The sequence below is a fragment of the Monodelphis domestica genome, chromosome 2 (genome assembly GCF_027887165.1).
Source record: "Monodelphis domestica isolate mMonDom1 chromosome 2, mMonDom1.pri, whole genome shotgun sequence".
NCBI lineage: Eukaryota > Metazoa > Chordata > Mammalia > Didelphimorphia > Didelphidae > Monodelphis > Monodelphis domestica.
The window spans coordinates 74151624-74295802 of record NC_077228.1 but is presented as its reverse complement, the minus strand read 5'-3'; the positions used below and the strand labels follow the sequence as shown (position 1 = coordinate 74295802).

Here is a 144179-nt window from a genome sequence, read left to right as displayed (position 1 = left end):
TAGGGAACTGGGGTTAAGTGACTTGCCAAGGCTCACACAGCTAGGAAGTACCTGAGACTAGACTTGAAACCAAGGACTCTCCAAGTCTGGCTCTCTATCTACTGAGCCACTAGCTCTAATTCTAGTGCCTTCCCTCTGTTGATCATTTCCTTTCAATCTCATATATAGCTTTTTTTGTAAATGTGAGCTCCTATAGGCATTGGCTACATTTTGTTTTTCTTTGTATCCCTAGAATTTAGTGCAGTGCCTGACAAGTAACAGGCATTTAATCCTTATTGATTGACTGATGACTGATCTGGAATCAGCCAGGTTGCAGCAGCTCCTCTCCAAGAAGGAAAACAATAGCTTTGTTACAAAAGACCAGTCACCATCTTCTGGAGGCCATCTCTCAAATCCTTCTCAATGCCCTTAGACATTGCTATAATCAGACAAGAAGGACAGGCAGTCAGCAGTTACTGCTGCTAAGAGGTCAAAGGCATCAGTTTCTTTCCCACTTGTGAAGTTGCCTCTTGGCAATAGATAAAATCAAGGAGAACTGGAATTTTTTATTGTCAACTGTGAGCAGGCCAAGGGGTTTTACAGTGTAAATAGCAAAGACAACCAGATCGCACCTAATCCCCATTCCCACCCTGAGTTTTTAACCAGTGTCTATCTAAGGCTTTGTGCAACTCTGAGGCAATTTGCCAGCCCAGTATCTAATTGCAGGGCCAATAAGAAAAGAATTGAAAAATACAATTGAGGGCCATATGGGTTTGTCCGACAGATTTAGATGGAGGCAAAAGGAAGTACAGATCTTTGTCTTAGTCTGGGACATGGAAGAGATGATTTATTTTTATTTTTTCTATTAAATTTTTTATTTTTTAATTCCTCCCCACCATGATTCCATGATTCATGTTTTCTCCCTCACTTCATCCCTCTCCCCTCCTGGAGTTGACAAGCAATTCCCCTGGGTTATACATAAATTATCACTCCAATTCATTTCCATTATTTTTCATTTTTGTAAAAAAGTAATCTTTTAAAACCAAAACCCCAAATCACATACCCATATAAATAAGTGATAAATCATATATTTGTCTTCTGAATTTCTACCCCCACAGTTCTTTCTCTAGATGTGGATAGCTTTCTTTCTCATAAGTTCCACATAATTGTCCTGGATCATTGCATTGCTATTAGTAACCAAGTCAATTGATCTCACAATGTTACAGTTTCTGTATATGATGATCTACTGGTTCTGCTTATTTCACTTTGCATCAGCTCATGTATGTCTTTTCAGTTCTTTTAGAAATCCATCAATTCATCATTCCTTATTGAACAATAGTGTTCCACCACCATCATATACCACAATTTGTTCAGCCATTCCCCAATTGAGGGGCATCCCCTCATTTTCCAGTTTTTTGCTACCATAAAAAGTGTAGCTATACATGTTTTTGTACAAACAGATCCTTGCACAGATTTTTTTTATATATCTTTGTGCTATAACCCCATTAATGGTATCACTGGTTCAAAGGGTATGAATTCTTTTAAGGCTCTTTGGGCATGATTCCAAATTGCCCTCCAGAAAGATTAGATCAATCCACAACTCTATCAGCACTGCATTAATGTCCCAACTTTGCCACATCCCCTCAACATTCATTTTCCTTTACTGTCATACTGGCCACTTTGCTAAGTGTAATGTGGTACCTCAAGGATGCTTTGATCTGCATTCCTCTAGTCAGAAGAGTTTTAAAACATTTTTTTCATATGATGATTCATATGACTCATATGATGGTTTTGATTTCTTCATCTGAAAACTGCTTATTCATGTCCCTTGACCATTTGTCAATTGGGGAGTGATTTGATTTCTTATTAATTTGACTTAATTCTTTGTATATTTGAGAAATTAGACTTTCATTAGAGAGATTTATTTGGAAAAGATGATTTAAAGCGACAACAATAACAAAACTTTCCCCAAAGAATTAGGAGTGAGGGATAGTATATCTCTAGTTGAGAAGAATAAAAAAGTAGCTTCATGGCTGCCTGAGTGTCCTCTTTCCATCTACAGGAAGCAAGGAGGCATGCCAAACAATATGTAACAGCAACCATTGGTATATGATCCATATGGTCATCCCTAAAGGAATTCTACTAAAGTGTCCCAGAGGCATGTGCCTCAAGAAGCTGGCTGTAAGAGAACTGGGAACTGAAGCTAAAGCATCAGTGTCCTGCTTCAATTGATGGGAGGGAATAAACATTTATCTAGTGCCTATACTTTTACAAATATGATCACATTTAATCCTCACAACAATGGTATTATTTTTATCTCCATTTGAGAGTTGAGGAACCCAAGACAAGAAGGTTAAGTGACTTGCCTAGGACAGATCTGAATTCAGGTCTTCCTGACCCTGTGTCCACTAGGTCACCTAGCTGCTTCCCAAAGTCAGAGAACTGTTAAGATTAAAATTGCCAAACTGTTGCAGGTAAAATTAGATTTACTGTGGCAGGTAAAAATTAGTTTCTCTGCTAGAAGTATTATATTTTATGAGGTTTAATAAAGGTTAAGAATGAAAGAAAATATAGAATAAGAAAGCATGTGTCTAGGCCTAGAGAGCCCATTCACAACCACTCACATCTTGCTTGCTAGGTAGAGAGCCGTGTATGTTCTGAAGCAGAAGTAGGAAGAGCACTCAGTAGGCTTTTACAGCCTGTTAAATAGAAATTTTGATCTCTCCCAGGTGAGGATCTCAGTGAGATTACAAAGCATTCTGGAAAGTGGCCAAGGACTTCTGGGATTGAAGTCTGGGGTTCAAATCTCCATTTTTACATTATCCTGTATGATCCTCTGGGAAAGGTTTTCCCAGAGGATCATGAAAACATAATCAACCTAAAGATTACAATAATTTGAGGATAAGAGGAAAAAACAAAACCAATAATTGTTAGACACATTGACAAAAGGCCAGTTAGGGGGCAGTCCCCTTGGCATGAAAGTATACATACAAATAAATGTTCAATCAACCACACCCAAAGTTCATTCTCAATCTTCTTGTGCATCTTGTGGTCTAGAGGCTTCTTCATGGTGTCTTCTCCAACAGTTCAATTCCTGTATTCAGAGAGGTAGCATCTTTCCTTACCTAAAATTTTTCTTAAAAGGAATTTAAACTTTGCAATTTAAAATAATAATATTTTTACATTTCCCCATATTGAGAGTGATTGAAAAACACAGGGATCACTCAGGGATGCATGACTGAGTTATGAGGTATATGAATCAATTGGCAAGAGAAATTAAAAAGACATCAGAAAATCCAAATAAAAAGAAACACTGTAACATAAGACTTGAGTGATAAAAGATCAAGAACATAATCAATTTCCTTTGATCATATTGTGTTGCAGACCCTGAAAGGGAAATAGCATAGTATAAGAAATCCAAGAATTCAATTTAGGAGTTAGAAGACCTGAATTCTAGTCCTGGCTCTAAAACTTTACTAGCTAGGGTATAGATCAAATCCCTAAACCTCTAAGGAACTTAAGTTTCCTTACCTATAAAAACTTGCTGGGTCTCCCAAGGTTGGCCAATAGAGAGTGAAAATTTCTAGCCACAGCAAAAGCTGTCTAGTGAAGTTGTGGCGCTGACTCCGAGTAAAGGGCCAAATTGGACATATCCCTATCCTGATTAAAGACTTGGTTTTTCTGACTAAATAAAAGGGGAGGGGGGAGCTGGGTAGCTCAGTGGATTGAGAACCAGGCCTAGAGATGGAAGGTCCTAGGTTCAAATCTGGCCTCAGACACTTCCTAGGTGTGTGACCCTGGGCAAGTCACTTGACCCCCATTGCCTAATAAAGGAAAAATAAATCTATAACAGGTCCTTCAATCAGGGCCCAATTAAAATGATCTAAGCAATGAAGCATTTACCCAGTCAGTAGCCAGGACTACAGAAAGTTACCACACTATGAAAGACAGAAAAGCGACCAGATTATAGGAGCCAGGTAGGAGCCAAGGTTTGGGATACTCAACTGTAAGTATTTTCACGAATAGTGTGGATACACAAGGAAGGCCTATGTCATAACAAATGTTAAACATAGCAACCTCTAGTCTTCATGCTAGGTTCAAGAACTTTGTATTGGCTTGGAAGTACATCAATCCATCCTGAATTGGCTTATCTTTGGCCCTATGTAATGGCTCTTTTGTGTATATCTTGTCCTGGAATCAGACAGAATCATTAAGTAAAGTCCCATAATTTTTTTTTAATTAAACCCTTACCTTCCATCTTGGAGTCAATGCTATGTATTGGCTCCAAGGCAGAAGAGTGGTAAGGGCTAGGCAATGGGGGTCAAGTGACTTGCCCAGGGTCACACAGCTAGGAAGTGTCTGAGGCCAGATTTGAACCCAGGACCTCCCATCTCTAGGCCTGGTTCTCAATCCACTGAGCTACCCAGATGCCCCTCCCATAAATTTTTTAAACAATCAGTGGCATCATTTTTATAGTTTCAAGTTTTTGGGGCATGCATTGACATTATAGCAAATGTATTTTAAACTTATATTACTGCTAAATCAAAAAGTTAAAGAAAATCTTAATACTGGTGACATGTGCTTCAAATATAAAAAAGGAGAGAAAAAATACAAAAAACCCCAGAAATAGTATATTGCACATGCAAGAAAATTATAATAAGAGTTTTAAAATTCAAAAATATAGCTTATAATCATTGACACACTGTGTCAGCTAAGAAAATATAGAATGCGGGAAACAACAAATTGGGAAAAAATCTTCATAGAAACCTCTGACAAAGGTTTAATTACTCATATTTATAAAGAGCTAAATCAATTGTACAAAAAAATCAAGCCATTCTCCAATTGATAAATGGGCAAGGGACATGGATAGGCAGTTCTCAGATAAAGAAATCAAAACTATTAACAAGCACATGAAGAAGTGCTCTACATCTCTTATAATCAGAGAGATGCAAATCAAAACAACTCTGAGGTATCACCTCACACCTAGCAGATTGGCTAACATAACAGCAAAGGAAAGTAATGAATGCTGGAGGGGATGTGGCAAAGTAGGGACATTAATTCATTGCTGGTGGAGTTGTGAACTGATCCAACCATTCTGGAGGGCAATTTGGAACTATGCCCAAAGGGCGACAAAAGAATATCTACCCTTTGACCCAGCCATAGCACTGCTGGGTCTGTACCCCAAAGAGATAATGGACACAAAGACTTGTACAAAAATATTCATAGCTGCGCTCTGTGTGGTGGCCCAAAACTGGAAAACGAGGGGATGCCCATCAATTGGGGAATGGCTGAACAAACTGTGGTATATGTTGGTGATGGAATACTATTGTGCTAAAAGGAATAATAAAGTGGAGGAGTTCCATGGAGACTGGAACAACCTCCAGGAAGTGATGCAGAGCGAGAGGAGTAGAACCAGGAGAACATTGTACACAGAGACTAATACACTGTGGTATAATCGAACGTAATGGACTTCTTCATTAGTGGCGGTGTAATGTCCCTGAACAATTTGCAGGGATCCAGGAGAAAAAAACACCATTCATAAGCAAAGGATAAACTATGGGAGTGGAAACACCGAGAAAAAGCAACTGCCTGAATACAGAGGTTGAGGGGACATGACAGAGGATAGACTCTAAATGAACACTCTAATGCAAATACTATCAACAAAGCAATGGGTTCAAATCAAGAAAACATCTAATGCTCAGTGGACTTACGCGTTGGCTATGGGGGGTGGGGGGGAGGAAAAGAAAATGATCTATGTCTTTAACGAATAATGCTTGGAAATGATCAAATAAAATATATTAAAAAAAATAAAAATAAAAGGTTTGCCATTGCTGCTCTAGAACATAGCTGCACAGAGCACAGTTTCTTAACCTGAAGTCCATGAACTTTTAATAAAAAAAAACTGAGAAAAGTGCCTTTCAAATTAAAAAGAAAAAGAAAAAGAAAATATAGAATGCAAGGCTTTCTCACCAAAAATGAGATCCATTTCCTCTTCATATCTGGCCACAATCCACTGTGAGTATAAGCAAATGAATGTCACAAGGTTGTTGTTTTTTTTAATAAAGAACAGTATTACAACTATGTAGATATCAATATCCCCAAAATTCTCAATAGCCCAATTAAGCACAATAGCAAACAAACACACTATCATATTTAACACAAGTTGCTGTATGGCGTTTTTTAAAAGCCTATGAACTGATGGTTATTTGTCACAAGTTTTTACAAACATAGCAAATCTTTCAACCTTGATATTTAAACAAAGTAAAACTTATTTTGGGTTAAGAACATCATCAAGAAATCTAGATATCATTCTGGTGGAAGTAAAGTAGTGGGCTGAAGAATATAAATGTGTGATGCTCCTTTTTTGGAGGCTTTTTAGTGGTACAAATGCCCTGAGATTAACTGCCCAACTTCTATTCACATATTTAGAAATGCTGGAAGGTTGGGGTTATAATTGTATTTCACTTCAGCTACTAGAATGGGCCTTACACCTCGTGTTAGGGGCAGATAAAATAACCAGAGATTAAGAAAAAAATTCTAAAAATCATGTCTAAAAAACCCTTAAAATCAATTGAGATATTTAGCACATTAAATCCTCCAAAGGTTGTTATACAATTGTAACCAGTTCTGATGAAGTCCATCTATATCCTCTATGTGACATTTTACAAAGTCAAAAACAGAAAAGGTGGTTTTTTTTATGGGCTTATTCAATGTTTGTTTGTTCAGTATGGTCATAGGGGAAAAGCAACAGAATATAACAGTAGTTAAAACTCAGTACATTAAAATGATTCAGTGTACCAGAATAATATTGAATGCAGTAATATATGAACTTAAAATCACAAAGTTAAATCTTAAACAAAGCAAACAGTAAAATGCAATAGAATACAGAGATTTTCATAAACCATTGGAGCCTGAAATGCCTTATAAATATAACCTCCAGTCTCTTTAAATTTCCTTGGGTTTTTGTCCATTTAGATGCCTATTGTCGGAAGGCAGAAGATTGGTATCGGCTAGGCAATGGGGTTTAAGTGACCCGCTCAGGGCCACACCACCAGCAAGTATCTGAGGCCAGATTCCAACCCAGGACCTCCTGTCTCTAGGCCTGGCTCTCAGTCCACTGAGACACCCAGCTTCCCTCCCATAGTGAGTTTTTGGAATCTCAACAAATGGCAAAGAGTTGCAGGGAGATGAATTTCTCTCTTGAATCTCAAGTGAGATAAATAAAGGAACCAATATAGTTATAAGATATCCTTTTAAATAGCCCAATTGCTTGTAAGTTCCTGTTTGGAAAAGTCTTTTTCTTCTTTCCTTTTCTTTCTCCCCTTCTATGATCCCCCCAGTCTATGTGGATGCTAATCTTAGCCTAAGGGAAAATTACCTCCCCATCTTTACAAGCTGGTAGAAATGAGTCCTGGGCCTGAGGTGATGAGCAATCTGCTCCGAGGCTAGAGTTTGCTGAGCCAGGGGGTGGTGGATTACCAGGTGATCCAGATCTGGGTCAAAACAGGTCCAGACGCTGGGAACAGGAGCTGAGCTGAGCCAGCCGGGAAGGGCAGGCAGGTGAGGGGCAGTCTGGGTCAAATAGCAAGCAGGTCTGGAGCGGAGGCAGGAATGCAGGCAGGCAGGCAGAAGCGGCCGAGTGGAGCCGAGCTATCTAATGGCTGGAACGAGCTGGATCAGCAATAGCTTTGCTAGGGTAAAAAATCTTGGCCAGAAAAAATTTTTTTTTCTAGGCAGTAGCTATTAAGGCTGAACTAAAGATCAGTAAAGAAAAGAATCAGAAGATTGAGAGTATTTTGTTTTTCCAATGTGGTAAGCCCAACTGTTAAGATTAAAATTGCCAAACTGTTGCAGGTAAAATTAGGTTTACTGTGGCAGGTAAAAATTAATTTCTCTGCTAGAAGTGTTATGTATATATATATATATATATATATATATATATATATATATATATATTTTATAACCCTTACCTTCCATCTTGGAGTTAATACTCTGTATTGGCTCCAAGGCAGAAGAGTGGTAAGGGCTAGGCAATGGGGGTCAAGTGACTTGCCCAGGGTCACATAGCTAGGAAGTGGCTGAGGCCAGATTTGAACCTAGGACCTCCTGTCTCTAGGACTGGCTCTTAATCCACTGAGCTATCCAGCTGCCCCCTAGAAGTGTTATATTTTATGAGGTTTATTAAAGGTTAAGAATTAAAGAAAATACAGCATAAGAAAGCACATGTCTAGGCCCAGAGAGCCCATTTACAATCATTCACACCTTGACTGCTAGGTAGAGAGCTGCATGTGCTCTGAAGCAGAAGTAGGAAAAGAGCTCAGTAGGCTTTTATAGTCCATTAAATAGAAATTTTGATCTCTCCCAGGTAAGGATCTCAGTAAGATTACAAAGCATTCTGGGAAGTGGCCAACGACTTCTGGGGATTGAAGTCCGGGATTCAAATCTCCATTTTTACAGGTCTTGTATTCAGATCTCAGCTCTCTAACATTTAGTACCTGTATAACTCTGGGCAAATTAGTTAACTTTCGTTGTCCTTGGTTTCTTCATCTGTAAAATGAAGAGATTGGATTAGATGGTCCTGGAAGCCCCTTCTAGTTCTAAATTTGTGATTTATTATCTTTTGATCCCAAGTTGTGATGGAATAAGAAGATCATGAGCTGAAAAAGGAGAAAAAAGCAATGATGAAGGTAACTTGGAGGGTTTGTAAATTTGGAGAAGGACAGAATTTGAATCTGTTGAGGGAGAACTTGGAACTATTTTGAAATAGAAGGACTCAAGATGAGGGAAAAATAGGTTAGAGCTTGATAAGGTTTTGAGAAGAAAAATCTAAGCAAAAGGAGATTAGAGATGAAAGAGCTGTTAAGAGTTTGCAGAGGAGGAGGACTTGAGAAGGGGATTGCTTAAGACAAAGTAATTAGGAAAAGGGATTAAGAAGATTAATTGGTAAGAGAAAAGACCGGAAGTTGGGTGTAATTGTGGAGGTATTAATAAAGGACTAAAGAGAAGAGAAGCATGGCAACTATGTGAATTGAAGAGATCCCTTACAGCATTTCCCCTTCCTCCCCCCAAGACAACTAATAGCAAGAAAGACAAGCATTGAGCATCTTCTGATAAGTATAGAGAGCAGAACAGATTTTGTAGTGATCCAGAGTGTAGTGTTTGTTTTGAGTGTGTATTTCTGTCATGATCAAATGGTTCCTCCAACCAGCTGAGCCTGGATAGCCTTCTATGCTCAAACTGCAGATTGGTATATTCTTCCTAGAGGAGAAAGTAAAGGAACTTTAGGAGACTCTATACTTTCCAGACTGTCTGGGAGCATGAAATATTACCTGGAAAAAGTTCTTCAGCATCAGAACAAAGAAGCACAGGATTGGAAGAGGCAGAGGGGATTCTTGACTTATTGCAGAGAGTTGAGGGTGGAAGAATGTCAAGTCTGGAAGAAAGGGAAAAGAATAATCAACACTTGGAGTTAAGAACAGGCATACGCCTCTTCCTGAAAAAGGAAATGCTTATCAGATTCTCACATGCTTCTGGGTAAGGAACAATCTGATAGTGGCCCCTTATAGCTATTGAGCATGTGGTAAATCTGAGATTTGTTGACATAATAACAATAGTAGAGAGGATTTGATGTCTGTTATTTCCTGGGGTACATTTTTTTGAATTAAAATTTTTTCAATGATCAAATGTTTATCACTCTTCCCAAACCTCACTGGGTGGGGAAAAAATAAACATATGTAACAAATATGAAGAATTAGTTGAAACAAATTCCCATATTAATGATGTCAAAATGTGTTTCTCATTTTCCACATTTAGTTCATTATCACTCTGAAAGGTAATACTGGGTACTATTCTTCTCTTTTTTAAAACTTTTACTTTCTCTCTTAGGGTCAATAGTAAGAAGAGAGGTAAGGGCAAAGCATTGGGGTTGTGACTTGCCGAAGGTCATACAGCTAGGAAGTCTGTGGGGTCAGATATGAACCCAGGACCTCATGTTCCCAGGCCTGACTCTCTATCCATTGAGTTGCCCCTATTGGGTACTATTTTTTTTTTTGAAAATTTTATATTTTATTTATCATTGAAGAAAAAACACAGCAGCAAGTACTGTGTTGGTTTCAGTAAGACCAAAGAGTTAATAATTACCATGGCTACTACACTCCAAAATTGAAGTCAACACAGTCATTACTACAAAGTACTTGCTGAAAGAATCTATCCTGAAGACAAAGGAAATTAGGAAAAGAATTTAACAATTCCTCCAACACATTTATAAATATTGTAATATTTAAAATGCTTGAAAGGCATATGAATTCTCCATTAATGGAAAAGCAGTTTGCTATTGGTAACAGAAAAAACTCAGCACTAGATTCATATTGGGCACTATTCTTAATCAATGTTGTAAAAAATCAATGCCGTTCATAAACAAATTAGAGGAGCATACTTTACCTGTCAGATCTGTGGATAAGGAAAATATTTATATCCAAACAAGACAAAGAATATTCAAGATATAAAATAGATAACTGTGACTACATTAAATTAAAGAGGTTTTACACAAATGAAACCAATACAACTTTAAATCTGTCACATTGGCTAATATGACAAAAAATGTTGGTGGGGATGTGGTAAAACTGGAACACAAATACACTGTTGATGGGGCCTTGAATGGTTAGAACTATTCTGGAGAGCAATTTGGAACCATGCGCAAAATGTCATAAAACTGTGCATACCCTTTAACCTAGCAAAACTGCTACCATGTCTGTATCCCAGAGAGATCTAAGATGGGGAAAAAAGAGTTAACTTATAGAAAAATCTTTCTGACAGCCCTTTCTGTGGTGTCAAAGACATGGAAACTGAAGGGTTGTTCATCAGTTGGGGAATGTGGTTGGACAAGTTGTGACCCATGATTGTAATGGAATAGTATTGTGTTATAAGAAATGATGAACAAGATGATCACACACACACACACACACACACACACACACACACACACACACAAAACAACTTGGAAAGACTTGTATGAAGTGATGCAGAGTGAAGTGAGCAGAACCAGAAGAATGTTATACACATTAACAGCAATAATGTGTGATCATCAACTGTGATGAATTAACTATTATCATCAATGCAAAGATCTAGGACAATTCCAAGACTCATGACAAAAAGGCTTTTCACCACTATAGAAGGAACCTCAATGCAGACTGAAGCATATAATTCTTCTCTATTTCTTCCATGAATTTTTCTCTAGGGGAAGCAAGATGTATCTTCTTTCACAATGTGATGAACGTGGAAATATATGTTGTATGATAAGCCATATACAACCTATATTATGTTAGCTGACATTTTGGGGAGGGGGAGAGGGTAAAGGAAGAGAGAAAACATAGTTCACAAAATGGTTATTTAAAATTGTATTAATGTAAAAAAATAAAATAAAAAAGTGAATGACTTTGAAAGATAAGAATTCTAATCAATACAATGACCAACCATAATTACAAAGGACAGGTAATAGGCACCTCTTTTAGTTTTTAGTTCTCTGCCACTACAAAAAGAATGACAATACATAAATAAATTTATGCAGACCATTTCTTTTTTCTTTGATCTCTTTGGGGCATAAGTCTAGTACTGGTATTTTGGAACCTGAGCCACGTTTCCAAGGAAAGAGCTTGATACTTCACTGCCAAAATCAATTCACCATATTTAAAGCAGAACAAATGATGCTAGCTAGATCAGGAAGAGACCTTAGAGATCTGCTCTAGTGATTCTTAGCCTTTTTGCATGTGTCATGGACTCCTTTGGCAGTTTGGTGAAATCTATGGACAGTTTCTCAGAATAATATTTTTAAATGCATCAAATTACAAAGGAAATCAATTATATTGAAATACAACTATCAAAATATTTAAAGTTCTAAGTTCCTAAACTCCTGAAATCTATACACAGATCTTTTAGGGGTTCATTGACTTTAGTTTAAGAAATCCTGACAGTCTAATCCCTTAATTTTAATGATGAAGAAATTTAAGCCCAGGAAAAATGGCTTCCCTTAAATCTCAGAGGCAGTGAGGAGTAAGCCTTGTTCCTTGGGCAATAGTATACAGGGCAGAGTACATCAGGATTGTTACCTCCCACACTATGAACACTCTACTTTGATATATGAAACTTTAGATTGCTTTACCTTTTTTGCTTCCATATCATTTTGCAATTTATTATCACCCCTAGGTATTTTCCCCATAAACTGTTTTCCAGTCATTTCTGCAAATGACAGCCGAGAAGAGATTGGTGTATTATTGAGCTAGAAAAAAGTGAAAAGGCAGTCAATACCAGAAAATCATGAAAGAGAGTTCCCTCTGCCACCTCCAATAATACCAGAGAAAGGAAGAAATTTTAAAATAATAGTATTTCCCTGGAAAGATCCCAGTAGTTCCTATCTACAAGGAGTGCAAAGGCTGCCAGTATGCATGAGTTGGTAACTGGTCACCTCTGGGTAATCAGGCACATGGAAACTAGCTTCTATTTGAGTATGGGACACCATGATTGTGAGAGGCAATGAAGACTGAATCTGGAAGAGGAGTCAAAGGCCTTCATGGTATTTGTTCTGTGTGAAGGAAATTATTTAAGGGACATTGATCCCGAGAACAGACTCTAAGCTCTGGCACCTCCCTGGCATTGGTGTGAGAGGCAGCAATTGGGGGGGGGGTGACAATGTGGCAGAACCAGCATCACCATGGACATCCCTAGGGAAGAGGGAAGAGCCATCAGATGTCACCTCACCAGCATGATGGGTGAAAGCCAGTGGACTGGGATTGACTCTTAAACCCAAGTGGGAAGCACTCTGGGTCCTTTTTTACATTTGCTCTTGAACAAACCGACTCCCTGGGCTGGCAATTGACAAGAAGCAGTACAGCACAGAGGTGACCAAACTGGGCTGAAATCTGGGACCTGATCTTACCTTAAGTTAGGCTGAAATTTCTTTCCTTTCTATCTCTCTGTCTGTGTCTCTGTCTAAATCTCTCTCTCTCTCTCTCTCTCTCTCTCTCTCTCTCCCACCTCCCTTCCTGTCTGTCTGCCCACTCTCTACATCTCTGTCTCTGTCTCTCTTTGTCTTTGTCTCTGTCTCTCTCACACACACAAATACACACTAAATGCTTATAACTCTGGCCAGACCACCTTTTGTTTGCTACAGGTCCATAGTCTCCTCTTGTACTGCCATGGCAATGAATGGAGGCATGCACAGACATGTGGATAGACAGGTTGGTCCTGGTTGCTCCTTCTTCCTTATACAGACTATGCTGAGCATACACTAAGTTGGGAAGCAAGCAATGGTAAGAACCTGTACGTCACTTGCTCCAGCCTTAATGCTGCTTCTGTGAGTTATGTTTGCTGAGCTTTTCCCTGACTCCTATTTCTACAGTCAATGCAGCGAGAGAACCTCATTCTTTACATCTTCTATTCCTCTAAGATAGGAAGGAGTTTTATAGGAGTCAATGAATATCTAAAGGGTGTGTTGAATTAGATTTTAGTGGGCCCTTGAACTTGAATGGAACCCCCCAACTTTATTTCCACTAACCTTTGGGTTCCTTTGTAGTCTTATGTACTTATTTTATTTTATTCATTTTAAAAACATTATTCCAAGAAGGTGTCCGTAGGCTTCATCAAAATTCCATAAAGAACTTTTAACTAAAAAACTTCATGAATTCCTATTTTAAAGTAAATTTCTCTTTTAGCATCTTAAAACATGGTATTCTAGCCATGTTTTTTTTTAACCCTTACCATCTGTCTTAGAATCAATACTGTGTATTGCTTCCAAGTCAGAAGACTAGAAAAGGCTAGGTGATTGTGACTTGTCCAGGGTCACACAGCTAGGAAGTGACTGAGGCCAGATTTCAATACTCCTTCAGTCAGGGTTCCTGAGATCCTTTCTTGGAGTCTTTAAGATCAAAACCATTTTCATAATAATAATTTTCAAAATATTATTAATAATATTGAGACATTATGGTAAATATTTTTAGATAAAACCCAGATAAACAGAAACTCTTTGGGGAAGACAAAGGAGTCTGGAGAATAAAAAGCTTTGTTTAGAGCTTGGGTCAGACTATCTTTGTTGTCTATATCTTTTAGAACTCTTAGGTGGCATGGTAACTATCTTCCAAGGTTTCTGTTGATCAGGAGATCCTTGACCAATGAAGTCCTCCCAACTCAGTTCATGTGATTAAAGACTATAAGGACATGAGTCTTGGGTTTTTGGGCCTCTTTCAGACTTGGAGTAGCCTTAATTACATTTGGTATTTTCCTGGTTATATCCTTTCCAGATTCTTAGTGGCACAGGGATAAAGAATCCACTAGAGACCTAATTTCAAGGTAATGTAGGATTTTCTCTGAGCTATTCTCCCAAATTGCACTTGTCCTCAGAGGACAGTGAATAATAGAGTCTTGTAAGAATTTAGGGAGAGGAAAAAGGGGTACAATTTTATCTGTAACATTTTTAGAACTATATTACTCAGCTCTCACTATTGTTTTTCCAGTTAACCCTCAGCCAGTAGACACAATTAGCTCTCTCTTTTTAAAAAACCATTTTTACCGTCTGCCTTAGAATCAATACTAAATCTTGGTTCCAAGGCAGAAGAGTGGTAAAAGTTAGGCAATTGGAATTAAGTTGTAGTGGGATGTGGGACCACTAAATGCAGCTAGAGACCTCAAGTTCTAAGAGATATGTGAGGAACAGCCTGGCACCTGACCTCAGGAATGTGGTTTGGCCAGAGAACTGACCCTGGTACAATATAAACACTGAAGTCTAAAAAAAAGAGCCAAGGACAACTCCCATATCCCATACATATGAACCCCCAACATGGATATGTACCTTTTGCTCACCCCCTACACATGGTGACTCCTCATGGGGATGTGTGAGAACTTGTTCCCTCACAGATATGTACCTTTTGCTTACACCCCAATTGTCAAGGTTCCTCATACAGATATGTCATTACTCCCCCTCCCCACTTTTCTGTAAACTCCTTGCTGGTCATGTAGCCTCCTTATCTGTAAAGGTATATACACTTTATTCTACTCTCCCTTGGAGAGGCAGTTTCCACCTTTCCTCTTCCTCCTGGCCATTTAACCGTTTCTCCTAATAAATTTCTCTATTTTATAAAATTTTGCTATGAGCCTATAATTCCTTAGGTGAGTCAGCCTGTCCAAACCAGGTTAGGTTTCCTCCCACAACAAAGTGATTTGTCAGGGATCACACAGGTAAGAAGTGTCTGAGACTAGATTTGAATCCAGTACCTCCTGTCTCCAGTCTTGACTTTCTCTCTACTGAAACACCTAGATGCCCCTCACAATTATCTCTTAACAAAAGTGTTCACTAAGAAAGCATAGAAAGACAATATGTTCAAAACTTTTCCCTGTCCCCCACAAAAATTTCAGAGCACATTCTACTACAAATCCATGTTTTTGGGAAGAGTGGGTTCAAAAATAGAATATAATTGTATGAGGCACATGTGTAAGGAATCGTGTTCTGTGCCAATCTCTGTCCTCTACCTATTGTCATGGTTTTCCCAGACTTTAGTGCAGAGGGAAGCCCAACTTCTTAAAGAAAATAGGTTCTCCCAGTTCTCACATTCATTGGTTCTTTACAACTCAGCTTTATAATAATTAAAATTGGGTGGCCAAATGTAATAGTTAAAAATTTGGTTTAACAAAGAGAATAATGGTTAAAAAAAAGAATTGCTATGGTTGTCATTTATAAAAGTTAAACTATTTACAGCAAGGTAGAGATATTAAAGTGGGAAATATTGGAAGGAGATAGAAAATAACACTTAGCTAAAAATACCCTAAGTCCTCATCCCAGAGCTTCCAGAACACAAATATGAATTTGAATTTGAATCTCATCAGAATCCAGAGTCCGGATCAGTAAGCCAAAATCTGAAGAGCCAAAGATGCTGAAAAACAACCTAGAACATTCAGTGCACACAAGGCCAAGATTGCCAAGAATCCCACCAGAGCTCACACTCTCTAGGCCCATGATGGTGAACCTATGACACATGTGTTAGCACTGGGGGGGAGGTGCTGCTCCATGCAATGGCTGTGGCAATGGCTATGGGGGCGGGGGATGAGCAGTGGGTGGCACACAATGTGCAGTTGTGGTGCATGGGGCTCCCACCAGCTCATGGAAAGAGCATCCATGGGCAGGCAGGCAGGCAAGTGGCAGCTGCTGCTCTTGTGGCTCCCCAGGGCCAGCAGGCTGGGGATGGAAGGGGCAGGGTTCTGGCCCATGTGCAATGGAGGAGTGTTTGGAATTGATCACCAGACACTTTTAGCACCCTGAAAAATATAGCAATGAATTTACTAACAATTTTTCCCTCTATGTACTTTTGTGAGACCTTATTCTTAGTGTTAAATAATATCAAAACCAGCAAAAGAAACAGATTGACAGATGAAGTTAGTAGCGCTTGCTTGGGTTTGAAGTATACAAAATAGCAACCTTCAGTTGAAGATTTAGCAGTGAAATTTAGCAACAAAAAAGTCACTAATAAGCAGGTTAGTTAAAGAATTCCCACTCCCCCTCACTTATCTTAGTTCACGGCACCGCTCAAGTTAAATAATATCAAGATCAACAAAAGAAACTGACTGACAGATGAACAAAGAAGTCACTAAGCAGGTAAGTTAAATAATTAGTTTTTGGTTTATTAAATACAGCTACATATTACAATTATATATTTTTGTTATTTAAACTATAAATATTGTGAAGTTATGTTTTTTTTTTCTCCAAGTGACACACCACTTGAGTTATACTTGTTTTTTTTGGTGAACTTTGGCACACCAAGCTCAAAAGGTTACCCATTACTGTTCTAGGCTAAAGGCCACCAAGAATGAAGAGCCCAAGAATGTATCAAGCATTGAAGGGCTAGAATGAAGACCCTGAATCTCTCTCAGGCTCCTGCTTATATACAAATTTCTCCACCCATCAGCTCTCCTCTCACATCTCAGGAATCAATCATAGCCTTTTAATTTGCCTAGCACTGCTGGGGAGTGGGGGGGTGGGCAGTGCTTGTGACCTTTTAGGACGTGAACTTTCTTTGTTAGTGACTGTAGCAGTCCAGACCATAGGCGTTATGGAGAGACAAGGAATGTGAGTGAGCTCATGGCCATCCTGTGCAGGGCAATAAATTTTATTGCCAGCGTGGCTGAAGTTTAGGCGCGAAACCTGGCTTTCCTTTGTCTCACTCTCCCGGGGATAATAACCCCACCTTCACCTTGTCATAAGTTGCATTATCCAATGGGAATACCCCAGGTAACTCATCCATATGTATTGAGGTATCATATAACTGTTCAATATGTATTGAGCTGTCAAGACTATAAATAAACGAGCCCCAGCAAGCTCCCCCCACTTGAAGATCTTCTCCCCTGCCTGTCTCTCTCTCTCTTCTCTGTCTTTCTCACTAAGGCCTGGCCTTTAGGCCAGGCCTGCCTTACTTCCTCTCTTTCTCCTAATGCTACCTAGCATTATCTACCTCCTGTAGTTTCTGATCTCCTTTCCATCTGAGCTAGCATTATCCTCTGACCAGTATGGTGTTAAGTTGAGATCATTGGGTGGTTTTAGCCTGAATAGTCACACTCAGTGGTCGGAGCTTAGCTGTGGCTCATACAAATAATATTTGTCTACTGACTCGGTTATTCACATCTCTAAAGTCGGCTCGTTCACGCCCTTCGCGGGATCAATACTTCTACTCTATCTCTATCCTCTCTTTCACCCCTTGCAGCCTCTCGCAGGCCGGGAGGCTACAGTGACTTACTAAGTGTTAAGTAGGGATAATTTAAGTTCTTGATTGATTAACTTAAAATAGACAAAAGGAATAAAAAATTCTCTTTCACAGATTCCAGAGGAAAGTTGTTAAAGTTGCTTTTGTTTCACAATTGTTAGATGATGAGGACCTACATCAAGAGGTTACTGAATCAGAATGGAGAAGAGAGCAAATAATAGAAGGGGTACAACATTGAAACTGCTGCATCTTGGTGGGCAACAGATTGAATATAGGGAGTGTGAAAAAGGAGATGACCAAGAGCAAAGAGAAATATGAAGGGATGCTGAGAAGAGGGGCCAATGGAACCTTCATAAGACCTGTGGGGGATGGGAGAGTTCCATCAAGGTTCAAAAGCAGTTGGAGACAGAGAGAAAAATCTTATCTGGGACTCTCTGCAGCTGGGTGGGAGAAGCACCAATCTCAAATCCTTTTGCTTGAATTGAATGAAGATCTCAATTATCTACTGAAGCTAATTTTGGGATAAAGATCCCTTTTCCCTTAGGAAAACCCTGAAGATTTTTCCTTGATCAAATCCTCAAGAGTTATATTAGGAAAGAAATATTAGGGACCTTCCTTTTTCCCTCTGCCCTTTCCTTCCTTTCCTCATCTTTCAATAACCCTATACTCCAATAAATTAGACACCTTGACTTATACCAGAGATTGATTCAGAGTTTATGTAGTAGGAGGGGAATTTCAATCTATCAGTTAAGAAGGAGGCTGTGGGAGAACAGACTTACCCTGTACTCTAGGCTGCCTGACTCCATTGATAACAACCCAGCTCAGTGAAAGAAAGAGGAAGTGCTACATAGATTTCAGTCCCCAAATAGCTGTTCAGTAGTTCATTTCTTTTCTAAGTCTAAGTCTAAGAAGAAAGAGATGGAGAGAGAGAGAGAGACAGAGAGACAGAGAGACAGACAGAGACAGAGAGAAAGAGACAGAGACAGAGAGAGAGAGACAGAGACAGAGACAGAGAGAGGAAGAGAGACACAGAGAGGGAGAGGGAGAGAGGGAGAGAGACACAGATAGTTAAGAGAGGGAGGCAGACACAGAGAGACAGACAGAGAGAGAGTTGAAAAATGACACTAATTGGGAAATTTGAAAGGGAAGAGGGAGGGAAAATAACATTCTGTTCTGTATATGTAGAATTTACAATGTCTGTGGGAAGTCCAGCTGGATATTTCTAATAGGTGAGTCTGAAAGTTAGGAGAGCAGTCAGGGTTGATTAATTATATTTGAGGATTGTATGCACAGTAAAGATTATTGAATTCATGGGAACTGATGATATAACCAAATGAATTAGTACAGGAGAAGAGAAAAGGACCTAGGACAGAAACCTGGGTGAAACCCATCTGTAACAAGTTTGAGGCTGATAAAACAATACAAAGGAGCCTGAGAAGGAGCAATCAGGTATTTAGGAGGTGAATCAGGAAAAGACTAAGGTAATGAAAATCTAAAGAAAAGAGAGTATTAAGGAGATGAGGGTGATCAACAATGTAAAAGGCACCAGAGCCATTACACCATAAAAAAGATGAAGATTGAAAAAAAAGACCATTAGATTTGGCAATTAAGAGATCACGGATAATTTTCAAAAGAAAAAGGCATCTGGGTGATGTGAGATAATGAGGAAGGGAGGAGAGGTAGCTCTTAGTGAACTGTTTCAACTTTTTCAGTGAAATATGAGGCAAGAACCTCAGATGAGAGGATGGAGGCAGAGAGATCTATGGGAGGTTTTAAGATGAATGAAAAGGCTTGGAGACACGATAGTGAGTTAATTAGGGAGGAGTAAAAAGATTGCCTTGACCCAGTGAGGGCCTAGTTGCAATTATATAATACAAATCTATAGTGGATTCGACACAGTTTCATGATTTTTTTCAGCTTCGTTCAAACATAAATAAGAGAAATAATTAGAGTAATCCAAGGCTGAGGCTTGGCAGGCAATACTGGAAATAGGTAGAGGGCAAGGGATTTCAGATGAGAAGAATATGTAAAATTGAACTGCTTTACCAAGGGGTCAAGATGGGGAAGGAAGGAGAGGGTAGCAAGTGCAGGGTGATGGACTTGAAAATAACTGAGGGAATAAAGGATTGGAAGTCATGACAAGAAATGAGATTTATGTTCAACTTCTCTAATTTAAATTATATATATATATATATGTGTAGTACACATATAGGTGTGTGTGTGTATATATATATATATATATATATTAAGAGAGAGAGAGAGAGAGAGAGAGAGAGAGAGAGAGAGAGAGAGAGAGAGAGAGAGAGAGAATACAGCTTTCATTTCATGTTGCCTCTTCAGTTTCTCTCTAGATTCAAGTGCTAAATATTAAGGGATAATTGATAACTTGTGTGTTCTTTCAAGCATAGTAATACTGTATAATTGTAGTGTGCAAGATTAAAAGTCATACTCTACACAACAATCCTGTGAGGCTCAAACAAATCAGGTTTTCTTTTCATCTATCTGTAAAATCACTGTTTTGACATCCATTTTTTTTTATTATTACTTTATCATTTTAGACTCCTGCTTTTTTTAGACTAATGCATTTGTTCATTCTACTTATGTTTGCCTCTTCATGACCTCATTTGCAATTTTCTCAGCAAAGCTACTGGAGTGGTTTGGATTTCCTTTTTCAGCTCATTTTATAGAGGACAGACTGAGGCAAATAGGGGTCAACTTGCTTAGAGTCACACAGTTATTAAGTGTCTGGGGCCATATTTAAACTCAGGTCCTCCTGACTTCAGGGCTAGAACTCTATCTCTTGGGCCACATAGCTACCCTAAATGCCAATGCCCAATGCTAGTTGCCTTACTTTTGGCCTGCCACTGGGCTCAGATGATTCTGGAAGAGAGAGTAAGACTGAAGACTTTGGACAACTCTGCCTCACTTAAATCCAATTCACTCGTGATGTCACTGTTCCTCTTTGAAAATGAACAAAAACACCCAAGGTTTATACTAACAGTTTTTCTACATCCTCACTCTCTCCTCAAACTAATTTCTGACTCTGAAAAGCTCATCATATCTTCTAGTTTTCTTGGAATCATTTTTTAACAGAAGTCAAATAAGCTTTCAACACTTAACTTATTTGGAAATGTTCTTATATGGGGCCACTGCCATTTTCCCAAGTTCTCAACATTTAATTCTTCCCTTTCCCTTATCCCTTATAATCAATTAATTGCCAAGTCTTATTCACTCTATTATTGCTATATATTTATTAATCCATACATCCTTTAAAAGCTACTGTTACAGTTCAGGTCCTCATAGCCTCTCCCCTGAACTTCTACAATAATCTCCTAATTAGGACCCCTTTCTAATTCATTCTCTACATAACTGCTAAAATAAGCTTTCTAAGATATTTCATATTATGTTCCTTGAGTGACTTTGGGATCACCTCTAGGGTAAAGCACCCATCTCTTTCTCTCTAATCTACCTTTTCAAACTATTAGGGTTCTGCCACGTACTCTATGTTCTGGACTTACTGGCCTGACCTTGGCATTCCATTTTTAAATATCTTTGCATAGGCTAATGGATTTTTCTGGCATGTACTCCCTTTTCACCTGTACCTCTTAGATGCCTTTGTGCCCTTCATGTCTTAGCTCTGATACCTGGTCCTATAGGCTTTTCTGATCCCCCCAGGAGACTGTCAACTCTTTGAAGTCAGGGATTATTTTGTTTTTGTATCTCCACTGTGCCCTGTAAATTAGTAGCACTATAGAATTACTTGTCACAATATTCATTCTTGAATTGTAGGCACATTGTTCTGTTGTGACATCCTAAGATAACTCTGTCTTTATCCAACTAGCTTGTACATTTGGGGACAATTGTCTGATGTTTGACCTTATAGCATACCAGAAAATCACATAAATGTATGGCTTTTTAACATAACTCATAGGTGGTTTTCACTTGTTGGTGTGTTCTAGCACCATTTTGGATTCATTTTGGAAATGGGTTGAATTAGATGGCCACTGAAGGCCCTGCCAGTTCTCGCATTCTGTGAAACCATGATTCTGTGTGCTTTTGAACAAAAGAATACAGCAGATTTGTCCTGTCCTCATTAGAATAAATTTTTCTTTTATGTGACCAAGAACCTGCTGAGGACCTCAGCATTGGTTTTCTTAATAGCCATAGATGACCATGTTTTGCATACTCATGCTGTAAGTTTAATTCAACTAATTAGATTCAGTAAATATTTATGTGCATATCATCATCTGTGGCCCTAGGGGAAGGTAGAATGATAAATAAGATACGGTCTCTGCCCACAGAGTTTGTAGTTTTGTGGATGAATGAAGACAGAAACACAAATAGCTCTAATACAAAGTGCAATGGGAAATGAGGGTAAGAGAGACACAACTGAAGGGTTGCAGGAATTTGAAGGAGGGGGATATTAATTTTTCATAGGGGCCCAGGGAAAGTTTCAAGGAAGTGGTGGCATGTGAACTACATGAGCTTAAAAGGGTGAAAGATAATAATTAATAATAATAATTAGCATTTACATAGCACTTTAAGGTTTGCAAGGAGTGTTACATATTTAATCTCATTTGATCCTCACAACAACCCTGAAAGGGAGATACTATTATTATTCCCATTTTTTTGATGGGGAAATAGAGGTGGAGAGAGATTAAGAAAGTAAGAGCCTTGCAGCTCTTACTCAACAGAAAGTGCTGTTATGGGGATTTTAGGAAAGGGGAAAAGTTTATACATAAGGGAAAAAAATCACATATAAATAAATTGAATTTATTAACAATGAAAGGAAGGATGGGAAAGGAATGAGGGAGGGAGAGGTTTTCATCTGACTATAAACCTAAGATCTTTACCCACTATAATTATTTTCCTAAGCTCACCTGTCTAAATAACCAAATTACAGATTACTGCAGGGTAAATCCAACAGGGCACCAAAAATCTCACAAACAAAGTCCTTGGTGGGTCAGGTAGCAGGAATCCAGCTGTTGAGTCCTCAGATGTCCCAGGGAATAGAGAGAAAGGCTCCTCCAACACACTCTGTCCACCAGAAATGTATGGGAAATCTTCCTCTCAGCCTTATTGTTTTATTCAGAGGCAGGCAGCTTCCAAGATGGGCTTGTCAAGGTAGAGTTCAGATCCACACTCCCTTCAAGCTTCACCATCAGCTCCAAATAGACAGTTGGAAACTGTGTCTTCAACAGGTTGGAACTTTTCCCCTGCCAGCTGTTGGAGAATTCTAAGTCTTGAGGGCTACCAATAAAATGACCGACCAACTTCTTGCACTTTATAACTTCCCTCTCTACAGTGCCTAAGGCAGAATTTGAATTCAGTTCTTCCTTATTTCAAGATTGATATTACCCACAATACTACTTAGCTAAATAAGAATTAGACAGGCAGAAATGGGAAAGAAGGGAATTCTGGACAAAGCAAAGATAATGGGAAATTGAGTAAAGGTGGAGAAGTGAGTTGTTCTGGGAGCATATATAGATGTCTCATGTAATATTTATCTATTAAGTCCAGACTTCTTTGGGCATGACCATGAGCCTAGGTTCTGGAAGGCTGTGCAATGGCATAGAAAAGCTTGGAGTATTGGAGTTCATTTGTTTCTGTCATGTGCAACTCTTTATGACCCCATTTGCAGTTTTCTTGGGAGAACACTGGAGTAGTTTGTCATTTCCTTCTCCAGTTCATTTTACAGATGAGGAAACTGAGGCAAACAGGGTTAAGTGTCTTGACCAAGGTTACACAGCTAGAAAATATCTGAGGTCAGATTTGAACTCAGGAAGATGAGTCTTCCTGACACCAGTCCCAGAGCTCTATCCATCTATCCTTGCATACTTGTTATATGTTGCATATGATACTCAATTTCCCATCTCTATGCTTTGCACCAATTATCTTTCATGCCTGGATTGCTCTTCTTCTCCACCTCTCCTCTTAGTCTCCTTATAGTCTCAGGTAAAATCTCTCCTTGAGGTCAGGGAGTATTTTTGCTCTTTTGTGTGTGTGTCCCTAGTACAGCAGCACAGTGCTGGCACATAGTATTTTTGAGGACTCCATTTCTTGGGTAAGTCTCTCAGCTTTGCTTCTGATTCTTTCCTCCAGAGCTTATTTCATTTTTTATCTTTTGTTTCATTTCTTCTAATTTTTCATATAGTCCTTGGGGAAGATTCATTTTTTCCCCCTTTGGAGTCACTGTAGTGGTTATGGAGTTAGGCTGCCATAACTTTTGATTCCACTTGATTTCTTTGATTTACTCATTTCTCCAGTTTTAATTTGTGAATCGGGTCTTTGTATTGGGCAAGACTATGCCTTATGCTGCACATTTGGATGGATGGGATGGCTGGCCTTGCTTGGTTTCCCTCTGAATTCCCAGGGTGAGTACCATTCTTCTTCACAACATCTCTTGATCCAGGTTATTGAAGCTCAGAGTGTAGGATCTTCTGGGTCCTCTAGGGCATCTCAGGACCTCAAAGCCACTGGCTAGGTAACGTTACACTTGGTCACTTTCTGGCTTCCATTCTGGGACTTCCAAGGTCCCCACTCTGGGGCTTTTTCAGGGGTGGGTTATCTTTTGTTACACAATCCTGCAAACGTTTCTAGTTGAGAAAATACTGATTTTGCTCTTGAAGTCCTTTCCTATTGCATGTGAGATGTATCTGACTGACTTTTTGCATAGTTATGGGCTAGAAGATGATACTTTCTGGAATTTCTTAGTGAGTTTCTTGGTCATTATTCAGTTTGGTGGAGTTGGTGTAGGAGAGCAGGCAGCCAGCTTCCTCTTCAGACAGCCATCTTGGCCAGAGGCTAGTTGGCACACAGTAATGGTTAACAAATACTTCTTGAGTGACTGATTCTCACACAAAAAAAGAAAAGTAGTGAAATGGAAAGTGAACCTAAATAAAGCTTGATAAGAAGCTCAGCAAAGGTAGATGATTCTGAAAGCATTTGAATATGAAACTGGAAAGAGGACAACTAATGGATAAGCTTGGGAGGATAATGGAGGCCATGACAGTAATAGGGAAGATCATAAGAGGACAGAGTTTGAAGGCAAAGACAATGAGTTATTTTCAGGACTTGTTAAGTTTGAGTTACATATAGGTTACACATGGCACCACTCATACATGGTTCATATATTGAACTATTTCCTTCGGAATTAGGAAAAACCCTCATCCCTCAAGGTATGGTCTTTTCTGATCTCTTCATATTTTCCTTAGGGAGGGACTAGGTTTTTTCCTCCAGGGATGTGTGTGTGTGTGTGTGTGTGTGTGTGTGTGTGTGTGTGTGTGTGTTGGGTGACAGGAAGGTGAGGAGAGGATAGTAAGAGGAAGAATGACACAATCTCATCACCTCTGCCAATATTTCCATTAGTACAACAAACTTGGGTTGCTTTTATACAAGGCTATTTCAAAACCAGGAAAACTCTCAGTATAAAAAATATATATAGTTCCATGATTTTATTAATAGATTTAGACAAAGTCTTTGATAAAATCTGATATAAATTAATGAGAGCAGAAAAAAAGGATAGAAACAGGGAGAGGAAAAAGCATGATACAAAGCAAGTACCTTAAGCCAAGAGCCAAAATAAGGTGCCATATAGAGGTATTAAAAGTATTTACATCAAAAACTGGTAAATAACAAGAATGACCACTTGCATCACTTTTGTTTCACGTAGTGTTGAAAATCCTAACAATTGTTATAAGACAGGAAAAAGTTATTAGTGGGAATAATAATGGAAATGATAAGGTCACAATATCATTATTTGTATATTGCATGATAGTATTTCTCAGAAATTCAACTACCTCAACCAGAAAATTAACAGAGACAATAAATGAATTTAGTGAAGTTGCAGGATATGATATCAATCCACAAAATTAGTCACATTCTTATTTACTAACATTAAAGACCAAGAAAACATAAAATCCCATTTGCAATATCAACATAACCTTTTGACTTTTAGGAAATTAACCTAGAAATACATATAACCTTTTTAAGGACAACTATAAAATGTTAATACCTTAAATAAAAAAGACAGCAATAACATTTAATGTTCATGGATAGGTCAGATTAGTATAGTAGAAATGACAATATTCTTCAAATTAATTGGCACAGTAAATGGAATACCAATCAAAATCTCAAGAGATTTGTTAGTATTCGATTATATTATAATGAAGTTTTATATGAAAACAAACAGACAAGAAAATCAAAAGGCATTTTGAGGAAAAAAGGCTGATGAAAGTGCTACACCAGATTATAAAACATAAAATGCTTCTCTTCCTTTAAGAAGAAATTCAAGGACTATCAATCAATTGCATGAAGCCTTTTTTGATCTTCTCAACCCCCAGATGCTAGTGCTCTCCTTCCCAAAGTGTTTTGTATTGTTTCTCTGTTTATATTTATATTTCTTTAATTAATATTGATACTGTATACATTTATATATGTACTTGCTGTCTCCTCCATTATAATGTAAACTCTTTGTGAGGAGGGATTATTTCATTCTTTCACTTTTATCTTAGAGCCTACTATAATGCCTGCTACCATAGTAGGTACTTAATCAATACTTGTTGATTAAGTGATTAAAAATAATCATCATAAAAACTTATAGACATTATGCAAAAAAAACAAAAAGAGAAAAACATGAATGTAACAGAATAGACATGACATTCAAGCAAATATACAAAAGCTTAGACTTTGAAAACCCTATAGATAATAAAAATTAGAAAATGTATTAATTTGAGGCAGCTAGGTAGCACAGTGGATAGAGTGCCTAACTTGAAGTCAGGAGGACCTGGATTCAAATCTGGCTTCAGATATTTTCTAGTTGTGTGACCCTGGGCAAGACACTTAACTCTGATTGTCTATCCCTTATCAGATTTTTAAGAATTTGATAATCATATTTCAATATAATTGGTTCCCATTGAAATCCTATGCCTATATTTGAAAATATTTTTCTGAAGAAGGAGTTATAGTTTTATCAGACTGCAGAGGGGTCTAGGACACAGTAGAGGTTAAAAACTGATTTAAATCCTTCTCTCACACTATATGCCTGAATTTCACCTGAATGATAGTCTTTAATAATTTTTAAAAAGGAAATAACTAGGGGGCTGCTGGGTTGCTCAGTGGATTGAGAGCCAGGCCTAGAGACAGGAGGTCCTAGGTTCAAATCTGGCCTCAGACACTTCCCAGCTTTGTGACCCTGGGCAAGTCACTTAACTCCCATTGCCTAGCCCTTAACACTCTTTTGTCTGGGAACCAATACACAGTATTGATTCCAAGATGGAAGGTAAGGGTTTTTAAAAAATTAAAAAAAAATTTAAAAAAAGGAAATAACTAAATGAGATGGAAAAAATGGAATAAGATATTTATTTCAGTTGTGACTGAGAGATATGTTTTTAATGAAAATTGAAGGAATTATTTAGGACAATACAGATTGCTAGGTTTAGAATAAATTTCTGTACAATAAAATATAATCAAAAGAAAAAGCACTTAGAAACTAACATTGAAAAATTTTTATTTAAATATTATAGATAAGAACATGAAATGTATAATATATAAGGAGCTCCTAATTTAAAAAGAGGACAACCAACCCAGATGGATTGATTACAAGTGAATTTAAACAAGCAATTTTCAAAAGAGTAAAAGTGAATTGTCAAAAGATCACTTTAAAAAATGTATCATTCACTGATAATAAAAATTACACTGTAGACTCATGAAATTGGCCCAAATCATTAAAAATAGAATTAAAAACAACAGAAATAATTCTGTCAGGGTTATGGAGAAACTATTTTTCTCTTTCACATCTGGTTGATTATAAATCTAGTAGACTATTTTTTGAAATCAATCTGGCAATACACAGAAAAAAATTACAAAGGGTATAATCTTTTATCCCACCATCCAATAATTCCATTCTTGGGAATATACCAAGAATGTTATAAAATAAAAATGAAAAACCCAAACAAAGCTATCTCCTCTAAAAGTTTATTGCAAATTATTTATTTCTTTTAAAAACCCTTACCTTCTGTCTTGGAATCAATACTGTGTATTGGTTCCAAGGTAGAAGAGCAATCGAGGCAGTGGGGGATAAGTGACTTGCCCAGGGTCTCATAGCTAGGAAGTGTCTAGGACCATATTTGAACCCAGGGCTTCCTGTCTTTAGGCCTGGCTTTTAATCCATGAATCACCTAGCTTCCACCTACAATATTATTTTTAGAAACTGGAAGCAACCTAAAAGTTCAACAATTGGAAATAGTAAAATACATTCTAATTGATCAGGGAAATACAAATTACATAATATTATGTATATTACTTGTGGGAAGAGGGGTAGGAGGGGAAAAAGAATGAGATAAAGATTTTTGGATATAACTAATATGAGAATTTGTTTCTCTATGATAAGCATATTTATTATAATTTATTACAAATCATAATTGATATGAAATTATATATATTATCATGTTACTTATGTTATATATATATAAATAAACGATAAATGATAACAAAAATTCTAGTACATTAACGTAATAGGTTGCTGCATTGAAATTAATATGAATGAGGATCAGACATATATTTGTACACGTGAAAGGACATCTATGAAATAATGAAAACCTTAAAAAGCAGAATCAGAAGGAAAGAGTATATGCTAAGGACAGCCATATAAGAAAAAAGTTAAACGATCTGAATGAAATAGGAAAATGTCCTCCTGAGGATTTAGAAGCAGGGACAAAGTGATGGCATTTTATGCATTGCCATTCTTCAAGGTAAATGTAAATAGTTGTGAATCAAGTTTAATATTTCTATTGCTTATTAGTATTATTTATAATTAATTATTGTAAATGGGGGCCCTTTATTGATGCCACCACAGCGATCACTTTATTTAAACATCCACCGATTATTCCTATCAAGGGAGATCTAAAGCGGGGAGCCTTGTTCATCAGAAGTTTTCTTCACTGTCATGCTTTCTCCATTATGTACTCTGTGTATATTTCCTCTAGATGGCAAGTTCCTTCGGAGATGCCTGTTTGTAGCTGAGGCTGTGCAGATTGCAGTAAGCCCTAGAAGAGTTGGGGATTTTTCCATCTACGGACTATGGAAGCACTCTCCACTGATCCAGAAGACATGGGTTTGGCATAGCATGGTGAAGAGGGAGCTACTAGATTAAGAGCCAGGAAGAGCTGAATTCAAATGCTGCACCCCACACCATATTTTTCATGATTGTCAGGAATAATCTTTAAGGGTTACAGACCTCTTTTAGAGAAGAGTGTTGAAATAACTCCCATTCCTTCTCATTCTCTTCTTCTTCTTCACCTGCCCTTTCTGCTTTTTTGGTCCTGAAATCCCTTGGCAGCTCCCTCTCTGATACTTCAGCATGTGCTGAAGCAGAGATGAGGAAGAAATAAGCTTCTATGAACTGCTCTTTTTTCACGACAATGCATTATTGACAACATATTCCGTTACTTAGGAACATGGAAGCTTTCACGTGTAATAAAACATCCACTGGTCAGCTTTTGGATAATTATAAAGAATTTTGAAAATAAGAGAAATTGAAATTTCATACAATAAACATAAGCTAGAAAACTTACAATACAGAAATCCACAGTGTAAAATGAATAAGGAAAAGTCTCTGATCTTAGCTTTCTATGGATATAAATACCACACAGGTAGCCTCTATATGGAAAACAGATTTATTTTGTTTAATTTATGTACAAAGATAGTATCTGTTAGCTCTTTTAAAATATATTAAGATATATTTTATATATCATGTTAATAGTAATAATATTTAACAATAGAAAAATAATATATGAACATGTATATTATTTATATATTTTAAAATATATTAGCTATTTTTTAAACATACTTAATTTTGCCTAAAAATTTTTTAGTCAGTAAAATGTTACCTGCTACCGTGTGTAGAGCATTGGTTCTGGAGTCAAGAAGACTTGAGTTCAAATCTATCCTCTGACACTTATTACATGTATAACCCTGGGCAACCCTGTTTATATCAATTTCCTCATCTGTAAAATGAACTGGAGAAGGAAATGGCAGGGTAACTAGGTAGTACAGTGGATAGAGTGCCAGCTTGGTCTGAAGTCAGGAGTTCCTGTGTTCAAATTTGACCTCAGACCCTTGCTAGCTATGTGACTCTGGGCAGGTCACTTAACCCCCATTGCCTAACTATTACTTCTCTTTTGTCTTAGAACTGATATTAAGACAGAAGAGGAGGAGGAGGGGGAGGAGGAAGAGGAGAGTAAAATAACAAACCACTCCAGTATCTCGGCCAACAAAACCCCAAATAGGAGCACAAAGAGTCAGATATGATTGAAAAAATTACTGAATTATTTCAAAGTAAACTGCTAGAGCAGAGCATGCCATTCACTCAAAGGAGGGAACCTTGGAGAGAGAATCGAGTGAGTGGGAGAGAAAATGATATTATATACTTCCACTCCAAAAGGCAACTTAAAAACAGATCCAGAAAAACAGAGAATGGGGAACATGCCATTTTTCTATCTCACAGCAGATTACCTTGCCTCCTACTTTACTAAGAATAAACCCATCTGTTGTAAACATCCCCATTACCTATTCCCTAGATTCAGAATCACTGACAGCTAAAGAGAATCCTTTTTCCTACTTCTTCTCTCCATTCCCTTATGCCTATCTCGCTCAACCTTAACTCTCCATCTCTCTGTTTCCTTGCTTTCTACTTCCATGATACCCTCTGGATCTCCTATTCTATTACTGTCAAACACCCCTTCACTCTATGTATCTTCCTTTCATTCTCTACCCATCATCTGGTACTCAGGAAAGCTAACTTCTACTGCTGACTCCATACCCCTTGCATACCCATTCCTTAGTGTTGGCTTTTTCTTCCCTCACTTTTCAGACATAGAGTCAGAAGGATTCAGGGCTGCCCCTATCCTCCCTTCAGACCATCCATCCATGGCCATTTCAGTGCCTAGCTAGCAGCCTCACTTCCTTTAAAGTTCTCTCTGTCTCTTATTCTGTCTAGATTTTTGTAGCCATCACCTACAGATCTTTTAGATGATTTACTGCCTTTCTTGAGTTTAGTAAATAATGGATAGTCTTCCTTTTTATACTAATACCTACCTCACATTTGATAACTTTAAACTTCAAGTACGGACAGATCTCACTTTGATGGGGAAAGCCCATTATTTGTCTTCATTCTGACTTTTGTGCTGCTGAATGCCTCTGGAACTCACAAAACCATGTTATTTGGATGTACAAATTCACATTATCTGACCTTGATTGGGTCCTCACTGATAAATGGCAATTCATCAGGAAAATAGATAAAGTGCTTTTCCTATGTACCAAGCACTCTGCTAAGTGCTTGGGATACAAATAAAATCAAAAGACAGTCCATAATCTCACAGAGATCACAATCTGAGAAGCCTTCCCTGATTTCCTACCCAATTCTCCCCCACCACTATTTTACCTTAAGTTTTTCTAAATTTCTTCTTTAAATCTCTCCTGTATCCTTATTCTTTACCTTGTAATATGCTAATCGATATACATTTGATATTTTTAAGGATAGTCCAATCTCTCTGAGGGAAGGAAGTGTTATATTTTATCATTGTATCTCTAGCATAATGCTTTGACCCTTAGTAGGCAAATATTTAATAAGTAACCATTCACATATGGACATAGGTACAAGTGATAACATTTGTATAACCTGGTGGAAGCCCTTATTGGATCTGGGAGGTGGGAGGGAATGAAAATGAAGTTTGTAAAAATGGGAAAATATTTTTAAAATTAAAAATTTCAAAAAGTAAGTAACCAATGCATGGGTGAAAGGGAGGGAGAAAGCAGAAAAAAATATTGATAGGGAGAAAGTAAAAAAATATTGATAGAGACTCTGCAGAAAATTAAAGTAATTCAAAATTGTAATCAAGAGAAGTTACACAGCAGAATGTGGACTGATAAACCCATTAGAAACAGCAGGCAGTACAAATCTAAATCCAGGTCAGGCTAATAATTGTTAATAACTGGCTATGAAGTGGATATGTAGTTTTCAAGTCAATAAAATGCTACAGAGACTGATAGCAGATACTGATAGCACAGTAGATAGAATGCCAGGACCAGAGCAAAGAAGATCCAGGTTCAAATCTGACCTCAGGTACTTCCTAGCTATGTGACTCTGGATAATTTACTTAATCCCAATTGCCTAGTCCTTACCAATCTTCTATCTTAGAACTGATACTAAGACAAAAGGTAAGGGTTTAAAAAAAGAATGAAGGTGAGTTTGACTCTGTTAGGAAAGCCTGGGATAGAAAATTAGGGAACTAAGATAATGGAAGATATATATGTGTGTGCATTCGTTTTTCAGTTGCACCCAATTCTTTGTGGCCCCTTTTGGGATTTCGTTGGGAAAAAATACTGGAGTGGTTTGCCATATCCTTCTCTAACTTATTTTCTATATGAAGAACTAAGTGTTAAGTGTCTTGTTCAGGGTCACAAAGCTAGTAAGTGTCTGAAGCTGGATTTGAACTCAGGAAGATGAGTTTTCCTGACTCCAGGCCTGGCAACCTATCCACTGAGTCACCTAGCTAGGAAAGTTAGAAGAGGTCATTACTCATAATCAGAAGATCATAGTAGAATCATAGAATTAGAACAATACAGTCCCTTCATTTTACATTCAGGAAAGTAAACCCAGGTTCATTTAAATGACTTGCCCAAGGCCACACAGCTGTTAGTTAGCCTTCCAACTATTCTTCTAATTCATTACATTTTGTTTTTTTCAAATACATGCAGAAAAATTTTTTGACAATTGTTTTCTGACATTTTTCAACTCAAATGCTCCTCCCCCCCTCAATTTTCCCTATCCCCAGGTTAATATTTTGCTATAGGTTATACCAGCACATTCAAGCACTATGTATTTCTATGTTCCCTACATTGTGACTGAAGATATATATCACATATAATAATAAATATAAAAATTAAAAAATTAAAAAAACTCTTGAAGGAAATAAAATGAACAATCCTTCCAGCTATTATTAAGAATGTAAGTCCTTTATTCAGTGTAAGTTCCCTCTGTAGAATGTGAAGTCTTAGGAGGCAGGAACCTTTCACTTACACCTTTGTGTCTCCTGTATTTGTGCATAACAGATTCCTATTTGTTGTGGGGTTCAGAGGTGAACCTTTTGGTTTTGGTAAGGGTACCTTTTGAAGAATGCAAGATTCCGAAACTTAGCTTAAAAATAAAGAGAAATTAATTAATTTGGAATGTAATGTTGAATCTGACCAGGAGGTAACATAGGTGGAAGCCTGCCTCTTAGGTGGAACAGCATGGGTGGAAGAGCTGCTCTTCAAGAGGACAACAAGACAGCATGAGTGGAGCAACCTGGAGGGTTGCTCCCAGAATGCCTCAGTTCCAGGGTTTTTATATTCTTTTATGGTAGTGAGGACCTGACTCTGAAGCAAGGGGTTGGGGGAGGAGGTTTGCCAGAAGGCATGGGGTGGATCTCTTGATTTGGAGGAGAGATGGATGAGGTGTGTCTTTGTCCATCTCAAATCAATGGGACAATCAAAGGAGGATAATCCTCTGAGGGTCACATGTTTTGGGTTGGGAGTCAGAGGGTATAAGGGAGCTGTTGATGGTGAAATAGAGGGAAAAAGGTAGGGAAAGGAAGGTAGCTGGGAGTCCCCCAGTCCCAGTAGGGAAATTGAGCAGACTGTATTGACAAGTGCTTATCATACTTTGGGATGCCTAGAGCAGGGGCAGACAGGATAGCCTATTTTAAATTTGAAAGCGCTATCAGGTATTTTGTTTTCAATTTAAGTGGTTCAGGGACTGGATTTTTTGTAAGCGATTTCCCCATAGCAGGGATCCACTGCTGACAAAATCTCCTTGCTCCAAGAATCACTCTCAATTGTTTTTTAGTGGTAGGAACACTTAATTTTTGGATACTTCTAATGTGTTTAGGAAAAATAAGATGGGACCCAGTAGTTAAAATGAAACCTAAATATTGAACTTTGGGGAGACACCACTGAACTTTGTTTTTGGAGATCTTGTGGCCTCTCCTATGTAGCTCCAAAAGGAGGTGCTTGCTGTCCTCCTGATGTACTTCAGCACTTGGTGAAGCCAAGAGCAAATCATCCATATATTGGAGTAAGAAGCCATGTTTAAATTTAATGTCATCCATATTGGCTGTCAAGAATTGTGTGAATAATGTTGGGCTGAACCCTTGGGGCAACTGAGTCCAGGTCCACTGAGAACCTTTCCAGGTGAAAGCAAAGATATGCCTGGAATCTTCATGTACCAGTGTAGAAAAGAAAGTAGAGCACAAGTCTACAACAGTAAAGTGTAGCTGTGCTAGGAATAGAAGAAATTATGGTGTTTAGGTTGGAAACTACAGGGTGTCTCTTTATCACGTGATTATTCACAGCCCTCAAATCCTGGACAAATCGATAGAGATGCTTGCCATTGGGCCCCAATTTTGACTTTTTAACACACAGGATGGGCATATGATATTTAGATTTGCAAGGAATTATAATACCCTTGTCAATTGGTGAATTTATTACTGGGGTAATGTCCTCAATTGCCTCCTTCAAGAGAGGGCACTGAGGAATGGAAGGAGGTGGGCTAGATTTTATTTTCATTTCGACAGGGACAGCCAATTTAAGAAGGCCAACATCAGAAGATGATATGACCCAGAGAGACTCAGGAATGTCAGTGGGGATTGGAAAAGTGAGAGGTTCCTGTTTGTCCTGAGTGTCTGAGAGGAGGACTGTGAGCAAAGTTAAAGTTTCCTCTGGTAATTCTAAGGAGATAGAGCCATTAGGAGAGTAAGGAATTGTGGTATCTAAGTTTATACAATACATCCCTCCCCAGAAGATTTATAGGGAAGCCAGGAATTAAAAGGAAAGGATGCTCCACCAACAAGGGTCCTACAGACACCACCCTAGAGGGTAGCTTTGGAATCTTTTGGGGTTTCCCCGATACCCCAACTATATTTATTGAGCCAATGGCATTGCAAGCTAAATCTGGTGTGCTCCTCAATACAGACCTGGAAGCTCCAGTGACCAAAAGACAATTTCCCTGATAATAGTTTGCCTGAGTTTCTAGGGGTACATTGCTCATGCCATTATTGATGTTTGTTGATTTATGGATTGAAGAAATATGTGAATACAGTCCTTAGACAGGAGCCCTATGAATAATCTACAGATTTTTGGCCTCTTTCATTTCTTTGATCCTGGACCATATTTTCCCAACTCGTTGTCTGTTTGTTTCTTTTTTGCTCTTCTCATTTGTTCATTTTTATATCAAAGTTACCAAGTACCATGGTGTTTGTTGACTTACATTGGAAGATTACATGAAGTTTGTAGAATGGCTTGCAATTAGGACCTTCATGGTGGGCAATTTGCTCATGCTTATCATGAGTCTTGTAAGCAAGATCGGTCTTTCTGAGATGATATTTCTTGTTGCCTTTGGGTATACAATAAAAGCAACTTTACCAACTTGGCTTCTCAATGGAGAAACTGTGAGTCATTCTATTTGACTGAAACCACTATCTGACTTCTGGTCTCAATCATAGCAAGAATGTCACTATAGATCTAGTCTAGTTCCTTGAGTAATAGATTGCAATCCTTGTCTATCAAAATGGCAGCCAATGTCATCACTGGCTTAGTACCCAGGTTTATTTGCAATACAAGCTGAAAGAACAGCCATCACTCACTAGTCTGACCCAACTGTTGATCAGCATGAGAGTTTGACTTGCTACGTTTCTGATCTGAACTAGTTTGTTCCAGTTTGCTTCCTGGGCAGCCTTGTGCCTGCTTTATTCTCCACGGACTCATTGTATTAGTATCAGAATTAATGTGTATGCAGGATAGGTGATCCTCTTGCCTCAGTCTTCCCCAGAAGTAACTATAGGCTTGAACTACCACACCTAGTGATTCAACTTTAATTATAATACGATGATAGGCATCTTGAACATCACTGTCCCAAGGGTAACTCTGCATTACTTAGAAACTGACAAACACCCTTGGCTTAACTTTCACACAAGGTGATAAAAACATGCCCAAACCTGCCTGGTTAGGAAAGAAGGGTGAACTGAAATTATTTAGCTCCCTATTAAACTAATTAACATGATTTTCTTCTTGGATGTTTCTAGCTATGAGACCAAATGGAAGGAAGGATGGATTGGAACTTCCTTTCTTGTTCAAGAATCCCAGTTCCATTTAACTACTCACCAGGCAGTCAAGTTTTTGCAGGGAATATTTACTTCAAAGATATAGCAATATCAAATAGATGTTTCTCTCCTACACCCCAATATCTAGGAGAAGGACACAATTCCCATCTTATACCAACTCATAATGAGAAAGAAAGGACAGGTTCACAGTTTAAATCAGTTCCTAAATAATGCAGTCCCACCAAGTGCCAATTCCAAAACATCCCTGGGATTTCTTCCTGGCACATTGATTTTTCAGGGCTCTTTGCCAGTGTGTCAGCAATATCTTGCTTGGAATATTGTCTCCAAGTTTATCCTGACTTGAGCTCATAGACTTGGGACTCCATTCCCCATTCCTAGAACTGAAAAGGACAAACAAAACAAGTCCAGACCACCAAGCATTTTTCATGGCCTCGGAGGACCTAAAAAGGAAGGGAAAGGTAATACTTTGCCCACTCCCTTTAGTACATAGTGCCCATGTTCTGAGTGAATAATACTTTCATTCTAGATGCTATCAAAAATAGAGAGAATGACTGTCCCTGTCTGGTAGTAAGGGCACAATTGACTCCTACAAAATCAACAGAAAGAGGATCCTCCCATCTAAGGGGCAGGGAAATACCAGATGCCTTTGCTCAAAAGCAAGTCTCCAGCATCTCCAAAGAGTCTCTAAATGTTAGGTGAAATGGGCATGTGCCAACTCCCTATTTCCTTAATAATTTCTAGACAGATCTGGAAGTCATGTTAGATGTCATCAAATCCAACTTTTCTCCCTTTCCTTTTTTACAGATAAGGAAACTGAGGTTCCCAGGAGTTTTAGTGGTTTGTTCAAATTCTCACAGGAAAGCTAGAGACAACCACTCTGTGTGCAAAATAGATGAAACTTCACTTGGGATGGATTCAGTAGGAGTCAGGGCAGGCATAGATTTTCAGGGGGTCACCCAGAGGCTTAAGGTGGGGAGGTAGTGAGTGAGACAGAGGACAGTGGCACATGAAAGAGATGGTGTTCACTTTGGAGAGGAAGTGGGGAAGGGCATTTCCATTAGTATGTGGGCACCTAGAGTAGAGCCCATTTTCATTAAAGCAGATACATGATAATTTACCTTGCCCCTTAACCCTAAAGGGATGGCCTTTCCATCTTGCTTGCCCCTGGAACCTCTGTGTATTATCTTCCCCCAATTAAAATGTGAGTTTCTTGTTAACTGGGACTGTTTTATATTTTTACTGGTTTCCTCAGCAGTAAGCACAATGCTTTCTATATATTAAGTCATTCTTCAGTTGAGTCTGACTCTCCATGACTGCATTTGGGGTTTTCTTGGCAAAGATACTGGAGTGCTTTGTCATTTTCTTCTCCAGTTCATTTTACAGATGAGGAAATTGAGGTAAAAAGGGTTGAGTCATTTGCACAGGATCACACAGCTAATAAGTGTCTAAGGCTAGGTTTGAACTCAGGTCTTCCTGGTTCCAAGACTGACACTGTATGTGCACTGTAACTCAATTGCACACAGACTTAAAGAAATGCTTATATTCTGGTTATACTACAACTATTATATAAAGATGATGATGATACTTGTATCTGAACCTACTGGCATCTAGAAGAATAGAGAGATAAGGTCTTTAAAAAATAAACAAACAAACTTCAAAGCCTTTTTATGGGCCTCTCTGACTTCTCTGCTGTTATTAATACAAGAAGGAGTCCTGTTAGGATTAAAATTAACTAGAGTTATGCTCCAGAGCTTCCCCAATGTTGCTAAAGGAAAATTTACAACAGTCCAGATGCCAAGAAGGTTATTGTCTGCAGGACAAGTTGGGACTTAGGTTTTCTTTTAATTAGTTTTTCCCTTTCTCCTTTTTACACTATCTAGACCACGCATTAATAGACACCTTGGGTCACTCCTCTTTCAGCACCCTACACAGTTTAATAGAAGAAAGAGCTTCAAATAGCCAGGAGGAGTTTCACCCACACAGTTGTAGCTCAGCTTACTCTCCCTGGTACAGCTTTGCTGTTGGGTGGGTGGAAGGCAGGATTAGGGATCTGGATGACTCAGAGAAGTGGCCCATACATTTCTCCTGGTCATTTTTTATATGGGAGAGAGAGGGAGAGTAGCCTGACACTGGGCTCTTTCTGCTTCTGAGCAATTGTCACCTTCTGTTTGAAAACTCTGCTCAGAGAGTGAAACCCAGAAACGATGGCTGCAGCTGGGTTAGCACAGTGTCTGTCCCATCGTCTGGTTCCTAGGACTCTCCAAACCTGGCTGCTATACAGGTGGGAAACCCCAGGCCTCCTCACCCCACAGCAGCCCAGGGTAGAGGCTTGGCTTTTTTTTCAGAGGGGATGAAAGGGTTTTTTTTTTTTTTGAGAAGCAAACTGGACTCCCTTTCTTGTCTTTCAGAAAGGACAAGCCTGGCTGTTGTCGCTACTACAGGGCAGCAATCTGCAGGAAGCTGAAGGACCCCTTGGCTATTGAGGAAGTTCCCTCTCGTCCTATCCAGCCTGATGAGGTAGACAATCTCCCAGAATTAGTGGCTTCTGCTTAGGGGGCCAATGGCTTTTCTCTTTTTCTGGTAAACTGAGGACTTGCTCTTTTCTCTTGCCTTGCCTTGCCTTCCCTTCATTTTCTTGTCTTTCTTTCATCCATCTGGATCAGAGAGCTACGAGAGATCCCTGCTGGCCCTTGATGCTAGGTTTGCACTTGATTGAATTCATTGAAATGCTCCCTTATCCTCATCTTCTGGGTGGGGGGGGGGGAGATAGAGAGACAGAGAGACAGAGAGACAGAGAGAGAGACAGAGAGAGAGACAGAGAGAGACAGAGAGACAGAGACAGAGAGAGAGAGACAGAGAGACAGAGAGAGACAGAGAGACAGAGAGACAGAGAGAGACAGAGACAGAGAGACAGAGAGAGAGAGGCAGAGAGACAGAGACAGAGACACACACACACAGAGAAGAGAGAGAGAGAGAGAGAGAGAGAGAGAGAGAGAGAGAGAGAGAGAGAGAGAGAGAGAGAGAGAGAGAGAGAGAGAGAGAGAGAGAGCGCTTCAGTCCTATCTCTAACAACACAATGGCTGTTACTTTGGAAAGAAGACATAGAGGCTTTTTAAATGGGGAGAATACTGTCTCTAGTATCTGCCTTTCGTGCTTGCTGTGAAGCTCAGATAGATGCAGTTTCAAACTCCCAAGATCTGTATAAATGTCCGTTGTTATCATCATCATCATCATTTGAATTCAGCGCTGGAAAGAGTCGCTCCTTCTTTTTCCTCCAATTTGTCAGCCCTCTTATTCTCAAGCTTTGTAAAATGGAAAGTGCCGTAAAAGCGTAGGTTACCAATGACGCTTATTTATGTAGCACTTTAAGGCTTACAAAGCACTCTTGAATTACCGTTCTTATCACCACCGCTGCTATCTTGTTCTCGTCTTTTATGATGGGCTTCGGAGAGAAATGGTCTTAAGACTATCCTGATATTATTCTTACATATTCAATGGCACAGGGGGACAAAATGGCTGCTTTGGGTAATTGGATGAATACTAGGCTCTAAGCCCAGATTCTGTGGAAGCAGTGAGTACTGCCCAAGGGGAATCTACCACTTCCCTTGTTAGGTCCTGCCTCTCTATCCTTTGTTGCTGTCACCTCCTACTCTACCAAGTTGAATTGCTGGACCTTCAGCAACTCTTGGGTATGGGTTGCCTAGGTGTAGTGGAGAGAAGTCTAGGGTTGGAGGCAGGAGAGTCCAATGTTTGAACATTTACTAGCTGTGTGATCATAGGCAAGTTACAGAACCTCTCTGAACCTCAGTTTCTTCATATACAAATTAGGGATGATAGATACTATTCATGATACTTCTCTCAGAGAAAACTTGTCAAGGAAAGCCCTTTGTAAAGCTGAAAGTATGACCTTTAAGGGTCTGTCTTAACTGTGAGAGACATGGTAAAGGGAGGGCCAGAACAGGGGTTTCTGGATTTCTGCTTTCTCTCCACTAAAGCAGAGTTCTACCTTCCTGGATGTCCTGTTTCCCTTCTTTGCAGGTCAGAGTTGATGTCCATTTCTGTGGGGTTAACTTTGCAGACATCTTGACCTGCCGGGGACGGTATCAGGAGAGTCCACCACTTCCCTTCACACCTGGTGAGTAAGAGAACTGTTTTGGAGTTAATATGGTGCCTCCAGGAGTTGCCAGCTGCCTTTTTGGGATGTAGACAATTGGGAAATACTGCATGCAGGTAGAGGAAGACCCCAGGTATTCTTGAGATGGGGCTAGAAACCTTTGAAGGTCTTTGAGCTGAGCTTTGAAGGAAGCTTGGAATTCTCTATATATGTACCATAAATATAAAGTGAATAAATGCCAATTTGTACGAAGTATTTTGGGAGGAAGTCATGAGCAGTGGTGGGAGGGAGATCTGGCAAAAACACGCAGAAGATGTTACCTGAAATGACTCTTAAAAAAAATCCTTCTCCCATCTTAGAATCGATACTGTGTATTGGCTCTGAGGCAGAAGAGCAGTAAGGTCTGGGCAATGGGCATTAAGTGACTTGCATAGAAATGGGTAGCTGGGAAGTATCTGAAGCCAGATTTGAATGCCCATTTCAGGGGTCCAATTCTTCTTCCTTCATTCTAGATTCCTAAAGTCCTTTTTTGTTGTTGTTCTTTAAACCCTTATCTTCTGTTTTAATTTTTTTTTTAAACTGTCTTAGAATCAACACTGTTTATTAGTTCCAGGGCAGAAGAGCAGTAAGGGTTAGACAATGGAAGTCAAGTGACTTGCCCAGGGTCACACAGCTAGGAAGTGTCTGAGGCCAAATTTGAACCCTATTCTTTCTACTGAAATACCTAACTGCCCTAATTCCTAAGGGATTTTTAGTCTTGAGTCCACAAACTTATTTTTCTCCCTTAATTAACATTAAACATGTTTCATTATAATTGACTTCTGCCGTAATCCCATGTATTGAATTTATGCTTTGAAAAACATTATTCTGAGAATGGGGTCATAGGCTTCACCAGATTGCCAGAAAGGTCAGTGACACAAAGCAGATTGGGAACATCTATGGAGAAGCATGATATATAGATTGTTGTCTATACAAAGCTAGTTAGAAAAATTGATTAAGGAGCATGATGGCACTGGACAAAGTATTTTATCTTCCTTTCAGGAATAGAGCTTGCGGGACAGGTAATGGAGACAGGCACGAATGTCAGCACAGTAAAAGAGGTAATCTAGCAGATTTGGAAGACCCAAGGGATCAATGCATGTTATGGGCTATGTAGGAAATGTGTTGGTGTCATTAATTTTTTTCTTGTTGTTTGTTGTTGTTTTTTTTTTTAGCAGAGTAAATCAAGGAAGGATCAAAGGTTCATAGATTTAGAGCTAGAAAGAATTGAGTCCAACCCCTTATTTTACAGATGAGGAAACTGAGGCTCAAGGGCCATGCTGAGGTTCATAAAGAATATATATATATTAAATATATATATAATTGGCAACTAGGTAACTCAGTGGATATAGAGTTAACTATATATATCTATGCCTGGAGATGGAGAAATTTGACCTCAGATGGAAGGTAAAGGTTTAATTAATATATATAATATAAGCAATATATTAATTATAGGTAAATACTATATAAATATATTATAAATATATGTTATACATAAATATATAAATAATATTATCATATATTTTATATATGTGTGTGTTTTAAACTTTATCTTCTGTCTTAGAATTGATACAAAGTATGGGTTCCAAGGCAGAAGAGCATTAAAGGCTAGAAAAATAGGGTTAAGTGACTTGCCCAAGGGCATACATCTAGGAAGCATCTGAGGCTAGATTTGAACCTAGAACCTTCTGGCTCACTATCTTCCTCATAAAATTAGTATTTGAAATATGATTTGAACATGAGTCTTCCTAATTCTAGACACCTTATTCACTACTCCAAGTGACAAATTCTAAGCTAGACTGAAGAAATCAGTGAAAGTCTCTTGTTCCATTTACACCTTCAGTATGAATAAGGGGCAATACCTTGGCCTTTTTTTTTTTAAACCCTTACCTTCTGTCTTGGAGTCAATACTGTGTATTGGCTCCAAGGCAGAAGAGTGGTAAGGGCTAGGCAATGGGGGTCAAGTGACTTGCCCAGGGTCACACAGCTGGGAAGTGTCTGAGGCCAAATTTGAACTCAGGACCTCCCATCTCTAGGTCTGGCTCTCAATCCACTGAGCTACCCAGCTGCCCCCACCTTGGCCTTTTATTAGGGAAGAATGCTCTCCAGTTTGTGTCTTTTGTGCCAAGAATAACCCCAGCATTCCAATATATGCCACTTGGAAGTGGGTTAAATAGCTTTTGTCCTCATTTTCTGCCCCACCTTTTCCCCTTCTCTCTGCTCCCACCCTTCGTGGTTCAGAGTGGTTTGACATTCTGGCACTGGGATTTTGGTGATGGCTATCTTCCTTTGAATTGGACATCTTCTAGTGTTGAAGCCAGAAGAGTTTTTCCCACTGTGCATTTGAATGTGCTACTAATACTTTCCCCTCTTTTTTTCCTACAGGGAGATCGGGTCATTAGTGTGATTAACTTTAACACCATGGCTGAACAATGCATTGTTGATCAGAAGGTATCTACCTCTCAATCATAATTCTGAATTAATTCTTGTCTCTTTTTACTGTCCTCCTTTTCCCACTACCTTTCTTTCTCCTTCCTTTCATTCTCTTTTCCTTTATTCCCCCTCTCCCTCTTTTCTGTCCCTTTTCTTCCTTCCCTTCCCCTTCTCTTCCTCCCTTTCCTCCTCTTCTCTTGTTCTCCCTTTCCTCTTCCCCTTCCTCCCTTTCCTCCTTCTTTCTCTTTCATTTCCCCTCTCCTCCCTTCTCCTCTTCCATTACCTTTTTTTTCATTCTTTCCTCTCTCCCTCTCTCTTCTTCCTTCTTTTCCCAGATTTTTTCTCCTTTTCTCCGCTACATTTCCCCTTTACATGACTTGGATTAGATACATGTTGGATTAGGTACACATTAGATGCATGGATACATTAGATACATCGCTGGGTGTGGGAAAGGGCTTCTGAAGAACTTTCAATATAGCTTGTTTCCTGGTTGGCTCTTTTCCCCTTTCACTTGCAAAGTCCCTTCTCTCTCTTTGTCCTGGAGATTCTGGTGATGATGATTATTTAAGGGGAAAGGCAGAGATATTATATAAACTTATATTGGGCAGAATTGCCTAATGAAAAAAAGACTATGAAGCTCACTGAGATGGGAAACTATTGGCTATTTGTCCCAACTGGATTATAGTTGGACCACTGCAATAGCAAAATTAGTTTGATGTGACAGCTTTTCTCCCCTATTAGAGCTTTTGAAAGAGATAAAATTTGGCTTAAAGTTGTTCACAGAATGAATTACATTTTATCTTCCATGACTTAGATCTTATTTATACTTAAGATTGCATTTGAGTTTTTTAATTTTTATTTATTTTTTACTTTTTGAGTTTAGTAAGTATAGGTTCTAAGGAAGAAAAGCAGTCAGGTCTAGGCAACTAAAGTTAAATGACTTGCCCAGGGTCACTATTTTCAAACTGGACTGAATATATTTGGTCCATTGCTGTGGCAAAACTACTTTGGGGAATAGGTTTGAATGTGACGGGAAGCATCTGAGGTCAAATTTAAACTCAGGATTTCCCATCTCCAGGTCTGTCTCTTTATCTATGGAGCCACTTAGCTGCCCTTACATTTGATTTTTTAAAACCTGGGTTACTGAAATCCTGTACCTTTAGGTGGCTGTACCAAAGGTCATTTATTTTTCACTTAAAGGGAGCTGATTTCCTTGTGTTTTCCTTCCCTTGGTAAATCAATCAATAATAAGAGCATTTTACAAAATAAACAATAACAGCATTTTACATACTTGAGTTCACTTGATCCTCACAATAACTTATGAATGCTAGAGATATTATTATTGCCATTTTACTCATGAAGTACAGAGAAGTTTACTGATTTAGTAACTTGTCTCTAATCCTATAGCTAGTAAGGATAGGAAACAGGATTTGAATCCAGTACTTTCTTGCCTCTAAGCCCAACACTCTCTCCATGATACCATACTTCCTCCCTGAATCAATAGTTATTTATTGAACACTTTCTCTATGCAAGGAACTAAGGGGATACAAAAAATTGTAATCATAGGATCATAGAATTGGAGTTAGAAGTGATCCCAAAGTACATCTAGTCCATTTCCCTCATTTTATGGATAAACAAAATTAAGTGAGGCTCAGAGAATTTCCTTTAACTTCCCTGAGCCTCAGTTTCCTCTTCTTTAAAACGAGGGAGCATTTGTCTACTTCTATATTGATGTCTCTAGGACTGTTGCATGGGCACCCAGCTAGTAAGTGTTACAGGTAAAATTTGAACTCAGTTTTATTTATCTTCTATGCCATCTTGTCTCTCAAAGTAAGTAACTCCAATTTCTTTGCATGTAGAAATTGTGGCAGATTCCAGAAGGAGTCTCCTACCAAGAAGCTGCTGCCCTTCCTGTATGCTATGGCACTGCCATCTTGGCTCTGGAGCAGCGGGCACGGACACAGCCTGGGTAAGTGTTCTGAGCAGTTCGAGTAACAATGACAATAACTGGCATCTGTGTGGAGCTCAAGGGTCCTATTTCACACTGTATGAGGCCATCTGTGGTGGGAGAGAAGTAGAGTCTTTCATTTCATTCCCATTTTATTGATTAGGAAACTGGTTCAGGGATACTAAGGGATTTGCCCAAGCTAGAGAGGAAAGGAAATGGATTTCAGTCTCTGGTCTTCTAACTTCAAGACTAATGTTTTGTTCCATTACTGGATCAAACTTCCTTTTACTCTGTTGAAGAATGAGAAATTAAGAGGACAGCTAGATTGATCAGTGGATTGAGAGGACTGATAGAGTTGGGAAGTCCTGGTTTCCAATTTGGACTCAGACACTTCCCAGCTGTGTGACCCTGGGCAAGTCACTTAATTCCCATTGCCTAGCCCTTCCCATTCTTCTGCCTTGGAACCAATACACATTATTGATTCCAAAACAGAAGGTAAGGGTTAAAAAAATAATAAGAAATTGAAAGGCTGGGCTATGAGCATCTTGTATGTTCCTAAGGTTGTTGGCGTGTTCTCCTTTCTTAAATAACAGGTTGAGGAAAGCCCAAGAGTAGCCAACACTGGACAGACTTTTATTATCTGGGATTGAGTTGTAAACTGGATTTTTAGCTAGAAAAAGAAAAGAGACTAGAAGTCTTTTCAAAGTCTGGGAAATGGAACTTTTGGGGACTTGAGCCCTGATTTACTCTGATTGTGGAGGTATGGAATAACACTGATCCTTTTTTTTTTTCTGATACAGGGAAACTGTTTTGGTGACAGCAGCAGCTGGAGCCACAGGACTTGCCTTGATAGATGTAGCATCAAACATTCTCCAGGCCAAGGTATAAGCTGTTACGGTCTGCTTTCACCTGGTACAAGGCTCTTATTTCAATAGGAATGAATTCTTTTTTAAGAATTGTTGAAATCAGTCTACATGTAGCCATTGACTTCCTACTTCTTGCAAGTACTGTGCTAAGCCCTAGGATGGAGAGAAAGAAAAAGACAGTTCCTGCCCTCCAGGAGCTAACAGTCGAATGGGGGGAAGAGAGAAGCCAAACAAGTATGTACGAACAAGATATACACAGGAAAAACAACAGAGGGAAGGCCCTAGCATCAAGAGGATTTGGAAAAATCTTCCTGTCGAAAGTGGGATTTCAGTTGGGATTGGAAGGAAGTCAGGGAAGCTTGGGGGCAGAGATGAGGAGGGAGGGAATTCCAGTTGTGGGAGAGAGCCAGTGAACATGCCTGTTTTTGTTTGAGGATTAGTAAGGAGGCCAGTGACACTGGGTGGAAGGATATGTGGAAGCAGGAAAGGTATAAGAAGAGAGGAAAGGTTGCATGTGTGTGTGTGTGTGTGTGTGTGTTATATAGTATAATTGGGAGGTAATCTCAAAGAAGGGATTAATAGGCAACTAGGTTGACCCAATGGAATGGAGAATGGAAAAGGAGGTTCAGCCTTAGACACTTACTACCTGTGGGACCATGTGTAATTCATTTAACCCTGGTTGCCTCAATTTCCTCATCTGTCAAATGAGCTGGAGAAAGAAATGGCAGATCAATCCAGTGTCTTTGCCAAGAAAACCCCAAATAGGGTCATGAAGAAGGACTGAACAGCAGGGATTAGCAGGGGAGGGAGAGAAACAAGATAAGATCATATAGTCATTTTTGAGCTGAGTCTTGAAGGAAGCCAAAAAAGAGATGAAGGAGATGGAGGATGACTAGCCATGGAGGACAACAAGGGACAACACTCAGAGTTGGGAGATGGCATGGCTAGCAAGGAAGTTGGTGTCACGGGATCACAGAGTGCTGGAGAGGAATAAAATGTAAGAAATTCAGAAAGGTAGGAAAGGTAGGAAGTGGCCAGGTTGTAAAAGACTTTAAAAGGCAAACTGAGGATTTTATAGTGAATCCTGAAGGTAATAAAGAGGCACTGGAGTTTATTGCATTAGAAGAGGGAACATGGTCAGGTATATATTTTGGCAGCTGAATTAAGGATTGGTTTTGATACTTGAGGGAGGAACAATAAATTGAAGGCAATTATAATAATCCTGGGGTGAGGTGATAAGAGCCTGAACCAAGGCAATGGAGAGTATAAATGAAGAGAATGGAATGTGGAGGAGAGATTTTGTGAAGGTAAAAATGACAATAATGACAAAACCTGGCAATGAATTGGATATGCAGGTGAATATCAATGAAGACGCAAGGATGATGCCAAGGTTGCAAGTCTGGCAAACTGAGGAGGTAGTAGTACACTCAATAAAAACTAGAAAGGGAAAAATAAAGGAGGATTTTAGGGAAAATGTAATGAGTTTGTTTTGGGGCACAACAAATTGGTAATCTCTATGGCACATCCAATTAGGGACAGAGTGTCCAAAAGTCAGTTGGAGATGCTGGACTGGTGTTCAAGAGAGAAGTTAGGGTTGGATGTATAGCTCTGGGAGCCATATGCAAAGAGATAATAGTTGAATCCATGGAAGCAGATGAAATCACCCTGTAAAATAGTGTAGAGGGGAACAGAGAAGAACATCTAAGTTTATGGTTAGTGGGAATAACTCGGGTAACTAACTAGCAGAAGAGACTAAGAAAAACCAATCAGATGGATAAAAGGAAAACCATGGAAGGAAAGACCCAGAGCAGAGTGTCTAGGAGTAAAGGGTGATATGCAGTATTAAAGAACTCCATTGATGGCCCTTCCAGCTCTAAATCTATGAACCTATGACCCTTTTATTTTTTAAAAAAGCTTTTATACCATCCATCCAAGATAGATATAACTAATCTGGTATAAGCGATTCCATAAATTTTTTGGGAATATTCATAACAAAATGTTGTTTAATGTATTATTATGTGAAATAAAGAAAAGAAAGATTTGCTCAGTCATGTTCGACTTTTGGTGACCCTGTAGGCCATACTATCCATGGGGTTTTCTGGGCAAAGATACTGGAATGGCTTGTCCTATGATACTTTTATAAAATGGTGGGCAATATAGAATAGTGACTTGACTGGATCCTGGAATAAGGAAGATCTAGGTTTAAATCTTTTTGTTTAAACTCTTACCTTCTGTCTTAGAATCAAAAATGAATATTGATTCTAAGACAAAAGATCATAATGGCTAGGCGAATGGGGGTTTAGTGACTTGCCTAGAAGCACAACAGGTAGGAAGTATTTGATTTAAATTTGAACCCAGGATCTCCTGACTTTATACCTGGTGCTCTATCCACTGCTACCTAGCTTTCCCCTTAGGTTTAAATCTTGACTCTGACGTTCACTAGCCATTTCACCATGGGAAACTCACTTAACCTCTGTGCCTCAGTTTTTACATTTGTAAAAGAAGGGTAATGAGATAGACTATAAAAAGCTTTTCAAACTTCTAAGAGCTTGACAAATGTCAGTTATTGCATCATTTGACTATTACCCCATACCTATGAAATAGCATGGAAGGCATTACAATGTTGGTTTTTTTAGGTGAGAGAAATTGGGCATAGAATGGAAAATTGAGTTGCCCTGGGTGAGTGTCACTCATCAAGTGAGTGACAGATATGGGACTGTTGTTCAATTGTGTCTGACTCTTCATTACCTCTTTTGGGGTTTTCTTTGCAAAGATACTAGAGTGTTTGCCATTTCCTTCTCCAGTTCATTTTACAGGTGAGGAAACTGAGGCAATAGGGCTAAGGGACTTGCCCAAGGTCAGCTAGTAAGAATCTAATACCAGATCGGAACTCAGGAAGATGAGTCTTCCTGATTTCAAGCCCAGTACTCTATTTACTGTATCACCTAGCTGCCAACTAGAGGTTCCTATTAGAATCCTTTAGACCCTTAGTTGACTGTTTGGAACCTTGAGAGATTCTAGAGATCCTTCTAGTCAGAAAATTTCTCCAAGCCTAGTCACATCCTTAACCCACCACCTTGGCTACATTCCCCCTCCCCGCCCCCCCCCCCCCCCAGAATGCTTTCAGTTGTTTCAGTGCTGTCTGACTCTTCATGACCCTTTTAGGGTTTTCTTGGCAAAGACACTGGAGTGACTTGCCATTTCTTTCTCCAGCTCATTTGACAGATGAGGAAACTGAGGCAAACAGTGTTAAGTGATTTGCCCAGGGTCACACAGGTAGTAAGTGTCTGAGACTGGATTTGAACTCAAGCCTTCCTGACTCCAGGTCCAGCGCTCTATCCACTGAGCCACCTAACTGCCCACAACCAAATTACAAGCTCCCAGACTCTTAGAGACAGGAACGATTTCAGTATCAAGGATTCTTAACTTCCCCCCTCTTACTGACCCCTTCAGTAAAGTCTGTGGACCCCTTGTCAGCATAATGTTTGAAAAAAGAAATCATAATGGAAGTAAATGCTAAATTTCAAAATAAAGATATCCTTGTGTTTATTTTTGTAACTTATCCAAGTTCCCAGGTCCCTTGCCAGTTCATAGACTCCAGGTAAAGGATCCCTAATTTGGTCCAGTCCATCATACTTGATCAAGAACCCCTTCTACACATATCTGACAAGTGACCATATGTCTTTGTTTGAAAATCTAAGGAAGGGGCACGCCCTCCCTCTCTTGATAGCCAGTTCCATCTAGATGGCTCTAATTGTTAAGGAAGTTTTTCGCCAAGTCTAAATCCATCTCCTTTTAATTTCCACCCTTCGCTTCTAGTTCTGCCTTCAGTTGCCAAGGAAAAACCAGTAATTCCCTTTCTACTTGCAATCACATTCCTCTTAAGTCATGTTCCTCCTTAATTCTCTTCTTCTCATGGAACATCCGCAGCTCCACCAACTAGAGCGCAATCTCAAAGCTTTGTTTCTTACTTTCCTCTCCTGGCAGGTGATTGCAGCCGCTGGAAGTGATGAGAAATGCAAGCTGGCACTGCAGAGAGGGGCGAAGTCCGCTGTGAATTACAGTCGGGGCAACATGAAGGAGGAACTGAAGAAGCTAACAGGCGGGCAGGGGGTCAATGTGGTCATTGAAGCTGTGGGAGGTGATGTCTGCCTGGCTGCACTCCACAGGTGCATTGAAATCACCATTTGGGAGGGATTGAAATGCTGGTGATCCTTAGCCCCGAGACTTGTTAATGGTCTGGTTAACATTTCTGGTGGCGCTCTCCATCCTTCTGGCTCTGACTTTCTGCTTCTCGCGGTTGCACATTTCTGCTGTAGGGATCTGCGGTAATCATCATCATAACGGCTAGTATTTATATAGTGCTTTAATGTTTGCAAAGTGCTTTTCAAATATTAACTCAATTTATCACCCCAGGCCCTTGGGAGGTCTGCCCAATTTTTATTCTGCCCCGTTTTATGTTTGAGGAAACTGAGGCAGAAAGAAGGAAAATGACTTGCCAGCTTCACAAACAGTGTTTGAAGCTAGATTTGAACTTGTTTTTGGATTTTGGATTGGATTGTGTTCTACACACTGCGCCACCTAGCTGAAAAAAATATTACTGCCGGTGTGGAAATTGAGATGACACTGACATGTCAAATGATGAAAAGCATATATTAATTACACAGAAATCTAAGACAAACGCTCTTCTAGGATGTAGCCCACAGCTGGGGGGGGGGGACCTGATAAAACATCTCTTAAAAAAAACACCTTACTTTCTGCCTTAGTAATAACTCTAAGATAGAAGAGCAAGAGCTAGGCAAATGGAGTTGGGGACTTGCCCAGGGTCACATAGATAGGAAGTATCTGAGGTCAGATTTGAACCCAGGTCTCACCAACTCCAGGCCTAGCTCTCTTTCCACTGCACCAACTAGAGACCCCTGAAACTCATTCTTTAGAGGAGGCAGTGATTGGTACAACTAGTCCTACTTCCAAACTCTTTTTTGTTTGGTAAAAAAATAAAAATAAAAAAGATTTTATAAGGTCCTAGTGAAAGTTATAGGTTCAATCAATTAGTCAATGAATAAGCATTTAACTTGCACCTACTCTGCTATATATAAGTGGACATTTTCTATCCTTGGACTTCATCCCCCAGAAGTCCTTCAGTATTTCCCAGAATTCCTCTCCTCTCTCCACCAAGTTGTATGGTCACATTTGTGTATAGTTTGCCCGCCCTCCTTTTCTCTTTTTCCTTGAGACTGTGGTGGAGTTAGGCAGGTTTTTATTCTAGCCTTTTATTTCAAGTTGTTATTAATATATCTTATAAATATAATAGTTGAGTTATTGTATATTAATTTTAATTCTCACATTTAGCCACTGTGGAGAAAAATATTAAAGAAAAAAAGAAATACTTTCTCTTCTTAAAAAGCCTTTGTTCCATTGGGGATGCCTATAGTTAACCAATTTTTTTTTCTTAAAGCAAAAAATGACTCTCTAATTTTTTTTTTTAAGTTTTGACTTTTCTCCACTGGATTTTCTTAACCTGGGGTGCACTTGTCTAGGCAGGTATTCATCATAAGGAGAATGGAGGAAGGAGAGTCTTTGTCCTCCTAAAGGCTCAGCTTGCCTTCATCCCTATAGCCAAATCCACTCTTTTCTTTTTATTTGCCTCACTTGGTAAACCAGCAGAGGAGAGTAAGGGTTACCTTTTGTGTCTGCTGGATAGAGTTCTTCGGAGTAAGGAAGACCTGGTTTCAAATCTTGCTATGAGATAATTATTATGTCACCCTGAGTAAGTCATTTCTCTATGTCTGCGTTTTCCTCATCTATAAATGTTGGGAAGGATTAATCAAATAATGTATGTAAATTCCTAGCTCCGTGACCCTGGACAAGTCACTTAACCCACATTGCTTAGTTCTTGCATTCTTCCATCTTAGAATTGATACTGATAAAAGGTAAGGATTTTAGGGGAAAAAAGTATTTAAAGCAAATTATTTAAATGATAAATCAATGTCCAGTTCTTATTATGGTTCTCTGGATTTCTAGAGGTGGGGATGAGGCACTTGAGGTTTTTTTTTTTTTGGTATTAGAACATTTCTTGGTATCTTTTTTTTCCTCCCTCAGCCTGGCTTGGGAGGGCAGGATGGTGGTGATAGGCTTTGCAGGAGGATCCATTCTGTCCATTCCATCCAATCTGCTCCTGGTGAAGAACACGTCAGTCATGGGAATCTACTCGACCCGATATCTGAAGGAGAATTTCCCACTCTTCTCAAAGTATATGTCCTCAATTCTTCAGTACTGCCAGGAAGGATCCATCAAGCCACACATTGGAAGAATCTTTAAGCTGGAAGAGGTGAGAAGCACTAAAGGAAAGTCACGATAAGATGCTTCCCATGGCACGTCTGCTCCGAATGGCTAGAAAGTCCTCTCTGGGCCTCACCACTGGGCATGACGTCTGAGGGGGAAAAATAATCTAAATCTGGCTTTTTCTTTGTTTTTTTTTTTTGAACATGAAAGAAAAAAAGCATTCAGGCAAAATAATGATACTTCCTAGTCTGCCAGAGCAGTTATCAGGCCTCTGGGTTTCCCTAATCAGGGGAGACCTATGTTCTTCACAACCTGCAGCTCCTGGGAACAGATACCCCAGAGGGTGAGGAGGTAGCAAAGCTCTGAAGGACAGAATGGCCCTAAGCTTGGAAATCTCTCTCTGCCTTACTGGGTCACGAAACATGAGTAAAATAACCATATTTTAGAAAAGAATTTATCATGCTGAGTTGTAGATGTCAGGGACCTTAGAGGAATGGAAACGAATCCCTCATTTTATAGATGAGAAAACGGAGGCTAACAGATGTTAAGGGACTTGTCTAAGGTCATACAGGCAGTTATTATTTAAGCAGGATTTGAATTCAGGCCACTTGACTAGAACTCTTTCCATTCTGTCTGGTTGCCTCTCTGGTGCTACTACTAACAAATATGTATATGTATATGTATATGTATATGTATATGTATATGTATATGTATATGTATATGTATATGTATATGTATGTATGTCATATGTACACATACATAACACATAAAATAATATAGAATATATTTACATATAAGTATACACAATATTAAAATTATATAATATATTAACATAAATCTAAATATATTATATAATATATAATTAATATATTATTATATAGGAATATAAATTATTTGCAAATTAATTATAGAACATTAATATAAAATAATATATAATATGAATATTTATATATTTCAAAGTCCTTACCTTCTCTCTTAGAATCAGTGCTAAATATCAGTTTGGTTAGGGTTGGGTAATTGGGATTAAGTGACTTTCCCAGAGTCACATAGTATCTGAGGCCATATTTCAACCCAGGACCTTCTGTCTCCAGGTCTGGCTCTCTATCCACTGAACCACTCAGATGCCCTGTGATATACTTTTCAAATTGGGTGGCATAGTGGATAGAATACTAAGCCTGAAGTTAAAGAAACTCTTCTTCCTGAGTTCAAATGTGACCCTCAGACACTTAATAGCTGTGTGACCCTGGGTAAGTCACTTAATTCTGCCTCAGTTTCCTCATCTATAAAATAAGTTGGAGAAGGAAATCAAAAACTACTCCAGTATCTTTGCCAAGAAAACCCCAAAAGGGGTCCTGAAAAATGGGATACTTCTGAAATGACTAAACAACAACACTTTTCAACAAGTAACCTGAAAAACAAATAGCTTGATCTTAAAAAAATCAATTGGTTATCATTTATTAATTGTTTCCTGTGTGCTAGGCTAGACTTGGGGGCACTGATGCCAAGAATGCAACAATTTCTACTTCAATGGACTTCGGGCACTATGAATAGTCTTTCCCTAGCAGATTATCCAGAAGACAAGAGATTTTTGACTTTTCAACTTTTTTTTTTAAAACCCTTACCTTCCGTCTTGGAGTCAATACTGTGTATTGGCTCCAAGGCAGAAGAGTGGTAAGGGCTAGGCAATGGGGGTCAAGTGACTTGCCCAGGGTCACACAGCTAGGAAGTGGCTGAGGTCAGATTTGAACCTAGGACCTCCCGTCTCTAGGACTGGCTCTTAATCCACTGAGCTACCCAGCTGCCCCCAACTTTTCAACTTTTCAGCTTTTAAGAGCAGACATTTAAAAGTTCTGTTAGATGACATGAACTAGGATTCTCTGAAACTAGTGTCAAATCATGCTAGGTATCATGGGATGATAGAATTCTATTAGTCACTGAAATGAATTTTGTTGGCAGTTAGCTTCCTTTTTCAGTCCCCCACAGCCCCGTTTAGGCAGCTTTAAACTTCCTCCAAAGTATAACTAGATGCATAGTTCTCTAATAAACTTGCAAATGTTAATCTGTTCTGCATATGTTATAAAGGGTTTATTATTTTTTTTTGAATACTTGGCTGGCATTATTTAAAGCCACCTAAAACACTTCTGGTGACTGACTACAAGTTAAAACTGTTACCAGTAGGGGATCACTCAAATGGAGATCATCTGGGTTCCATGAGCTCTGCTGCCCACTTCTTTCCCGGGGAGACAAATTCCCTTGTTTTTCTTTCCTGTGGAGAGGTGTCTTTCTCCATTTCTTTTGGCATCTGTCAATGAAGAAGATTGTATTTACTTTCCCACAATTTTATGGTTGTCTGGAGTAAAAGAGACGGAAGCCAGGATGGAGTGAAGAGACAAAATCTGCTTCTTTTAAACTTTTCTCTTCTCGTACTCATTTATATGCTCTCTGACCATTTGCTGGCCATTTAACATTCTTCTTTGAGCCTCAGTTTCTTCATAAGTAAGATTTAGATAATGTACCTGCAATTTCTACCTCCTGGGATTGTTGTGATGCTGAGAGAAGACACTGGACAAAGAGAGCTCTGTAAACTTTGATGCAGTATATGGTAGTGTTATATTCTTGTTATTACACTGAGAGGCAAGTGTGAGAGAGTGGCTGCAGGGCCAGTCTGAGACTCAGGAGAAACAAGATTTAGTATCTTGGGACTCTGACACCCTTCCTTATTGGCTTGGGCAATTTGCTTAACCTGTCAATGGCCTGGAGCAACTCTCTGAGATTAGAATTAGAATTCATCCTCAAAAGCAGGGAAATACTGTTGCTAATGTTCACATATCTGGGATTTATATGACTTTAAAAAATTGCACAAGTCCTAGAGTTAGGCTGGATCACAGTGTTCTGTCTCCTTGGCTGGAAATCAAATTTGTTTATAGTGGAGGTCCCCAAGAGGTGGAGGAAGCCTCTTAAAGACTGGGAGAGATCTTTGAAAACAGCTTCTAAACCTAGAAGGGCTCACCTAGATCCTATTTTTTTGCAGAGCCTTCTTTTTTTCCAAAGAAGTTCTGACACTCAAGATGCATCACAGTAGGGCATGGGATGGCATCCAAAACCTTTGCTTGTGAGAACTCATTAGACATCAAGTTAATTCATCATTTCAATTTACAGATTTAGGCAGGGGGTACAAAGTGGTCATATGGAGAGATTTTTTTTTCTTTTTAAAAGAAAAATGTTTTCTTATGAATTTCTGGCAGGTGGCATGTGATCCACTAATTTTGTGGTTATTGGAAAGAGTGATGGGGTTGGAATCAAAGAGCCTGAGTTCAAATTCTGCCTCTTTCATTTACTACTTGTGTGACCTGGGGCAAATTATTTAACTATTCTTAGTTTTAGTTTTCTCAGCTGTCAAATAAGGGGGTTTGACTAGGTGATCTTAAAGGTGTCTATCTATCTATCTATCTATCTATCTATCTATCTATCTATCTATCTATCTACCTATCTATCTATCTATGAGTCAAAGTGGAGCTCAATACTTTTGCCACTGCATAGACTGAATCAGCCAGAATTGTTTGGACGGGTGTATACGTGCATGACCTCATGGAATTTTGTTTTCTTACAGATCAATGAAGCCTTTGAGCATGTGACCCAGCGCAAAACTACAGGCAAGGTGATTCTTTCTGTTAAATGAACTTGCCAATTAAGACCTGACCATCCAAGCCCTTCCTTGTGACTTCATTGGGGAATTTACTGTCTTCACATTTGTGCTGTCTTGGAGAGAATGGGGATATGCAGCAAATGAATTCTCTTGCCGCCATGCTTTTGTTCCATTGGACTCCCATGTCTAGAAAGCACTTTTTTCACCCTTTGACCTTCCAAAATACAAATCAGATGCCATCCCTCTGATCTATCTCGACAGCTCTATCTCTTCCCCAGCTCTCTTTCTGGAAATCTCTTTGTTTCACATTTGCATTTGCTTATAAAACCTAACCCCTAGAATGAAAGCTCCTCAAGGGCAGGTATCTACTTTGGTTTTTAGGAAGAGTGGATAGATTTAGAAAGAGTGGATATATTCCCCAGCATCTAGCAACTTGTGCAAAGGAGATGATGAATGTGGGACAACTAGGTGGAACAGTGGGCAGGTAGGTGGTACAGTGGATAGAGTGCCTAGCTTGGAGTCAGGAAGACTCATCTCTGAGTTCAAATCCGGCCTTACTAGCTGTGTGACCTTGGTTAAGTCATTTATCCCATTTGCCTCAGTTTCCTCATCTGTAAAATAAGCTGCAGAAGGAAATGTCAAGCCACTCCAGTATCTCTCCCAGGAAAACCCCAAGTGAAAAAAGACTAAACAATAACAACAAGTGGATGAAATTCTGGACCTGGAGGAAGATCTGAGTTCAAATTTGGTCTCAGATACTCTGTCTTATGTGACTCTGGGAAAGCCATTTAACCTTCTTTCTGCCTCATTTTCCTTACCTTTAAAATAGGCATAATTTTAGCACCTATCTTCCAGAGGTATTGTGAGGATAAAATGAGATAATATTTGTAAAGTCTTTAGCATAGTACCTGGGCAATTGTAGGTATTTCATAAATGTTTAGTCCCTTCCTTTCCCCCCTTAACAACCTATGTTTGATGCCAGAGTGAACACGGATCTTTCTGTAGAAGGCTGGTTGATAGGGAAGATAGGAACCAAGTCTTATATAATATATTTACATATACAATATTATATATGATTAGATTAATATATTATATATTACATATATACATTTGGGTTCCATTATACAGATGATGTCCCCAATACTTGAGGTAGATTTTAGCTATTACTGTTATGTGGTATGGCAGGTATGTTTCTTTTACTATCTGCACAGGATGACACAGACACACATCTCCCAGAGGACATCATGTCGTATCATTTGCTGGGGCAAAGTTCAACTTGTTCATTGTCCAAGTCTGCATTGAGAAAGGCCAATAAAAGCTTTCAAGAGTGCCAAGGAGTGGTTGGTTGGCTGCTTGTTTGCTTTATTTTACTTTTGCAAAATCTTTCTAGAATATCACTATTAAGTAGGAGTTAGTAATTGTCAAGTTATTTGGAAGTAAATAATGAACAGGAGAACTGGTGGATTAAAATAGGAATATAAGCGTGGTCTATAGTGTAGCCACACATATTCTTTCTCCATGGGCCCAGTTATTCACATCTTCCTGTCTCTGTCTCTCACTGGTTCTGTTTCTGTCTCTGTCTGTCTCTATTTCTGTCTCTGTGTCTCTCTCCTCTCTTCTCTTTCTCTCTATCTCTCTCTCTCTCCCCTCTCTTCTCTGTCTCTCTCTCTTTCTCTCTGGCTCTGTTTCTGTCTCTCTGTCTCTGTCTGTCTCTCTGTCTCTGTCTCTGTCTCTTTCTCTTTGACTCTGTCTGTCTGTCTGTCTCTTTCTCTCTCTCTGTCTCTCCCTCTCTCTGTCTCTCTCTCACCCTTACCTTCCATCTTAGAATCAATCTTCACCTTGGAGTTCAGTTTCTTTATTCACAACCATGGGGAAGGGGTGACCTTTCTTTTTGATAAACCCTTACCTTATGTCTTAGAATTAATACTAAGCATCAGTCCCAAGGCAGAAGAGTGGGAAGGGCTAGGTAATGGAGGTGACTTACCCAGTGCCACAGAGCTAGGAAGTGTCTGAGGCCATATTTCAACCCAGGACCCCCCATTTCTGAGCCTGTCTCTCAATCCACTGAGCCACCCAGCTGCCCCCCCACATCTCTTTTCCTTTGCTCCCTTCCATAGTTCAGTAGAAGCATTCTCCCTTTTGGGAACATACAAGTTGTCTAATTCATGGTGCCCTTCTTACCTTCCCCAAATGCTCTATGGCACGCAGTTGTTCTAAAGCAAAGTCAATGAAAATTAACTTTATTTGGAGAATTTCATGATCCCCACTGAGATAGGAAGAGAAATCACAGATGTCAGAGGTAGAGTTGGGAGTCCTGCATTAGAATCTGCAATTGGTAGCTTTCCCAGAGCTTAGCATAGTGCTGCCTGGCATAGAGCAGACACTTAATAAATCCTAGAGGACTGATTTCCAAAGCTGATCAGTTGCTGTTTTCAATGATGAAAATTGATGGTGTTGCTTGCTTAGTCCAAAGTGACTTAGCTAGCAAGAGACAATGATTAAGGCAGGTACATTTCTCATCTGTTTAACAAGTAGGGGCACGATTCCCCAATGAACTGCTCTCCACTGTCCCCATGCTCTTGCTTCACTGGAAAAATTCGATTTAAGAGCATTTGACTCATCTTCTCATCACAGATTTCTTTTTGCACCATTAGTTAGCTTAAAAATCAATGCAAGTCCCACGAGACAGACTGGATGCTAAAATGCCCAGGCTTGCCTGGTTTTCTCTTGCAGGTTGGTTACTGTAGAAATCAATCCCTCCTACATCCTGTCTTGTTCAGTAATCTTCGGGCTAGCTGTCCACCCACACAAACCTTCTTTATCAAAATGGATGGAAGTTTGGGGCTGAGTTGTTAGCAATGCATGCAAGTCATGGGATAACTCTTTGCACAACCCGCTTGCTCTTTCATCCTCTGTAATCTTTCCTATTTGAGCCATTCAGAGAACAGTGAGAGCTTGGCCGTCTAATAGGTCGGAAAACATATGGGCACTTTCACTTGGTCAAAAGTTCCAATTTGTTGAGTTATTACCTCTCGCTTTTCTTCCCGAGACTACATTTAGCAAACTGAAAAGACAGGGATTTAAAAAAAAATCACCATTATTTACGAAAAGACTTGAAGTTAGAAGTCCAACTTATTTATATCTAATTCTGGCAGAATCAGAATAATATATTCTATTTAGCCTCCAGCATCAGTGAATATTACCAGGATGCAGATTTTAATTGGGGATATCTGAAATGCTAGTTTCTGGAACTTTCTGGGTGGTAAAGCATCAAAATGAAAGATTTTTATAGTTTTTGGTTTTCCATATTTGGAAAATAGTTAAGTTGCCCATACTTTTAATGAATCTATTTGTTGCATTTTAAAATAAAACTCTATTGATGCTGTATGTTATTATACTTATTTTTTGATGTTACAATTACTTCATTAGACGACCTCTTTTTACCTTCTTTTGCAACAAAGAAGTATCATCAAGTAAAAAGTGGAACCCTTTGGTAGTATCTGATGATCCCTAGTTTTCTATATTTCTACTGAGAGGAAGGAGATATGCTTCCTTATCAGTCCTCTGGAGGCCATTGGTCATTGCATTAATCTGAATTCTGATGTCTTTTGGTATTCTTTCCCTTTCTTTTCAATTCTTTGACCATGGTAACCATGAAACACTGAAAAATGCAAAATGGTCTCAGTCATGTGTGACCCCTTTCCACTTTAGTAGTCATAATGGTAGAGTGGTAGAAAAGGGGATAGAAGCTGTTAAGAGTCATACGAGAATATTGTGGTAAACCTAGGTCATTCATCTCCATCTTTGTGTACTATAGATTCAGTAATCAAAGGTTATGGAAAGTCAAATCATTTTTTTTTCTGGTTTCCAGAATGTTTGTACCTCTCCATTCTATAAACAGCGCATTAATATGTGTCTTCCCATAGTCCCCTCCAACATCAACTATTTTTATCTTTTGTCCTCTTTGCCAATATTCTGGGTGTGGGATGAAACCTCACAGTTGTTCTAATTTGCATTTCTCTTATTATTATTGCTTTGGAACATTTATATGTACATTTATTTATAGCTTGAATTTCTTTTGAGAAACCCTTTGACTATCTACTGGGGTATGACCTTTGGGTCATTTGTATTATTTCCTTGTATGTTTTTGAAATCAGACTTCTGTGAGTGAATTTTGTTGTAGTTTTGCCCCCAAACCACAGTTTTATTCTAATTATATTGATTTTGCTCTTGCAAAACCTTTTAAATCTTATGTAATCAACATCTTTAATTGAATTTTTTGTGATTTCCTTTATCCCTTACATTCCTTAATTTTATATCAAACTTTTGCTATTAAAATTTGGAACAATATTGTTTTTTTCCCTGATAAAATGATTTAAAGAGATAAATCTTTATGGAATTAAAAAAACCCAACCAGGTAATTATATTTTATATAATGAGCATCAAAATTATTTAATACCAATCTGCACAAAATGCAAATAGAATGGAGACAGGATGTTTTATATATCTGTGTATGCCAACATAAGGAGAATAGAGATTGTTTGAACTAAAGGCAAAAAGAACAATTTTCAATTTTTAGTCCTAGTTCTGTCATTAACTTGCTTTGTGGTTTTGGGAAAGTTTGTAAAACGAGGGGGTTGGATTAAATGTCCTTTAGACTATCTTCCAACTTTAACATCCTAATTCAAGGAGGCAAACTAATCCTTGAAGTTATTATTGAAACTTGGAAGGATGTGACATGCTAGAATATGCCTCTGCATGGGTATACCTTATTCAAAATGAACAAAATTAGTAAGACTGGGGTGAGGAATGGGGAAAGAATAGCAGTGTGTATTAAGAAGACATTTTTTAATTGAGGAAAGGCAGAATCTTAAGTTGGGAAGCCTTGGGCAGAGTATTTGAGTGTTCAATGAAGACAAATAGAGATGCTATTATTTCTAGATTATAGTATAGACATACTTGGATAGAACAGAAAGAGAAAACTTATCAGGAGTGTGGGAAACAGATCTAAAGCCTACTTAGGGGAAGTGGGGCAGGGAGGAGGGCTTTAATTACCTGACATTTGGCTGAAATTCTTTCAACTGTTAGTAGAACAGGTAATCATTTCTTGACTTATTTTAAAGATAATTTCATTCTTCAAAAAGTGGAGTGATTTTCACATAGAAAGAGGAACTGGTTTCTGGGGCCGGAAATCTTAGAGAATCTCAAAATTAGTTACAGAGAAGCAATGGGAAATTGGGAAGAATTTAATTGTCCACTAATTTGGGGGAGAGCAGATTTTGCAGGGTTCAGAGAAAGGATACTTAGGAGCCAATGGCTAAAAATCTATAAAGGAAATTAGCTCAAGAGAGATGGGAAGCTCTTGTGAATGGAATTCCACTGTAGGAAAGGGGGAAATTACATATCCACAAACAATTATATGCAAATTATATAGAAATAAGATAAAGTAATTCTTTTCTCCCTCCCACTTTTATGAGCTCCTTAGGACAATATCTACAAATAACCCCTCCTTGTTTTGATACTCTTACGAAATATTCTCTCTGCAGAACTTTTGATATAATTTAGCTGTTCTAAAGATGCTGAGTTTCAGGCTATTGCCGTGTACTGATGCTTCACCTTTCACTGGTCCTCCATCACTGGGTTGCTCTCTCTTGTCATTTGTTGACTGTGTTGTTGCTCTCTAAAGTTCTTTGCTGCTCTCTGCTGCCACTGCCTGGTATTTTTCCAAATTGCAGTCATTAGATTTTATCACTGTGAATCTCATTGTTGTCTTTCCTTAGTTCTGTAGAAGAGGTAAGAAATGATACTAACAACCTTGAGAGAAAGAAGAAAATACCTTGTGTAAGAGATGGCGTCTCTGCTGTGTTCTGAAGGATGCTAGAGATTCTAAGAAAGGAGATGATGTGGAAGTACATTATCTAGACATCAGGTGCCTCTGAAAAAGGAGGAAATGGAAAATAACACACAGGAATTAACTAGCAGTTGAGTTTGAGTAGAATGAAGAATATCTGAAAGGAAGTCATGAAACAGGCTTAGAAAAGTAAATGGGCGCCAGATTGTGTATTCTCTTGATTTTTCTTTAACATTTGATTTTTATTTTATTCCTAATTACAGGGAAAACCAAAATTGTTAACATTTGGCTTTCTAAAAAATTTTTTATTTTGGATTTACACGTCGGCTATGGGGGGTGGGGGGCAGGAAAAGAAAATGATCTATGTCTTTAATGAATAATGCTTGGAAATGATCAAATAAAATATATTAAAAAAATTTTATTTTGTAAAATCCTTACTGAGCTAGGTGGCTCAGTGGATAGAGAGCCAGATTTAGAGACAGGGAGTCCTGGTTTCAAATCTGACCCCAGATACTTCCTGAATAAGTCACAATTCTGGTTGCTTAGTCCTTACCACTTTTCTACTTTGGAACCAAAGCTTAGTATTGATTCTTTTTTTTTTTTAACTTAAAACACTTACCTTCCCTCTTAGAATCAAGACAGCATATTGGTTCCAAGGCAGAGGAGTAATAAGGGCTAGGCAATGGGGGTTAAGTGACTTGCCCAGGGTCACACAGCTAGGAAGTGTCTGAGACCTTAGTATTGATTCTGAGAGTTAACCCTTACTTTCCATCCAAGAATCAAATACTAAATATTGGTTTCCAGGCAGATGAGGGATAAGGGCTAGGCATCTAGAACTGTGAATTGCTCAGGATTATGCAGCTAGGAAGTGTCTGAGGTCAGATCTGAGCCCAGGACCTCCCATCTCTAGGCCTGGCTCTCAATTCACTGAACAACCCAGCTGCCCCTCTAAAAATTCTTTAAAAATTTTTTGAGTTTCAAATTCTCTTCCTTTTTCACTTTCCTCCCCTCTCCTCAAGAAGGCCAAAAAGGCTTGATATAGATTATCCACGTGCAGTAGAGAAAACATTTTGTGGAATGTTTCAAATACCAAGCTATGGGGTTTATACTTTATCCTAGAAGGAACATGGAAACACTAAAGGTTTTGAAGAAGAGTGACATGGTCAGACCTGTGTTTTAGGTATATTAATTTGGTAGCTTTATGGAGGAAGAACAGATTAGGGAGTGATGGAGGAAAATCAATTAGGAAGCTATTGAAAGAGTACAGTAAAAAGATGATGAGTGCCTGAGTTCGAGTAATGTTCCTGTGAATGGAGAGAAAGGAAGTACTAGAGACACTGTAGAAATTGGGTGTTGAGAATTAATGACCATTTGGGTACAGGGGGCAAGAAAGGAGAAAAGAACAAAGTCACGCACTTGGGTGCCTGGATGGCACATTTCAAGAAGGGGTGTGTGTGTGTGTGTGTGTGTGTGTGTGTGTGTGTGTGTGTAACAATTTCCATTCTGTACATATTGAATTTAGGATGCCTCTAGAGCATCCAAGTGATGATGTCTAGTGGGCAGATAGTAGGGCAGTAAAGTAGGACTACAGTTCGGGAGAAAAGTGGTTTCTCTATAAAATTTTGAGAGCGGTTTGCAGAGAGATGGTACCTGAATCCTTTGAGATCAAGCACTGTTCTGTTTCATTCCTGTATCCCCCCATGCCTTGTATAGTTTATTTATTTGTTTGCTTATTTATTCATTCATTCATTTATTTTTTCATGCATTCATACATTTATTTGTTTGTTTATTTATTTATACATGCATTCATTCATTTATTAGTTTATTCATCCATTTATTTGTTTGTTTGTTTATTTATTTACTAAAAAAACCAAACCCTTACCTTCCATCTTAGAATCAATACTGTGTAGTGGTTCCAAGGGCAGAAGAGTGGTAAGGGCTAGGCAATGAGGGTTAAATGACTTACCCAGGGTTGCACAGCTAGAAGGTATCTGACACCAAATTTGAATCCAAGACTTCTCATTTCTAGTTTCTAGTCCTGGCTCTACCTGCCTCCTAAGCAATTATTTATTGAATAGAATTGATTGAAGGTGAATTTCATCTTTGTCCACAGTGAGAAGCATAACACTGAGGGAAAAGGAAGTGCTTTCCATGCTTCCTGGACCAGTCTGGAGTTTCATATCCAGTTCTGGCCACTGCCTTTTAAGGACATCAATAAACAGTGGAGGGTCCAGGGAAAACAGGATGGTAAAGAATTTGGAGTTCATTGATAATGGGATTAGTTAAAGAAATTAGAGATACTTATCTCTGAAAAAATTTATAGGCTTGTTGTATTCATTTGTTTAAAGGATTGTCACATGGAAGAGCTTTAGCTTTGTTCTCTTTGGCTCTAAAGAGAAGGTATAAGAGTAATGAGTCAACATTGTAGAGACAAATTTGAAACTGATGTAAGTGTAAGGGATACCCTTGGCACCCTTTTAAACAGAAATCTATTTTCCCTTCTTTCTACCAGGACAGATAACTGTAAATCATTCCTCGTGGTTAAATCCCAGTGCCTTTGTCTAGGGAATATATTTAAACAAGGAGTCACAATTCTATTTAGTGAGACAGCTTGCTCAGTGATTATGACATTGGTCTTGGAGTCAGGAAGACTTGAGTTCAAATTTGTCTTCAGATATTTAGTAGGTGTGTGAGACCCTGGGTAAATAACTTACCAATTACCCCGCCATTACTGCTCTTCTACTTTGGAAATGATACTTAGAATTAATTCTAAGAAGTTAAGGGTTTTTAAAAAATAGAGTATAGGGAGGTACATGGTATAAGAAGCCTGGGAAATATTTCTTGTTTTTAAAAGTTAATTAACTTTGGCTTAAGTGACATAAGTTGATAATTAATTGGGGGAAGGGGTAATATCAGTGGAGAATCATTAGAAGACCCCTAACAAGGGAGAAGTAGGAACCATATTCTAGGGTCCTGATCTTGCCAAGAGTGTGTATGTGTATGGGTTGAGAGATTAAGCCCAGAGTTTATGTGCTACCACAATCTCACAATCTGTAAAATAGGGGATAATACTTGATAAAGTAAAATAATATTTATACGTGCTTTGCAAACCTTAAAGTGCTCATATGAATGCTAATTAGTATTATTTCAGTTTTGTGAGTTTCATATGAGATAATTGTATTGTAAAATGATTCGCAAACTTTGAATCAGTATACATATGCCATTTATTATTATTATAAAAATTTTTTTAAACCCTTATCTTCTGTCTTAGAATCAATACTGTGTATTGGTTCCAAGGCAGAAGAGTGGTAAGGACTAGGCAATTGGGGTTAAGTTGAAGGAGCCCCAAGCAGGGAGCTGCTTGGTCAGTACAGCACATATCACTATAGAACATCTGACCAACAGACCCCTGTCAGGGAACCTAAATGTGCCGATGCCCAAAACGTAGAGTCCAGGAGAAACTTGTGGGCCACGTATGGTGGCTAGTGATATGCTGTCAGGCATCGGGTATAAAAGACTCTGCACTCACAACTGCAGGCAGAACTCTTGTGCTGAGCTTCCCCTGGTGTATACCAGAATAAAGGACCCTCCTGCTTGATTGCATTGTCTGTGGGTCTTCCATGGTGGTGGGTGACGAACTGGACCTCCTGGCTCTCAATCCACTGAGCCACCCAGCTGCCCCCACCATCTATTATTAAGAGAGAAAAAAGAAGACTTGGGGAAACCCCTGTATTTAGCTCATTATATTGGTTAGGCTCAGGAACTTTTGGGAATTCCACATCTGGAATTCTAGTATTGGAAAGAGATTTGATCAGGTATAATAGATATTTTCTTTGTTTAAAAGTCACAGAAAATTTAAAGAATCTCCCCTGATGAAATAAAATAATCTATCTCAAGAAGCAAAGAATTAAGACAACCCTTATAGAATCACAGCATTGATCATGTTTTAACTTAGGCATTTCTACTTACAAAAGGCAGGAATAGTCTCTGATATCTCCTTTGCTCACAAAATACACCCACAGGTTGAAATGTAAAATAGAATTTCCTTTTTGGCCAGATTTTAGCCAGTTGCCTTCTTTTGGCTAGAAGCCCCTGATAGACTCTGAATTCTCTGTCTCTGTTGGAGTCGAGGGGGAATGGGGGTGGGGTGGTAAAACCGTGACCTCTTTGCTTGGACCTTCTCAACATGGTGTAGGGACTCATCCTTCCAGACTTTAGCTCTACCTGCTAAATGGTCCGATCAGGAAATGGTAGCTGTAGCAGAAAGGTTCCTGCCAGCTGACGTGGCAGCTAAGCATCTCTGCCAGCTGTGAGTCACACTAGCAGAGGCTAGGAGCATGGGGTGTAGCAGCTGCAAAAACAGCGGGCATGGGAGTAGCAGCAGCGGCAGTGGCGGCAACAGCTGCCTCTTCTATTTAGGTGCAGATCATGTAAGTATCTCTTTCCCCCAAGTAAATGAGAAGAAAGTGGAGAAGTTATAGCGAGTAAAAGGCAGGGGGTGGGGTAGGAGGGAGACTTTCCCAGAGATACAGTGAAGAGGCTTAACTCTGCTCGTAACCAGAACAGAAGACAGAGGGATGAAGTCAGGAGACTTTGTAACAGCTGAAACCCACACACGGATTTCTTCCAAAAACGAGTTGGAAGTCTGGTTCATGCCAGATGACAGAGGCTTCTGTCTCATCTAAGCGCCCATGCTGGCCTGGAGGGTCGTTCCACGGGCGGGCTAAAGATGTTTTTAGCCAATTCGTGTGTGGGATTGATGGCTTCACCCTTTACTTCACCATTTCCAGCAGGCAGGATTGCAGAAAGTTGAGAGATTATTGACAAAAGCTGTATTGTATAAGAGAGAGCCCTTTAAATATTTCAGGATTCAAATTAGTTAAGAGACAGTTTAGAGGCTGTGTGGAAACTTGGAGCCTTAACATATAGGTCCGGTAACCGGCAAAATGCTGCCAACAAGTGATAGATTAAGCCCTGGAAAATGTGTCCCCTTACGCTTACCTCAAACTCCCACCCCCATTACTGAGGATCGATAGCTGTCTGCCGTCAGCCTCCGTTGTTTTGGGGACCCTCTTACCATCTCAGATGAGAAACCACAAATAGTCTAATCTTTCAAAGAATGGGTGGGCCACGGTGGCCACAGGTGTTACTGTCCCAGTAATATACACAATCTGGGTTTTAGGGTTGATTTTTAGAGATCCTAGAGTAATCATTTGTCCTATTTCTATAACTCTTCAAGGTGAACAAAGCTCTTTTCTCACAACCACCCAGGTTGGGAAGAAGTTGAAGCATGATTATCCCCATTTTATAGATCATAAATGGTCAGTACCGGAAGAAACTTTAGAAAACAGCTTTGGGAAAGTGGAAAATATATTGAATTGGGAGCCAGAGAACCTAGATTGGAATTCTGTTACATAATTTATAAGCTATGTGACTTTAGATTATTTCTCTTCTTTGGCCCCAGTGTTCACATCTCTAAAATGAGGGAGTTGGACTAAATAATCGCTAATAATTTCAAGGTAGGTAGGTGGAAAATAGGATTGAGTGCCGAGTCTTGTTTCTTCATCAGTAAACATGGGAATGGACTCCCATGAGATAGCAGAGAGAAAATGGCTTATTACAGTGCTTAGCTTGTAGAAGGTTCTTAATTAATACTTGTGTATTGACAGACCCACTGACTAAAGCACTTTGCAAACCAAAGCAAGATGCTCTTATGTGTGTGAACTGCTGATAGAATTACTTTCTTCATGGTGAAATTAAGACCTCATAAAGTGACTTGCCCAAGGAAAGTGAAAGATCCAAACCCAGGACTCTAGACTCAGTTCCATCATATTATAATGCCTCCTTGACACATGGATTTCATTCCTTTGAGTCTATTTTCTTTGATGGTTTAGTCCATAGAAGAATTTCCTCTAAATGAATTGGTTTCGCCACAGTGCGAACTTTTCGGTGTTTGATTTGGCCTTTCATTGACGAGTCCAGCTTTTTTCAGGGCATCCAGGTTGTCTGGATTCTTTTTGGTTAAGAGTGCCTTCTCTAAGAAAATCCTCTTATGTATGCCAGCAGGACCTCATTAGTTGATAACATGAAAACAGGGCAGCTATGTGGCTCAATGGACTGAGAGCCAGTCTTGGAGATGGGAGGTCCTAGGTTTAAATCTGAACTCAGATACTTTCTATCCTTTACTGCCTTTTTTACCTCCCAGTGGAGGGTGTGTGTGTGTCTTTAATGATGGGAGCTTTAATGATGGGAGCTTTTTTAATGCTAGATTCTTTTGAAAAATCTCAATATCTAGTTTCAATTAGTTATTAATTAAAGCAAGTGTATCTTTCTTGTTGCTTAGAGTACACAGACATAAAAAAGGTATAAAAGAAATACCCAAAAAAGGAAAATGATATTCCTTGAAAGAGAGTTGGCTAGTAGACTCTAGGGAAGGAATTAGGAAGTTTAAATGAAATTAGACTGTGATTCTAATGAGAATTGCAAATACCAATTAGCATATTGATATTGTATGCCTATTCAATATTCATTATCATCAATGGCAAACTTGCCTTGATATTGGCAAGGGGAAAAGCAAATAAACAAGAAATTAAAAAAAGTTATTAATATTTTATTCCTTGCACAAAGCCAATTTCTTGAATATAAACATTTCCTTTCTCATTCCAAATTCAATGAGGTATGTTGGATGTCAGGATTCAGTACCCACAACCAGATTCTGGATTTTTGCTCATTATTTTGTATTCAAGGAGAGATGTGCTGAAGAGTAGATGGGGAGCTTAGAACTGTGTTGATTGAGTACTTGTGGAATACCTCTCTTCCCCAAATCTCCAAGTACTTTATAACTAACAACCTTTGAAATACACTGGTCAAGGTGACAATTGGTGGGTTGATAAATACCTTTATTTTGAAGCTGGGGAAAATGAAGTGCAAAGATAATTGGCTTATAAATTTTGACCTGGAAGGGAGCTCAGAGGTCATGAAATTCCACCTCCCTACCTACAAATTTTACAAATGGAGAACCTGAGATCTGGAGAGACACCTATCATTCTAAAGACATTAATTAACAGAGCCAGGATTCATTTTCTTCCTTCTACTTTGTTCACACTTACCCCTTATGCTCACTGGTGTCTAGTTATCTCACTCTTTAACCTCTTTGAAGATTTATCTCAGACTTTATGAATCAAACTTAGAGGTGCATATCTGAATTGACAAAGTGATCACCTGGAGTTTCAGATTCAGGTATCCCTTCCACATCATGATTTTCCCGATTGTGGTTTTGATGTATCACCAAATGACATAAGAAATTAAATAGGGAATTTTTGAGGAGTTTTGCAGAAGCTGTAAAGGCTCACAGGCAACACAGAAAAAGTTTAGAAATTCAGAAATGCACAAAATATTTGTATGCTCTTGCATACTGTTAATATATTTTATTTTTAATATAATGATCTTAGCACCCTCATATGCTTAGTTTAGGCCATCAACTAAAGGTGAACTCAGAAAGACATCATATTGACGTAGGACCTATCCTTTCTTTGTCTCTCAATAATTATTTATCAAGTGCACACTGAATGTCAGGTACTGGGGAGAAAACAAAGTTTAGTTAAGCAATGGCTCCTGTCCTCATGATACTTACTATGTCAAGTAGAGGAATAAGACAAAAAAGGAATGACTTGAGTAAATGATTAGAAGTTTATTAAAGAGTGATACAACAAAATGCCATGTGGTATTTAAGGAGGAAGGGCATTACCAAGAGATGAGGGAGTTGATGACATTGAATTTGTCTCCCAAGAATGGATTCTTGGGGCAGGCAAGGTGGTTCAGTGGATAGAGGGCCAGGCCTAGAGATGGGAGGTCCTGGGTTCAAATATGGCCACAGATATTTCCTAACTGTGTGACCCTTGACAAATCCCTTAACCCTATTTGCCTAGTCCTTACTGCTCTTCTGACTTGGAACCAATACTTGGTATTGAATTTAAGAGGAATCTAAGAGGAAAGGTAAGGCTTTTTTTTTTTTAAAGGATGGGTTCTTAATCTTCAGTAGATGAAAAGTTCAAAGAAGGACATTATGGACATAAGCAACAATGGGAGCAAATGTATCATGGTGAGAAAGTACTAGTTGGTGTGCCAGGGCAGAAAGTATAACCAGAGCATAGAGATCATAAAAGGAAATAATAAGAGATAAGCCTGGAAAAAGCATTTTTATATTTGGATGGCTGCAGAACTCACTGATCTCCAAAGACTGAAAATGAGTATCGTACAATGGACAATTGAGAGTTGTGTGCCAAGCAGGGCCAGGCTACATACAACAGCCAACACTTGAGGATCTTTGAAGAACAGTAAAGGATGTCATCTGGGAAATGGAAGAGATGAAGACATACTGGTCACATGATAAGGGTGAAAGAGAAGAGGTGGTAGCAGAGTGCTCTCCTGGTGCCAGTTTGATATCAATAGAAAGAAAGGAAGACCTCTAATGTGCTGAGTATTTCCCCTTTTGGAAAATTTATGGGAGCTCATGGATGAGAATTGCATAGAATGGACAGATAGGGACTGGTTACAATCTTTGTCCTTGGAGACAATGTCCAAATCAATGAAATCACATTAAAATAAAAGAGGTTTGGCAAAGGCTTCCTATAGAAGTGATATTTTATCTAGGACCTAAAGAAATCCTAGGAAGCCAGGAGGTTGATATAAAGAAGGAGAGAATCCCAGGTATGGGGGACAGCCAATGAAAATGCTCATAGTCGGATTATACTATTTAATCTTCACATGAATCCTGTGACATAGGCGTTCTTGTTCATTTTACAGATGAAGAAACTAAGGTTCAGAGAAGTTAGGTGGCTTGCCCTGAATCACATAGATAGCAAGAGTCTGAGGGGACATGAACTGAGTTCTTTCTGACTTCAAATCTAGTCCTCTGTATTCAAAGCCACATTGATCCTTGGATTATTAAAGGGAATCATTTTGTCCTGAACAGAATTTCTATTTAACTAGAATACCAAGTATTCAGATGGGCATTTCATTGTGAACCCTTCCTATCACTTCTACCTTACATGGAATAAGAAGAGAGCAGGCTATCATCATCCACATTTTACAGATGGGAAAACTAAAACACAGAATGATTTCCACAAGATTTTATTTCTTATCGGAACCTAGCTGAGTTTGAAAGTTTGCATTCTACCACCTTATAATAAAAACCCTTTTGGACATCTGGATCACTTAAGTATGCCTCTTTTTCTGTATGTTTACATTTATTTTTAACCTATTCACTTTATTTCAGTAGTTCCAAGGAACTCTACACCATTCAATCAAGAAGGATTATGGGTATCCACCTTATGCAGATTATAGAGATTCAAAAGAAGTAGAACAAAGGATTTCCAGACAATTAGAAGATTAAATTCCAGTCACCTTGTTCTCTTGGGGGAATTTTACAAGGATTTAAAATTTCATTTAGTTGTTTCACTCATTCAGGAGTGACTCAATACATAGTTCAATGAGTCTAGTGTAAAGCCAGAGGCCAGCCACCTTGATTAGTCAGTCAGCTATCATTTATTAAGTGCCTACTATGTGGTAGGCAATGGGCTAGACACTGGATATATTGGGGGTAGTCTTATAAGGAAGACACTAAAATAAAGGAGAACTTCAAAAGGCTTCTTAGAGAAGATGGGATTTTAGCAGAGACTTGAAGGAAGCTAGGGAAACCATGAGGCTAAGGTGAAGAGGAAGAGTATTCCAAGAGTGGAAGAAGTGGGACAGTCAATGAAAATGGCTCCTTAGAGTTGAGAGACAGAGCCACACGTTCAAGGAATAGCAGAGAGGCCAGTGTCACTGGATTACAGAGTACGAGGTATGGAGGAAGGTATAAGAAGTCTAGAAAGGTAGGAAGGTTCCAGAGTATGAGGATTTTTAGAAGCCAAACACAGGATTTTTATATTCCATCTTGGAGGGACCCACTGGAGTTTATTAACTAGAAGGGTAATACAGGCAGACCAGGGTTTTAGGAAGATCATTTGAGGATGGAGGATGGGCTGGAGAGGATCGAGACTTACGGTAGGCTGGACAATCATTCCAGGTAGGGTGAGAGCCTATACCTGGGTAGTGGCAGTATCAGAAGAGAGATGGCATATGGGAAGAGATACTGCAAAGAGAACTGGTATATCTTAGCAATAGATTGAATATGAAGTGGGTAATAGAGTAAGGAGTTGAAGTTGAGAACCTAATTTGTGAGCCAAGGTGACTAGGAGGAAGTTGGTACTCTCACCACTAATAGTCAGGGTAGGAAAGGGAGAGGAGAAATAACTTTAGTTTGGGGTATGTTATGTTTAAGATGTTTATAGAATCTCTTGTTTGAGATGTCTTGTGGATAAGGGGAAGGAAAGATAGAGAGGAGTTGAAGTTGATGTCCAGTTTTTGAACCAGGATGAAAGGTAGGATGGTGAAAGACTTAACAGTAATAGGTAAGTTAGAAAAAAGGATAGGGGCATGGAAAGAAAGACAATAAATTTAGTTTGGGGCATGATGAGTTTGTGATATAAACAGGACACTTAGTTTGACATATCTAATAATAGGCATGAGCAGCTAGGTGGCTCAGTGGATTATGTGTCAGGCCTGGAAATGAGAAGTCCTGGGTTCAAATGTGGCCTCAGATACTTCCTAGCTGTGTGATCCTGGGCAAGTTCCTTAATCCCAATTTCCTAGCCACTGCCATTCTTTTGCCTGGGAATCAATATTCAGTAACAGGAGGTTAAGGGTTTAGAAATATTAATAATAGGCAGATGGAGATCTAATACTAGAAGTCAAAAAAGGTTAGGACTGAATAAGAAGATCTTAGGGTCTTCTGCATAGAGATGATAATTGAATTCATAGAAACTGAGGAGGTTACTAAATGAAATAATGTAGGAGGAGAAGAGAAGAGAACCCAAACAGAACTTTGAAAAATACTCATGCTTAGTGGACAAGGAAAAAGAATGGTCGACAGGTAGGATGAGAACCTGGAGAGAGCACCATAAAAGCCTAGAGAGTATCACGGAAGACTGACTTGTTAAAAGTTGCAAAGAGATCAAAAAGGGTGGCAGTTGAGAAAAAAGCCATTAGATTAGGCAACTATCATCTTTAGCAGCCTTAGAGAGAGCAGTTTTCATTGAATGATGAGGAAACCATAAGGCAAAGAGAGTGAGAACCAAAGAAATGGAGTCACTCATTGTAGATGACCTACCCAAAGAGGTTAGCTACAAAAGGGAGGAGAGATGAAGTGCAAGATGGACAGACAAAGGGATGGTTTTTTCGAGGATAAAAGAGACATGAGAATGTAGGCAGTAGGGAAGCAGCCAGACTGGAAGCAATTGAAGATTAGTGAGAATAGAGATGAGAGTGGGGACAATCTGCTGGAGAAGATGGGATGAGATAAGATTACTTGTGCATAAAGAAGGGCATTGGGCAAGATGAAGGGCTACCTTTTCCTGCGAAATGAGTGAAGGGGGAGATGGTGGCAGAAAGCATCTGAGCGAAGTGAGATTAGAACATGACTTTAATTTTTCTAAAGAAATGAGAGTTGGGGGAATGAGGGAACTGTGGGAAGTTTAAGGAGAGATGAAAAGGTTTGGAAAAGACACGTGGGTGGGCGAGATAGGATGTTAATGATTGAAGAAATAGTTTGCACAGGTTAACATAGTCCATAGAGGTTCAGCCTGGGAGTCGAGTTGCCCTTGGGTGTCAAGAGTGTGGCTGAAAGGGACATGGCATGGACTGTTTCTGATCAGGAGCAAGGCTAGTTCTATAAGATTCTAGAGGGTGCTTGTGGCATGATGGAAGATCATGGACAAAGCAGTCCTTGTGGAAATGTAGGTGACCACAGAGGACGCCTGCCTAGAGTGAGATGGAATCATGAAGTCCAGACAAGTCCTACAGACTCTTGGTGGCCCCAGAGGGTGCCTGGAGATCCCTGCTATCTTACCCTGGCAATACATGTCCTAGTAAAATAAAAAAAAGGGGCCCCAAGAGAAAAAGCTACAGTGAGCACCTTTCATTATACCAGCAGAGACAGATAAGGAAAAATAGATATTGTATTTACAAAGAATTGCTTCATTCTTTTCAGACTGAGACAATCTCCTTTTCCTTAGGGCCAAAGAATTAGAGATAGAAGAAACCTTGGAGGAAAGCTAGCCCAGTGACCTCATTTTACAGAGGAAGAATTGAGCCCCAGAGAAATTAAATAACTTGTGCAAGGAAACACTGGAGGAATGGATTAGTCAGGATTTGAACTCAGGTTACCTACCTCCAAATCAAATACCCTTTATATGTTACCACAATTGCCTCTCTTGACAAGAGAGATCTAGTTAGAGGGTGGTAGTTGGTCTTGTGTACACATGTGTTCTGGTAGATGGCTCTTTGGCTTTGGGTCATGTGCCACTGGTGCATGAGGATAATGTGACCACAAGCCCATAGAGCAGAGGCTCTTAACCTTTTTCTATTTGTCTGTCCTGGACCCTTTGCCAGTGTTGTTCTTAAATACCTAAAATACACAAGACTATAAAGGAAACCAATTATTTGGAAATAGAAGTATCAACATGCTTTTTGAAAGGCACATTCTGGCCCCAGGTTAAGAACTCCAGTATTAGCGAACCAACCAGTACTGAAGCCAGACATTCACCTCCATGAGACTGCAGATTGGGAAAGAACACCTCTAATAGATTTGAGCAACCTTGGATGCACACGCTGAATATGGAACATGGGCCAGTTTTCTTTGGCACCCAGACATGGAGCTAGCTGTGGCAATATCTTCCATCTCTGTTGCTTTCCAGCTGGCTCATCCGCACCATCTTCCTACTCCCATCTTGTGAGAAGGAAAAGTGTAAGAATTTCAGCATGACATTTTTCAAATGTTGCCAGCTAATTTCTGGTTTAGGACATTGACATGAAGGTCTGCTGCCACATGGTGACTTTGGCTCCTTGAGTCTGCAAGTCGCTTCCCACTTAATTAGCTCTGCTAATTGTTAGGAAGTTAGATGCACTAGAGGTCATTGAGAACACAGTTATTAGTATTATCACCAAGCCTTGGAATTAGCTAGTTATATCTGTTGGTCATGGATTCCTTTGAAATGCAGGTATCCCTTCCTCATCACAACTTTACCTATCTTGGTTTCCATAGATCTTGGTTCAGCATAAGAAATTAAATGGGGATTTTGGGGGAGTTTTGTGGAAGCTGCAGATGACACATGAAGGCCAGCAGGACAACACAAAAATTTTTAGAAACTCTTAAATGCATAAATTTTATGTATAGTATTATATAATATCAACATATTTCATCTTTTAGATACCATAATCATATACAATTTTTTGACTGTAAACACCCTATAAAATAAAAAGGGAAATCAGATTTCTTCTCTGGTGTGAAAAGAGAGTAAAAAAATTAATACATGGATTTTCCAGATTGTAGGGGTACTGTTTCCCTAATCCTATGATGTGGAAAGGATACCTGAATAAGTATTCAATTAGGCAGTCTATCACTGTTTTGTGGCTCTTGGGTAAGAAATATAGATCTACAGACACACATATACATATGTTATTATTGTTTGTTCTTTGTTTCAAAGAGGACCAATGATATCTTGAGGTGATATCTTGACTTGATCATGAATTGGATTTAAATAAGGCAGAATTGCACAGTCTTCAGCTTCACTCTCTTCCAGAACCCTCAAAATCTAATGGCAAGACAAAAAGTCAGGACGACTGGCAATGGCATGGGATGTAGCGGATGACCTTGATATCTTTGAGGTTTGATCAAGCTCTAATCCCTCTCCAGCGCTGGCTTCAGCTGCTTTTAGGGTCAGTGGGACAAATTGCTCTTATGTGCCTCCTCTGCTGGAGGAAGTCTTCACATGCTTGGGGAAGACGTTCCCCTACTCACTGATGGGGTTGAATCCTGGCAGTTACCCTCAATCTCATTTAGACAATTTTATTGGGATGTGGCTTCTAGTCATGCTATAGCTTCTTGGAGCCACAGATACGAAGAGTTCAGGGAAAGGTGGACATGAAAGATGGATTTGTGTTGTTTAATCATTTCTATCTTGTCCAGCTCTGTGTGACTTTGTTTATAGTTTTCTTGACAAAGACGCTGGAAGTGTTTGCCATTTTCTTCTCTAGTTTGTTTCATACATGAGAAAACTGAAGCGAATAGAGTTAGATGACTTACCAAGAGTCACATAACTAATAAGTGTCTGAGGCTGGATTTGAACTCTGGAAGATGAATCTTTAATGCCTGGCACTATATTCAGTGTACCACCTAGCTGTCCTGGTTTAGCAGCCCTGAAAAGGGCAAGCCCTGCCAGTAGAAGTGCACATGCACACCCCACAAATCCCATATACACTGTATATATGTATATATATATATATATATATATCACACCAAATATGTGTATATGTATGTCTTCCTCCTTCTTCCTCTTGGTCTCCCTCTCCCTCTCGGTCTCCCTCTTCCCCCCATCGCCCCCCCCCCCCCCCCGTCTGTCTCTCTCTCTGTCTCTGTCTCTCTGTCTCTGTCTCTTTCTCTCTGCCTGTCTCTCTCTCTCTTCCCCCCCCTCATTCTCTCTCTGTTTCTGTCTCTCTTTGTCTCTGTTGCTCTCTGTCTCTGTCTGGACCTCTCTGTCTGGACCTCTCTGTCTCTGTCTCTGTCTCTCTCTCCCTCTCTCTCTCTGTCTCTCTCTGTCTTTGTCTCCCTCTGTCTCTGTCTCTGTCTCTGTCTCTCTCTTTCTCTCCCTCATTCCCCCCCTCCCTCTCTCTTTCCTTCCCTCCCCATTTTCTGGGTAAGTTATCTCATCCCATTGCTAGATTATCCCTTCCAGTAGAGCAGAGCAGGCTTTTGAACTTTGTCTCTCACAATCTAAGAATTGGAGAGAACTTTTCCTAACTCCTACCTAGGAGGATCTCTTCTATAACAGATCTGACAAATGGGTATCCAGTCTTTGCTTGAAATAAGGGGTAACCTTATTCCCATAAGGGGTAACATGCTCCCTCCTGAAGCAGCCCATTTCACTTTTGGGTAGTTCTAATTCTTAATATGCTTTTCCTTACAGCAACACTAAGTTTACCTTTTTTTTGGAGGAGGGGGTAAATTCCACCCATTTCCTACAGAGCCAAGTTGAACAAGACCCTTCCTTCCTCCACAGGAGAGCCATTGGGTCCCAACACAGAGCTCTGCCCACAGTACATGTTTGATGAATGTGTGTTGTTGCAATTCCTAATTTCTCTTTTATTTTCCTGTTAGAGTGAATTTCTTTAGGTAGTTGATGATGGTTTAGTTCAACCTATGAATTCCAGGTCATTTAGGTGTTTCTAGCTACATTCAAAAGGGCAGACCAAGGACAGTATATTAGCAGTGGGATGTCAAGATGACTGAACTGTCTTTAATGCCTTATTATTAACTTAACCTTTTACTGGCATGAGCAAAAGCATAGGATTGGCCAATTGTTTGGTGGCACCCTGTTTTTATTTATCTGATTTCCTCTTTAAAATGGATTATTTTTAAAATTTATTTTTTAAAAAATGGGGGCATCTAGGTGGTATAGTTGATCAAATGTGGGGCTAGAGGTCAGGAAGACTCATCCCCTGAGTTCAAATCTAGCCTTTGACATTTACTAGCTGGGTGACCCTGGGCATGTCATGTCACCCTGTTTACCTCAGGGTTTTCATCTGTAAAATGAGCTGGAGACAGGAATGGGAAACCACTCCAGCATCTTTGTCAAGAAAACCTCAAATGGGGTCACAAGGAGTTGGATATGACTGAAAAAAAACCTTAAAAATTAAATAATGATACCAGAAAAATGTCCACCATTGGACAACTTTTTTTTTCCTAGGGATGTGAGATGAAGTTGTGGAGGACCAGAGATGTGTTTTGGAGGCTGAAACTTACAGGACATGTCATCAGCTTTTCTCTAGATATCTTTGTTGTCCACACTTCAGAGTAGTATATGGCTTGATATGGGAAATACAGACCTCTGCCATAACCTCCTGGCTGTCTCCTCTGGAGGTAAAGCAGGCAGAATGACTCACCTCACTGAAGGAGACAGGAGGGAAAACCCAGGCCACTGATGTGGGACAGCTTTAAGCTTCCCTAGCTTAGATTTTCACTTTCTCACCATTCTAGATGGGGCATCTATGTAGCACAAGCCTAGAGTTTGGAGTCAGGAAGATTTGAGATCAAATCTGACTTTAGACACTTACTGACTGTATGACCCTGGGCAAGTCACTTAACCCTGTTTACCTCAGTTTCCCATCTGTAAAATGAGATGGAGGAGGAAATGATAAGCCACTTAAGTATCTTTGCCAAGGAAACCCCAAGTAGGTTCATAAAGAGTCATACATGATTGAAATGATTGGACAACAACAAAACTATTGTCAGGCAGTAAGGGGCTGGCTTACATATCTTCTCTTTTCCTCAACGGGTTATTAATGGAGCCCCTAAATTTAATTTCTAGTGCATTTCTCCAGCTATGTCCTGGCCCTGCTCTTGCTGACAAATTAAAACAAATTACGATGCCTGGCTATAAGATGATATATGACTTATATTTTGAAAAATATAAGGCTTATATTTTTTAACAAATTTACCAGAACTTGTAAGTCTGAATAAATATGATCCTTTCAAGTAATCATCATGGGAATCACGCTTATTTGTTGCTGTTGTTCATAAATATTTTTAGAACTCTTCTTTTGAGACTTGCCCTCGGAACCTGTCAACAAGCTACATAATAATAGCCCATAGTGACATAATTTTTTTTTCAATTGCAAAGGACTTTGCATCTGTGTTCTTGTTTGACATTCACAACAATACTTTGAAATAAATTGGGTAGGAATTTATGTTTTACATAGGGAGAAACTGAGGCTTGGAAAAATTATGTGCCCTGCATAAAGTCAAATAATTAAGAGATGATTTGAAACTTACCCTGGACTGAGACATAAGAAAATATCTCATAATTTAAAGGTTACTTAAAAAAACCCCAAATGCTAGTTCCTGCTTTGAGCCCCTACCTTATTCATTAGGCTTGGCTCCAAATGACTCCGTTACATAAACCAGCTTGATTCTTAAAGGGCAAAGTTTTGTCACAGGTGGGGATGTTTAAAAGAATGTGTCACAAAGGGTCTAAAGGTGGTTTTAGTTCCCAAGAAGGCATTCTAAAGGTGGTTTTTTTTTTTATTTTGCATTGTTAGATCAAGTACCTTGCCATCCAAGTCCCAGATAGGTTGGGGTTGTTGCTGCGGAATAAAGGGAAGACACTGACCACTGGCATGATAATCATGCCCGATTACCTGCTCTGCCTTCAAGCCACTCTCCCTTTCTTTCTCAAGGAACTCAACATTTGGTTCACAGTCTTTCTCTCCATCCCAGTGCCTACCCTTATATTTGGATTCATTTTGATATCCCTTCCGATACCCTCGCCTCCTAGTTTATTAGCCTTGATTATCCATGACCTATCCATGATTATCTCACTTTGTCACCCACAGGAGTAGTCACTGTAGACAATAGAATCACAGAATCTGAGAGTCAGAAAGGACCTCAGTGGTCAGTCCAAGGCTTCCTAATTTGGAGTATGTGTACCCATAGAAGAATGAGAAACTTGTCAAGGGGATACAAGCAAGGATTGCTGGTAAATTTTTTGCACTGATTGTCCAAAAAAGGTATGAAAATACATTTTTAATTTTCATATACATTATTGGGGGCATCTATGTAGCATAGTGGATAGAGCATCTAGCCCCCAGACACTTCCCAGGTATGACCCTGGTCAAGTCCCTTAATGCCAATTGCTTAGCCCCTGCCACTCTTTTGTCTTAGAACTGATACTAAGACAGAAGGTAAGGGTTAAAAAAAGTTTAATATGCATCATTTACAAAAAAAGCGAAACCTTGTTTTATAGCATTTGACAATTTCAGAGGGGTAACTGCTTTAACTGAAAATTTAACAGGAAAATTTAACATCTCAGGAGCTTATACAAGTTAGTTCTAGCATGCCACTGGATGGATACAGGGAATATTTGGCAAATATATTATCCTATTGGAGTTAATTTTTAAACTTTTATTTTGTCATTAATCTTCTTATTTTATTTTTCCAATTGCACATGCACAATAAACACTAGAATTTATTTCATTTCATACTGAATAGAAATTATGAGAAGATTTGCCAGATGTCAGGGATTATGAAGATTGGCAAAGACTGAGAACCTTCAAGCTAGAAAGAAAGGGAGAAGACCAAAGGGCTAAGGAGGTCTGCTGGCTCACTTCTGTAGATGACAGACACTGAAACCCATTGCCCCGGAAGGTGCCAAGGAGCAGCTCCAGAACATCCAATCTACCTTGTCACAGACCCTGTCATTAAGACTTTAACAAGGGATGTCCTTTTGTCTTTTTTTTAAACCCTTACCTTCCATCTTGGAGTCAATACTGTGTATTGATTCCAAGGCAGAAGAGTGGTAAGGGCTACGCAATGGGGGTCAAGTGACTTGCCCAGGGTCACACAGCTGGGAAGTGTCTGAGGCCAGATTTGAACCTAGGACCTCCCATCTCTAGCCCAGCTGCCCCCTCCATCACCTCTTGAGGCAACCATATTTCCACTTTCAGATAGTTCCAATTTTAGGAAAATTTCCCTGATATTAACCTAAATTTAGCTCTTTGTAACTTTCACCCATCACTACTGATTTTTCCTTCCAGGGTCATGAAGAACTTAATCTTTCCTTCCCATGGCAACTCTTCAAATACTTCAACATGTCCATCATGACCCCTTTGAATCTTCTTTCATGAAGGCTAAGTATGCCCAATTCCTTCAACTATAGTTGTCAGAAATAAACACAATATTCCCCATGATGTCTGATGAGGACATGGTACAATGATGCTGTCGATTTCCCCCTTTTCAAGAAGTTATTTTACTATCGTATGCCTAGATATTATCATAAGAATCATGGCTAACATTTATATGAGGGAGCTGGGTTAGGATTAATGGATAGAATGCTGAACCTGGGGATCAGGAAGGCCTGAGTTCAAATTTAACCTCAGAAACTTGCTAGTTTTGTGACCCTGGGCAAATCAATTAACCTCTATTTGTCTCAATCCACTGGAGAAGGGAATGGCAAACTACTGGAGTGCCTTTACCAAGAAAATCTCATGGACAGTATTGGAGTGGTATGGCAGACATGATTGAATGAGTGAACAGTAACATTATTTATAGTTTTTTTTATGGTTTTAAAGTGCTTTACATGATATTTCATTTGGCTAAGAGGTTAAGTAACTTGCTGGGGTCATATTGCTAGTGTCTGAGGCAGGGTTTGAACACAGGTCTTTCTCCTCAAATCCAGCACTTTATCTATTACATCACCCACCATGATCTCAAACTATCCCATTTCCATGGTTTTGACCTATGAAATTCCCCTTTTCTGGTCATGATCTCTTAGCTTTCCAGCTCATTTCTCCCAATCTTCTTTTGCCTTCATCATACCTTGTGGTCTTCTCTATCACTCCCAGATCTCCCAGACCATCACCCTACTCTGGCTTCACTTTTCTCTCACCACAGTCTATTTTGTTAACAAATTTGTTGTCCTCCATCTTTGATCCCCTTGCTCTGGTGTCTTTTTATTATTCTGGTTTATTATTTATTTGCTTTATTTAATTACTTATTTTTAAATATAATATAATATAATATGATATGATATAATATAATATGATATGATATGATGTGATATAATATATTATTTATTATCCTGTTCATCTTCAACCTGGGATCATCTTCATTTTCTGCCTCATTTAATTCTACCCCTGCCTTGCTGAGAAGGTGCCTGGCTTGGATATAGTTGTCTAATCGTTTGCTGCTGGAGACCACTACAAATTCATGGCATCTAGTCACAACTTACCCTCATGGTTCCACTTTAAAAAACAAAACAAAACACTTTATTTTCCATCTTAGAATCAATACTGTGTATTGGTTCCAAGGCAGAAAATCGTCAAGGGCTAGGCAATGGGGCTTAAGTGACTTGACCAGGGTTACACAGCTAGGAAGTGACTGAGGCCAGATTTTTCTCTCTCTAAGTTTGGCTCTCAATGCACTAAGTCACCCCCTCAGAGATGCATGTTAATCACTTGATCCCTGTCGAATTGACTCTAGCATAGTCTCCAAAGGAGCTGTTTCCAATCTTTTCTTTCTGTGTCTTTCTCTCTCTTTGTTTCTGTCTATTTGTCTGCCCCAATTCTCTACCTCTACCCCATTCCCACTTTTCTGTTTTGTTGAGAATTCTGACCCTGGCTGTCATGAAATTTCTAGTCTCTCCTCCCTCTAGACCTTGAAACTTCCCTCAAATCTCTCTTTTGTTCTCATCTTCAAGAATAACTTGATGTGTTCACAGGGCTGCAATTTTTGTTTGGAATCTTTGCTTGTCTACACCTCTTCCTAATGGGTATGGACATTTTTCTTGGCACCTTCTTAAGACAAAAGGATGGGGGCAGCTGAGTGGCTCAGTGGATTGAGAGTCAGGTCTAGAGATGGGAGGTCTTGGGTTAAAATCTGACCTCAGACACTTCCCAGCTGTGTGACCCTGGGCAAGTCACTTGACCCCCATTGCCCAGCCCTTACCACTCTTCTGCCTTGGAACCAATACACAGTATTGACTCCAAGATGGAAGGTAAGGGTTTAAAAAAAAGAAGACAAAAGGACATCCCTTGTTAAAGTCTTAATGACAGGGTCTGTGACAAGGTAGATTGGACGTTCTGGAGCTGCTCCTTGGCACCTTCCAGGGCAATGGGTTTCAGTGCCTGTCATCTACAGAAGTGAGCCAGCAGACCTCAGCCCTTTGGTCTTCTCCCTTTCTTCTTCAGAGACTGTGAAAGAGCTAAAACAGAGGTTAGGTCCTTGGAGCAGAGGGGTGAATGGCTCTCCCCTCCAGGAGCACTTTCCTTATCAGTCCTCCTTCCATGTCTAAGATGAGACCAGAGAAATCATAGCCCCAGAGTCATTCCCTCCTTGGAACATGAGATCTCCTTTTGTGTTGGAGTTTGCTTTGAGCAACCTGAGTATCTGGAAACACGGTCTGTAAAGTATAACTTAGTCTCCTAGTCATATCAAGTTAGGGCCATTCTTCCAGAGGAGAGGACTTTTAATAGTTTGAATAAGAGACATTTCAAGTGCCTCGTGTTGGGCATTTTAATCAGCTTCTCCAAAGAAAACAGATTAAATAATACAGTAGAATCCAACGAAAGGAAAAGCAAAAGAAAAAAGGTAACAACAAACACTTTCTTCCAACCCTGCCGACAGTCTTCCCAGTGGAATCAGTCTATTCTGATAAAAGGAAAGAAAGCCTGGTAGGGGGCAGCAGAATTAGCCTTGGAGGCTAGGCTTTCACTCACTCCATTTCTGTGAGGGTTTTGTTGTTTTACCTGAATCTGAACAGCTCTGGCCAGGAGCAGGGAGCCTGACAAAGTTCTGAGTAAACAGCCACAGACAGATAGGTGTCCCAGAGGCAGCTAGCCAGCCTGGACTTTGCCCTGATTAATCACTCCAGGAGAGGCCAGGCAGTTGCAAAGGTGACTGTGAGAGATTGGGAGAGTCAGGGGACAGGTGGATGTGGCAGCTGGCCTTTGGCAGTGTCTTCCAGGAAAGGAGAAACAGACCCATTTGAAGGAGGGCTCGAAAGTTACTGAAGTTGGAAGGTGGGGATCCGATCTGAGCTGGTGAATGCACGGTACGGCACGGCACAGCATGGCACGGCACGTATTGGGTACCTCGTTTCGGCTTTGGCAGGGACAGTCCTGTAGCAGTTAGCTCTGAAATGAAAATGCTAGGAGGGTTGTTTGTTCGTGTGTGTTAAGTAGGTGTCCAGGTCAATATCCTTTCTCTGTTGGATGGTTCTTGGATGCTTTTTAATTCTTTTCCTTGAATGTGTTGTTTTTAGAAATCAAATCATTAGATATTTAATTCAGTGACCATTTAGTAAGTACTTACTCTGGGCTAGGAACCCTCTTAGGCAATGGGAATGCAAAGAGAAAAAATGAAAAAGTCCCTGCCCATAAGAAGCTCATGATCTATCAAGGGAATATGTATATACAACAGTAACTACAAAAATCTTTAAAATTTCTGGAGGGAGAGGACAAGTCTATTATTGAGAAGACTTTATTAGCAATACAATAAGGGTTCTAAGTACACGATGGAAAGATAAGGTAGAATGGGGCAGGGCCACATAAGGAGAAAGGGGTTGATATGAAAAAGAAAGAGCAAGTAAGCAATGGTGGCTGGGGAAAGGAGCTTTAGTCTTGGCAACCTACAATTGTGAATCCCTGGGATTCCAAGTGGAGCCAGAGGGCAGTAGATTATCATGCCCTTTGCAGAAGCAATGCTCACTCTGATTGGAGGATCAGCTCCTGAGCAGTAGGAGGGGCAGGGGTATTGTTTTGGGAACTGATGACGCCTGTTTTGATTTCTGCAATATGATGGGTGTTTTGACTGTGATAGGTTTGTTCAGTGGAAAATTTAGGGAGAGTATAGGTAAAATGGGATCATAGGGCTAGTGGCACGAAGCTCAGCACGACGTATAAAGGTTCTCAGAACCCTTTCACTATGTATGAAGTTATTGTGTCTGCTCTCTGTAAGTTTGTCAAAAAGAGCTTTTGTTGCACCTTGTTTTGGCAATGGAGAGGGGATGTCTGGTTAGACAATGATTTAGTGTAAATCCACCCAGATTGTGAATGTAACTGAAGAAGCGTCCTGTCATTAGACAGACCTAAGAGTTCCCATGCCAGTTCTTGGTTGAAATCCTAAAGGGCATTCCCACTGTTAAGTTTTGGATTTGTGGTTCTATCAAATGAATGGAGGATGTCCACTTTGTTTAAAATGCACCCTTTTGACTTTTAGCTCTGGTGGGAATTTTGATGTTATATTTAGAGTTTGTAGGGTAGATCAAAGTGGACCAGACTGATTAGAATCTTGGCATCTTGAAATACTTCCAGAGGGAGAAGAGGGGAATAGGATTGAGAAGGTCTGGGGCATCCAGAAAACAAAGTATTTAGGTAAGGTTGAGAGTTACTCCTAGATATCACATTGGAGGCACTCAGTCAGAATTTATTCATCTATCCATTCATCCATCCATTCATCCATCCATCTATTAATTAATTAATTAAACCTTTACCTTCCATCTTGGAGTCAATATTGTGTATTGGTTCCAAGGCAGATGAGTGGTAAGGGCTAGGCAATGGGAGTTAAGTGACTTATCCAGAGTCACACAGCTGGGAAGTGTCTGAGGCCAGATTTGAACCTAGGACCTCATGTCTCTAGGCTTGGCTTGGCTCTCCATCCACTGAGCTACCCAGCTTCCCCCTTAGTCAGTATTTATTAAGCAGCTGTTATGTGCTAGGCATTGTGTTAAATGCTGGGGATATAAAAAGAGGCAAAAGACAGGACTTGCCCTTAAGGAGCTTACAAACTAGTGGCAGAGGCAACAAATACATATGTATATATATATATATACATATATACCCACGTATACATGTGTGTATATGTATATATATATATACACACATACAAACTATATACAGAATAAATAGGAAGTCATCAACAGGGTGAAAGCACTAAAATTAAAGAGGAATTGGGAAAGGCTTTTTCTGCAGGAGGTAGGATTTTGGTTGGCACTTGAAGGAAGATGGAGAAGTCAGGAGCTAGAGGGAGGTGAGTATTCCAGGCATGAGAAATAGTCAGAAAATAATTGGAGCTGATGGATGGGATGTCTTGTTTATGAAACAGGAAGGAAGACAAAGACACTGGATTGAAGAGTACGTGGTGGAGAACAGGGCATGTAGTTAATGAAGGACTTTAAATACCAAACAGTGGATTTTTACATTTGATTCTGGAAGATTCTGGAAGAAAGGGAATCATTTGAGTTTATTGAATATAAAGGCGACATGCTCAGATCCATTCTTTGGGAAGAATGAAAATGAATGGAGGATGGACATTAGTAGGAAGAGGCAGGGTAGACAGGTCCATTGGGAGATTATACAATACTCCAGTTGTGAAGAGATGAGGGCTTCCATCAGAATAGTGTCAGAATCATCATAAAAGAGAACAGAAAATATTAAAATATATTGAAAAAGATGTTGCAGAGGTGAATTGACAGTTTTTGGCAGCAGACTGGATATGAGTGGGAGGGTAAGAAATAGTGAGAAGATAAGAATGACACCTAGATTGCAAGCCTGGGGGACTTGATGATTTTATTCTTGATAGTCATAGGGAAGTTTGGAAGGGGATGGGTTGGATTTAACTTGAGATGTTACACTCATTTGAGTCCCAGTAGTGGAACATGAGGGATAATTAATGGTTCTAGAGAGAATTTATTTCCTACTTTCTATGGGGAATGGGGTATATGGAATAGTCAGGAAAGACGAGAACGTCTGGAGTGAGGACTTGCCAAGTCCTTTTCAGGGCTGCTCATCCTACTTTGGTGTAAACTTCCACCCAGCTCTCATCTGTGTCTCCAAGAGGCTGTAGCATGACCAGTGGTTACATTCTGGTAAACCATCTCAGCAGGCTTGCTAAACCATGTTGAGGGTAACCAACAGGTCTGAAATCCTTCAATGACTTAGGGGGATATACACCCCAGGCATGTGAAGACTTCCATCAGCAGAAGGGGTCGATGAGAACAATTTGTTCCAATTGCCACGAAGACAGCTGAAGCAAGAGCTGTGGAGCAATTAGAGTGTGGCCAGATATCAAAGATGCCAAGGCCATCTACTACATCCCTGGCTATTGCCAGTCATCCTGACTTTTGTCTTGCCACTGCATTTCAATGTCTCTGGAAGGGAGAAAGAGATTGACTACTTTGTGCCACTTTGTCTCACTTAAATCCAATTCACATGTAAGTCAAGATATCCCATGCTGTCATTGGTCTTCTTTGGAAAGGAAGGATGAACAAAAATGGTGGATAAAGCTCAGGAGTCAGGAAGACCCAAGTTCAAATCCCATCTCATACATACTTACAAGCTGTGTGAGCCTGGATAAGAATCACTTAACTTCTGTTGACTTCAGTTTTCTCATCTGAAAATGGGGCTAATAATACTGCCTACTTCTGAGGGTTTTTATAAAACTGTATACATGCTAGCTATTATTAGAATGAGCATGCCTTTCGGCTTTTCCCTTTGCTGTAAATAAGTAGGAGGATCTGCACTTAGAGAGTTACTTGGGGATATCAGAAAGACATCTTTTGGGGAAGTTTCACTTTCTACTTAAAGACTAGCCTTGGTTGCTCATACTGAAATAAAAATACTTCTTTGTATCTCTCATAGGACCTTTCATATTCATGAATGAACTGAATGAATAAATGGATGTATGTATGAACAAATGAATGGGTAGATGAATTAATGGGCAAATGTATGGTATAATGCAATTCCACTTTGGTAAATTGATTTTTTTCACTTATATCAATTTTATTTAAATAGTCAACTCCCACAATTCCTTCTTTATTGGCTTAGATACATTTCTCCTATTGTCTCTAAATATGATTATCATTACTATTAATTTACATGCTTGTTCCAGGCTTTTCAGGTGTCTGCATACTCTTTACATCTGTCTATAACAGTGTCTTAGAAAACAGATTGAGACGGTTATTCTTTCTGTTTAGCCTAATACTACACAATGCACAGATCTGTTCTTAAATTCTGATGACGCTGATGATTTTTATCATTCTCTCATTTGTCTGTAGGAAGATAAAGTAGATAGAACACTGATTCAATTGAAACAAAGAGAAACTCTGGAGACAGTTGAAGATGGAGCCCTGGGTTCCCCCTCCACAGCCCCAACCCCAAGGGAAGCCTGTACCACAGCCTAAGGGGCTTCAGAGGGGTGGCTATCATAAGCCCATCATCCCTGAGAAATTCTACCAGTGGTCAGACCTTCGAGGTGGCCCTCCACCATGGCCAGATCAGCAGACAGGTTACCAGCAGCCAAGTCATCTGTATAGGCCAGGGGGTCAGCGAAGAACTCATTCTGGGACTGAGTATTATGAAGGTGGTTATCCTGGTCAGCTATATCCCAGGTAAGTCTTTAGCACTTGGATAGGACCAGAGTTGCTATCGCCTAAAAAGTATGGAAGAAATTATTTAAATTATAAGATTTTTGATATCTCAGGTTTCTTGAACAGGTTAGGCTGAGAAACTTCCTTTCTCCTTTTATTTTTCACTCTTTATCCTCCTCCATACTGTTTCCTTAGCAACCTCTGCCTTTGTCTGTGCCAAATACTTTTTGCTCCCAAATTGGTTACAGTGACTGAAGATAAATGGCTATAGACTCAACCCATTGCTTTGTCTTATTTCCTCCCCTGCATCCCTTTTGTGAGTCTGTAGCTATGTGGCCAATAATAAAGGTTTAAGTAGGAGTTAGAAGACACTCTGTCAGTCAGACAAGAAGATACATCCCAGGTGTCTGGGAATCCCAAAGACAAGATCATTGTGCTCTTATTCCAGGTAAAGCCACAGCAATATTTATACCTAGGACAAGGATTGTGGACATTCTCAGACAGGTAGCATGAAATGTACCTCAACCTCACCCTGTGCCAGTTCCCCACTCCCTTCCCCCCAACTTTAAAAGTCAATATCACTTGAGCTAAAGTGGGAGGGGGAGACCTCAGAATACCAATACTTGGTGTGGAGACAGAACCCCCCTAAATACCAGAAGATTGCCGCCGAGTGGGACCAGAACAGTTTGATCTCTACTGGAGTTTCACTACCTTGGGACAGCAAGCAGTGAGGGAACATGCCTTCTGGTAGCATCCTCTTTAAATGAGTTATTCTCATTCATGGAGAGAAGCAGAATAGTGGGAGCCATTCTTCAAAGTCTGGAAAGACCTGGTTTCAAATATCCCCTCTGATATACCCTTGTCTGTGTGACCCCATGCCTCTCAAGCCCCTCAAATACTCTCTAAAGCTTTTTTCCTATATTGATACAAAATCACAAATCTAGACCAAAGGGAAAAATATATTCCCACTAACTAGGTTACCAGGTCAGGGCAGCTAGGTGACACAGTGGATAGAGTGCTGGACCTGGAGTCAGGAAGACTCCTCTTCTTGAGTTCAAATACAGCCTCAGACACTTACTAGCTTTTTGACCCTGGGCAAATCGATTAATTCTGTTTTCCTTAGTTTTCTCATCCGTCAAATGAGCTGGAGAAGGAAATGGTAAATCACTCCAGTATCTTTGCCAAGAAAACCCCCAATGAGGTCATGAAGAGTTGGACACCCCCGAAATGGCAGAACAACAAAAGGTGCTAAGACCAGTTGTTTCAAGGTTACCAATGAACTGAATGCAATGGGTGTCCCCTAAATTTTGGCACCCTGAACAAAGCTTTGATTGTTACACTCTCGAATACCTTTCCCATAGTGGTCCAGTCTGACCTGGGTAGTAACATAATTAATTTCTTGCTATTATAACTACTTTAGTGGCTTCAGAACATATCACATATTAGAAATAAATGACAGCTGCTACAAATTCAGAAAGCTGATTTTAGATTGGAGGTTCCAGAATTCTTAGATTTTTTAATCGAAGTCATGTCCTGCCTATGACTCATTGTGGACCTTGGCCTATGCCCAAGCTTTCCTTTTTTTTTTTCTTATGAGGAAGAAGATGGTATTTATGGTAATGTACTAATAACTTGTCCGTAGCCTCAGTTGAAATTATTGCAAAGCACTTGTGGCAAAAATATAAAATAATACTCATATTTCAGATGAGTAAGGCTAGTGACTAATAATCTTTATTTTGTTCTCTCTTGGTCTATTAGTTTGCAAAGGATGGCAGGTTAAGAACTGAGGAGGTGAGGGAATAAACACATATAAAGTGGCCTGACCCAAATGCTTATTTCAGTTCTTCATCTTTTATATTTATTTAAACAATGACCATAAATTGAATTCTTATACATCATTGTGCCCACTGCCACATGCTTATTGAATTCAATTGTCTCAGATAAGGTTTATACAGGATAAGGTCTCCTAGGGTGTCATCCTTTTGTGTTGTCATGGAGGAAAAGAATAGAATGGAAATTGAATGGAAAAGCATTTATTAAAAGATTATTATGTGGGAAGTACTCAGCTAAGTGCTAGGAATACAAATAACAAAGGGAGAGAGTCTCCCCTTTTCAAGAGCTCATATTCTGAGTAGGGAAAGACTACTATAGGAAAGTCCAGTTTTGAAATGGATGGAAAGGCTCATAATCCTTAGGGATCTACAGTAGGATAGGTGGGAAAGCCTTAGGAGTCCTTAGAATTCAGCCTCAATATGAAAGGCAAGGTCCAGCTTATCTAGAAGACCCCAATTTCTTCTTTTTTTTTATAACCCTTCCCTTCCCTTTCAGAATCACTACTGTGTATTGATTCTAAGGCAGAAGAGTGGTAAGGGCTAGGCAATGGGGATCAAGTGACTTGCCCAGGGTAACACAGTTGGGAAGTGTCTGAGGCCAGTTTTGAACCCAGGACCTCCCATCTCAAGGCCTGGCTCTCAATCCACTGAGCCACCTAGCTGCTCCTTGGAAGACCCCCACAGTAGTTTCTGGGTTTTAAAAAGAAACTTTTAAAAGCACTCTTGACTTGAATGATGGTAGAGATAAACACAGTATTTTTATCTTACAGTTTTACTAACATAAAAGTCAGAGTGTCTTTGGAAAGGTCACCTCATTTCCCTGGATCTTATTTTTCTCTTCTGTAAAAGGAGGGGGTTGTCATGAGGATCTTTGAAGGACCTTTGAGGTCCTTTGAAACCTTAAATTTTCCTGAACATTGACTTTGGGTCTTGTTCTCACCCTGGTCCTAAACTTTATTCAGGTCATAATTCCAAGAGGATCTCACCCTCGAGTCACAGACCTGTATTTTCTTCCTGTACTAGACCACAATTTCTTCTTTTCATCTTGACTTGCTTTCTTTCATTGTTATTTTTTATTTTTTTAAATGTGTGTGTGTGTGTGTGTGTGTGTGTGTGTGTGTGTGTGTGTGTGACATTGTGACATTTCAGGTCAGGATATGAGAATCCATATCAGAATCATCCTCCTATAAACAAAAGGGAAGACTATACCTATGGAAGTTATTATCATGGACACCCACACCTACTGAAAGAAGAACGAGGTATGGATGGGAAAAGTCTTTGGGATTTGTTACTGGCTCAGATAGGCAGATGGGCTTGGGACTCGCCAACATAGCTAAGCTTGGCAGCCTTGTGCCGTGGTAACCTACCCAAGAGAGGAAAGCAGGCATCTTCTTTTCTTTATTGTCCCAAGAGAATCTTGAAGGATGCATCCAGGGAAGCTGTTGCCCTTTGCATACTAAGACAATGCTATGGATCCACCATCATTAAGCCATGTCCCTTAATTTATTTTCATAATAATGGTGATGAATTGTCTTGGTCCATCCCCCTAAGAGTGCTTATAGCCAAGACCAGAATCTGAGAAAAGGGTAGCCAAACGACAATGGAACCAAATATTTGACTTAAGCCTCATTAGTAGACAGTGGCCTCATTAACTGAACCAGTGGTCTTCACCATCATTTTCTTCAGAAGACTAGAACTCATCCCCTATCCAATAAATACTGAAGTCTTGGTTTGTGGGTGAGACTCACAACTCTAGCCATTGTTCATATGTGGGAAAATTTAAACCCCACAGTTATGGATTGGTGAATAGCATATCCAGTTGAGGGTGAGTGGGTGCTACAGGCAGCTTTTGACTGTTAGAGAGGAGAAGGAGTCTGTTTTGGTGCAGCCTGCACACATGCAGACATACGTCCCACCTCTGTCTTCTTCTCTCTGCCATTATATAATTTGGTGCTCTTAATAGTCTGTGGGGGATAATGAATTGTGTGTTGGGAGCTAGCACCCCCAGCCTTCTCCTCATTCAAATAAATCCACCTTGTGGTTCTCAAGCATGCTTTTGGGTGCATTCTTTAGGTACCCTGCTTCTGAGAAAGCAAACACATCAGCTCTGACCTGCCAGGAAACAGAACTGTCTTTGTTCTCTTTTTTCCTCTGGCTGTAGTTCCAAGGCAGGGGAGTCCCTACACCAGGCATGGAGATTATAGGGACCAAAACCCCTACAGTGACTACCATGAGGAAAGACGGAGCAGCCCATTTGGAACAAATGGTGAAATCCAGTTTCGGTAAGTGTGGCAACAGAGTGTGAGTGCCTCAAGCGAACCTTAGGACAAAGAATGCTTTCTTCCCTCAACTTCAAGGCCAATTTTGTACCTGTCTAGTCTGTTAGTCAACTAGCATTTATTAAATGCCCATTGTGTGGTAGGCATTGTGATAAATTCTGGAGATGGAAAGGCAAAAAAAAAAATCCCTCCTTCCAGTCTATAGGGGAGAGATAAGAAAACAACTGTGTACAGCAAGATATCTATAGGATAAATTAGGCACAATCTCAGAGGGAAGACACCAAGATTTAGGAGGACTGGAAAATGCCTCTTGCAAAAGGTGGGGCCATAGCTGAGATATGAAGGAAAAAGAGAAACCAGGTGGTAGAGATGAGGAAAGAGAATTTTCTGGGCACGGGGGACAGGCAATGGAAATGCTCTTAGAATGTTATGTTTGAGGAACAGCAAGGAGGCCAATGCCGTTGAATCAGAGAGATCTTTGGGACTTGTTGGCCCAGATAGGCAGATGGGGAGTGTAAGGTGTAAGAAAATGGAAAACGTAGGAGTTTTTTTTTTTAACCTTTGGTTTTAGAATCAATACTAAGTATCATTTCCAAGACTAGGCAATTGGGTTTAAGTGACTTGCCCCGGATCACATAGGTAAGAAGTGTCTAAAGTCAAATTTGAACCTCTGTCTCCAAGTTTGGCTACTGAGCCACCTATCTGCCCCCCCCCCCCCCACACTACATCTTAGTTTGGTTCTGTAAGCACTACAGCAAGGAGCTATGAGTTTGACACCTCCGCTCTAGATAATTCTGTAACATTATAAATGGTAGAGAAAGTCTTGATCTATCTTGATCTACCTTGAGGAAAGGAGATAATTCTGCAAGATTATCCATTGTAGAGAAAGTCTTGATTTACACTGATGAGGTTTTTAAAATTAATAATCAATAACTATTATATTTTATAAAGTTTTATTAATAATAACTAAAGTAAAAGAACTGTCTGACTTCAGCCCTGTCACAGATTCAAAGGAGAGGACAAATACAGAGCTTAAATACAATCATGCAAAATGTGGGGTCGCAGGAAAATGGAACCCTGGGAAAAACTAAGGGACTTCTGGGAGATGAAGTCCAAAGGCTCAAAATCTCCATTTATACAATTGATGAAGGGAATTTCCAACCAAGGAATTCCTTATAATAATAAAAGCACAGATCTGGTGCCCAGTTCTTATTATCTGAATTGATCTGGTCTCTATAATATTCTCATGGTTAGACATGATCTGGGACTAGGATGCTTCTCCGGTTCTGGGTCTATAGTATCAAAGATGTTTTACCATCTTACCTGCTTCTGGGATGGAGAATGGAACAATGGAGAGATTCCAGGGTGTAAGAGGAAAGGAAAAGGGAAAGAACCTCGTCTGTACTTTTTGTCCTCATCCCGCAGAGTCCCTCTCAAATTATTTAAGCTAAGAGAACTAGTCTACTTGGGCCAATAGAGCAGAAGACCTTTCTACAGGCTAATTTATCACTTTTAGGACACTCTACCAAGCAGATGGAGTTTCTTTTTATTTATTAAATTGTTATGTGATGATAGCCAATGAGGGACAACATCTTTATTAAAGAAAATTGGTATGATGTAAAGAACAGGGGCACATGGGTACCACAGAGAGAAGAATGCCAAGTCTGGAAGTGGGAGCACCTGGGTTCAAATCTGGCCTCAAATACTTTATAAATGTTCTAAATACTTCCTAAAAATACTTCCTCAGATATTTATCTAAATTGTTAACCTCAATTGCCTAGCCCTTACCATTCTTCTACTTTGGAACCAATTTTTGTATCAGTTTAAGGTAAAGGTTTTAAAAAAAAACCCAGCTCTGAAATCAGTGAACCTAGGTTCAAATCTCAACCTCTGAAGCTTATTGACTTTTGTGACTTTTAGGCAAGGCACTGAATCTCCTGGGGTCTCAATTTCTTTATCCCTTAGATAAAAGGGTTGCAATAGATGACTTCTTAGGTCTTTTCTTACTCTGTATCTAGGGTCATTTGGTTCCTCTTTTGGCCAGTAATGCTTCAACAAAAATACCATCTTATTTGTTACCACTTTATGCTGTTTTCTTACCATGTTTTGTCTTTCCTGATGCAGGTCTAAAAGTTATGATATGTACAAAGAAAATTCAGTTTCTGACTCTGCTGGGCAAGAAAAGCCTGGGGAAGAAGACCTACAGCATAGCAAGCTGGAAGGGTCCAATGAGGTAACTAAGCATCAGGGACATGGAGGTTCTTGACCTGAGGTGTCACAGTTGAGAAGCTAATGCTTTCCTTCTCACTATACATGTCTTTATATGTCTTTTTGACTGTCCAGCAGCTAACATACTGCAAATTCCTGGCCACTTTCGGCTTGATCAAAGTCCTCTATTATGAATTCCAGATATAAAGTCTTCCAACTTGATTGCCCAAAGCAGGAGTATTTTGCCAGAAATTCTAGCCTTGGAATTAAGAAGACCTGAAGTGAAATCCCATCTCTGGCATATACTGCTTGGGTAACCCTGAACAAGTCACTTAAGCCTTTAATGCCTCTAACAGTTCTCTAAGACTAAGTGACAGAGAGGGTACTGATTTGCTCCGGGAGAAGAAGTATCCCATACTGCTGAAAGCACCAGTTTAAGTTAAAAAAATTGTATTTACTTCTCTTTAAACCTTCTTCTTCCCCTGGATATCTTCAGTTCCTTTCTATGTTCATTTTCCCATTAGATTGTGATCCCTTTGAAGGCAGGAACTATCTTATGCCTTTCTTTTTATTCCCAGAGATTAGCACATTGCCTGGCACAGTGTTGTATTCAGTGTCCAACTCTTTGTGACTCATTGGGGGCTTTTATTGGCAAAGACAGTGGAGTGGTTGGCCATTTCTTTCCTCAGCATATTTGACAGATTGGGAAACTGAGGCAAAGGGGGTTAAGCCACTTGTCCAGGGTCATATAACTGGTAAGTTTCTGAGGTTGACTTTGAACTGATGTCTTTCTGACTCCTGACCCACCTTGCCAGCTGCCTGGCATCTAATAGACCCTTATTAAATATTTACTAATTCTGGTCCTATGTGCAGGCTGTTTTCCTCTAGTAAAATGTAAGGTTGAAGGCACAGACTATTTTCTTTTTGATTTAGTATTTCTAGTGCCTTTCCAGCATAGGACCTGGCTCATAATTGACCAGGGATTCTCACACTTTTCTCTTTTGCTCACAGCATATTATTATTCTCTGTGTGATAAAAGACAACACTAGGGAGAGTTGGGAGATACTGTTTAAGTTCTATACAATGTGAGGCATGCCTAACAAGGACCCAGAGAATTGGCAGTGTGGTGGTAGTGTTCTGGGGAACCTTGGAGAACCACTCAGTAAGCATGCAATACGTGTTTGTGGAGTTGAATTGAATTGGCCTCTTGCCCTTGAACTCAAGTAGGCTGGAAGTTTGTTCTTGGGGATCCGTGAGCTACTGGAATATTCTAGTTTAGGCAGGAAGAAAATGTCACGCATGCTGTCTACCCTGGCTATTATGGACCCTCTCCATGGAATGCCTATGGCTCTTTTTGTTGGTTCCAAAGATTCTGGTGCTCTCTTCCTATTCTGTTTTATATGGTTTCCTGTGTATTGGTTTTATCTCCTCTATCAGGTTAGAGGTTTCCGAAGGTCAAAGAATATGCCTTATGGTTCTGAATCTTTTATAGTAGAGTGGTCAAACCTGTGGTCCACTCCCGAGTCTGGCAAGAGCCAGATTAAAATGTTTAACAAATATCAGTTTAATATTTCAATATTTAACATCATAATTTAATACTGAAAAAATAAGAAAGTTAAATATTTTTAACAAAATAAATTAAACTACAATAAATAAGAGATAACATTTTAAAACTATAGTTGATACGTATCCCCCACAAGGATGCTTATGTATGGATTAGTGACTCGGATCTTTCTTTTTTTCTTCAAACACCTTCTGTCTTAGAACTGATTCTCAGTATCAGTTCCAAAGGCAGAAGAGTGGAAAGGGCTAAGCAATTGGGATTAAGTCACATAGCTAGGAAGCATCTGAGGCCATATTTGAACTCTACCTACCATCTCTTGGCTTGGCTTTCTATCCACTGAACCACGTAGCTGCTCCATGGTTCCAATTTCTATTTGAGCTTAAGGCTGTTGCTTTACAGTGTCTAGCTCAGTAAATATTTGCTGATGGATTTAACTCTTTTCTGACCTAGTAATCTTTTCACTATCAGAGTATTTATAGGGGAACTGAAATTTGGGTTTTCCTAAATGAGCCATTAGGAGGGAGAGGTCTTTATGATATTCTATTTAAATGATGTAGTACTATCATCCTAATGTATTTCCATTGTTCAGTGCTTAGCACAGTGCTTGGCACATTGCAGGTATTTAATAAATGTTAATTGTTATTATCACTTTTTTTTTAAATTTCCAGCTACCATTGGCCAGCGAGTCCAGTTTGCTCCAGCAGTATAAGGAGTCGGGTCTTAGCTCCAGCAGCTACGAGCTAAGCCAGTACATGTTGGACTCTCCTAATCAATATGATTCTACCCCTTTCAAGACTTGGAGTCCTGTTCAAACAAGTAACTATCAGAGCAGATGGAGCGGTGACATCTGTCTGTTAAGAACCTATGCTTACCTAGAGAGACCAGGCATCTGCTTCATGTAGAAAAAGTCTTTGAATTCCCTAGTAAAATATAAGCTTCTTGAGGGCAGGAATTATTTTTTATTTTGTCTTTCTACCCCTTCTGCTTATAATAGCATCTAGCATAAAGTAAGTGCTTAATAAGTCTTCTCAATTGGCCAAACTCTTGGCCTTCCATAGCATGAATTTCAATAATGATGTTAATTTGAGGCTCCCATCTCTTGTCCTCTAATTACCTGTATAATGAAGACAGTATTGTCCATTCTTAGAGGGTGGTGCTGCCTCTAGCTGTTTTGTGTTTGGTATTTGAATGATTGTCCAGTTGGATGGGACATGAGATAGTTAAAGGTCTTCTACTGCTCCTTCTCCACCTCCTCTTTTTCCTCCTCCTCCTCTTCCTCTTCCTCCTTCTCCTTCCTCTTCTTCCTTCTCCTTCTCCTCCTTCTCCTCCTAGATGAGAAAATCTACCAAAAAAGAGACTTCCAGAAGAGGAAGGAATGGAGGAGGTGAATGTCATCCACAAAACAAAATGACTTTTCTAAGATGATAAATTCTCAGAGAAATGGATTCTCAAGAACCAGAGATTTTGCATGTTTTGTGGCAACTTGAGCTTTCTTCCTCCTGTTATGATTAAAATTCTCTGGAGACAAGGGAGAAACCAGCAACATATTGCTGGTGCCTTTTATTTCTCTGGTCTGCTTTTAAAAATTTAATTAATTATAAATTAAGATCAGTCTTCAGAGAAATTTAATCATAACAATATAGTAACCACGGAGGGAAAGAAGAAAGAGGATACAGGCTGGTGCTAAATTTCTATATTGATTAGAAAAAAGAACTTGTTGCCTATTATTTAGGACTGGTCATCTAAACTTTGTAACATGTTTGGAATAGACTTGGTCTTTAGAATTTCTAAAGTAGGGTGTCTAAACCTGAAGTCTGTGAACTTTTATTCAACAACCATTTATTAAGTAAGTATTATGGGCTAAGTACTTTGGAAGTACTGGAATCTCACCCCCCCCCCCCACTGACAGACAGACACAGCAAAAAGGGTTCTTGAACTGGAAGAACTCATAGACTAAGATAAATATAGCATATTTTGATAATTGCATTTCAACATAATTGGTTTCCTTTGTAGTGTGATGTATTTTATTTTATACATTTTAAGCATTTTTTTTCTGAGAAAACATTTATAGACTTCTCCAGATGGCTAATGGGGGTCAGTGATATAAAACAATTACAAACAAAAAAATAGATTACCACCCACCCCAACCCTGTTCTAGAGTCAAGTTCCTTCCAGTTCTCAATCCTGTCTAATTTTCTAGTCCATCCAGAATCTTGCCCCAGATGACATTTCCATAATAACCTACTATAACCCAAACCTCCAGTGTCTAACAATGATGATCTCTTTGGCTAGAAGACGCAGCAGTTGGACCTGTGGACCCTATGAAGTTCTTCATCCCTCATACACCCGTTTGCTTTGGGCCAGGAGGTCAGTTGATACTGGTGTGTCCCAACTATCCAGCCGATGGACAGACAGCACTTGTGGAAGTACACAGTTTGGAGGTAAAATTGTTAGAATTCCCCATTATGGAGACATGTTGGGTACTTTGCTGCTCTTAACTTCTCCTTACACTCCCCTCAGTCTGAATTGCTTGCCAACATGTGTTCAAAGATCATGATAATTGACTTTCATGGGAAAAAGCAGTTTTTGGCTCATCAAATTAGAAAATATTTGTAAACTCTTTAGCACGGTGCTGGGCACATAATAGATGTTTAACAAATGCTTTCTCCCTTCTCTTCTTTTAGATTGGGTTCTTCTCTGGGTCTAATAATTATAATGATTGACATTTATAGTGCTTTCAAGTTTGCAAAATACTTTATGCAGATTATCTCATTTGAACCTCATGACCAAGGCAGGTGCCATTTTGAAAAGCATCATCATTTTACAGGTTCATAAATTAAGATTGTGAGAGTTTTAATGATTTGTCCATCACCATATTACTAGAAATCATGAGAGGGAGGATGTGAATTCAGGTCTTCCTAATTTCCAGATAGTATTCTACCTACCATCCCATACTAGCTTAGACCTAGGTTTCCCTTGTCACATTACGAGCTCACTGCTTAGCACAGAAATATATTTCAGTTTTTCAACTGGATCCAGAGGCCATGTTCCAGCCTGGTGGTATTCTAAATTTAAATGACCACACTAAATCATTCTAACTCACAGAAACTGAACTAGGTGGAGTTTCAGTTTTTCTTTTAACATTTAATTTTTGTCTTGGAATCAATCTGTTGCAAGACAGAAGAGTAGTAAGGGCTAGACAATTGGTGTTAAGTGACTTATCTGTGGTCACATATCTAGGAAAAGTCTGAAGCCATATTTGAAACCAGAACTTCCTGTCTCCAGGCTTGGCTTTCTAGCCACTAAGCCACCCAACTGAGTTCCTTAGAATACCCTTAGAGTTCCATTCTTGGCCAAGCATTATAGTTTAGTTGAGTGCCCTACAAGTTTAATTGCTTACTTAGTGGTTAATCACAAGGAGCTGTGATCATCATCACCTAGTAAGGCCTCTTTGATAGGAAGCAGGATGCTCCATTTCAAATATGGTACCAGGGAAAGAATTCTGTATTTGGAGTCAAAGGACCTGGATTCAAATTCTGGTTTGTCCATTAACTAAATTTTTACCCATAGGTAAAATGAAGGGGTTGGACTAGATGACCCATAAGGTCCTCTTCATTTTGGAATGTAATTTCTTATAATCCCAAGTTGGAAGGTTTTGAACTTCCTGTCCTACTCTCTTTATATTTGAGATACTTTACATTGCAGATAATACAATTAAGCCTATGACAGCCCTTTGAAGTGAATTGTACAAGTGTTAGCTATCCATTTTACAGATGTGGAAACCGAGGTGCCAATAGAGTAAGTGGCTTGCCTATGTACTCATTTTTCTATAATATCTATAATCTATTATTCCACCAACCAACTAGAAACTTCAATGGCAAAACTAGAATCCAAAGCCTAGGTTTTCAGATATCAAATTCTGCTTTCTACAATGTTTTGTCTTCATTTATTAAAAGACCAGTTGCTGCTTTTAGCATTTTGTTCTGAGTTGAGATTTTTGCTACTTAGCAAAATGTTCCAAAATAAGTTTTTCAATAATTTTCCCTGAAGATTAGTTAAGGAAGATGGAACAAAAGCTTTCCACATACTGGCCCAGGTGGAATAGGGCATTAGATGGGCAGAGGAAATCTACTTCTGTTTTCCAGGTTCTCCTTAATGACACTGGGGAACAAGAGGAGCTAAGAGCTTTCTCAGGACCGCTGATCAGGTAAAATTCCTGTAGGACTTTCTGAGTAAGTCTTCTTAATTAGCTACGAGCTAATCCTTTCTGTTCATGGCTCATATACTTCTTGGGCAGCTATCTGTATTTATCTTGATTTTCCCTTGAAGAAAAGGTTCAATAATGGATAACGAAGCAAAAGCCTTTGTACTATGGGACAATGCCAAATGTGTTATCGTTCATATCGATTTCATCATTGGACAGCTAAAGAGAACAACAAAACAGATTTAAAAGGAAGAGATCATTTTCATTTTTTCATGTTTCTTTTTATACTGTGTTTTCATTTACAACATGACTAATATGGAAATGATTTGCATGATTGTATATATATATATATATATATATATATATATATATATATATATAACCTATATCAAATTGGTTACTGTTTTGGAAAAGGGGGAAGGGAGGGAATTTGAACTCAAAATTCTAAAAAATTAATGTTTTTACCTATGACTGGGAAAATTCTTATTTTTTTAGAGGAAGAGATCATCTATGGAAAAAATCAATTAAAATTTTCAGAGATCACCTCAAGGAAATTCTATGGCTTCATATGAGTTAATGGATAAATTAAATAAAATTAAATAAAAGCTAATGGATATTAGAAGAGCACACTATTGTCAGAGTGGATTTTGGGAAACTGCCAACAAATGAATTAGTGTTTTTTTTTGAAAAGCCTTAAAGCAATGGGTTTCACTAGGGAGAAGATGTATGATGGAATTCAATAGTCAAATTAGTATGAGTGGGCACATCTGCCCTCTGTAGGACTGAATTGGAGCTTTCCTATTTTAGTGATTATTTTTCTCAGCTCAATGTGCATTCCAAGAGGGAAAAAAAAGAATATTTCTATGACCACGGGGCATTCTCCTTTAGTTCCAAGTATATTAAAGCTTTGTTTTTTATGACACAAGAAAAAAGGGAATGATGGAAACATCATTGCATTTTGAGTCAGGAAATTTAGATTCACATTTCATCTTTGTCATTACCTAGCTTGGTGAGCTTAAGCAAATTCCTTCATCTCTTTAGGACTCAGTTTCTTCATCTGGGAAATAGGGGTTAGTTTCTATGATTTCCTTAAGCTTGAATATCCTTTATGAGCTAATAAACCAAAGTCTACCTTCCTTCCTTGAGGTGATAACTTTCTTGTATCCAGACTCCTCCTCCTGATCTATGTGGCCAGGCTTTTAGAGAGGTGCTTCCTTCCCCAAGGCATCTTTCATCAGTTCTAGAGAATCCTAAGTATCTTCCCTTGAATTCTAGAATTTAAGACTGACTCTACTTCTTGGGTTGCTCCCACAGGGAAGATGTGCACAAGGTGGATGTGATGCTCTTTTGCCAGCAGAAGGCAGCTTTGAGTTGCAAGGCTGAGACACCAAGTGGTAGAGACTTGGCCCTGCTCTGGAAGTTGCTGGTCCTCCTTTGTCGTCAGAATGGAGTATGTAGACACTCAACTCTACTTAGGGCAGATGGGAATGGAAGGGCTGGATTTTTAGTATTCTGGCTTGGATAAAGCTGAGTTAATTTCATGGATATTTATGGCAAAATATTAGAAACAAGGAATTGTTCTGGGAGAAAAACAATGTATATAAATTATTTGTTATTTTTGATCTAGATCTGCAAATTCATCAAATTAGGGAATTCCTGGTGTGGGAACTCCCTTTGCTGATAGAAGCTGGCAACTCAGCTGTTATGCATAGTTTTAGAGGGTTGATTGCATCACTGAGAAGTTACATGACTTTTTCTCATCTCATAGTTAGAAAACATCAGAGGCAGGACTTCAGCCAAGGTCTTCTGAACCCCAAGGCTGATCTTCTATGCTCCATTCCATGCAAATTCCAATTTAAATATGTGAACTCTTCCACTGGGCATACCTCGTGCATGAATAATGGTCCAGCCAAGTAACAATCCCTGTGAAAGTTATCACTTGTTCTTGACAATCTTCTAGAGAAGTCATGACTAGTATCAACAATGTTAGTGGAGAAGGATGCTGAAGAAGGGCTTTATGATGAGAAGCATTGCTCACATGCAATGGTATGTATTGGGGCTGAGTTGAGGAAGGTAGAAGAAATAAACTTTTCTCTTATTATGTAGATCTTTTAAAAAAAGATCTTTAAAAAAAAAAAGACCCCCCTGCCATTCTTTTCTTAACTGGAACCACAGATTGGGAACAACATAGTCTGTTGCTGGGCTCTTGCTCTTGGTCTCATGACCTGTAATTCTCTTTGCTCCGAAGTCAATGGTGGGGTCAGATGTAGCTGAGCTGTTGATGCAAGACTGCAAGAAGCTGGAAAAATATAAGAGACAAGCCCCAGTTGCTAACTTGATCAACTTGACTGATGATGATTGGCCAGTACCGAGATCTGGGACACCCAACCTTCTCACTGGTGAGATCCCACCCAGCATAGAGACCAAAGCCCAGATTATCGAGAAGTTCACTAAACTGCTCTTTTATGGAAGAAAGAAGGCAAGTAATCTCTAATTTTTTTTTGCCCAAATCCCACAAGGAGTTTTAATTTTAAAACAGCCTAGATATGAGACTTTAGTAAAAATTAAAATTATTATTATTTTTTGGGAGGGGACATTATAGGCATTCCTTCAGAGGATCTCATGACTGAGCCAGTCTCTCTTTCTCTCTGCCTCTCTCTCTTCTCTGTCTGTCTGTCTCTCTGCCTCTCTCTCTCTGTTTCTCTCTGTCTCTGTCCCTCTGTCTCTCTCTGTCTCTATGCCTCTCTCTGTCTCCGTGTCTCTGTCTCTCTGTCTCTGTCTCTGTCTGTCTGTCCATTAAATGGGGAGTTGTTTAGGGCGATCAATTTCTTTTCACCTGGAGGCAGAATTAACTCATTAGCTCATAACTGTCCCCAAATGACAAATTTTCCTGGCATTAAGGAAATAATGAATAATACCAGCCCAGTGCCTTACACACATCCACCGTTCAATAAATATTTGTTGAATGAATCTACACCTTCAGGAAAGCTAGATATATTTCCTCCCTCACGGAGTCATTGGCATGATTGATTTGGCCTTAGAGAGGTGTGAATATCATCCCTGTTGGTAGCCGTTGGAGCATGCAGCCTTTATACATTATTAATTTAACAAATCAACACAGTCTCTGTGGGTCGGGGCCCACGGATACTATTTTTGGTATCATTGTTTGAGGAGCAGGTCTAAGCATTAGGATGAAAGTTAGAGCACTCGGTACCTCCTTCTCCACTTCTCATGTCTTAGACAGAGAAAGAATTTTTGGCCTTTGCCAAGGTCAAGGATGTTATAATTGGCTCCGTTTGGAGACTCGCCACCAGCTGCTCGCCAGGCATTAAAAATGATAGCCTCATAGACTCTTGGTTCTTGAGAAGTGGAGGTGGGGGAGGAGCAAATAAGTGGAAGAAATAATCAGCGAGGTGGCTCAGTGGACGGAGCACCATGGCTGGAGTCAGGAAGACCTGAGTTTACATCTGGTTTCAGACACTTACCAGGCAAGTCTCTGAACTCTGCCCAGCTCGGTTTCTTCATCTAGAAAAATAAAAGCACTTGTCCTTCAGGGTTGTTGGGAGGTTCCAATGAGGTAATATTTGTGCAATACTGTCTACATGCTATTGATTATTCCCTCCTTTTGCTCACATAGGGGAGGCAGAGTGAAGAGTGGGAACAATTATTTATTGTCGATTATGTGCCAGACAGGTTTCCCCCCCTCCCACCCACTTTGGTATCAATATGTGAGGTTCTAAAAGACCTGATGACTTGTTCAACTACTAATAGTAGCTAATATTGGGCTTTACAGAGTACTTTATATATGTAAACCAATTTGATTATTCCCTCCAACCTTGTAAGAGAGGCAGCATTATTATTCCCATTTTACAGAGAGGAAGTTGAGGCACAGAGAAGTGAAGTGACTTGCTCAAGATCATTCAGTTAGGGGGTATCTGAGGCAGGATTCAAATTCAGGTCTTCTGGATTCCAAGTGTTTTACTCCGGGCACTGTGCCATATCACTGCTTTACCTTGAGTCTGGTGAAAGAAAATACAAAGAAATAGAAATTAAAAAAAAAAAGCAAAGAAATACCATTTTTGGGTAGTGGCGTGTCAAATAGGTTCATTCTGATCCAGATCCGTTCTTGATTTTAGGAAGCTCTGGAATGGGCCATGAGGAACCATCTGTGGGGCCATGCCCTCTTTTTATCCAGCAAGATGGACCCGAGGACGTACAGCTGGGTGATGAGTGGGTATGTTGGAACCTGTGTTTGCTAGTCAGGGCACCTGTCCTACCTATAAGATTGTGAGTGTGTGAAGGGCAAGGGGAGAGTGTGAGATTAAAAATTAATATCCAATGACTCCAAGTATTATACTTAATAAGATTTTATTAATAATAATTTGAAGTAAAGAGGCTGAGTAAAACCAGCTTTCCCAGCCATGCACGTGGGAAAAAGAGAGCGAGCTAGGGTAGAGTTTCAGAACTATATACACACATGACAACACAAATGTGAGGATGAAGGGAAAGGGATTCTGGGAGATGAAGTCCAAGGGTTCAAGACTTTCTAATCACACAAGAGAATTCAGTATTACAGGAAATAATAATCATGCACACGGAACAGCCAGGTGGCTTAGTAGACAGAGAGCCAGACCTGAAGATGGAAGATCTTGGGTTCAAATATGGCATTAGTCACTTTCTAGCTGTGTGACCCTGGACAAGTCACTTAACTCCAATTGCCTAGCCCTTATGGCTCTTTTGCCTTGGAACCCATATCGAGTATCAGCTCTAAGATGGAAGGAAAGGGTTAAAAAATAATGATGTACATTTTTCATAGTGTCTTTTTTTTTTATTGTGAACAGACACAAATTCATTTTCGGTCGATTTCTCAACTACAGATAAAACAAGACCATTTGAAGAGAACCCTGTTCAGCTATTCTGACCCTTTCTGCTTGCCAAAAAAAAAAAAATCTTAGTAACAGTTTCAAAAAACTAAGTGGGGAAGAAGATTATGCTTTAGGGCTTGTCTCCCCTTGGTTATATCTATGAAGCCAACCCAGTGTTAATTTCAATTGGTCCTATCTCACAGGAAGGCTGAAAAGAAAGGGATTGTTGGAGGGGCAGCTAGGTAGCACAGTGGATAAAGTGCCAGGTTGGAATCAGGAGGTCCTGGGTTCAAATGTGACCTTCCCAGCTATGTAACCCTGGACAAGTCACTTAATGCTAATTGCCTAGCCCTTGCTGTTCTTTTGCTTTAAATTATTACTAAGGCAGAAGGTAAGGGTTTAAGAAGAAAAAAAGAAGGGATTATTTGTAATATATATTTTTTAAGATCCAGTGATTAACCTACTAGCATCTACACTTTAAATCCCTTTATTTCCCCAGCTGTCCTATGGGATCAGAGAAATATGTCAGAGAAATTCAAAGGGACTAAGAGTTCCAAAATGATATCATTAAAAGAGCTTCAACCTCCCAATATCAGGGTGATATTAAAAAAAACAAAGCGATGCTCTTCTGGGAAATAATGCCTTTTGGGTATTAATGCTGAGCATCCCACCACTCCCACGTTTGCAGGCTGGTCGCTGATTCAGCTCTTTGTTTTGGGCCATTGCTTTTTGATGGGACTCAGTGAGTTGTGAAAAATATCTCCCACAGAATATCCTTAAATCTCAAATCAGCCATAGACCTTATTATATCCTTGTTAAGCATTTTCTGCAGTTTGTCATCAGTAGGATAATTTCTGGTCTCTGCTCCACGCCTCTTTGCTTATTGATAATGGTCATTTAGTGCTCGTGAGTGCAGAATTACAAGCCTGGGCAGCTTTATGCTCATGATGAGATAGGAAAGAGGGAAAAAAATTGACATCCAGACCTATCATTTGGCCCAGAGAGCGTAAAAGCAGTCAGTGGTGGATGGGTGGCTGAGGAGGAGGAGGGTGAGGACTGCTTTGCAGAAGAACCACAAGATGGAGTTGGAAGAACTGAGAGATTTCTGGGTTAGGGAGCCTGCTGTGGTTCTTGGCATGAAATAAGCTGGCTCAAAAAAGAGGCTCAGATCTCGATGCCAAAGAGGAGAAATTCCAGGCAGATAGTTCTCTTCTGAGCATAAATAATACCGGATTAACTGGAATTGGTTTCCTTATCTGTAAAATGGGGACAATTAGAGCACCTACTTCATGGGGTGGTTATTAGAAGCACACGAAATAACCTATGTCAAGTGTTTTGTTAGTCTTAAAGTGCTATGCAAATTATTATTATTGTTATTCCTATAGTACTATTATTATTAATATTGTTGTGGTGACCCAGGGTTTGCAGCAGAGAAAAGCTCTTATTTTCAGAAATGTAGCATCTTGAAAAGCTGAAAAATACCTTTATTTTCTGCATCCAAAGTGAACAAACATCATTTCCTCCACTTGGTCTGGGAATCCCAAACAGTGGATTGATGACAGTTCTCTCATTTGTCCTCAGTTTCATTAGCTCTTTGGCTCTCAACGATCCCCTGCAGACTCTCTTCCAGCTCATGTCCGGGAGGATTCCCCAGGCAGCCACGGTACTGTATATAGTGGGATGCCCCCATGCCTGTCCTGGGTGCCCTTTGTGTTGTGGGGTAGGGAATCCTGGGAAATACAGTGTTTACAGCGAGGGGAAGAAGAATCCATCACTGTTTCCTGGGCTTCTTCTTTCCCCCCATGGGTGACCCAATTGCCAACAAGAGTTGGTCCTACAAAGGCTATCACATTGGCTCCTGTGGAGTGATTCTCATGAAGTTTCAAGTTGGCTGCTTCTTCATCCTAGAAAACTGATAGGAAGACTCTGATCATGCCAAGCTACTCATTATCACTGTCAATAGTTGTATTTCCCAGGGGCTTTGTAAGGTAGAATTAACGCCATCACCCCCAGTTTTGGAGATGAGGAAGCTGAGACATCAAGAGCTCATCTTTGAGCTAAGATATGGTAGATATGATTTTGTAATTCATGGTGCTGGCGTTTTCTGATGATCATTTCGTCTTGAGGTACCATGTTGTTCTCTTGGGTGCAGAGATCACCACGAGGAAACCAAAGTTTAGAGTTGCTTTACAAAGTCATGGAGTTTCAGAGGTAGTTCAATTCCTTCTAAACATCCCTCTATGTGGCAGAAAACTCCCATAGGATATGGCGGTTTGCCCCTCATGAAAAGTCTTCAACAAAAGGACCTAGTGACATTTTGTTGTTGTTGTCCAGTTGTTTCAGTGATGTCTTACTCTTCAGGACCCTCTTTGGGGTTTTCTTGGCAAAGATGTTGGAATCATTTGCCATTTCTTTCTCTGGTTCATTTTACAGAGGAGGAAACTGAGGCAAACAGGATTGCCTAGGGACATATAGCTAATGGCTGGATTTGAACTCAGGAAGATGAGTCTCCCTTGACTTTCAGGTCTGACACTCTATCCACTGTATTACCTAGCTGCCCAAGTGACATTCAGTGAGAGACAAACTGCCATATCCTTAAGCAGCTCATTTCCCTTTTGAACAGCCATAATTGTTAGGATATACTGTATTTCCCAATATCCCTCTTTGCAAATCCCTCCCATTGGTCCAAATTCTGTGTTTGGGAAACAACAGAACAAGTCTCTAATTCAAATCTAGGGTCTACAGGGTTGATACGCCACACTGCTCTTTATTCTGTTGCATCTAGCTGAATAAATTGGACATGGTAGAAAAGAAATTAGAGTAACACAGTCTTTGAAGGAACCCAAAATGACTGACACTATTATGAACCTCCATAGAAGGAATCTTGTTAAGATGAAAACTCCAAATGACCTGATAGCAAAAGAGCTTTCCCCCTATTGTGACCAATTTAATGAATTAACCTGATGGAAATGGCCACTTAAACAATACCCCAGGAATCATTTTGGCATTTTCTATCATAATAAATGTGCATTTTAGAGAAGTCCAGAGTTCAGTTACTATTGCATAAATGAGATAACCCTTTCAGAATTAAAAACAGTTGGGAACAGCTTCCTAAGTAAAGGCAAGTCCGAAAAATGTTATGGAGGAAGGAATGATTTTCATGTAAGAGAGAAATAGGTTGGTTTGGCTGCAAGAACCAAAATCCAGAATTTAAGCAGGATTATCAAGGAAACTGCTGAAAGTGGCATTTTTTTTCTCCCACAGTTCATCAGTGGACCATCCAAAATTTGTGGGAACAATAAAGTATTTGAACCTTTCCCCCCATCACAATCCAAAACAAAGCAAAAATCTAAGATCTGGAAGTTAAGCAAGATTATGGAGGAAGTGGCTAGAAAGTAATATGTTTTCTAGAGTTCATCATCATGAAACTTTTAAAATCTGTGGAAACGATGAAGTCCTTGACAACCAAACAAAACAAAAACCTAAGATTCAGAAGCTAAGCAGGATTATGAAGGAAATTGTTTGAAAGTAATAATCTTCCACAGTTCATTAATGAAACTGAACATTTCTGGAAACAATAAAGGACTTGAAATAAAAAAGATGAAAACCTTAAGTGACATGATGGCAAAAGAGAAGTTTTCTCTCATCACGACCAACTTCATGGATTAGCCTGTCCTTCCTTCCTTCCTTCCTTCCTTCCTTCCTTCCTTCCTTCCTTCCTTCCTTCCTTCCTTCCTTCCTTCCTTCCTTCCTTCCTTCCTTCCTTCCTTCCTTCCTTCCTTCCTTCCTTCCTTCTTTCCTTCCTTCCTTCCTTCCTTCCTTCCTTCCTTCCTTCCTTCCTTCCTTCCTTCCTTCCTTCCTTCCTTCCTTCCTTCCTTCCTTCCTTCCTTCCTTCCTTCATATTTGAACTCAGGACCTCCCCTCTCTAGGTCTAGTCCTCTATTCACTGAGTCACCTAAAGTAACCCTTTCATCCCTGATAGAAATCTCTCTGATCCTTCTTCACTGCCTCAGCCTTTAGACACTTAGCAACATGCTTGAGACATCTATCTGTATTTGAAGGTTCTCTGCGAGTCAAAATCTTGTATATGACTTCTATATTTTGTCCTTTTATCCCTTGTTTAATTTTAATTTTTAAGGTCTTATCTTCTGTCTTTAAATCAATATTAATGATCAGTTCCATGGCAGAGGAGCAGTAAAGGTTAGATAACTGAGATTCAGTGACTTGCCTAGAATCTCAGCTAAGAAATCTATGAGTCAAGATTTGAACCCAGGACCTTCCATCTCCAGACTTGGCTGTCTTTCTAATCCTTGTTATTTATTAAATGGATTATAGCTATCATGCCTTTAACCTCTATAAGTTAAATATTTCTAGTTATTTCAACAATTCCTCCTATGACATGACTTCAAGACCCTTTACCATCCTTGTCCATCTTCCTCAGGACAATCACTAACTCATCAGTGTCCTTCTGTATAGATAATCTTCCTAAAATATAATGTTTAGAACCAAATACAATATAGCACTTATGGCCTGGCTGGGACAGAATGCAATGATACCATGATGGTACCTGTGCTACCATTAGTAATAAGCCATTTAAACTCTTTGGGCCTCTATTTCCTGACCTGTTAAATGAGAGCCTTGGATTAGTCATTAATGTCCCTTCTAGCTCAAAATCTTCATGTTCTTTTGACACTTAAAAAAAGATACCTTTTATTTCATTTCCAAATCTGGTGCACGATAGCATTACCTTTTTTTTTTTTGGTGAAGGGGGGTTGGTGCTGCCATATTTTACTACTGACTCACATCAATCCTGGAGTCCACTAAAATTCTGGGATCCAATTTGGTAAAAGCTAATGTCTAGCCATCCATTTCCTATCTTGTACCTGTGAAGTTTATTCATTGAACCCAAGGGTAAGACCACTTTTTCCCTATTAAATTTTGTCTTATTAGATTAGACCCTGTCTGTCAAGGTCTTCTTGGATCCTGACTCTGTCATCCAACCCTGTAGCTATTTCTACTTGCTTAATACCATTTTCAAATATGATTAGTATACCCTCTTTGACTTTATCAAATTTGTTGATAAAAATATCCAAGAGCACAGGTTTCCCAAGATACACATATTTCCTAAGATACACACTCCTCTAGAAATTTCCTTTCAAAACTGAATTCTTCTTTTTAAATTTAATTTTATTGATTACTTTAAAAATTTTTTCTATGGTTACATGAATCATGTTCTTTCCCTCCCCTCCTCCCACCCCCGTCCCATAGCCAACACACAATTCCACTGGGTTTTACATGTGTCATTGATCAAGATCTATTTCCGTATTATTAATATTTGCACCAGGATGATCATTTAGAGTCTACATCCCCAATTCTATCCCCAAGACCCATGTGATCAAGCAGATGTTTTTCTTCTGTGTTTCTGCTCCCACAGTTCTTCCTCTGGATGTAGATAGCATTCTTTTTCCTAAGTCCCTCAGTGTTGTCATGGATTATTGCATTGCTGCTAGTAGAGGAGTCCATGACATTCGATTGTACCACAGTTTGTCGGTCTCTGTGTATAAGGTTCTCCTGGTTCTACTCCTTTCACTCTGCATCAATTCCTGGAGGTTGTTCCAGTTCCCATGGAATTCCTCCAGTTCATTATTCCTTTGGGCACAATAGTATTCCATCACCAAGAGCCATCTGTTCAGCCATTCTTCAATTGAAGGGCATCCCCTCATTTTCTAATTTTTTGCTACCACAATGAGCGTAGCTATAAATATATTTTGCACAAGTCAAGAATGAATTCTAATGAATGCTCTTTGGCTTCCCCTTTTTACCAAGTTGGGGCAGCTAGGTGGTACAATTGATAGAGGATACTTGCTGGCTGTGTGATCCTGTTCAAGTCATTTAACCCTGTGAGCCTTAGTTTCTTCATGTATAAAATGAGTTGTAGAAGGAAATGGTAGATCATTTTAGTATCTCTGCCAGGAAAATCCCAATGTGACCCCAATGGAGTCACAAAGAGTCAGATATGACTGAACAACAACTTCCCCAAGTTTATTATTCTTTTTCCTTAAAAAATCCTTACTTTCCATCTTAAAATTAATATGGTATATTAACCAAGGCAGAAAGAACAGTAAGGACTAGGCAATGGGGGTGAAGTTACTTGCCCAGGCAGAAAGTGTCTGGGGCCATTTTTGAACCCAGGACCTGGGTTCTCTATCCACTGAGCCATCTAACTGCCCCACACCAGGCCTGTTCTTGATGAAGCCATAGTTTTTTGGGATTTCTGTTTGATTTTCTCGATGTTTGCCAACCATCTCTTTCACAATACAATCATTTCCACTGTGCCCAAGAATCAAAAATCTAACTCACTGGCCTCTAGCCATGTCTCTGCTTTTTAAAAATCAGAATAACTTCTATTCTTCTGGAGCCCGGTGGCACACCTTGCATTCTCCATGATATTTTGAAAATAGCTAGCAGTGGCTTCACACTCACATCTGTTATTCCTTTCAGTCCCCTGGGTGGTGACGATGGTTCTTCTCAGCTCGGGCACTTGGGCTCTTTCATTAAGGGGGAAGGCGTCCTTGCTGGCTCTCTTCCCACTTCCCTTTGCTCTGTCTGCATTTATCTGCCTCACCCCCCTCAAAAGAGGTTTTCAAGTAACCAGCCTGGACAGGGTGTTTGGGGAGGAAGGGAATGTGATTGATAAGGCCATTAGTATGGAGAGAGGAGCCCTCTGACCTGTATCTTGCCTGTTCCCTGCTGGTTTTTTCCATTTCAACAAGCATGGGCTTAATGAGCGCATCAGGTCTAGTGTAAGAACTCTTGAAATTATCTTGATATTCATTAGTTTGTCAGCAGAGGTGAATGGCAGCCCCAATCTCTAAATGAATGTGAGGGGGGGTGACGGTGTGGCCAGTGAATCTTTACGATACTGGATGGCATGATGTATCCTGTGATATTGCTACTCATTATCCCATATTTGGAGAAGCTCCATTATTCTTGAACCTCAGGCTATTCTTAGTTTTAACCCACTGCTGCATACATTTCTTTTGGTGGCATACAATTGATATCCATTTCATCAACTCTCTCTGCCCCTGACTCTCCACTGTCAGTGGCCCCAGCAGATACCCAACTGGCTAAAATTTGGGCAAAGGAGGAGACAAGGGGAAGAAGAGAAATTAGCCTGGTTTATTATTTAATTGCCCTCAGATACATATTTTTTTATTTTTATTTTTTTTTGTGGAAAGTCAATGCATCTCTTCTTCCTTTTCCTCTTTCTTTTTCTCTTAGCCTCTGTGTTAGAATCTATACTAAATATCAGTTCCAAAATAGGATGACACACGAGGCAATTGGGGTTAAATAACTTGCCTAGGGTTACATAATGAGAAAGTGTCAGGTCAGTTTTGAACCCAGGACCTCCTTTTTCCAGGCCTGACTCTCTATCCACTGAGCCACTTAGCTGCCTATTTCACCCCTAACTTTCTGTCTTAGAATTAATATATTAAGGCAGAAAAATGGTAAGGGCTAGGCACCATTTTCTATTTCTAATACACCTTTCCTACACTTTACCCCCAATGTTGTGTTCCAGGAGAGGGACAGCTTGAAGGTTAAGTATAACCAGGACCGTGAAGTAGATTAAACTTGTCTTTGGTCTTCTGACTCCTGTATCTTTGTTTTTTTTCTCTCTCCCTCCTCTTCCCCCATAACAAGGCATATCCTTACAGCCCCCTCAATGGCACCCTTTCTCAAGTCTACCCTTTAGAAGCACCTACCTTCTGCACCTAACTTCTTTCATACAAAAATTCCCATTCCCTCATGACCCTGCTCACTTCTTGATGTCAGGAGAAAAATAACCTATTAATTCATAATAGTTCACATAGAGTTGACAGTGATTGTTAATAAATAGTTCGTAGATTAGAGCTTAAAAGGACCTCCATTCTGCAAATGAGGAAATTGAGACCCAGGAAGTTATTGCTCAGAATCATACAGGTAGTAAGTGTAAGAAGTACAATTTTTTGTATTCCTTTATTTATTTACCAATTAATTTCCAGTTTTATTAAAAAATCATTTGACAAGAACAAAAACTAACTTTTTTTTAAACCTTTACCTTCTGTCTTGGAGCCAATATTGTGTATTGGCTCCAAGGCAGAAGAGTGGTAAGGGTTAGGCAATGGGGGTCAAGTGACTTGCCCAGGGTCACACAACTGGGAAGTGTCTGAGGCTAGATTTGAACCTAGGACCTCCCGTCTCTAAGCCTAGCTCTCAATCCACTGAGCTACCCAGCTGCCCCCCAAAATCAACATTTAATTCAAATGAACAAAAAAGTATTTTTTGAAAAAATGTATTTAATTAATTAATTTAGAGTATTTTTCCAGGATTACAAAAATCATGTTCTTTCCCTCCCCTTCCCCCAAACTCCTCCCATAGCTGACACACAATTCCATTGGGTTTTACATGTGTCATTGGTCAAAACCTATTTCCATATTATTGATATTTGCACTAGCGTGATTATTTAGGGTTTATAACCCCAATAATATATCCCCATCAACCCATGTGATCAAGCAGTTGTTTTTCTTCTGTGTTTTTGCTCCCACAGTTCTTTCTCTGAATGTGGATAGCGTTCTTTCTCATAAATCCCTCAGAATTGTCCTGGATCATTGCATTGCTGCTAGTAGAGAAGTCCATTACATTGGATTGTACCACAGTGTATCCATTTCTGTGTTTAATGTTCTCCTGGTTCTGCTCCTCTCACTTTGCATCACTTCCTGGGGGTCATTCCATTTCCCATGGAATTCCTCCAGTTCATTATTCCTTTGAGCACAATAGTATTCCATCACTAACATATACCACAATTTGTTCAGCCATTCCCCAATTGAAGGGCATCCCCTCATTTTCCAATTTTTTATGCCACCACAAACAGTGCAGCAACGAATATTCTTGTACAAGTCAAAAAAGTCTTTTTTTTAAGATGGATTACTTTACAGCAAAATCTTCAGCTTAAAAAACTAGCTCTTTTGTGTAGGACCAGGGAGGCCAATAAGATCCAATTTAAGAGCATATTGGCACAATTATCTTGAATTTGGTGGCCAAAAAAAAAAAGGTTATATAACTCCTAATGAAACAACCCCCATCTAGGAGTTATGCAAAGCACAGTCACCAGAATGACCTGAAATTCCCTTTTCAAGGTCACTTTTGAATTCTGTCATCAGTTGTTTGGAAATGTGTGTGACAGATATTTTGACATGGAAAATACCATAGAAACAGAATTTTTTTAATTGAAAAATTTCATTTATTTAATTAATTTAGAAAATTTTCCATGGTTACATGATTCGTGTTCTCCCCACCCCCCACCCCATAGCCAATGAGCAATTGCACTGAGTTTTACATGTGTCATTGATCAAGACGAATTTCCATATTATTGATAATTGCACTAGAGGGATCATTAGAGTCTATGTCTCCAATCATATCTCCATTGAGCCATGTGATCAACAAGTTCTTTTTCTCATAGAAATAGAATTTAAAAAATTAAAAAAATTTTTTTCCATGGTTACATGATTCTTGTTTTTCTCCCCTCTTCCTTTCCCTCTCCTGGAGGTGACATGCAATTTCACTGGGTTATACATATATTATCACTCAAATCCTACTTCCATGTTACTCATTTTATAATAATCTTTAAAAATCTAAACCCCGAATTACATATCTATATAAGCAAGTGATAAATCATATGTTTTCTTCTGGATTTCCACTCCCACAGTTCTTTTTCTTAATGTGGATAGCGTTTTTTCTCAGAAGTCCCTCAGATTTGTCCTGGATCACTGCATTGCTTTTAGTAGCAAAGTTAATCACATCTGATCATCCCACAACATTTCAGTTACTGTGTACAATGTTCTCCTGGTTCTGCTTATTTCACTCCACATCAGGTCATGGAGGTCTTTCCAGTTCTTATAGAAATCAAGCAATTTATCATTCCTTATAGCAAGAAGTAGAATTTTAACTGTTTTTTTTCCCCCTTATTCCAAGTCCAACACCCTTTCCATTGAAATCAATCAAGCAAGAATCATCTATTAAGCACTTATTTGGCACCAGAAATTGTACTAGGTGTTGAGGTTAAAAATAATAACAAGCCCTGGCCTCAAAGAACTTACATTCTATCAAAATTCTACTTGGACTTCAGTAGTTTTCTGATCTGAGTCAGAGCTAGACAGACAGCTGACTTCTGGAATCAGAGCTCTTGAGACATTTGCATTTTTCAAGTGCACTTTTATTAACTCCCCAGGATGAGTCTCTTACAGTTGAATTTCAGAGCGTTTTGGGGGAGCTTTCCATGATTGGCATTGTTCTTATTAATATCATTGCCATAATTCCCATCCTGTCCATGAGGAAGATAACAATAGCTGACATTTACATCCTGCTTTTAAGGGTTATAAAACACTTTAAATACATTGTTTTATTTCAGAGCCCTTTCAGGCATCCTGTGTGATGAGATGTAGAGGAACATGGTGGCTGTCTTCAGATATTGGAAGGGCTGTCATGGAAAAAAGACATCAAACATGTTCTGGCCACCAAGGGCAGAAATAGGGATGACAGGTGGATCAGGGTGACAGGAAGGCAGATTGTCACTTAATGAAATCAAGAACTACCTAACAAGGCTGTCCAAAATGGAACTTACTATTTTTTGAGGTAGTGAGTTTTCCATCACAGGAGAGGTTAGAACAGAAATTAAAGGAGCCCCTGACCCAGATATTGTAGAACAGGGATTCTGAACCTGGGGTCTGTGGACATATTTTAAGGGGTTTATGAAACTGGATGTGAATAAATTATATCCTCATGTATTTAATTAAATTCTTACAAAATTGGTTTATTTTATAATCCTGCATATTTTATTTTGTACAGTTAAAAACATTTTTTGGGGAGTCCTTAAGCTTCACCCAACTTTCAAAAGGGCTCAGGGGTAAAGAGTCTCAGATGTAGAAGCATTTGTATATTGGATAAGGATTGGGCTAGATGTTTTTCTATGACTCACTTTTTCACCTTTAAGCCACTAAGTCCCTGGAATCTGGCACCCAGTTCTCTGGAAACCTCATAACTTATTTTCTCAATATACTGAATTTTCCTACTTGTTTATTCTCCCTGGCTTCCTGGGTCATTGGGTGACAGCAGTGCTATTGAGAAAAGATAGGAGGTCAGGAAAGGCTGCTGGAATAGAGACAGTCTGAAGGAAACTGCTGAGGCAGCAAAGGTACTGAGTCTCCAATCCAAGGACACCCTGGCCAATCCTGAAGGGCTAGCAGAAGCCATCAGGAATGTTGGAGAGGGTCTCCTGCATTAGCTGGGAAATTGTAAAGAATGAATACCTTTCTGGTTCTGAGATTCTATGATCCCATGATTCTCAGTAGGGATCCCTCTTCTCTATTGGCTTGTAAAGCTAGCTCTGGTAAATTCCACTGACCTGCCTTCTTTCCCCTGTTTTTCAGTGCTGTGGGGACAAGCAGTGGGGAGACTGGAGGCCACATCTGGCAGTAATGCTATCCAATCAGGCTGGAGACCCTGAATTACACCAGCGAGCTATTGTTACTATGGGTGACACCCTAGGTAAAGAAGCTGACATTCTTTTTTCCCCACCTCAAACCCACTCAGAGAAGCCTCTGGATAAACTGTGCCCACATAAATCCTGAACTATGACATCTATTCTCCAGACACCTCTGGCTTTTTTGGAAGGAAGGACAAAGAATCAACACAAATTTACTGAGTGCTAGGCACTGTGCTAAATGTGGGGGATTCAAAGACAGAAATAAATCAATTCCTGTTCTCAAGGACCTTCCATTCTACAGGAGGGAGAGGGGTAGAGAAAGAGAGAGGGGAGGGAGAGAGAGACACACACACAGAGACAGAGAGACAGAGAAACAGAGAGAGACAGAGACAGATACACACACACATACACACACACAGAGATGAGAGAGAAGAGAGAGAGACAGAGACAGAGACAGAGAGATAAAGAGATAGAGAGACAGACACACAAACAGAGAGACAGAGAGAGACACACAGAGAGACAGAGAGTCAGAGACAGAGAGAGACAGAGAGAGAGACAGAGAAACAGAGAGAGACAGAGACAGACAGACAGACAGACAGACAGATACACACACACAGAGAGAGAGAGAGAGAGAGAGAGAGAGAGAGAGAGAGAGAGAGAGAGAGAGAGAAAGAGAGAGAGAGAGAGAGAGAGAGAGAGAGAGAGAGAGAGAGAGAGAGAGAGAGAGAGAGAGAGAGAGAGAGACTGGGAAAAGGAGCAAAGATCCCTGTATTGCTTCTGATCCCTTCCATGAGACAGAGACAGACAGACAGACAGACAGACAGATACACACACACACACAGAGAGAGAGAGAGAGAGAGAGAGAGAGAGAGAGAGAGAGAGAGAGAGAGAGAGAGAGAGAGAGACTGGGAAAAGGAGCAAAGATCCCTGTATTGCTTCTGATCCCTTCCATGAAAAGCTTTAGATGTGGGTCTCAACTTTGATGAGACATAGGCAGCACAGTCTCACTTCCTGCCCTTAGCAATGATAGCAGCAATTAGAAACTCCAATAAATTTTTACCAGAAGTCACTTTAGCCTGACTAAACACCCTTCTGGCCTCCCCCCCTCCCAGCACACCTACTCCTAATTTATTTGCTGCTCGTTGAGACCCCAGATTCCTGAGATTGAGAGTGTGGAATGAAGGCATGAATTTTTTGATTTGCCCACCAGAGAGTATCCATGCATGAGTCCTCATATCTCCTTGAATTCACTGATCTCTGCATGGATGCCTCCTCTGGTGGCTGGCTCACCCCTGACTGGTTTTTGCTTTTCTTATCTAGCTGGGAAAGGGCAATTGGAGGCTGCTCACTTCTGCTACTTGATGGCCCATATGCCTTTTGGTCACTACACTGTGAAGACAGATCACCTGGTTTTGCTGGGCAGTAGCCACAGGTACATGGATAATTTAGAAGAGGGGCAACAGGTGGAACATGTATGGAGGGAGGACCTTTTTAAAACTTTTTTTTTCTGTTTTTAAATTAAGTTTTATTTTCCCTCAATTTCATATAAAAACAGTTTTCAGCATTTTTCAAAGAATATTGAGTCTTGAATTCTCTCCCTTCCTCCCTCAACCCTATTGACATGGTAAGCAATCTCATATAGATTTTACATGTGCAATTATGTGAAACATTCTTCATATTAATCCTTTTGTGGAAGGGAACCTTTTTTTTTTTGAAAGAACCTTTTACATTTTACAATCTCTTCCTTTATGTTCAATTTCCCCTCCCTTTTATGAGAGCCACAGGCCAGTATTGTTCCCTGTGCAGTATCCCTGGACAGTGTCTCTGGATGCCAGAAAGATGCCAGAAAGATGGGGTACATGAGCCATAATGAACCTTGGTCTGCAGATGCTGATTGGATTAAGAAACACTTCAGTGTTTGCATTAAAGACATTTAGCCACCAGGTGGTGCTCTGGTCCCACGGACTGAAAGCTACAAAATTAGATTTCCTTTGGAGGAATAGGACAGCGCAGGGGGGAGCTTGAGAGCTCTTAGGAAATTTTTTTGGGGGCCTGTGCCAGCCAGGCATGGCCCGAACCTTCCCTTTGGGGCTTTTGCTTCCTTCCTTCTTCCCTTGGCATCTTCTCCTCTTCTCTCTATCCTTCTGATGTTTAGAATCCTCAGGGTGCTGCTTTGGGCTACCAGAGCTCACCCACTGACTCCCTTATCCCAACACTGTTCCCACTAGCTCTCCCTAGGAATTCTCTGTGTTCTGGACCCACCACCCTTATCACAGTTTCCCAGTATCATTCTGACAAGCCCTTGTTCCTTGCCAAGGGATTGCTAGCTGTGTCTTTGTTACTCTATTAACTTTCTTGGGTGCCGTATTTTAATTTTAAGAGGAAGTTACTTTTTATATTTCATACTATTTTAAGAGGGTCTTTAATTTAGAGTCCAGTCAACAGGCACTTATTAAGAGTGCCAGGCAGACAGCTAAGCACTGAGGATTTGGAGAAAGGCATAAAATAGCCCCTGTTCTCAGAGAGCTTCCAGTCTAATACAGGCAACGACATAAAAAAAAAAAACAACTGAGATGTAGTCAGAATAAATTGAAGGTAATCTCAAATTAACTGAAGGTCATCTCAAAGGCAAGACAATAGTCCCTGCCCTGGAGGAGCTCACAGTCTAATTAGGGAGACTACATTAAAAAATTGTCTACAAATAAGAAATACATGGGATAAATTGGAAGTATATAATCTCAGAGGGAAGGCACTGGTATTATAGGGGGCATGGAAAGGCTTCTTGCAGAAAGTGGGATTTGAATTGAGAAAGAAGGAAATTAGGGAAACTAGGAGGCAGAGGTGAAGAGGGAGAAAATTCTAGATAGGGAGAACATGAAAATGGGGAATGTGAAAATGTACAGACTCATGAAATGAGTGTTAAGTGAGAGGGACAGCAAGGAGGCCAGTGCCACTGGACCTTAGAGAATCTGAAGGAGGCTAAGGTATTAGAAGATTAGAAGATAAGAAGGAGCCACTGTAGAGGAGAGACTCGAAAGCTGGAGAGGTGGTGTGATATAGAGTGCTAGATCTAAAGTCAGAGATCTTTGTTCAAATCTCATCTCTAATTCTTGCGACTTTGGGTAAATTTTATTTACTTCCTTGTGCCTCAGTTTTCTCATCTATTAAATGAGAGCTTTGGATTAGATGACTTCTGTGTCCCTTCCAGCTCCAAATTTATTATCATTCTATAATTCTCTGTTCAGTTTTAAGCAAGCTGGTGGGAGAAATATTTTGAGCAGATGAGATCTTTTGGTCCCTCTTCTGACCACTGGATACACTAGCAGCTTATTCTGCCTCTCCACACAACTAATACATGGTTAACCCTTGAATTTCTGCTTTAGCAGTATTTCTCCTATTTTCTTTCATGTCATTCCCCTTTACCACCTTCTCTATGAACCTCTGAAAATTGCTTCCTTGATGTGCTTCTTTTCAGAATATTGTTTCATCAAAAGAACTCATCACTTAGTGGCTCTCTTGCACTTGTGTGGGGCTTCTTAGCTAGGCAGGTCTTAGGACAGTAGAGCATTTCTGTTTCCAGTACTAAGGATGATTTTTCTCAGGTGAATGGTTGTTTTCTGGGGTTTTAGGGTTTGCCTTTGGGGACACCCTGGAAAATACACATACTCATGTTCCCAGGAGATAGAATTTTTCAGTCTTTCACAATAAAAGTGAAGTATATAATAGCCTTGAAGAGATGTCCCGGAACTTTATAGTCTTGGTTCAGCTTGCTTTCCTTGGTGCTTGAGTAAGAAGTTCCATGGTTATATTTCACAGCTACTTGGTGGCAGCATTCTTTTGCATTTTTCTCTCAGTTCTAGAAGGTGGTAGTGGTCAAGGAGATTAGAACATTTCTCCCACGTCCACCCAACCTCTCACGGATAATTGCCACACTCAATAATTGACCTGGAGATCAAAACCCTACCAGGGACCAGTGGTGGTGGCTGTCTTCCTACAGGGAATATTTATTTATTTCCTACACCTCACATTCTTTTACTGACCATTATTCCCTGGTTTTAGTCAGGAGTTTTTGAAATTTGCAACAACTGAGGCCATCCAACGGACGGAAATCTTCGAATACTGTCAGATGTTGGGACGCCCCAAATCCTTCATCCCTTCTTTCCAGGTAACTATATTCCTCTGCATGACCACCTATCAGATGTAGTTTATCCATGATCAGCGAATGCTGCTGATATCCTTAGCTTTGATGATCCTGGCTATCAGGTACATCTGATAAGTTATTTATTCCAGGTTCTTGGCCAGTTCTGAGTCCTGGGGAAATGAATGTCTTCTCAGAAAGCTTCATGTTTCTGTTCAACACCTCCTCCATCCCCCAACCCCAAAGATGATCTTTAGAGCAAAGAATTTGTAGCACTGACAAGGTCGCTGGCTTCAAAGACTTTTGCAGACCCCTTTGTCAGGATAATCAATCAATAGCTTAATTGATCCTCAGGCATTTTTATCTGGAGACTGACCAGTGAGCCCAGAACTTACGAGCATTCTTGGAATGTGCAAGATGGTTCCAATGTTCATGTGGGGATCATATCAGTTAAGCCTAGTCATTATGACCATGCAAAGAATGTCTGACTGATGCAATCTCTATGTAGACTTTGGAACAGGGGCAGACATTTTGCACATGCTCATGTAGTCTAGGGTTATTGGCAAGTGTCTATCCTTACACATTTATTAGCTGCTGTTATGTGTCTTTCATTGTGCAAGATATTAGGGTTGCAAAGACAATAATGAAATAGTTCCTTTCCTCAAAAAATATACATTTAATTAGGGGATACTTCAAGTAAATACACAGGTATTTATGTTGTTTGCTCTTTTTAGTTGTGGTTGACTCTTCAGGAGTGACTCCATTTGGGGTTTTCTTGGCAGAATTACTAGAGCGGTTCTCCATTTCCTTCTCAAGCTCATTTTACAAATGAGGAAACGGAGGCAAACAGGATTAAGTGACTTGCCCAGGGTCACACAGCTAGGAAGTGTCTTAGGATGAATTTGAACTCATAAAGATGATTCTTCCTAACTCCAAGCACAGTGCTCTCTCTATCCACTGCACCATCTAGTTTCCCATTCACATATGAGATACATGCAAAGTAAATTTTTGGGGTAGGAGGGAACGAGGAAGATGGTGCTTGAATTGAATCTTGAAGGAAATTAGGATTTCTAAGAAGTAAGAAAGGAGGACATTTCAGTCAGGGGAGACAGCCAGTGCAAAGGCTTAGAGATGGAGTGCCCTATATGAGCAATACTGAGAAGTCCAGTTTGGCTAGATCATGTATAAAATGGCTGTAAAGTCTCATTGGAACAAGGGTGTGAAGATTTTTTAAATGATAGATGAAGGAATTTATATTTGATTCTCTAGATAATAGGAACCACTGGAGTTTAGTAAGTAGGAGACTGACCTAGTTAGACCTGTGCTTTAGGAAAATCATTTTAGTAGTTATATGGAGGATGGATGGAAGTTGAGAGGACCTGAGCTAGGGAGACCAATTAGGAGGCTATTACTATAGTCCGAATAAGGGTAGATGAATGATGGTGGTGACTGTAGAGAGAGAGAGGGACCCACAAGAGATGTGGAGGAAACAGAAACTACAAGATTTGGAAACTGGCTAGATGACATGAAGAAAAGTAAGGAATTAGAGTTGAAAACCTGCATACCCAGAAGGATGGTGATATCCTCAATAAGGAACAGGGCAGTCTGGAAGAGGGGTAGGCATCGAGGGGAAAGGTGGTGAGTTCTATGCTGGACCTATTGAGTTTGATATATTTAGAAGGTACCTGGTTTGAAATATCCAATAGATAGCTAGTGGCTATTCCTCAGGAGAGGAATTAGTGATGGCTATATTGGACTAGGAATCATCTTCACAGAGATGACGATTAAAATAATTGGGAAATAATGGCATCACCAAATGAGAGAGTGTAGAGAGAAAATAGGAGAGATCCCAGGACAGAACTTTGGGATATACCAACAGTTGTGGGAGAGGACACAATATAAGTGATGTTCCAGCCAAGGACTTGGGGGTAGAATAGGGAAGGAAATATTCATATAGGAATCAAGAGAGTGCAATGTCATGAAAACCCAGAGAGGAGAGAAAATTTAGGTGGAGAGACGTTGATAGCGACAAATTCTGCAAATAGGTAAACAAGGTTGATAAAACACAATCAATTTTTTTTAATTTTTAAAGTTAAATTATTTATTTAATTAAGACTATTTTTTCCATGGTTACATGAATCACGCTCTTCCCTCCCCCCCCTACCACTCTTCTCCCATAGCCAATGAGCAATTCCACTGGGTTTTACATATGTCATTGATCAAGACCTATGTCCATATTATTAACATTTGCACTAGGGTGATCATTTAGAATCTACATCCCCAATCATATCCCCACCGAACCATGTGATGATCAAATTTTAAAATAAAATATTATGAACTGATCTTTCCAAAATGCTTCAAAATTTGCAAAGCACTTTACATACATCATCTCTTTTGAATCACATATCAAATCTGTGAGGTAATTGCCATTGGTATTATTTTCATTTTACAGATGAAGAAACTGAGGTTTAGAGAATTTGTAAATTGTCCATGGGCATATAGCAAGTAGATTTAAGGAGTGTGGTTTGAACCTGGGTTAGTCTAACTTTAATATTCTAGCACCATAATCAGTCAATCAATCAATCAGTCAATTAATCTGCACTTATTAAGTACTCATTATATACCAGGTGGGCAGCTAGGTAGCACAGTAGATAGAGCACTGGGTTAGGAATAAGGAAGAGTCATCTTAATGAGTTAAAATCTGGCCTTAGACACTAGCTGTGCGTCTATAGGCAAATCAGTTCACTCTGCCTCAGTTTCATCATGTGTAAAATGAGCTGGAGAAGGAAATGGCAAACCACTCCAGTATCTTTGCTAAGAAAACCCCAAATACAGTCATGATGAGTTAGACAGGATTGGAAAAACTACTGAACAACAACCATCTCCCCTTTAACATATTCCAGGCACTATTTTTGGTGCTGGAGATATATAAAGGGAAAAAAGAAGCAATTCTTGCTCTCAATAATAATAACACCTAGAATTTATATAGCACTTCAAAATATCTCACTTTGCCCTCACAACAACTGTGAGAGGTAGATGCTATTATTACCCCCATTTAAGAGATCAGGAGACAGAGGCAGAGGAAACAGAGACTTGCCCAGAGTCACACAGTAAGTAACTATGCTGGATTTGAACTTAGGTCTTCTTGGTTCCAGGATCAATGTGCCATTCATTGTGTCACCTAGCTACCTCTTGAGGGGTTTGAATTCAACAAGAATTGTACCTGATCTCCCAAGTACTTCCATCTCATTCCTGTCTTATAATCTTTGTTCTTCTGGGACAAGGACTCATCATCTTTGTCCTCCAGTATTTTCTTATATTGTCACTCCAAAATAGAGATGCTCGTTCCACCCATCTTTCCACAGCTCACTTTGCCCTTCATGAATTCCAAGTCTTCAGGTGCTTCATATGAAAACATATTTGCTCTCCACAGATGTGGGACTTGCTCTGTTAACTATTCATTTCTTGGTAGTTTCTCCTTCTTGGCTTTTGTGGTACTAGGAGAATTACCCCTGATTTTCCTCCTGCCTCTGTCTACCTTGTCTTTGTCCCTTTTCTCTGGCTCATCTTCCTTCCCCCTGCCCATGAGAAAGCCCCAGGTCTTCTCTCCAGAACATTTCCAGCTTCCTCCTATTTAAGCAATAATCACTGTATAACCTGAAGCTATCCCAGATGGGTCAGACCTTCCAGAATTCATATTTCAGTGGCATAGTCTTTACAGAATCCAGGCTACTTCCACCCCATGATGAGGCATGAAAGCAGAACTTTAATGACATAGGATACAGGATGCTTAGGACACAGATGAATAAAATACAAAATAATACCTGATAAGTCCATTAGACATGATGCTGGCCCCATCTTTGAAGACTGCATTCTACTGTGGGATATGGCTAATACCAAACCACTAAACATTAAAAGTTGACTAGAAAGGTATGAATATTGTATTACCTGAATGATGAGCATTTGATATCTCAGTTGATTTTTCGTGGCATCCAGAATCATGGAAAACATGAGATCACTTGATTGCCATGGCTTTCTGCATGTCGTGGTAACCGCGTGCTAGATTTGAAATTGCGCTTTTTTGCACAATAAATGGTCTGCAGCTTTCCATCTTTAATCAAGAAAGCCATTTGGGGCTGGGTACAAGAAGTCTTCAACACACGTCTTCTTCCTCTTGTTTTCTCTCCTGGACTAACCCATCATTGATTCTCTTCTCCCCCATCCCCCCTTCACAGGTATACAAACTGCTTTATGCTTCCCGCCTGGCAGATTTTGGTCTCACATCCCAGGCATTGCATTATTGTGAAGGTATCAGCTCAGCCCTCCTGAACCAGACAGAGAGCAGCCACCCTGTGCTATTAGCAGAACTCATCAAGGTGAGCTCCAAAGCTTCCAGGAATGTGTTTTTATCTGATCCACTCAATGAGAAGCAGCTTAGGCATCTCCATTCCATCCCCTTTGAAGATGCTATGAAAGTGAAGCCAACGGAAGCCTTTGACCACATATGCATGCCCAGATGTGATAAGCACAGAGAAATCTGAGACCGTGCACAAAAAAGGCTGCTGTGTTCCCTGGGGGTAGGCATGTGATATGTAAGAAATCCACCCTCTCAGGTGTCTTCCAAATACAGTAGAACCACACAATTCCAAGTGTGTTCCTCTAATTATAAACACTGGGGCTTAGGAAACACATTTCGGTGATTAAGACAGGAAACAAGTCTTATTAAAATACTTTAAATGTATGGAATGTTTTATCACATATGGGATACATTTAAAAAGAAAACACAAACAAATCAACCCACAGTTAAAAAAAACACAAAACATATGAAACAACAAGTAGAAAACATGGAAAATAGTTACAATGCTTTAAAGAAATAAGCTTCATTCATTGTGGAGTAAAACGTTATTCTCTTAATATTTTAGTTTGTCTTAGAGAAAGCCCAAGTGCTAGGGTTCCATAACCAATGGGATTGTTGGCTGGAACTCAATGTATCTTGTAATAGCTATGGATGGGATCCAGGAGCCAGGGTCCCACTCCATATTAGAAGGGAAGGATTAGCTCTTAGTGATGGGGACAGTCACAAAGCTTTGGAGATAGCCACATTCTTAAGGCTAATAGCAATTTATGTTTGGCATTTTTCTTTGTGGCTGGCCAGATGAGATAATGCAAGTAAATTACTTATAAACATTAAAGCACTATAGTATATAAAAGAAAGTTGTTATTCTTCTCATTCCTTAATAGATACGGGGGAAGAAAGCTGCTGAAGTGGTCTCTTTATCTCTTTAAAGATTGCTGTTCTGGGTGATTTTGATTTGCCAGTAGGTTAAGGATTTCTCTCCAATTTTCTCTCCTTTGTTTCTGTTCCACCACTTCCCCTGTATTTCTCTCTTACTCTCTCTATATTCCTCCAACTCCCTTTCCCATCTTGTCTAGTTATCAGAACAACTGAAGCTGTCAGACCCTCTGCTCTTGGAAAGACGTCATCGAGGGAAAGATCAAGAACCTGAATGGTTGGTAAAGCTTCGAGAAAGACAAGAGGAACTTAAGGTAAGTGAGGTGGGAAAGTCAAAGGGGAAGGCTAGGCAGGAGACCTTTTGTTTTCTCTAGGGAGATGAAGTGTGGGAGCTGGATATTATGAAAGGTCCTGGACAGTGTGTGTGTGTGTGTGTGTGTGTGTGTGTGTGTGTGTGTGTGTGTGTGTGTGTGTGAGAGAGAGAGAGAGAGAGAGAGAGACAGACAGACAGACAGACAGAGACAAACAGACAGACACAGAGAGACAGAGACAGAGGCAAACAGAGAGATAGAGAGACAAAGAGAGAGACAGAGACAGAAACAGAGAGACACAGACAGAGAGACATAGAGAGAGAGAGAGAGAGAGAGAGAGAGAGAGAGAGAGAGAGAGAGAGAGAGAGAGAGAGAGGGAGGGGTGGGGAGAGAGAGAGAGAGAGAGGAGTCAAAGGGTAGGTCTAAGAAATGTTGATAGTGAGTACAAGTGAGCTTTCTCCACCTTTTCCACTACGCCCTCTGAAATCCCTGCTTGACTAGAAATAATCTCTTTATCTTCAATCTTCTCTTCTTACCCTCCTTTCATCTCTTGACAGTAACTAGATTCAGGTTTTTTTAAAACTATGACATGGACAGCTAGTTGACTCAGTGGATACAGAGTCCTAACCTTGCTCCTGACCTCCAGCCTGGCATCTCTAATTACCTATTGGCCAACATATTGCAAACTCAACAAGTTCAAAATGGAACTCATTGTCTTTCCCTCCAAGTTTCTCTGTTTTTATTGAAGGCATCACCATACTCCAAATTATCCATGCTCATAACCTAGGTGTCATCCTCTACTTTCCACTCTCTCTCACCATCCATATCCAATCTATTGCCAAGTGTTGAGTCTACTTTTGCAATATCTCTTGTATGGATGCCCCTTTTTCTGCTCTGATGCTGTCCCTGACACTACCCTGTGTCCGCCCTCATTATCCCATACTTCCACTATTGTAATAGGATAGCTAGTTGGATTCCTGGACTTGTCACTGCCTACTTCAGTCTGTCCTTGATTCATCTGTCAGATCTGTCTTCCTAAAATGCTGATCTGACCATGCCATCATCCATGTCCTCCTTATGTGCCATTCAGTAAATGAGTGGTTCCCTGTTACCTCCAGGATAAAATATGAAATCCTTATCACTAGATCCCTTCTTACTTTTTGAATCTTCTTACACTCTGCTCTCCTTTCTTGGGACTCAGTTTCCTCATCTGTAAAATGAAAGTGGTTGGACTAGATTGCTTCTGACACTACTTTCAGCTCCAGATAGACTCATGTTGCTTTGATCTCATATCGCTCCAATGAAACTATACTATTTCAGTTTCCAGCAAATCATGTGTGGGAGGGTGGCAGCTGTTGTCTCCAACCACTTCCTGGAAAGTGAATAAACAGTACTCTGCAGAAGAATTGAAGGATAAGGACATGGCATCATGGGCGAACACCCAGAGGCCGGTGTGACATGTCAGTGACCCATTTAGCTTCTGCTTCATTGCCAATTTCATTGTAATTCCTATCATCATAATGAGCTTCCTTTTGACTTCAAGTTTGTAAAATGTTTAATTTTTTCCATTTTATTCTCCCTTCTGAATTTTTTTTTGTGTGTGTTATTTTTCAAGTATGTGAAAAAGGCAGAAGAAGACCTTGGTGATCCTGATTTCATTTACACAGATATTTTAAAAGCCAGACAGACAACAGCAGGTATCTGTACCAAAAGTTATATGTGTAAAATTAACTAGTGGGGCTGATTTGCTTAATCTAATCTAACCTAAAACAAAATGATATAATGACATATGATAGAAAATAAATGAGAGGCAGGGTGATAGAAATTTACAGACGAGTAATAATTTTGGTGACTACATTTTTATATATTTAGTCCAACCTTTTTATTTTAACTCTTACACTGATGAGAATGAATTCTTTTTACTTACTCAATTCCTATCCATCTCTCAAGACTTCTGACACCCCCAAGAAGCCTTTTCTGAGTAAAATGGCCCAGGTAGATTACTCCCCTTTCTGAATTATGACATTGGCAGCCAAAAGATATAAGTGAATATATATTTATATATAACAATTATATAGTGCCTTTTAGTGTTCTCTAATTGTTTGAATTGTATTATTAAGGTCTTTGCAGTTTAATAAGTACTTTCTTGGGGGCTGGAAGTAGAGACTATGTCGTGTCTTTTGCATCCGTTCAGGACATGCAGTAGGTATACAATAAATACTTGTTAGTTGAGTGATTTTTAAGTTGTCTTTTGTCTTCATCAAATCCTGTTGTAATACCGGGAGTCTCAAAAGTCTTAGGGAATATTTAGTTTTAAAAGCTTAAAAGTGCGCTGAGATTTTTGGGACACTTTTCATCGCTTCTTCTAAAAACCCACCAACTAACCAACCAACCAAACAAACAAAATAGACAACCCGTAACTGAAATAAGCAGTTACCTGCAGTGTATACTGCTTGAACAATTCAATCTCTTTTTTTCTTCCCTCTCCTTCCCCTTACAGCTTTCAGACCCAAATCACTATGCCTTGCTCACTTAAATGAGAAATTCGCCTTCTGGAACTGTAGTTTGTTTTGTTTGAGGTATACTCTTACCCCCCATTTTCTTTGGGCAAAGCTTCCCTTGCCTGACCCTGTAAGAGTCAGGTTCATGAAATTCTCCCCTGTCTCATCTCTATATTTGAATAACCACATGTGGCGTCTCAATTACAAGAAATATTATTTCCTCTTACTCCCTTATTTTCTGTTCCTTTTTTGAATACTTAAGCTCAAAGCTGAGCTCTTTTTGTTATTACCTTTAACCCTGCTTTTAAGGCACTACACTTCTCCCCCTACCATTCTCCTTCCCTCCTAACCCCTTAGGTAAATAGATGATCATTTTCCCATTTCAAATATTTTTGTCTCTTTACTTTTAAGTTTCTCCGGTTCTCTTCACTTGGAAGATTCTGCTCTTTTTTGGTTTTCTTAGAGGGTGTATGGTTCTAATGGTTATTCTTTTGTGTGTGTATGTATGTGTGTGTATGTGTATAGGATTATGCCAACTTTGAAAGATAAGTTAGTTTTGATTGCAAACTATTTTTATTTTTGCTTTTAAGTCAGTTGTACCCTTGCCTTGTCTTGTCTTGCTTTGCCTTGCCTTGTCTTGCTTTGCCTTGCCATTCCTTGCCTTGCCTTGCCATTCCTTGCCTTGCCTTGCCTTGCCATGCTTTCCCTCGCCTCGCCTTGCCTTGCCTTCCCTTCCCTCCCCTTGACTCATCTTCCCTTCTCTCCCCTTGCCTTCCCTTGCCTTGCTTTCCCTTCCCTTCCCTTCCCTTCCCTTGTCTTGCCTTCCCTTGCCTTCTCTTGCCTTGCTTTCCCTTGCCTTCTTTTGCCTTTCCTTCCCTTGCTTTCCCTTCCCTTGCCTTCCCTTCCCTTCCCTTGCCTTCCCTTCCTTTGCCTTGCTTTCCCTTGCCTTCCTTGCCTACTCTTGCCTTCCCCTCCCTTCCCTTCCCTTCCTTGCCTACTCTTGCCTTCCCTTCTCTCCCCTTGCCTTCCCTTGCCTTGCTTTCCCTTCCCTTGCCTTGCCTTTCCTTCCCTTGCTTTCCCTTGCCTTCCCTTGTTTTCCCTTCCCTTGCCTTCCTTTGCCTTCCCTTGCCTTGCTTTCCCTTGCCTTCCCTTGCCTTGCCTTCCCTTCTTTCCTTTCACTTCCTTTTCCTTCCCCCCTACTCACCCCATCTTCCCTTTCCTATTGCTAACAAATAGTCCCGTGTGATTGTTCTGCCTGGAATTTCTTGTCTGCAATCCTTCTGTTCCCTACAACTTGGAATGTTTTTCTTTTTGATTCAAAAGCTATGGAGCTTGATAATCACATTTCTATTGGCTGATTAAATATCCCATATGTCAAACGAATTGCATGGTTATTTTCAAAGTGCTTTTTATAAACACATTCATTAGTGTTTAAAATATCATTGAGAGACAGGTAGTCATAGATATTCCTAGAGAAACTTAGTTCCTTTTCCAAGATCACACACAAAGTCAAGTGGTAGTCCATGTTCTTTTTAGAGGGCAACATCTGATAATTCACATTCTTTTTTCTTTACACTTTTTATTTGTCTTTTGGCCATTTCCCTGTTGCTTAGCCCTTCATCAGAAGATGGGCAAGGGAAATCAAAAGAATGGAAACTTCTTACATTTTTTTTCAATATAGCTTATTAGCAGAATTAATAAAAATTCAAAATAGTGAGTTTGGTTTATCCTCAGATTTCAGGTATCTTTGTGAGCTCATATTCTTGGATGTCTTGCCTGAAGGAGACTTGGCCACATTCTATTTAGAAAAAAAGGAAATCCATCTATTAATTTCAGATGTTGGACTTGAGATTTTCAGTGGTTGTGTTTCCAAGGTTGAAGTGATGAATCCCTAAGAATAATCTTCAGGGGGGTAGAGCTTTAGTTCCCACTCATCATCAAATGAGAAAATGTAGCTGAAAGCAAATTGACAATTTTAGTAAACAGTGCTGTAATGAAAAAGCACTAGATCTGGGGTCAGAGGGCCTGAATTTTAATCCTGACTGTTATTAGTTATTTGTGTGACTTTGGGCAAGTCATTTAATTTTTATGGGCTTTAATTTCTTCATCAGTAAAACCGTCGAGGACTAGACTAGATGATTTAAGAGATTGCTTATAGTTTTAAATCCCTTGATCTTAAATGCAGGATATTAATAATAAAAATAATATCAACATCATTGTGATGCTATATCTATCACTACTTCCTGATAAAGACATGAGAATGAATAATTTTATATGAGTTTAATCAAAATCCACCTCTGAGTAGATTTTTTTCTTCTTTTCTTTCTGTTCTCAGAAAATTCCTTTTTTTCTTTTTGTTCTCAGAAAACTCTTTCTACCAAGATCCCTATCAGGGTCAGGGCTACTCAGAACCCCTCAGATACCCCTCATTCACACAGCTTCCACCAGAAGGAACAAATCCGAGTCAGACAAATATGCAGCAGCCCCTTCCCTTCCAGTCAGTCCTGAATCCTTCTGGGGAAGGACCAGGGCATCCAGGCACATCAGTGCCTCTTTATGCCAGTCCAGAGATGACAATGACAGTGTCTTCTGTAAAACTGCAGCCAGAGGAAGATCAGCAGGCACCCCCTCCCCCTGGTAAGTGTATCTGTACTAAAGAGCTTTCAGTACCAAAAGGTTTTAGGGGAAAAGGAAGACAATGAGGGTATTAAGTAAAGAGGGGAGCCAGAATTGACAAAGATGCTGACTGCCACAAGTGGAATGACTTCTCCTTGGGTATCATGCCCTTTAGGGATGACATAACTATTTTAAGTTCTATAACTCAGCTGGAAGGGGGAGAATTGACTGGGGAAGGTGGGAGGGAAGACAAACCTCTTAGATGATGAGACTTTTTGGAGTAATGCTGTAGCCTGTGAAGAGAAATATTATCTTGGTTTTTTTTTTTAACCTCACTCTCATGTAAGGTAAGACTCCTTTCTGTAGGTCATCTACTTACACAGAAGGTGGAAGAAACACCATCTAGGCAATTTTTCCCAATTTTGTTCTAAGTTCTTCTATAGCCAGTCTGATGCTCAGACAAGGTGGCCAGCAAAGAGCTGTAAATGGAAGAGAAGAGACAGGTGAAAATGAGCATCTCCAACTTTTTCTGTTGTTCAAAATGGAGGTGGGGATCAACTTAGAGAGAATGGGATGAGGAACCATTTTTGTTACATACAAAAGTTCAGTTTAAGGTTCCACTGAACTTCATGCATGACCTTGGGTCCAGTGGGCAGGGAGAAGTTGGGCTAAATCCTCCTGGCATGGTTGGACTTGAGTTTAAGAACTGTATTTGGAATGCTAGGAATCCTTTGAAATGGTCTTTGAGTTGAGTAACCCTGTTGAACCTGTCCTTGATGCCAGTGGCTTTGTGGGTCTTATCAAGAAGTAATGGAGGTAAATGTCTAAACTATATTATTTTGTTTTTATGTCGCAGAGGATATCCCAGAATCCCCCAAATCATACCAATACCAGTACCCTGAGATTCAAAAGGTAATTTCCAAACTTCTGGTGAGAGGATGCTTAAGTCAAGTTGAACTGTTTACCTAATAGAAATTTTTGGTTATGATCTGCGTGCTTGGCTACATTTGCTTACTACCAGCAGTACTCTTCCAGCAGCTGACCTTTCTCTTTGATTTCTTCCTCTATCCATGGTTGCAAATTTTTTAGGTTATTGAGCCCAGAAAATTGCTGTTTATTCTTAGCCCTGCCAATCTCTACAAAGTGATCAGGCTAGGAAGGAGAGCGAGATCACCCAATCCAAGTTAGCTTTGCTTGGACTTGGTATCCTGTTATTTGCTGTGCTTTTCTTTTTGCTATAAGAAAAAGTAGAACATGCTTTCTTGAGTGGTTGTAAGCAAAGGTCTTAACCTGATCCTTGCAGTAGGGCCTAGGACCACTTTCTCCTCTTGCACAGGCAGGAACTCACAGCTTTATTCTCTGCAAAACTGTACACAGTTGATCTTTATCTAATATAATCTTCCATTTGTGATATCTCTATGCCATTAGCTGATTAAGCCTCTGCATGGCTGGAGTGGAAGGATGTTTCTTGGCTTTTCTAGACTGGGTGGGGGATGTTTTGGACTTTCCATTTCTATAGCATGGCTTTAGTGGCTCTTTGCTTCCATTCCTTAGAGCCAGCCTTCTAAATTACTGGACATTACCACTCTTGTTTCAGGCCTCGGTAACTCCTAGGGTACGAGGTATTTCGGAGAGTTCCACCATTTCTTTGGATGAAGAAAAAGAAGACTCTTCAGATGATGATGAAAAGAAAGCTGCTGAAGATAATGAAAAGGGCAAGAAGGAATCTGGAAAGGATGAAAAGGTGGAAGGGGCTATCCTCTTGTTACATATCCTCTGTATTACTATGTAGTTTGGGGATTTTAATTTATCTCTGAGCCCCAATAAAATATGTTATTGTCCAGAACATTGGTCTTGGAATTAGGGAAATCTGAATTCATGTTCTGGCTCAGACACACTAGGTGTCTCACCCTTGACAAGTCACTTAACCTCCTGCTGGTTCATTTTACTTATCTATAAAATAATAATAATAAAATAATAAAAAATAAATAAAAAATAATAAAAATCCTATCTCTCAGAGCAGTTGTGAGGTTTAAATGAGATAATATATAGAGTGCTTTGAATACCTTAAAGCATTGTATGTTATCTATTCTAATAATAATTAATTAATAAAAAAATAAAAATAAAGCTCTATTCTCATGACTACCCTGAGAGTTCATATTCTTGTGCCCATTTTAGAGTAGAGGAAACAGAGAGATTAAGTGACTTGCCAAAAGTCAGATAGCTTTTACGTGGTAGAGACTTGGCTCAAGCCAATGCTCCTGATTCCAACTCCAGCACTCCTTATACTGCTAAGCTTGAGGCCCACAACCCTCTTGGTTGCTGGACCCAGCATTTTTTGCCTTAATTCTGTCCCATATCCTTTGACTTCACTACCATCTTCTGCAGAGAAAATAGGGGAAGTGAAAATATCGATTTGAGGAAGAGCTGTAATTTCTTTCTCTTGTACTTCACCTTAATGGGAAGAGGACATAAATGTTCCAAGAAGAACCTGTTCCTTTTTCTCTGGCCCAGTGGTTCTGTGAAGTGTCTTCCTCTTTGCTCCAGGGAAAAAAGCAGAAACCTAAATCATATGGCTGTCACTTTCATTTTCTCTGCTCACCTGGGATGGGTGTAAGAACTTCTCTTCCCAAAGCCATCTGTTTCTCCTACCCTGTCTCAAGGTGAGGTCAAAGCTCTGTCCCCTCTTCAGTTCTCTTCCAAGTGGTGCAACAGGGATGGACATTCTTTGCTTCTTGATCAAAGGTTGTTATCACAGTGTATGGGATTGGTGAAAGGAACAACTCAGTGGGTAATGTGTTTCTCTCCTTGTTCTCAGGGCTCTGGATTTGGATGGTTTGGTTGGTTTCGATCAAAGCCTGCTAAGAATGTGGAGCCTTCTGTGGAAGAGGACTCCTCTGACAGCCCTGACTCTGAGGTAATCATTCAGTGAAGGTACAAGGCTTTCATTTCAGCCTTTCACCCAGTCAGAGAACTCAACTAGTTTGTCTTTTCTCTGTTGGACAGGAATGGGAACTAGGAGGAAATAAAGATCACTTGTTAATAATGATATTTACTACTATAAGTTTAATCACATTTACATAGGGCTTTAAAGATTATCCCCATAATTCTTTAAGGTAGGTAACATAAATCTTACAATTCCCTTTTTATGGACAAGGCAACTGAGGGCAAGTGACTAAGTGACTAGCCTAGGGTCATACAGGGAATAGATATTGGAACTAGGATTTGAACTCAAGTTTTATGGAAGGGGAAAAGAAAAAAAAAAGGGCTATGTACCAACCCCTTCCTAGGAATTATTTCCATTTGATCTTCATAAGAACTCTGAGATAGGTCTTACAACTATCCCCATTTTACAGTTGAGGAAACTGAGGCACAATGCGGTTAACACAGACAGTAAGTGTATGAGACTATATTTGAACTCAGGTCTCTTAAGATGCTCCATGACTAAATCAAGTGGTCTTTACATTATGCCATTCTGTTGCTATGGAAACCTTTCAAATCCTGGCATAGGTGTTTTGACATGGTAGACCAGCTAGTAATTACTATAAGTTTTGATAAATGGAGTAAAATGAAAGCAGTTTATTTAGAAGATGAATCTGGTAGCAGGATGGAGGATGGATTAGAAGGGCAAGAAGCTAAAGCTAACATGGTCAGTTTTGAAGGTTTCATGGTAATCTAGTTATTATATTTGAGATAGAATTGACTTCTTTTTTCTTTTTTTTTCCTTAAAAAAAAAAACCTCTTACTATCTGTCTTAGCAATGGATACTAAGTTAGGCAGAAGAGCATTAAAGGTTGGGCAATTGGGGTTAAGTGACTTGCCCAGGGTCACACAGCTAGAAAGTATCCAAGGCCAAATTTGAGCCCAGAACCTCTCATCTCTTGGTCCAGCTCTATATCCACTGAGCTAACTAGCTGTCTCCATGTTTTGTTTTTTTCTTAAGAAACATTTTAATCAACATTTTTCCATTTCTAGGAGTCATCCACTGAAGCTCAGGCTCCCTTGGCTAACACAACCCCCTCTGGACCATCGAATCCATTTTTTCTGTCTCAGCCAGATGTCAACACTTTCTCTAGAAGTCTAGGTAAATATGATTTTACGATGGTATTTAGTACCAACTTCTTCATGAAGCCTTTCCTGCTCCTTCCAATTGTTAGAGCACTCCCCCCACTGCTTTCCATTCATTTTGTATTTATTCTTTTTTTTTCAAATTAAAAAAATTTAGAATATTTTCCATGATTACACAATTCATGTTCTCTCCCTCTTTTCTTCCTTCCCCCTCTCAAATCTGACAAGCAATTCTACTGGTTTCGTTTTGTATATATTCCTCATATATTTTTATGTATCTATGCTTTCCCCTTGATTAGAATGTAAGTTTCTCGAGGGCAGGGATGATTTCACTTATCTTCGTCTTTGAATCCCCAGCATAGTGCCTGGCATATTTTGTAAATATTTATTTATCGATTGATTACCACATTTGTGGAATCAGGAGAGTAATGCTGTGAGTGTGTGGGGCTTTCCTAGGTGGCAGATGCTGTCAATAGCCTTTTAATGAGAGCACCAGCTTCTTTCCCACGATGGTAGTCAATAAATAAAAGTTGCCATGGCTCAGGCTTAGGAGCTAGTGTTGCTAAGCTGGTCATTATACTGTGATTGCAGAACTGTGTGAATGGGAAGGAGGGAGAGCAAGGGAGACAGGAGGGAGCTCTTTATGGCAGAACATTACAGCTCTGTGGACTCTGATTACCTGGTCAGCACTCCTTGTGTATTTTTATTTGTGTTTCCCTGTGTCATATTTGTCCCTGTGACAAGTCTTATGCTTCATTGTGATGACTGTGCCATAAGTGGCCTGAAGTCTTAAGCGTAGAATCCACCAAGAGAAAAGGCTACTCGATGCTGGGCACTGACCCAAAGCTGGTGGTGGTCCTGTCCTTTACAATACCTTTCGTGACCTTCCTAGTCTCTTGGATGTGGCCAGACCAGAGGTCACTGTGATTCCATGTAGGCTGGCACAACCCTGTTACGTGAGGGATTTCCAGGAATGGGGAGTCCCTGAGCCTGGGCTAGGGGTGGATTTTCATGATTTCCTGCTTTCTAGGTGAGAGTGAAAGAAGAGGATCCATGACTAATAAAAATCTGCCTGGGATGGAGGTGAGTGCCTAAGGGGAAATTAATCCAATCGCTGCCCTGACTATGAGATCCATTTAGTTTTGGGGGCAGGTTTTGCCTTCAAGGTTTCTACCTCTTCCTACAAATGATGGATTCATGGAACGCTGATTTACTCAAATTCCTTTGAGTAAAGGAAACATGCCTCTTGGTCCCAAGACATAGAACCTTTACTGGGAGATGAAAACATCCCCTTGCTCCACTGTAGACCCTAATATATATGATGCTCATGTTAAATCCAGGAATGGACAGTTTACGCAAGGTTAGGAAATTAACTGTTTCACTGACTAGGGCTATAGTCAAGTGTTGATGGGGTTATTTACTACAGATTTCATTGTCATCCTCTGAAAACATTTTCTCTATTTTAGGTTGGTTAGACCAATCTTATTTCTCTCTGTACTGTCATATCTGAGGATAGTGCTTTCAAAGGACAATAACAATCACTTCTAAATAGACATCTAGCTTTGTGCTGTAGGCAAATCACAGCCTTTCTCAGTCTCAGTTTCCTCATTTGTAAATTAGGGATAATAGTACTCCACAGGATTGTTGTGAGGATAAAATGAGGACCATATTTAAAGTGCTTCCACATCTTAAAGTGCTATATAAATATTAGTTATTATTATTATTATTTATATTAATGCAATATGTCATATTAACACATTTCATCATAATATATTATAATCAAGACAGCGATAGTATGATAGTTTGTATTACACTAAAGTCATTTGTACAGTAATGACAATCTTACTTCTCTTTATATTTGATTCAAGGATTACACACGGATTTCTCAAGAATCACACAGAATTGGCCAACTATGCTTTCACTGTTTCTATTAGGGTAGAATTTCTTAGATTCTATTAAAGCCCTTATTATGAACTCAGTTGATCAGATGTAACATACAAGAGTCCCTTTTCTTTGGTCTGGAAAAAAACAAAACAACAACTAGGCATCTGTTTCTCTTATCCCCTTTTATTCCAGGCTGCCCCTCACGAGCTTCATTTCAATCCCAGTCGTCTACCTCCTCCTCCCACCTTAGGAAATGCCGTTCCTCTTTACAATCCTTCTCAGGTGCCTCAGGTAAGGGGACCCTCCCTTGGCATTGCACTCAAAAAGGGAGCAGTGAGAGACCTCACCATTGCTGCCAGCAACAGTCATTTTGTGTCTGGGTAGAAATTAAATTGTCAGGTTTTCAACTGGATTGAACTCCATTCAAAAAAAGGGCTCTTTGAGGAAAAGGGCTGTGTTGTCTTTCATTGTATCCCCAGCTCTCATCAAAGTGGCTGGCACATAGTCAGGGCATAATGACTAATGGATTGGCAGGCATATTGAGCGCCTACTATGTGCATGGCTTAAGAATAGAAAACAATGGAACAGCCCCTGATCTCAAAGATCTTACATTCCACTGTTGGGGCAATCTGTGCCTAGACGAGTAATCACAAGGTAAAGGGAGAAGAGGAGAACCCTAGTAATTGGGGGCATGTGTACAAAGACACATTTCAAAGAAGAAGTGGCCATTGAGCTAAGCCATCACAAGGCAGGCTCGTGATGCCTCACATTACAGAAAATATCTTGTAATACTTGGCAGGGTGTGCGGGGATTGGAGAGGATGCATATTTTCATTACCACGATCCTCTGTGATAACTCAATTTCTTCTCCCAATTCAAACACTAGAGTGTGTATGGAGTACCAAATAAGAGGCTCAGAGGGGAGTGGGGGAAAGACAGATGTAGCTCACAAGACCCTCTGAGAGAGCCATTCTCTGCTCGCCTGGACCAATCAGTCAATCAATCAATCAGTTAGTCAAACAGTACCATTCTTGGTTCAGCTATCCTCTCATCTACCATCTGTTCCTTCCCTTCTAGCTCTCCGTAACCACAAGTGTGAATCGGCCAAATCGCCTAGCTCAGCGGCGCTATCCAACTCAGCAATGACAGGAATAACTTAGCACATCTTTTCTGGACTTTAGTTTTTCTCCCCCATGGCTGGAACACAAGATAATGGTTCTGTCTTTATATCTGGCATATTTTCTTAACCTCCCAGCCCCAATGTCTTTATTTGCCCTCTTGGGAAGCTATGGGGGTCCTTATTACCAGATCATTATCTCCACAAAGACACTGGAAGGCCGGGATTGTGGCCTGGATCATTATTTGTTGAACTGCTTCAAACAAATAGAAGGGTATTGCTTCAAAGGGGATGTGTGTGTAGGAAACCCTTGGTTTAAAAACATATTCTTAGTGAGCAGAAAAGTGCCCTGAAATCTCTCTGTGATGGTTATGTCTGTCTCAGGAAACCAAGGATACACAGAACCATTTGCTAGAATCATTTACACTTGGTGGAGTTAGGAAATTAACCATAGGGGAGAAAGATGGATTTGCTATTGAATAACTTTTTATCTATACTTAAGTTCCAAGATGAAATTCATTTTTTTGGTTGTTGTTGTCTATTTATTTAATTAATTAATTTAGAATATTTTTTCCATTGTTACCTGAACCATGTTCTTTTCCTCTCCACCTCCCACTCCCTCCCATAGCCAATGCACAATTCCATTGGCTTTTACATGTGCCATTAATCAAGACCTATTTCCATATTATTATTATTTGCACTAGGGTTATTGTTTAGAGTCTACATCCCCAATCACATTCCCATTGAACCATGTGATCAAGCAATTGTTTTTCTTCTGTGTTTCTACTCCCACAGTTCTTCCTCTGAATGTGGATAACATTCTTTCTCATAAATCCCTCAGAATTGTCCTGGATCATTGCATTGCTGCTAGTAGAAACGTCCATTATATTTGATTGTGCCTCAGTGTATCAGTCTCTGTTTATAATGTTGTCCTGGTTCTGCTCCTCTCACTCTGCATCAATTCCTAGAGGTTGTTCCAGTTCACATGGAATTCCTCCATTTCATTATTCCTTTGAGCACAATAGTGTAACAGATACCACAATTTGTTCAGCCATTCATCAATCAAAGGGTATCTTCTCATTTTCTTATTTTTTGCCACCACAAAAAGTACAACTATAAATATTTTTGCACAAGTCTTTTTCCTTACGATTCCTTTGGGGTATAAACTCAGCAGTGGTATGACTGGATCAAAGGGCAGACACCAAGACTAAATTTTTAAGATGTTATGTAGTTAAAGAGACAGTCTTTGAGTCAGGAAGCCATAAGTTCAAGTCTTGTCTCTGCCATCTACTATCTGGATGACCCTTGGAAAGTCACCCAATCTCTTAGTACTCCAAGGAATTGTCCAACACTGCAGGTGGTAGGTGAAATACTGATCTACTTTGCTGTATGGGATTTTTATGCAGGGAGTTTGTCTTCTCGATTCCAGAACACTGCCACCCCCTTCCTAAAAATATCCCAATATAAGTTAAGATCAGGTATATGCCAATAATGTAAGATAAAGGCTTCATGTGGAAGCCTTTAAAATATTTCATTTTTAAAAATTTCCCTGGCCTTCACTGCTTGGGGATTTTATCATGGTCCCAGCTTCTTATGTCATTTCTCCAAGGTCAATAGTAATTTCTTAGTTTTGGCAATTATATATTGTTCTTTAGATATTTTCATGTGGCAATGGCCTCATTGTCCTACAGGAGAATGAAACAAATAGTTGTTTTTCCCATTATAAAACTTTGGAAAGCTTTCCAGTTGATTATTTCATTTGTTTAGCTAACTTAATGGGATTAGCACCATTTTCTTTTTTTTTTTTTACCTCCTAATGACTGCTTCCTCTGCAAATTACATTGAATTATCTGTATTTGTATTCATAGGAAGAGATTCCCAGATCAAATAATCATGGATCAATAGCTAGAAGGGACCTCAGCAGTCATTTAGTCCAACCTCTCAGTTTACAGGTGAGGAAACTGAGGCCTGGAGAGATGTAGTGACTTGTCACAAATCACGAAGATAGTAAGTGGCAGAATCTAGATTTGAACCCAGATCCCCCTGTTTCTAAATCCATCAGTCTTTTTAACCCTCTGGTATAGAATGTAAGCCCTTTTGGGGTGTAGAAAGGAAACAAGACTGACAGTTTGTGGGGGAAGGGCCCAACTGGGAGTGGCAGTTGGGTCTTGTGACTAGCACTTCCTTCCTGCAGGGTGTGGCAGTTGGGTCTTGGACTAGCACTTCCTTCCTGCGGGGGTGGTCTTGCTTCCAGGTATTGGAGGAGAGAGGAGCTTGTTCAGCCCAGTCTGGAGTGGCATGCTCTTCTTGGTTCAGCCCGAAGACACAGGCTTCTGAAGGTTAGAATTGTTCTTGTTTGCTTTCTGTCTACTGCTAAGATTCTGAATTAGAACAATGAGAGTAGAAGGGAGTGGGACAAACTCTCTGCCAGCCTCTAGGGCCTGGCCTCAGGTCTGAAACTGTGAAAAAACTCCAATCCCAACTAGTTATTAAACATTATATTATTTGAATACACGGTCAGATAAGTGGACTATCTTTTCTGGTCATAGAGGGAACTGAACTTCAGTTTCAGTCATTCAAAGACAAACAGACCTCTTTGGACCCCTACGGTTTACTCTCAGCTGGGGGCATCTCCCTCCCCTGCTTCACCAAGCAGTGTTTCCTCTCTCCCCTCTCTCTCTCCTCCATACCCTGCTACAAACCTCCTTTTATCCCCTGTTTTCCAATCTTCCTATTTCCTTTCCCGATAAGTATTACAGGGAACAGGAATGACTTATTTCAGAAACATTTATTAAGTGCCTACTATTAAGTACCAGGTACTATGCTAAGGACTTCTATCCCTCAAGCCTAGCACAAAGGCGGTAATTCATAAATTCTCATTGAATTGATGGGAACTTTTTTGAAAACAGGGTATGTAGTCTTAAAATGCTTCTATTTCTCTTTACTCAGCCTGTTTATTCATAGTCTAGTGCTTAGGTTATTATAGGCACGGTGGGTCACAGTGACCACAGTCGCCAAATAATACCACTGGTTAGAAAATCAGTAGATAGATGGTGGGAACATATTTTTTAAGTCGATTTTCTCATGAAGAGAGGACGTACCCATAGCTGTTCCCTTCCATTTGATACCTCAATCCCTCTCTCCTTCCTTTCTTAAGACATTTTGAATCCAGAGAGCCATTGGGAGAAGATGGGAATATCCAAGAGTCCCTCCATTTCCCACTTGAAACCAAAACTAACATGGCTCTCATAGAGATCATTTAGCAGTGACTTCCTGTCCTCTCTCTTAGAGGCAACGCCTACTATCTGTATTTCCTTGTGGTGGTACCTTACCAAAAACATGTTTGTGTTTCTATTGTTCTATAATAGCAATTATATATATATATATATACATATATAATATATATATAATGAGTTATAGAAACAGGTTGGGGTATGTCATAAATAAAGTGTAAAGTATTATGTACAATCTTTTGTATTTAGATGTAATATTGATTCTGCTGGAAAAAAGAGATTAAATTCACATAATTTTATAATAAATGCTTGTTTCTCGTCTCTGATCTTTGCAAAGGAAAAAGTGTAGGTAAGTGGTCTTATCCTGACAGGGCTGGTCCTTCAGTTTTTTCAACTCTACTGAAATGGAGATGGAAATGATTTTAATAGGGCTGACTAAATGCCCTAAAAAACTATTGTCATAAAGCTTCCACTTTTAGATCTTAATTTTATAGTTAGTCCTAAAGGTGGGGTTTATTAACTCTTTAAAGGCAAAACATAACACAAATACAAAACAAAAAGCTGCCCTTGCAATTCAGGTGCACTGCCACCCAATGATGCTATTGCACCGTGGATCCTACAGGTTAAGGAAAGGCAAGATGGAAGACAGGAGAGTTAGAGAGATGAACAGGACCTTAGAGATGGCTTCATCCAATCCTTGCATTTTATACACAAGGAAAATTCTGATCTTTCTTGGACTTGTATTGTACAATGGATTTTTGATTTCTTGTATTTCAAAAATAAATATTCATTGAAATGACTCGTGTGAATAATATCAAGCATCCCAAACATATGTCACCATCCTAACATGCTCTTAAAACAAGAACAGAAAAACCCATCTAGGATACATTTGGGTGTCTATATTGCTTAAGCATCTCTGTCCCTAGCCCCTTGCAATCTGGCTTCTGACTATACACTGCTCAGTAATGGTTTCTTCAAAGTCGCTAGTGATCTCTTAAGTGCATCCTTGCCTTTTTTTTTTGTTGCAGCTTTGGATACTGTTAACTTCTTTCTTTAAAACTGGGTATTCTTTCTTTCCTTAACTTCTTTTATACTGCCCTCTCTTAGTTTTCTTTCTACCTATTTGACTGGTTTCTCAGTCTCATTTGTTGGATCATGATTCATTTTCTCTCTTAAATCTAGGTATCCCTCAGGACTGTCTTGGGACTTCTTTTCTTTTGTCTCTACATTTCTTCCTTGGTGATCTCCTCTCCTTTTATGAGCTATTATCACCTTTAGGTAAATGACTTACAGATATACTCTATAACCTCCATTCCCAAACTTAATGTTTCTCAGGAACTCTAATCCTGTTATCTGTGTCTGTTGGACATCTCAACATGGATGTTCTTTCAACATCACAAACTCCGCAAATGTATCCAACATGGAACCCATTTACTTCCTTGTTTAAGCTTGCCCTTCTGCTAAAATTTTCTATTTCTTTTGAGGGCACCATCATCCTGCAAGGGTTTTACAAGCTCAGAATGTCCCTCAACTTTTTTTTTTCTCTTTATACATATCTAATCATTTTACAAGTCTGGTTGCTGCTGCCTTCACATCCTCTGTCTTGCATCTACCCACCTCTTTTCCACTTGCATTACCTCTATTTTAGGGCAGGTTATCACCCCTTTTTGCTTATGCTATTTTAATTGCCTCCTAATTGGTCTCTCTGCTTCCAGTTTCAATCCTTGCTCATTCTCCATTTTGATGCTTTAATAGCTCAGTCATATGGATACTACCTTCAGAGCTGCAGAGTATAACTCATCGATACCATTTTGGCCCATATTTGACTCTTTTCCATCTTTTTCCTAAAGGCTAAGATTGGACCCTAAAGGCTAAGATTCTTTAAGCAAACAAGTGATGGTCACATTTCCAAAATGCTAGAGACCTTCCTCATATTTCTCTCTCATTACGTGACTGACTTACCTATCTTCCCTGTCCCCCACCCTCCATCACTTTTCCTTCAAGTTTAAGGTATCTCAGTGTTTGGAAGGTTTGTTTCCAGTGGCATACATAATGAGGGCAGGATCAGGACCAGGAGGATAGAAGAAAAGGGTCTTTCTTGACTTCTTGGTTTAGCTTTCATGCTTGCTTAGTTTCTGACGTCCAAGGGATTTAGATTTGGAGTTTTATAAAAGCTGCAATGCTTCAAACCCTTTGGACTTGTTGGAATTTGCTCTCCCTTTCAACTGATTTGAATTAGGAATTCAATTTGGCAATCAGGAATTGACTGCAGTTAAAAGGTGATGTTCTAACTTTAAGTTAGAATGTTATAGAGATATTGATCCTGCTAGCAGCAGGAAATGAGTTCAAAAGACATTGGCTCTATTTAGCTGGCTGACTATTTGGAATTCTAAAACACATCGTGTCGTAGAGGCTAAGACTCTGAGCTGGTATGTTCTCCTCTCCTTATCCACTAAAGTTCCTTTTCCTAGTCTAGTGAACTAGGTGTATTAAGGTAGCCTTTTCTGAAAGAGCTGAAGATAGGCTTCTGGCTTTAAGCTTTAAGAGACATGGCAGAACCCATTTCTCTAAGAGATCTTAGAATAAGAGGGAGCCCCTCAGTTGGGGATTCTGACTGAAGCCCAGTAAATGGCAGTACAGAAAGGCAGGAAGCAGCGGAGATTCCATCCATATTCAGTAGAGATTCAGAGATTCCATAGTCCAAAAATAGCAAAATTATGACATCCTCTGAAAATACTGATGGTTTTGCAGTATCAGAAATAGAAATTTCTCCTCCATAATATATACCAAGACCATGCCTTCTCTATCAACGTGCCCTGATGCTTTGTCCTCTATGTATATGTTCCTTAAGGGTCCCGTTGTTCCTATCCATGTTTAACCTTCTTCCTGATGGTATGTATTTGTGGGAGAGTGTGCCGTAGGTTGGTGGAAGGTAATGTTTTAGTGCTACTTTTTAAAAAGGCTATTTCATTAAATATCTTTGTTTTGAATAATTGTGTTCTTTGATTGACTAATAAAAAGGAAACACAATAGTGGGGTTTATGAGCTACAACAATGAGTAGAGCCAGAGCCTCATAGTACCCTGTCTGTGGAGGAGCTTTTTGAGTAGCCTTGCATGTGAGAGAGGGGTGCCCCAGGTGTGACACATTATATCTTTTATGCCACTTCTTGTATGTGAGTCGTTGTTGGTAATATGCCACAGATTATTTATGCCCACTATAAATCTCTCCATTGCCCTTCGGGTAACCCACAATTTAGATTTCTTTTGGAGGTTGTGTTGTTCTGTGATTTATAGCAATATAACCTCACCAAGAAAGATATCAGTGTTAAAAGATGAGCTTTTGTTTTAAGAATCTTAGAGTCTTTGAAAGTGCTGAATAATTTCGTCCCAACACAGCTGCCAAAATAATCTTCCCAAGGTACACATCTGACTATGTCAATTCCTTGTTCCCTTTCAAATCTAGAAGAAAATGAAAACATTTTGCCCTGACACAATCTGGCTCCAGCCTACCTTTCCAGCCTCAGTCCTCT

At 39.6% G+C, this 144179-nt stretch overlaps 2 protein-coding genes and 1 long non-coding RNA gene across 9 annotated transcripts; 2 read left to right on the top strand and 1 right to left on the bottom strand.

The window, feature by feature from the left end:
* Positions 1-876: 876 nt before the first annotated feature.
* LOC107651270 (uncharacterized) lies at positions 877-7765 on the bottom strand. Its single transcript, XR_008916114.1, has 3 exons — positions 7358-7765; positions 5950-5992; positions 877-3366 (listed from the first exon to the last, which is right to left on the bottom strand). It is a non-coding gene; the product is annotated as an uncharacterized LOC107651270 (long non-coding RNA).
* A 29994-nt stretch (positions 7766-37759) lies between these two features.
* Positions 37760-56540, top strand: LOC100021773 (quinone oxidoreductase-like protein 2). Its single transcript, XM_001373784.4, has 10 exons — positions 37760-38156; positions 38284-38392; positions 39914-40010; positions 41031-41089; positions 42414-42479; positions 44321-44430; positions 45210-45291; positions 49263-49444; positions 51378-51606; positions 55171-56540. The coding sequence occupies exons 1-10, from the start codon at positions 38080-38082 to the stop codon at positions 55237-55239; spliced, it is 1080 nt and encodes a 359-aa protein (XP_001373821.1). The 5' UTR covers positions 37760-38079; the 3' UTR covers positions 55240-56540.
* An 8807-nt stretch (positions 56541-65347) lies between these two features.
* SEC16B (SEC16 homolog B, endoplasmic reticulum export factor) lies at positions 65348-141447 on the top strand. Of its 7 annotated transcripts, XM_007480841.2 has the most exons (27): positions 65380-65487; positions 78548-78721; positions 86764-87096; positions 90057-90166; positions 91069-91189; positions 93311-93419; positions 95627-95774; positions 97251-97399; positions 99104-99165; positions 100477-100612; positions 101411-101641; positions 103299-103396; positions 105609-105690; positions 115493-115610; positions 116869-116980; positions 119608-119713; positions 123922-124062; positions 125120-125233; positions 126846-126927; positions 130096-130368; positions 131204-131259; positions 131945-132091; positions 133166-133264; positions 134323-134431; positions 135446-135498; positions 136492-136590; positions 137376-141447. In XM_007480841.2, exons 3-27 carry the CDS (start codon positions 86828-86830, stop codon positions 137442-137444), a joined length of 3093 nt encoding a protein of 1030 aa, XP_007480903.2. In that variant the 5' UTR covers positions 65380-65487; positions 78548-78721; positions 86764-86827; the 3' UTR covers positions 137445-141447. The 7 variants fall into 7 exon arrangements, with proteins under 7 accessions (XP_007480904.2, XP_007480903.2, XP_056671565.1 ...); XM_007480842.2 differs by lacking the exon at positions 78548-78721 and having other exon boundaries at positions 65348-65487; XM_056815587.1 differs by lacking the exon at positions 65380-65487 and having other exon boundaries at positions 77621-78721.
* Positions 141448-144179: the final 2732 nt, after the last annotated feature.

Excerpts from the sequence above, each read along its gene's own strand:
- LOC100021773 (XM_001373784.4), top strand. The coding sequence starts at position 38,080 with ATGGCTGCAGCTGGGTTAGCACAGTGTCTGTCCCATCGTCTGGTTCCT. Across the intron at positions 42,480-44,320 it reads AATGCATTGTTGATCAGAAG|AAATTGTGGCAGATTCCAGA; the intron begins GTATCTACCTCT and ends CTTTGCATGTAG. Across the intron at positions 45,292-49,262 it reads CAAACATTCTCCAGGCCAAG|GTGATTGCAGCCGCTGGAAG; the intron begins GTATAAGCTGTT and ends CTCTCCTGGCAG.
- SEC16B (XM_007480842.2), top strand. The coding sequence starts at position 86,828 with ATGGAGCCCTGGGTTCCCCCTCCACAGCCCCAACCCCAAGGGAAGCCT. Across the intron at positions 99,166-100,476 it reads TTCTCAGGACCGCTGATCAG|GGAAGATGTGCACAAGGTGG; the intron begins GTAAAATTCCTG and ends TTGCTCCCACAG. Across the intron at positions 115,611-116,868 it reads TACTATGGGTGACACCCTAG|CTGGGAAAGGGCAATTGGAG; the intron begins GTAAAGAAGCTG and ends TTTCTTATCTAG.